The 129,458-nt window shown below is 40.0% G+C and overlaps 1 protein-coding gene across 1 annotated transcript; it reads left to right on the top strand.

The window, feature by feature from the left end:
* The first annotated feature begins 14,744 nt into the window (after positions 1-14,744).
* Positions 14,745-124,361, top strand: CATSPERB (cation channel sperm associated auxiliary subunit beta). Its single transcript, XM_043556852.1, has 27 exons — positions 14,745-14,968; positions 18,631-18,709; positions 21,348-21,436; positions 23,893-24,033; positions 28,930-28,990; positions 42,994-43,089; positions 47,432-47,581; positions 52,536-52,631; positions 52,769-52,887; positions 54,807-54,839; positions 58,838-58,904; positions 59,180-59,226; positions 59,863-60,015; positions 61,557-61,709; positions 68,880-69,024; positions 81,344-81,498; positions 83,895-84,049; positions 95,030-95,220; positions 97,414-97,752; positions 102,763-102,902; positions 104,930-105,127; positions 106,304-106,414; positions 110,215-110,325; positions 111,571-111,706; positions 113,228-113,328; positions 114,012-114,086; positions 123,939-124,361. The coding sequence occupies exons 2-27, from the start codon at positions 18,631-18,633 to the stop codon at positions 124,140-124,142; spliced, it is 3,345 nt and encodes a 1,114-aa protein (XP_043412787.1). The 5' UTR covers positions 14,745-14,968; the 3' UTR covers positions 124,143-124,361.
* The last annotated feature ends 5,097 nt before the right edge of the window (positions 124,362-129,458 follow it).

Here is a 129,458-nt window from a genome sequence, read left to right as displayed (position 1 = left end):
AAGGAACATCACGAACCATTCTTTCTGTTCAGTCTTGGGACCACAAGGAAAGTTATAGATCATGAACACCTCCTTGGATAGAGTTGTATATGTTATCCAGTTATATAGGGTCATCCAAATGATACAGAAAATGATTCTGTTTTTCAACATTTTCATAGAAATGAAAATACAACGTTTGAGAATTCTCAGAAACCTTCCCCATGCCTTCAGGATGAGTTTTGCACTTCTCCTATGTACCCATCACACATATCCTTATCACATTGATATGCAGGATGGTAAGATGGGAAGAACCATCATGAGTTCACATGCTGTTCCTTCTGCCCTCCACACCCACCCCGTAAGTGTACAACTCTGAATACCAAAGACCCTTCTCAGCTTTTAGTTTAGGTGTCATCTTAAGAGGTATTCCCTCAAGGGAACATAACCCCTACACCCTATTCTCTATTATAGCCTACAATAGTCATGATCTCTTATTAATGTATTCAATCCTTTGCTAATTTTTGTCTGTCTCCTGCACTGGGTTATAAATTCCATGAATGCAAAGACATGGCAGGCAGTATGCTACCCCAGTCTGCACATACATGATAAATATTTTTTTTAATGAATGAGTAGTGATTATGAAAAATTTTTGAAAATTAACAATAAGCAGTGATGTAAAGAGTTCCTTTTCCTTTCTCTTGCTACACAGATGTCTGTATCTTACCATTTGTAATTTTTTTTTCATTATTACTCTTTGGTGTCTAGGTATGTGACAATGGCTGCCCCCACACCCAACTTTTCTCCATTTCTGTTAATTTCTTGAGCTTTATACTATGTCTGCCTAGTCTTCTGCATACCGCTATATCTGCTTTTCACCACCTGTAGGTCTGTGCTCACTCTTCACCTTTTAAAATAATCTTGCCCTTTAATAACCATATTCTTCCAGCCTCCTTCTTGCCTGACCTCAGCTTGCTGCTTTGTTTGTACTTCTGGTGCTTACCTCCAACCTGTCCACCTTATTCCATATCACTGGCTCCAAATTGGCTTCCAGTTTACAGGTACATTTCTGGGCCTATGCTCTTGTTGGGAGCCCCCAGGCATTACACTGATTTGAAGACCTTAGGGAGGGGGACTTGAGAGCTGGGCCCCGCAGTGACTGGTGATGGGATAATCAGCTGTTACTTGGCTGGTATGCCTGTGCTCTTCCACAGATAATTTACCCCTGCTTTTCTTGGAGGCATAAGACTTTGGCACAAACAGAAGGATTTGCCCTGGAACTTCTCCATTCTATGGATGTCTGCCTAAGGTTTTTCATTTTCAGAGGCCTTCAGCTGTGATTTTTCCAATAAGATCTCTTGCTTGAATTATGTCTCTGCCTCAGTACAATCTTAGTTATTTAAAAAATCTTAAATAAAACAATCTGCCTTAGTTATGGTCTTATCCTGTTGGTTTTTACTTTTTACCATAATGGTCTGATACTATTTTTAAAGTTTCTGCCTGTAGTAGACATTGTCAAATATGTGGTGTTGCCCAGAACCCTCTGTTCCTGTGTTTGGGATGTCCTTATGTAGGTGTCTTGGTGTGAAATGGAACCCAAATCCCACATAGTTGGTATCTCAGCCTTCACTTTGGGCCCATGCATATGACCTAGGTGTGATCAGTCAGGCACATGGACTTTGAAACTGGAGCCTGTGTGGATAAGAAGCAGGGCAGTGGTGAATCTCAGCAACATCCAGTTTTAGAGGCAGTACCTTGTGTCCAGTTCCAGTGAGGGTTGTGTGGTAAACAGTAGGTGGTCAGTGGTTTGGGCTGTAGCTACAGCCATGTGCTCATGGATTCTTCTATGGGATGATATTTGGCTATGATCTTGGCTCCTGTGAGCCTTTCCAGCAATTATGCAGGGCCAACAATGTCCTTTCAGTTGACTCCTATTTAGAAATCAGCCATAGTTAGTTACATCTAAGAATTCTACCTATTTTCTTTACTGATTTCTCTTTATATCATTCCTTCTTGTACCTCTGATCATCTTTCTGGGGTCCTTTTCTTTCTTAAAGTGCATACTTTAAATTTTTTTAATGTTTATTTTTGAGAGACAGAGAACAGAGCTTGAGCGGGGAAGGGCAGACAGAGAGGGAGACACAGAATCTGAAGCAGGCTCCAGGCTCTGAGCTGTCAGCACAGAGCCTGACGCAGAGCTCAAACTCATGAACCACAAGATCATGACATGAGCCAAAGTTGGATGCTCAACGGACTGAGCCACCTAGGTGCCCCATGAAGTGCATTCTTTAAAAGTTCCCTTAGTGTGGAGTTCCTGATGGTACAATTGACTTGAGCAATACAGGAATTGGGGGCACTGATCCACTGTGCAGTTGGAAGTTTGTGTATAACTTTTACCTCCCCCACAACTTAACTACTAATAGCCTACTGTTGGAACGGATGCCTAACTGATAATATAAACAGTTGAATAGCATACATTTTGTATGTTTGTATGTATTCTATACCATATTCTTAGTAAGTTAGAGAAAAGAAATGTTACCAAGAAAATTATAAGAGAAAAAACATTTATAATATTGTACTGTATAAAAATAATCCCCATAGGGGTGCCTGGGTTACTCAGTCAGTTAAGCGTCTGACTTCAGCTCAGGTCATGATCTCGTGGTTCTTGAGTTCGAACCCCACATCAGGCTCTGTGCTGACAGCTCAGAGCCTGGAGCCTGCTTCACATTCTGTGTTTCCCTTTCTCTCTGCCCCTTCCCCACTTGCGTGCGCACTCTCTCTCTGTCTCAAAAATAAGTAAGTATTAAAAAAAAAAGAAAGAATCCCTATATAGGTGGACCTGTGCCATTTAAACCCATATTGTTCAATGTCAACTGTTAAGTGCTGTTTTTATCTACAAATGACTATTTTGCTCTCATCCTTGAAAGATAGTTTTTCTGGGTATTTTTCTCAACACTTTGAAGGTATTTTTCCATGGCATCCTGGCCTTAATTATCACTAAAAAAAGTCAGTTGTCTTTCTAATGGTTTCTTTGTAGGTGGTGTCTTTTTTCACCTCCTTTTGCATTCTTCTTTTTAAGAACTGAAGATCAAACTGAGAAGATCTAGAAATTACTAGAAATCTATTTCCCAGCAAATCTCCTAATAGTCATCCTGTTTTAGTCTGAATATCAACTCTAAGAGCCAAAAAATCCTGCCCCATCTGTAAAATTGGTTCAGTTTTTCTTTCACTGTGATTCTGTCACTTCTTCTCCCTCATACCTTCTTTGGATTCCATTTTTTAGGGTTTATTGTAACCCTCAGAAGTTTTACACTACCACCACCGTCCCACATAGCTGCTGACTCTCCATCAAGCCCTTCCCCTCTCTTAGAGTCTAGATTTAAAATCAGTAAGCAAAAATTATGGAAACAGTCCAAGTGTCCATCATCTGATGAGTGGGTAAAGAAGATGTGGTATATATACACAATGGAATATTACTCAGCTATAAAAAGAGAATGAAATCTTGCCATTTTTAGTGACACAGATGGAGCTAGAGAGTATAATGCTAAGTGAAGTAAGTCCGTCAGAGAAAGACAAATACCATATGATTTCACTCCTACGTGAAATTTAAGAAACAAAAAACAGATGACCAAAGGAAAAACAAATAGAGAAAGAGACAAACAAAAGTTCAGACTCTTCACTATAGAGAACAAACTTCTGGTTACCAGAATGGAGGTGAGTTAGGGGGATGGGTTAAATAGGAGATGGGGATTAAGGAGGGCCCTTGTGATGAGCATCGGACGTTGTATGGAAGTGTTGAATTACTATTTGTACACCTGAAACTAATGTTACACTTTATGTTAACTGACTGGAATTTAAATAAGAACTTAAAAAATAATAAAATAGAGTCAGTAGGCGAGGATGTAATGAACTGAGGTAAACTGAGCCCATCCAAGTTGAATGATGTTAACAGACCGGCAACTGTAGAATCAAACAAGCATAAGCTGTTGAAGGCTAACCAAAGCATCGTGCTCGATAAAGAAGCACTCCCATTCAATCAGGAATGACATAAGGATGAATTCATCATAACTATCTTTGTTCTCAAGGTATTGGCCATTGCAATTAGGCTGAAGTAGAAATAAATGGTAAAAAGCAAACATTTTGGTTTTTTTAATGTTCATTTATTTAGAGAGAGAGAGAGAGAGAGAGAGAGAGAGAATCCCAAGCAAACTCCACACTGTCAGCACAGAGCCTAAGGTGAGGCTTGAACTTACATACTGTGAGATCATGACCTGAGCCAAAATCAAGACTTGGATGCTTAACTGACTGAGCCACCCAGGCTCCCCACAAGAAACATTTTAAAAGGAGAGAGATTAAACCAATATTTGCAGACCCTGGGATTCAACTGAAAGGCTAAATGGTGGGATGATTCAGTAAGGTCACCAAGACAAAAAGCATATAAATAGAAATTTATATGTTCAAACAACAACCAGTTAGAAGTAACGATGGAAGAAATGATCCCACTGCATAGATTTGAAAAAGATAAAAAGAAAGGTATAGACTTAGCATGAAACATGAAGAATCTTTCTGAAAAAAATTATAAATTTTTCTGAAAAAAATTATGGCAAGAACAACAACAATAAAAGACATTTAGATAGGAAATTATGGCAAGAACAACAACAATAAAAGACATTTAGATAGGAAAATTTAATGTCTTCATAGTAGTCTCCTCCAGTCAGTCAGACTGACATCAACAGGATATTTTGGTTTTTGTTTTTTGTTTGGACAAACTGATTCCAGAAATCACATGGACAAAGAAGTAACAATTACCAGGAAAATTTTGAAAGAAAATTAATGAAAGGGTACTAACTATACTAAAAATAACATATTCTACAGTAATAATAAACTACTGGCACATGAATGAATCAATAATTCAAAGGAACAGACTAGAAGACCCAGAAACAGACCTGAAGATACGCAGCAATTAAATGAAAGTCTCATTTCAAAACAGTGGAGAAGAAAGGGATTATTCATTAAATTGTGTTGGGACAACTGAGTAGCCATCTGAAAAAAAAAAAAAAAAGTTGGATCTCTACTGCAGAGATTATACCAAAATGATTTCCAGATGAATCAAAGAAGTCACATTAAAAAAATGAAACCATGAATTACCAGAAGATAAACAAGAAAATCCACTTATTTAACTACAGAAAGGAAGGAAGGAAGGAAGGAAGGAAGGAAGGAAGGAAAAAGAAAGGAAAGAAAAAAAGGAAATCGCATAACCATAAAAAGAAGTCTAATGAGAAAGGACACAAAGTGGGGCTATTTTGTAATTTACCTCATTGACAAAGGGCTAATTCCCTTAACATATAAAATCATTAAGAAAAAAAAATCAGTCCAGAAAAAAATGGGTAAAACCTAGGACAGTTAAGAAAAAAAGGCAGAATTTAATATGAGAAATGCGAATGCAGTGACAATACGATATTTTCCGCAGCATGACGGCGCTTGGTTGGTGAGGAGGTGGAGATACCGTGTTCGTGCTGGGCTGGAGCGTGTTTCCACAACAGCTGTGATGGGCAGTTGGGAGACAGCAAAGTTCTAGGAGCACGTTTCCTTTAACTCAGCAATTTCACTCTCAGAAATTTATCTCAGAGCTATATTCACATATGTGTGAAATGACATATGGACAGGAATATTCTTTTGTAAGTTTTTAAACTTATTTTGAGAGAGAGAGTATAAGCAGAGGAGGGGTAGGGAGAGAGGGAGAGAGAGAATCCCAAGCAGGCTCTGAGTCATCAGCACAGAGCCCAACACGGGGCTAGAACTCACGAATTGCAAGATCATAACCTGAATTGAAACCAAGAGTCAGACACAACTGGCTGAGCCACCCAGGCGCTCCAGGAATATTCTTTGTAACTGAAAAAAGATTGGAAATGAGCGACATGTCTATCAACGGTGGCTGTTTATATAAAGTATGGGACACGCGCACAATAGAGTAAGAGGCAGCCACTAGGAAAAAATGGGACAGCTACAAGGAAAGAGCTCCAAGATTTAATATATATATTAAAAAGTAACACAGATAACAATGACCACAGGAATAAAAATCCAGGGAATCTGACTTTAGGGTTCCTAGTCTTTACTAATATATATTGTCCCCAGTGGGGAGGAGAATGTTTACTCTTTTTTTAAAAATTTCTTTTGATGTTTATTTATTTTTGAGAGAGAGAGAGAGACAGAGCTCGAGAGGGGAAGGGCCAGAGAGAGAGGGAGACACAGAATCCGAAGCAGGCTGCACAGAACCCGATGCAGGGCTCGAACTCACAAACCGTGAGATCATGACCTGAGCCGAGGTCGGACGCTTAACTGACTGAGCCACCCAGGTGCCCCGAGAATGTTCACTCTTTAAAAGCTGCACAAATGTTCACTTTCTTTTATTTGAAGATACACAAACATGTGGTAACAAAGTAGTCCTGAAACACTGATGACAAAAAGGACAATTTCAGGCCCAGTCAGTTCTTGTCTTAGCCCTCCTTTCCAGGGGCATCATCTTTAACAGTGTGTGTGTCCTTCCAATGATTACCCCACACAGCCTTATAAAATATGCTAATCCTTCTATTTCTTGATTTGCCAGAGTATGCTTTGTCAGTGAGTTCAGTTTAAATGGTGGAACCAATAAATAGCATTTATTACGACTGTATCATAGTCCAACCAGAGAAGCAGAATGAGTAGGAGATTATATCTAGCTATCCAGCTATCCAGGTATCAATCTAGCTATCTACATATCTATGTGTAAATAGACATACATACCTATGTGTCCATACACACACACTAGTTTGTTTGCTGTTTTATGAAAGATACGAGTAATGTGCCTATAATATCGGCAAGCTGTCTGTCTTCTGATCATACTTTATCCTTCCTTCCTTCCTTCCTTCCTTCCTTCCTTCCTTCCTTCCTTCCTTCCTTCCTTCCTTCCTAGCAGGAGTCCTCTGTCATCCTTTTCCAGTCTAGACTGTGCACCCTCCACGCTTGCTGCCCACTCATCATCCCAGGACCTACCTTTCACTATTCTTCTGGATTACTCCAATTCTTTCTGGATCCTATGTCTTTTGTTTTGCTCGAGTACGTCTGCAAGCAACTTCTAAGAATGACACATGGGATATAAATTTCTAAGTCCTCACTGTATCTGTTAGATACTGCATTAGAAATAGACTCACCACATAATCAAAAAGGAATTTATTTGAAGGATAATGGGGTGCTCACAGACTCCAGGAGACTCAGCCTTAGAAAAAGATAAAGGTCAGGCAGGTCCAGGGAAGGTCACAGCAAAAAGTGCTCATCTATATTGCTTGCAACCTACCTCAAGAATGGACTCCCATTGTCAGTCTTGTTCTGCTCTGATTCCCAGTCCAGGAAAGGAGCACTTGTTTTTTCTGGTGCGTGGGTCACATGCTTGCCACTTGACTATGAAAAGGTGAATCTTGATCAGTGGTGCCATTGGACTACATGGAGAGGTTGAGTCCCCAAAAGTGAAAAAACAAAAACTGTTATTAACAAAGAGTGGTGGAATAGATGTTGAACGAAATGTGTTCATTAAACTCTGCTTGAGTAAAATGTCTTTTTTTAAGTTTATTTATTTATTTATTTTGATAGAGAGAGAGAGAGAGTGAGCAGGGGAGAGGCAGAGAAAGAGGGAGACAGAGAATGCCAAGCAGGGTCCATGCTGTCAGCACAGAGCCCAATGGCAGGGCTCAAACTCACAAACTGTGAGATCATGACCTGAGCTGAAACCAAGAGTCAGACTCTTGACAACTGAACCACCCGGGCTCCCCAAGTAAAAATGTCTTGAAATGTCTTTATTCTGTTCTCATTCTTTCTTATGTGATGGATTATAGAATTCTAGGTTGAAAAATCATTTATTTTTTCTGTAGGACCTTGAAGGCATTGCTCTGTTTCTTCTATCATCCAGTACTGTTGATAGGACTTGTCAGTGTGATTCTTATCCTTTTAGTGGGAATTTCTCTCAAGGTTTTTAAATAAAAACTCCAATGGCCTACAAAAATCCAACTGCCTCTGGAGATGCTTCCTTGGGGCCATCTTGTTAAACCACCCAATTGTCAGGTGACTCTTTCTAAGGAAGCATAAACAGTTATTGGTATCAAAGGATGCTGTGATCTTTGGATTTGAATTTCAACCAACCCTTCACATCTCTCTAATAGGGCACAGTAATGGAACAGAAGTCGATGAGAGACCAGCATGCACTCAGAGTCCAGATTCTTATCTAATGCAGATAAGTTCAAGTATGCCAGATTCTTCCTCCACTTTCAGTCTCCATGATGCGCTCACCAGGGATTGCCCCAACTGGATGGCAGGTGGCTGGCTGAGGACCACCTGAGTCTCCAGCCAGAGGCAGGTGTGAGCTAGGCTGGAGGGGAGCCAAGGGTGGGACGGGCTGGGGCAGGGAGGAGGAAACAGGGGCTGCTCTCCAGAAGTTTATAAACATCTTTATCCTTGTTCTGAAATTTCATCAACTGGGATCAGATATGAGCCTGATTTCATTTCTCACGTTGACATTTCAGTCTGTATACTTGTGTCTTTGTTTTGCTTTGAGAGGGTGTTGAATTTTCTTTGCCCATTGTCTATATTAATACTTTTTCTCCAATGATTTTACCATTTAAAGGAATTCCTCTTGTTCTCTTGATAGTTTTCATCCTTCTTCTCTATGACCCTTATGATAGTTGTGATCAAAACTGTTTTCCCCTGGACACCTTGAGACTTATCTTTATTTCTGAGATTATTTTGTCTTTTTCTTCCATTTCCTGAGTTTGGTCAACTCTGACTTCACATCTTCCTGGTTTTTTCTCTGTTTCTATTCTTGGTTATTTCAAACTTATTATTCAAGGTAATTTTTGTTTTAATGTGCAGATTCTTATTTTAACACTTTAATTCAGATTAGAGGGTTCTGTTAAAGTTTCCTCTCCTTTGTACTTTTTGTTGCTTTGGGCAGGGAGAATATTTTCTTTTTTTAATTTTTTTAACATTCATTTATTTTTGAGAGACAGAGAGAGACAGAGCATGAGTCAGGGAGGGGCAGAGAGAGGGAGACACAGAATCTGAAGCAGGCTTCAGGCTCTGAGCTGTCAGCACAGAGCCCAACGCGGGGCTCAAACTCACAAACTGCGAAATGGTGACCTGAGCTGCAGTCGAATGCTTAACCGACTGAGCCCCCCAGGCGTCCCTGAGAATATTTTCATCTGCTGAAATGTTTCACTTCTCATGATCTGTCTTCTAATAGCTTTGTCTGATGTTCCTGCCACTTTGTGTTCATTTTCAAACATATTTTATCTGGACAAGCCTCAAGGAGGGGGCGGAAGTTGAGTGTCTAGCTAGGTTTCTGAATTCAAAAGCACCTTCTGTTGCTTTAGTGAAGTTCGTTTGTGAAGTAGATGCAAACTTTTTGAGGTAGAGTCAGTGTGTTTTCCAATTTTGTGGTTCTCGTCTATCTCTGTAAGACCTTCAATTTCTACGGCTTTCTTTTTTCTCTTCACCGTCTAACATCTGTGAGATTCCTCCACCTTCCATGGCATCTTACCTCTTCTTCAGAATGCTGCTCTCCTAAAATTGCAGGAGAACTTTCAAGCCAGTGCTCTAACCTGCCAGTTCTCAAAGCTGGTCTTTGTATGTCCCCTCTTAGGTGGGGGATTCCACAAGAGAGATTCTCTGTCTTCCACCTCTGCAAACTCTTGCTGTTCTCTCTTCTTTTCTTTACAGTCTCTCCCTGACCTATATGTGACATAGACTCTGGAGTCGGTTCTTCTGGTTCTAGAAATTGCTTTCTCTACTTATATGCAAATTGGAAGTGTTACTAATCTGTTTCCTGGTTGCTCTAGGATTGTTTTATTGATTCCTCTTATTTGTGTGACTTTTAGGGAGAATATATGGGGAAATTCAATTGTAAGTAGCCACCATTTACCTTCCATAATGTTTTGTACTTATCAGTTTGTTCATTTGTTTGTTTTGTACAGGTTTTATTTTTACGTAATCTCTACACCTAACATGGGGCTTGAATTTCCAACCCCAACATCCAGAGTCACATGGTCTACTGACTGAGCTAGCCAGGTGCCCCTTCATTTATTTTTAAGAAGTCTCCCCTAGCCCCCAGATTATGGTTTAAACATTCCATTTCTCAGTAAAAGAATCACAATTCCGTACAGAAATGACTGATTGCCTGCCTGGGACAGGAAATGTATAAGGTGAGCCTGGGATATCTTGTCCTATAAGGAAGGAAAGAAGGAAGGAAGCTATCAGAGATCACTAGAGTCATTTCAAGAAGACCAGAGCCAACTTTCAGACAACACCTGCCCAAAATTGTACACTTTCAGCAACAATGAGGATAATAACTAATGGATAGAAACACTCAAATATTTAAATATAAACCTATTGGGGTGCCTGGGTGGCACCCAGTTGAGTGTCCGACTTTGGCTCACTCAGGTCATGATCTCACAGTTAGTGGGTTCCAGCCCCATGTCAGGCTCTGTGCTGACAGCTCAGAGCCTGGAGCCGGCTTCGGATTCTGTGTCTCTCTCTTTCTCTGCCCCTCCCCTGCTTGTACTCTGTGTGTCGCTTTCTCTCTCAAAAACTAAACATTAAAAATTTTTTTAAATCTAAAAAATAAATAGAAACCTATGAGTTCATAACGATACTAAAAAACAAACCTTATTGGTTGCTTCTATGAGGATTCTAGAGAATCAAGTCGCTATTTTCAAACTGGTAAGTGAAAGAACGAAGCATTTATTTTGCCTTTACTTAGGAACTATACTCTGAGTAACCAGATAACTGTTGAAGGAAAGTTGATCTTTATCAACGTATTCCAGCAAATAAATGAAGAATAAATGATAAAATATCACCATATTGCAGCCTCTAGTGAATTTAACAGGTGTAGGAAAGAAATGACAGCTGCTATGTCATGAAAAGAGAGACAAACAGACTTTATGTGCCTCCTGTTGAAAGTATCTAAAAACACCTATGAAGTGTTCCTGCCAAAAAAATTAAACCTGAATCTGACCAAGGCTCTAAATCAACTTAACAACTTACAGGACAAATGAGATAGATTTAATGGTAGAAAAAGATACCATGGTGATGCCATCAGTGAAATCCAGACTGTGAGAGACACATTAGCAGTAGCGAGTTCTTCAACTAATAAGTTGCAAGGAGAAAGAGAAAAAAATGATAGGGGAGAGGTAGGGAAGTTACCTGTAGATTAAAAAACTTCAAGGATAATGGCTAAAATGAACAACTCAGGAAACAACAGATGTTGGTGAGGATGCAGAGAAAGGGGAACCTTACACTGTTGGTGGGAATGCAATCTGGTGCCAGCCAGTCTGGAAAACAGTATGGATGTTCCTCCAAAAGTTAAAAATACAACTATCCTATGATCCAGCAATTGCACTACTAAGTGTTTATCCAAAGCATACAAAAATACTGATTTGAAGGGACACATTCCCTGATGTTTATAAGCAACATTATCAACAATAGCCAAATTATGGAAAGAGCCCAAATGTTCATGGACTGATGAATAAAGAAGATAGATATAGATATAGATATATACACACACATGATGGAATATTGCTCAGCCATAAAAAATGATGAAATCTTGCCATTTGCAGTGATGTCAATGGACTAAACAGTATTATGCTAAGTGAAATAAGTCAGAGAAAGACAAATACTATATGATTTCACTCAATGTGGATTTTAAGAAACAAAACAGATGAATATGGTGGGGGTGAGGTGGAAAGAGAGAGGCAAACCAGAAAACAGACTCTTAACTCTACAGAACAAACCAAGGGTTGCTGGTAGAAGGCAGGTGGGTGGGAAGATGGGTTAAATGGGTGATGGGTACTAAGGTGGGCACTTGAGATGAGCGTTGAGTATTGCCTGGAAGCGATGAATCATGAATTCTCCTGTAGCTAATATTGCACTGTATGTTAACTAACTGGAATTCAAATAAGAACTTGAAACGGAAAAAAAACTTCAAAGCTATATCAATTAATTGCAAAGTATGAACCTCACTGGATTTTTATTCATACAAAGTATAACCAATTTTAAGCATGAGACAGCTGGGAAATAGGTACTATCACTGGATAGACATTCCAGGACTCATTCTTAGCTTTAGGAATGAAATGGTATCATGGTTTTAATTACAAAGTAATTTTCCCGGGCGCCTGGGTGGCTCAGTCGGTTGAGCGGCCGACTTTGGCTCAGGTCATGATCTCGCAGTCTGTGAGTTCAAGCCCCGCGTCTGGCTCTGTGTTGACAGCTCAGAGCCTGGAGCCTGTTTCGGATTCTGTGTCTCCCTCTCTCTGACCCTCCCCCGTTCATGCTCTGTCTCTCTCTGTCTCAAAAATAAATAAACGTTAAAAAAAAAATTAAAAAAAATTTTTCCCTAAGGAATATATACTGAACTATATATGGATGTTTAAGATATCTTCAGGATAATCCTGGAGAAGAAAAATGAATGGGTAAGTGTATCGATGAAACAGGACTAAAGCTAGGTGATGGATGCAAAGGGGTAATAATACCATTCTTCCTGCTTTTTCTAATGTTTGAAATATCCCATAATAAAACATTTTTTAAAACTGGGAGAGAACTGTTAATCTGGGGTGATCAAAATGTCCTTGTTATTTTATTCTTTGAACTTTCTGAGTCTTTATAGGTTTTCTTATATAGAAAGTATGAGCAAAGTATGTCTCTGATTGGAATGGACTTTGAAACCATGAAGCAATGGAAATGACCAGAAAGGAAAACACAGATAAATTCGATTGCATCACATTTGAATTACTGTACATCCAAGCTCATCATAAACAAAATTGTGACAAATTGGGTTTAATATTCACAGTAAATATTGCGAGGGACTGTTTTACCATTTCACAAGCAAAACACTAAAATTCCAGTAGGACATGGTCAAGAAGTCTTCTAATTTATAGAAGAAAAAATGGCTAATAAGCATATTGTAAATTTTCAGCTGCACCAATACTAAAGAAAAACGGTGAGATACTTTTTTTGGCTTGTTATAGACTGTATCTCATTCTCAGTGCTGCATTTTCTGGAAAGCAATTTGCCAACATGTATCAGGAGTCTTCAACATATTCATAGCCTACGAAAACCTTTCAAATGTTGGGACAGATTTTTGTTTAAGACTGTTTATTACCACATTATTCATAACAGGAAAACACTGAAAGCAGCTGAATGTCTTACATTTAAATAATTTGCGTGTAGTTATTTTAGATATGTAAGTGTGAAAACTTCTGAAAAAACACTTGAATTACACGAGAAAATAATCAGAATAACAATGACTGAAAGCTATATACAGAAGGATCCTACATGAAACGTATAAATGTATAGGGAAAAGACTAAATTTGTCAGAATGTTAGCAGTGGTTCTATCTGACCATTGGTTTATAGGTAATTAATTTCCCTATACCTGTTTATATTTTTCAACTTTTGCATTATGAGCACTTTTATAGTCAGAAAAAAATCCCCTCCCCCCACAAAAAAAGTCAAAGTCATCCATCTGTCTTTCAATTAGCCCCTTCCCTGGTTCTCAAACCTCCTAACTGGATACCCAGTTCCTGACTTGTGTTCCAGGGGGAAGAACATCTCTCATTGCACTGTTAACAGAGAAATGATCTGCCATGGGAGTTCTTTGGTCCTCATTTGCATCAAAGTTAATTCATCAGTAACTCTGAAGCAGATCCTTGTCTTCTGGGGGAAGGAAAACACTACTCAAATTGGGAGGAAGCATCACATGGGGGCAAATGAAGAAGGGAAACAAAGGTGTGGCTGGGGGAAAAGAGGGCCATGTCAACTGCTGCTTCATAATTTTCTTGAGAGCCCTCAGTGTGCGCCTTCAACACTGCTCAGGCATTCCTATTTTGATGCAGTGTGGGCAAGCAGCAACCACAGTGTTGCCACAGAGACTGAAAATACAAAACCCTCGTCACCTTCTGTAGTCAGAAATCAGCAGCAAAAAGGAGTCCCAGGTTTCTGATAACTAACTTCTTGTTACAGAAGAAACGTTTTGTTGAGTTCTCCTCGTTATTTCAGATTGAGGAGTAACTTTCTTCTTTAGGTCACTGGGAAAGGTAAGAGAAAGGTGTTTCTTATACAGGCTCTTCCAGGAATAGATTAAACTAGTGAGTTCTACCCGGCCATGGAAAAGGATGTCTGAAGGAGGGCATGAGTGTAAAACAGGTTTTATTATCCTTATTAAAAAAATTGCTAGTCCCGGTGACCATTCATGACTTGTCAGGATAGTAAATCAGAGAGGTCAGTCTGGGCTCAGTAGCCAAAGGCACCCTAAGTGGATATAATCAGCAAGACCAAGGCCATTCACAGAACCATGAGTCTGGAGACCAGCTTGGTATCTCACTTGGTTTTGCTGATTCCCAGGCATACACAGCTCATTCCCATCTTTGTGCTTTGTGTATTTACTTATCTTGTTTACCCCATCAACAAGGTCATCTCTCCTTTTCTAAAAGTCCCGATATTTCTTTAAGACATAGTTATGAAGCTCTCTTTGACAGATTTTCTTCTCTTAAACCTCATTGTATGTAGTTAGCATTTCCTTTTAGCATTCATGCTTTTCCCCAGGCACTCAGTAGTCCCATGATGATTTATGGACTTTGAGAATAGTCATTTGTAGGTTTCTGAACCTTCCTGGGTGGAACATGGTAGGTTTGGCGAAACTCCACCTCGTAAAATTTTTAAAGAAGATGACCTTTGGTTCTCTGAAAGAGGCAGTTAATTGGAAATTCCAACTGCCTAGCCTTTAGATTTTCCAAGCCCACTTCCGTACTTGGTAGCAGCTGATTGGCTGTTACTAAAGTTAAGTGGACCATTAAACCAGTAAACTGAAAATTTGGACCCAGTCTTCTTTCTGAGCCTGAATGGAAGAAAGCTTGGGAAAACACAACAAAGAAAGGGGCAAGTAATCAGGCATCTACTCTTAGAAGGCAGTCACGGTAAGAAATAATAAAATGAGAGCCCTACTATAGTTCACACTGATAACGTAATCACTCTTCTATAACGGAGTGACTTAAAATGAATCAGATGGTGGAAAATGCAACTTCATTCTTTAGGACAATTCCCAGTGTTTATTTGGCGCCGGAGAATAGAAAATACCCAGCTTTGTGACTTACATCTGACCATTAGATAAAGCTCATAATAGTTAGCTGGGATTGAAAACTGGAGGTAATTTAAGGGCTGAAAGAGTGAGTCGGGAGTGGGATGAAGACAAAGAAATTGCTTCCGGACATCAAGACATGGATTCAGAGCTGGTGTTTATCCATTGTGCAGCCTGTGTAAAGCAGCTGCTGAAAGCCTAAAGTGCATCATTCATTCAGTTCTCACAACAACCCTGCGAAGTGGCTGTTATACCTGGTTTACTGAATTGAAGAAGTTAAGTAACTTTCCAAAGATCAGACATCCCAAACGGGCAGAGCCGATCTGAAGTCAACGCCAGTGCTTTCTCTGTAGCCGTAAGATGGTGGTTGAAAGGAGGCAGGACTAAATTGAAGAAAGTTGTAACACTGAAGAAGGAGGAAAGGAGATTAACGAACGTATGGAACAGAATCTCGGGGGGCACATGTAGCAGTTTCAGTAAGAGGTCAAATCTAATCTTGTACTTAATAGCTTTCTGTTTTTAAATTCTCGTTTTGTGGCATCTCTGTGTGCTGACTAAATCTTTTGAATCAGGAGGTCTTGGTTCTATGCCCAACATGTTACTAGCTAGTAATGGGCTTTAGACATGTAACTTCGTGTCTCATATATTAACTCTAAAATACATTCCATCTCTAAGTGTAAAAAAGAATAAATATGGGCTGAATTACTAGCACAAGGGAACATGCAGCTACTAGCAAAGTCATGGAGGGCCCAGAGGGCCTTCCTTAGCTGTCTCTCTCTTCAATTATGCTCTCTTGGCTTTCCTTTCCTTAATGAAAGCACTTAAAAGCCTTTCAAAGTAGGTTTTTAGTTCTTTGGTCAAAGATAGATACAACCAAATCCACTCAAATGAAATTAGAGAACTTTTTGTATTTATTTGAGAGAACTGAACTGGGACAGGTCTGAGGGTAACGTAATAACAGCATCTGTCTGGAGCCCCGGGGCATAATAGATTTCAGTCACTTTTTAAGGAGGAGAAAAACTAATGGGTTCTGGTACTGGTGTTATGTCATTTAATGTGAATATTGAGCAAAATAATACAAGATTTTCCTGGCAAAGGCACTATTTTCTTTTTCTTTTTTTTTTTGTTTATTTATTTATTTATTTTTTTGAGAGAGCAAGAGAGAGAGAGAGAGCGGGAGGGGCAGAGGGAGAGGGAGAGGGAGAATCCCAAGCAATCTCCATGCTGTCAGTGTAGAGCCTGACATGGGGCTCAAACCCACGAACTGTGAGATCATGATCTGAGACGAAACCAAGAGTCAGCCGCTGAAATGATGGAGCCACCCAGGTGACCCTAAGGCACTATTTTCAAAGTGACTGTGATGACTTCTCCATTTAATGTTAAATTCATTCCTACACCAAAAATATAATAGCACATAGCACCATGCTGATACAGTTTCACCATGCTGAATAACTTTTCAGGGTTGTGTGAATTAGGCAACTGACTGTCCTAGATGCACTACATGATTAAAAAAAAATAATGTCCATAAGGAGTCAATATGTAGTTTAAGAGACAATCGGTGTGTGTCTTATATAAATGGTACATCTGTGGTTTTTAATCTGTGCTGGACTTCAAAACTGTGATCTACTGTTTTTGAATGCAACCTTGAGTTCCACCTCTGCAGGGTTTCTTCTGTGATTAAATTGATTATGGGGCGCCTGGGTAGTTCAGTTGGTTAAGTGTCTGACTTTGGCTCAGGTCATGATCTCACAGTCCATGAGTTCAAGCCCCGTATCGGGCTCTATGGTGACAGCTCAGAGCCTGGAGCTTGCTTTGGATTCTGTGTCTCCCTCTCTCTCTCTCTCTCTGCCCCTCCCCTGCTTGCTCTGTCTCAAAAATAAATGAATATTTAAAATTTTTAAAAAAAGATTACAATTGTAAGCAAATTCAGAGCAACTGGGTATCTGAAAAGATTTTCTTTGGCTGGAGGTGAGCTGCACTAAAACTTAACAACAAAATGTTTCTGGACAAAGAGAGTGAGAGAAGAGAAACAGAAGGACACTAATTCATCTGTTTTGTGTCAGTTTGTGAAAACAAGTTGTTTTCTCAGATGACCAAAAAAAAAAAAAAAAAAAACCACTTAACAAAACCCACAGTTCTCCCCAACCACATGATAAAGATGATGAATTTAAAAATCCGATGAATGTTTGAATGTTATATTGTTGATTAAATGTATTGAATCAAGCAAACCAATTTTAAGGGAGGAAAAACATCAGTGAAATTTAATTTACTCAGCAGATGTCAGGAACCACACAGGATCTGGATTATGCTTTACCTGCATCTGGCAAGTCAATCTGTTACTGTTTCTTGGATGCTGGCAAAAGACACAAGACTCCTAGGTCAGAGACAAAGGACTTCATCACTAACAGCAAAAGCAGTAGCCAGAGTGTCAGCATGATGTTCACTCCCAGTCTCCATGCCCCCCAAATCCTATGGAGTAGATATCCATCATGGAAGCCGTATTAGCATACTAAGGTTACAGTAACAAAATGCCACACACTAGTTGGCTTAAACAATAGAAGTGACTCACACTTCTGAAGGCTTAATGTCTAAGTTCAAGGTGTTAGCTGGGTTTGTCCCTTCTGAGGGCCAAGAAGGAAGGATCTGTTCCAGGCTTCTCTCCTTGGTCATCTTTTCCCTGTGTCTTCACATCATTTTCCCTTTGTGCATATCTGTGTCCAAATTTCCTCTTATAAGGACACTAGTCACACTGGATCAGGGCCCACCCTAATGATTTCACTTTAACTTAATCACTCTTGTATAAAGACCCTATCTCCAGCTACAACTGCATTCTGAAGCCCTAGGGATTAGGGCTTCAACATATAAGTTTTTAGGGGACACATTTCAGCCCATCACAGATGCTTGCTTACACACATAGTGGGGTATATTACAGGAGGAGAACACTGAGCCTGGGAGATTCACCATGGAAACAAGCCTGCTCTTGCCCAAGGGGGATGTTACCTTGTTCCTCAAGGATTCTTGCCACAAACACGACTCTGAGAAAAGGCCTGGGTAAAGAGGGGCCAGGGCTTTGCGGTGTTGGCACACGGGGGCAGGGGGACATACAGGGATGCTCAGGGCTCGTGTGCATTCTCTCTCTCAAGAGCAGTGCAGTCAAAATATCAGATAAGGTACAGCTCTGCCTTCTCAGAGTCTTTATCAAGTCAAGCTCTGTTTTATACAGCTGTAGAATTGATCACACCTCTCCAATAGTTATCTACATTGAAGAAAAACCAGAGCCCCAGCTCTTTAGTTTGTGGTAATTATAAATATCTTTAATACCAACAAGGAAGTAAATGTAGAGCTTAGTCAACTGTTAACATTGTTTTGTCACATAAAGGGAAATATTTTTAACTTAAAAGGAATAGATGATTTCTTTACTATGTAGTTGTTTATAGAAAAAGGAACTAAAAAGTATGTTCAGAGCAACTGAATAGAAATAATTCTTATTTCTTTTGATAGATGGAATTGCCACTTTTATATATTATAATTTTACTTTTGACCATATTTGACCTTTCATCAGGAATAATATATAATAAAGGTAAGTTTCAGACTCTCTTACTCTCTATTTTCTTGTAGGAGTTTTCCCTTCCATCCCTTCCTCGTTAACAGTTAAAATACTTTCTTGGTACTTCTCTTTACCTTACCTCTCAGTTTTTTTCAGGTATTATTTGTTGTACTCTTGTCTAGCAATTTCTAATAATATTGTGAATCTATTGTTATTAAGTTGTGTACATAGAGACCTTTATTATAGTGTTTCATCATTTATAAGTCATAGAATATTAAAGTTTGAGGAGCACTTTATTTTATTTTTTTTTAATTAAAAAATTTTTTTTAACGTTTATTTATTTTTGGGACAGAGAGAGAGCATGAACGGGGGAGGGGCAGAGAGAAAGGGAGACACAGAATCGGAAGCAGGCTCCAGGCTCTGAGCCATCATCCCAGAGCCCGACGCGGGGCTCGAACTCACGGACGGCAAGATCGTGACCTGAGCTGAAGTCGGACCCTTAACTGACTGAGCTACCCAGGCGCCCCTATTTTTTAATTAAAAACATTTTTTTAAGTTTATTTATTTATTCTGAGAGGGAGAGAGAGAGAGAGAGAACGAGCAGGGGAGGGACAGAGAGAGAGAGAGAATCCCAAGCAGGCTCTGCACTAACAGTGTGTAGCCTGATGCAGGGCTTGAACTCATGAACCAGTGAGATGACCTGAGCCAAGATAAGAGTCGGACGCTTAACCAACTGAGCTATCCAGGCGCCCCTAAGGAGCATTTTATATTTGAAAAATTGTTCATTATTTAAATAGATTTTTTTCATTCTTCCTACATGAATGGTTACCTGTGGTATGAATTATAAACTGCCTCATAAAGCGAACAGATTGAGACTGAAGATTATTTTCTGAAACTAATACATGGATTAAATCACTCAATAGGACTTTTATGGTGGAAATGCTTTGTAAAAGGAATGAAACAATCCACCTCCACTTGTGCAGATTGTTTAGATTCTCTAGCATTTTGGACTGGATCTGCTAGAACATAGTAGATGCTTGATTAAAAAAAAAAAAAAAATTGTTGACCAAACAATGAAGAGGGGGATTCAGTCTGTCTTCTGTTCACAGGTTTGTTGCAGAATTGCTTGAGTTCTAGGATGACCCAGTACCAGTTCCTAGGTTCTTCTGAAGAATATGTAACACATGTATGGGTATACTCTAAGACTGGAGAGTCACAGGCCAACTTCTAAGATTTCAGAGAAGGGAGAGTTGACTTCCACCTGAGTCGGGGTGGTCAGGGAAGGCTTTTAACAAAAGAGAGAAATCAGTTCAAGCCCCCAAAATGAGTAATCTCTATCTATGCATGCATGGGGAAGAGTATTTTACAAAGACAACATCAGGGTAAGTGATGGTAAAGTCATGGAGGTAGGTAATCATATAATGTGAGGGGAGAAGTGTGTAGTTTTGTTTGGCTAGAATGAAGGGTTAGAAAAAGTAAAATACTTTGGAAAGGTAGGAAATCAGCTCATGTCAATGAGATACTGGAATGCCAAGCTGGGATTTGGGCTTTAGTCTAAATTCCTTGTGATGGAGGTTGTCAGAATGGATAAAAACACATGATCCAACTCTGCTGTCTACAAGAGATTCACTTTATTATTTTTTTTTCAATATATGAAATTTATTGTCAAATTGGTTTCCATACAACACCCAGTGCTCATCCCAAAAGGTGCCCTCCTCAATACCCATCACCCACCCTCCCCTCCCTCCCACCCCCCATCAACCCTCAGTTTATTCTCAGTTTTTAAGAGTCTCTTATGCTTTGGCTCTTTCCCACTCTAACCTCTTTTTTTTTTTTTTTTTTCCTTCCCCTCCTCCGTGGGTTTCTGATAAGTTTCTCAGGATCCACATAAGAGTGAAAACATATGGTATCTGTCTTTCAAAGAGATTCACTTTAGATCAAGATAAGGAGAAGGGATCTTCCTCCCAACCCCGCCCTTTTTGGGGGAGGAGTCACCTATCTGTGGCTCTCTATTAAAATACAAATTCTGCCTTCTGTCCCTTTTCTGTGCTCCCCAAAGACTTGAAGAGTCAAGAACTATTTAATATTTACATGGCAGATTTTCCAGCTTTGTTTTATTGTTGATCTTTACTTTTGTACCATTGTGGCTGGAAAATATACTTGGTATGATTTCAGTCTTACTAGATTTGTAGTATGTGTGATGGCTCTTTTAATGTGATTTAACCAGGGGATTCTTCTGTGTGTACTTGAGGATAATGTGTATTCTATTTTTCTTGGGTTGAATGTTATATATAATATATATATTATATATAACATATATATATAACATATGTGCATGTGTATATATATGTTATGTATTCTGAAGAGTGCTTCAAGTTATATATATATGCATGTGTGTGTGTATACATATATGTTTTTTTATGTATTCTGAAGAATGCTTCAAGTAAAAAGTGTTCTTGTTGATTTTGCATCTGGATAATGAAATTTGTTGAAAATTTTAAAAATTAAAAAAAAAACAACAACCCTGGTTTTTGGCCACTTCTGAATTTAAAATATACAACTATAATTCTTACCCCCTTAAAATTATTTTGTCAGTTTAAAAAATATGATTCTTTTCATGGAAATCCTTCTATCAGCGAACTAAAGTATGTGTATTCTTGTTGTTATTTAGGTGATATAGAGAAACACTTTGCTTGTGCCAGTGAAGGGATCCCCCCAAAGAATGAAATAATCAAGCTGTACCTTTCTTCCAATGACTTGGTAAGATCCATTAATAATATGTGACAACCTCTCACATTCTTTTTAGCTCCACGTGTAAAACCACTAACACTGTACTTTTTCAAATACCGTCTACTATGTTCAGACTTGGGGAGGTAAAATTCTACGTAAATAATAATCTTTTCTATTCCATTCCACTTGTATCAAGTGAAATATTAATTTAGCCATTGAACATCCTGGGTTGTTTTTTCTTTTTCTTTTTTTAAGATACCTTCTCCTTCCCTTTTTATTTTATTTTTTTTTAAGTTTATTTTGAGAGAGAGAGAGAGAGAGAGAGAGAGGGAGAAAACATGAGCAGGGGAGAGGCAGAGAGAGAGAGAGAGAGAGACATTCTCAAGCAGACTCTGTGCCATTGGCACAGAGCCCAACTCGGGACTTGAACTTATGAACTGTTAGATCACAAGCTGACCCAAAGTCAAAAGCTGGATGCTTAGCTGACTGAATGGCTCCCTCCTTCCCTTTTTAAAAGGTTGGCTGTAATGATTTTTATTTTTTATAGATCTGATTTGTTCTTTTGAAGTTTGACAGATACAGCCTGTTAGAGAAATTTACTTCACATGACCTAGAGAAAGAATCTTTCTTTTAGAACAAGTACCACATTGCAGATGCCATTTGGGGTAAGGGATCATTTGATTTCTTCATTTCATATAATGGCATTTAAACACACACACACACACACACACACACACACACCAAAATAAGATAGCCATGCAGCAAATGCTAACAAAAACCTAAGTTAAGAAAAAATGTACAGATTGTTTGAAAGTCTATGATAAATATAACACCCCACAAGGACAAATACATTTTTCCCAAAGTCTTTTTTGACTTAGTTCCCAGTTCTTTCCTGATATGCCAGACATATATTTAAGTCTTTTATTCACAACTGTTGCGAAGGGCATGCCCCTTTGAGTCAAAAATGCCTTTCCTCTTTGTGATTACTTATGGGGCAAAAAATGGATGTTAGAGGAAGAAAAACATTCAGAGCTGGGGTCAAATCTTGGAGTTATACACAAACATACATGGTCTGTCATGCCCTGGAGCAGGTTACCTAACCCCTCTAATCCCTAGTTTTGTCCTCTTAAAAAAGAACTTAATTATCACCTACTTTTTAGAGAGTTGTCATATAGTAGTTCTAGAATATATTAGTAGAAGTAAAACCTAACATTTATAAAATGTTTATATGTGTCAGGCATTTTTCAAAGCATTTTATGTTCATTACAACCTTTAATCTTCTGTAAGATGAGTACTTAAGATAAGTAGAGGAGTATTGGACCTACCCTCTTAGGTTCTGTACCTGGGGCCTGTAAAATAAATGGACAAAAGACAGATTAACAGGAGAAAAACCCAGACTTTACTGACACATGCAGTATGTATAGCCACAGAGAGAGAACTCAGTGGTGAGTAATTCAAAAGGGTGGTTAGGATTTGGGGCTTATATGCCATCTTAACAAAGGGCAATAAATTGTAAATCAGTGACAAGACAGGGAAAAGGTGTTTGTCTTCATCTGTCTTCCAATCTCCATTAGAACCTAAGTTCCTTGAGAGCAGGGTTTTTTGTCTGTTTTGAGCAGTTCTGCTTCCCCAGCCCCTGCAACACTGCCTGATTTGTGGTAAGAGCTCAGAAAACGTTTTTGGAATGAATATGTTTCCCTATTTTGTAGATAGGGAAACTGAAACCCAGGCAACTTGCCCAAAGTGGTCTTAACTACTAGGAGAACTAAATGAGGTGAAGTTGTTAGTATCTATCTCGTGTTGCTTTTCATTTGTGATTGCTGCATTTTCTTTTTCTTTTTTTTTTTTTTATGTTATTTTACTTATTTTTGAGAGAGAGAGCAGGGGAGGGGCAGAGAGAAAGGGAGACAATAGGATCCGAAGTGGGCTCCATGCTGACAGCAGAGAGCCTGATGCGGGGCTCGAACTCACAAACTGTGAGATCGTGGCCTGAGCTGAAGTCAGATGCTTAACTGACTGAGCCACCCAGTGCCCCAGTTGCTGCATTTTCATATACCTTCTCAAAACTGAGAAACGGCAATAAAAATACACTAAAATGAGTTTTCCTTTATACATTTGCTCCTTGTAAAGTTTAAACACAAAATAATGATTTTAATAAAACAGGGATTTCTACATGTGATGGGCATGTGGCTTTGATTCTATATTTATTAAATGTAATAACTTTATGTCCATTCTTTTTACAGAAAAGATTACCATATGGTTGAGGTTTCAACCTGTTATGACACTAGTATGATAGGTTACTAAGTTCTAGAAGCGTGCTTTTTCAAAATAGATTTTTTTTTCCTGGTTAGAGATGAAAATTACTACAGATAGACGTCTTTAGCAGCATAGACGATTCATAGATTACCTCTCATTTTTAAATTAATGTAGGAGATGCTTCTTGCCATCAAATTGTCATTACTTTCCACCCCTTCTCTTTCCTACAGAAAATCCAGTGTTTTTTACTATCTGAAAGTGGGCATACTTCGCAGGAATTCCTAGGTGTGTTCACATCAGGAGGACTTGCTCCCAGCTTGGAAATTATAAATAGTACATATACAGGCATCTTCCACTTTAACTTAACTTTGGTAATGACACTTTATTTTATTCTTTATATTATTAATGAGAAGCATACTCTGTCTTGTAGGATGTGGTTTTTTTTAATAGCTAGCCCATAAGATCACATTTATGTATCTTTTAAACCTAACAGTACAGTGTTACATGTTTTGCTTTTAACAATTTTTAAGAAATTAAAGAAAAAATAATGTTTTTTTTTACTATTTACCTATGTATTAATGATTTCCACCACTGTTCATTTTTTTGCAGAGATATAAGTTTGGGCTATTTTTTCAGCCCAAAGAATTATTATCATTTCTTTTCTTTAATATTTTATTTTATTTTATTAATTTTTTCAGAGAAAATGGTTTATTCCTTGTCTCATTCAAAATATTCATGCCAGCACTTTCCTTTGGGTAGCAAATAAATTTGTGAATTCTGGACATCCCTTTCCACATCATTACAAATATATTTGAAGTGTTTATTTATTTTTTTAATTTTTTAAAATTTAAATCCAAGTTAGTTAACATATAGTGTAATGATGATTTCAGGAATAGAATTTAGTGATTCATCACTTACATATAACATCCAGTGCTCCTCCCAACAAGTGCCCTTCTTTTTTTTTATTAATTTTTTTTTAATGTTTATTTTTTTTTTGAGAGAGAAAGCGTACGAGCAGGGGAGGGGCAGAGAGAGACAGAGACACAGAATCCGAAGCAGGTTCCAGGCCCTGAGCTGTCAGGACAGAGCCTGAGGTGGGGCTCAAACTCACGAACTGCGAGATCATGACCTGAGCTGAAGTCGGATGCTCAACTGACTGAGCCACCCAGGCACCCCATAAAAAGTGCCCTCCCTAATTCCCATCACCCATTTAGCCCCTCCCTGCACCCAACACCCCACCAGCAACCCTCAGTTTGTTCTCTGTAATTAAGAGTCTCTTATGGTTTGTCTCCCTCTCTGTTTTTATCTTATTTTTGCTTCCCTTCTTCTATATTCATCTATTTTGTTTCTTAAATTCCACATATGAGTGAAATCATATGATAGCTGTCTTTCTCTGACTGATTTATTTTGCCTAGCATAACACATTCTAGTTCCATCCACATTATTGCAAATGGCAAGATTTCATTCTTTTTTTATCGCCAAGTAATATTCCATCGGGTCTATATACAACATCTTCTTTACCCATTCATCAGTCATGGGCATTTGGGCTCTTTCCATAATTTGGCTATTGTCAATTGTGCTGCTATAAACATTGGGGTGCACATGCCTCTTCGAATCAGCATTTTGTTGCCTTTGGATGAATACCTAGTAGTGCAATTGCTGGGTCGTAGGGTAGTGGCTGCACCAGTTTGCATTCCCACCAGCCGTGCAAAAGGGTTCTCCTTCTCTGCATCCTTGCCAATATCTGTTGTTTCCTGAGTTGTTAATTTTAGCCACTCTGACCGGCGTGAGGTGATATATCATTGTGTTTCCCTGATGATGAGTGATGTGTGTGTTAGCCATCTGGATGTCTTCTTTGGAAAAGTGTCTATTCATGTCTTCTGCTTGTCTCTTCACTAGATTATTTGCTTTTTGGGGAGTTGAGGTATCATTTCTTACAGTACAGGTGTATGGGCAGTGAATTCTCCAGGAGTTTCATCCCCTTGAAAATGTCTTCATTCCCCCTCATTTTTTCGGGGATAACAACTTTATTAAGATATAATTGGGGTGCCTGGGTGGCGCAGTCGGTTAAGCGTCCAACTTCAGCCAGGTCACGATCTCGCGGTCCGTGAGTTCGAGCCCCGCGTCGGGCTCTGGGCTGATGGCTCAGAGCCTGGAGCCTGCCTCCGATTCTGTGTCTCCCTCTCTCTCTGCCCCTCCCCCGTTCATGCTCTCTCTCTGTCTCCAAAATAAATAAACGTTAAAAAAAAATTAAAAAAAAAAAAGATATAATTGTGTACCATACAATTCACCTATTTAAAGTGCACAATTAAATGGTGTCTAGTATATTCAGAGAGTGTGCAAAAATCACTACTGTCTAATTTTATAACATCTTCATCACCACAGAAGGACAGCCCATCCCTGTGAACTCCCCAGCACACCCTCTGCTCTTCAGATGCAGGTGACCACTAAACTACACCCATCTGTTGTAGATTCACTTCTTCTGAACATCTCGTGTAAATGAAATCATACAACATTTAGTTCTTTGTGACTGGCTTCTGTCAGTTAGTGTAACGTCTCCAAGCTTCATCCATGTGGTAGGATGTGTCCTACTTCATTTCTTTTTTAACTTAAATTCAAGTTAGTTAACAAACAGTGTAGTCTTGACTTCAGGAGTAGAACCTAGTGGTTCATCTCTGACATATGACACCCAGTGCTCATCCAGAAAAGTGCCCTCCTTAATGCCCATCACCCATTTAACCCACCCCCTCACCCACCTCCCCTCCAGCAACCCTCAGTTTGTTCTCTGTATTTAAGAGTCTCTTATGGTTGTCCTCCCTCTCTGTTTTTATCTTCTTTTTCCTTCCCTTTCCCTATGTTCCACTGTTGAGTTTCTCAGATTCCACATAGGAGTGACATCATGTGATATTTATCTTTCTCTGACTTATTTCGCTTAGCATAATACCCTCTAGTTCCATCCACGTTGTTGCAAATGGCAAGATCTCATTCTTTTTCATCGCCCAGTAGTATTCCATTGTGTGTATGTATATGTATATATATGTATACATACATATATATGTATGTATATGTACATGTATATACATATACATATATATGTATGTGCATATACATATATGTATATGTATACATGCACATACATATATGTATACATACATATACACATATATGCACATACATATGTATATGTATGTATATTTACATGTATGTATGTATATATGTATACATATACATATACATATATATGTATATGTATACATATATATATATATATATATATATATATATACCACATCTTCTTTATTTGTCCCCTATATGTAATGTGTCGTTTTTCTCTGGATGCTTTTAAGATTTTCTCTTTGTATTGACTCTGATTGGGTTTCTATGGGCTTCTTGGATTATAAATTTACCAAATTTGTGAAGTCTTCAGCTACTATTTCTCTGAAAAAATATGTTCTGCTCCTTTGTCTCTTTTCTTCATGAGATTCTAATTATGTGCATTATCTCACGGATATCTAAGGCTCTGTTCATTTTTCTCTAATCATTTCCCCCCTTTTTCAGAATGGATAATTTTAACTGCTGTATCTCTAAGTTTACTGATTCTTTCTTTTATCATCTCCAATCTGCTCATCTACTAAATATTTTATTTCAGTTATTATACTTTGCAGCCTCATTATGTTCATCTGGTCTTATTGTTATATTTTTCACTCATGTGCTAGGATTCCCTATCCATTCTTTCACTAGGACATTTTCTTTAAGCCTATATACATTAAAAAAATTTTATGTTAGAGAGACAGCACTGGCAGGGGAGAGAGGCAGAGAGAGAGAAAAAGAGAAAGAGAGAGAGAGAACCTTAAGCAGGCTTTATGCTCAGTGCGTAGCATGACATGAGACTCGATCCCACACCCAGGGTCATGACCTGAGGCAAAATCAAGAGTTGGATGCTTAACTGACTTAGCCACTCAGGCACTTCTAGCCTATGTACATATGAGTAATAGCTGCTTTGAAGTCTTCATCTACTCTCTGGACTCACTCTGGGTCAGTTTGTCATCTAACTTTTTTTTTTTTTTTATCAGTTAGATGTTTCTGTTTCTTTTCATGTGTTGTTATTTTGGTTGAAACTGGACATTTAAGATAATAAGCTGTAGCAGCTCTGGATTCTGTTATGTTCTTATGAGAATTTGCTGGGCTCTTTTGTTGTTGTAGTGTAAAAGATTCTTTCTTGTCTTGACACAAACTGTAAACTGTCTTAGCTATGGTTTCAGCAGCTGCTATCTTTGCTCAGGTTTTAAGCTTCCATGGCTGACTTTTTAAAAATGTTATTTAATGTTTATTTATTTTTGAGAGAGAGAGAGGAACAGAGTGTGAACTAGGGAGGGGCAGAGAGAGAGGGAGACACAGAATCTGAAGCAGGCTCCAAGCTCTGAGCTGTCAGCGCAGAGCCCCGACGTGGGGCTCGAACCCATGAACCGTGAGATCATGACCTGGGCCGAAGTTGGATGCTTACCTGACTAAGCCACCCAGATTCCCCAGGGCTGATGATTTTAATGAGGACTTCATGAATCTCCCCTGCACTTGTCTTGCCCCAGGGCGCAAGAAGAGTTTATCTTTAACTCTTAGCTCACCACTCTTGCAGTTCCCTTGTTCATGGGATTTTCCTTTTCAATTCCCCAGTTCTCTTTTAACACCAAGTTCTGTCCTCTGACACATCAAGCCAGTAATGCCCCAGTTTTGTGCTCCCTGAGCGTGGTTGCATGGTATTCCACTTTATGGCTATACTATTTTACATCCCTATTAAGATTTTAGTTATTTCCAATCTATACTATTACAAGTAATGCCAAAAAATATCCTTGGATATATTTTATTTCCCACATATGTGAGTATAATGTAGGAGAATTCCTAACAGTGAAATTGCTGGGTAAAAGGTATATGCATTAGATGCTCTTGTTTAATTTCATTTTTAAAGATAAGGTTGAGGGGCGCCTGGGTGGCGCAGTCGGTTAAGCGTCCGACTTCAGCCAGGTCACGATCTCACGGTCTGTGGGTTCGAGCCCCGCGTCAGGCTCTGGGCTGATGGCTCGGAGCCTGGAGCCTGTTTCCGATTCTGTGTCTCCCTCTCTCTCTGCCCCTCCCCCGTTCATGCTCTCTCTCTGTCCCAAAAATAAATAAAAAACGTTGAAAAAAAAATTTAAAGATAAGGTTGAATATGCAGAATAAGTGTGGCCACGAACATTGTAAAACACTGTGTTCTGATGTCTTCTTTATTCAAGTTCAGTGATCGACTTTACTGGTTGATTGAAATTCCCAGAGAAAACATTACGAAAAATACAGGTAAGAGTGATCTGAATTAATTCTTTTACTCTTGGGTCTGGATTGCCAAATTTAGCAAATAAAAAATTATTTATTGTATTAAAAATTATTTGCTATTCCATATGATGTCTCATGTAGTATTTCAGACATACTTACTAAAAATTATTGTACTTTATCTAAAATTAAAATTTAACCTGGGTTCCTGTATTTTATCTGGCGATTCTATTATAGATAGATTGGTTTGACACACATAACATTTATATTGTTCCTCGTTTAAATAAATTCCTTTTCTAGAACTCAAAAACTATAGCATCAAGAAATTCATGTGCCAATAGGTTACCTTAAAATAGACTGCAATATGTAATGAATTATTCACTATGGAGTCTTCTATTAAATGTTACATGGCAGCATAAATAGCTTTATATCCTACTGCAAATACTCAGATGGAAAAGGAGGAAAGTATATTGAGCTGGTAGACTGAGCTAGTAGATCTTGAGGCATGAGATACATTTAATGAGATAGATTAAAAATGATGGAGGGTAAATTGTTTTAATATGGCAGGGGAAAGAAGCAGAAACCAACTTGGCTTCACTGAAGGAAAAATAAGACATTTGTTTTTGTCATGCAACCAAATAAAAATGCAACCAGGTTACAGGAAGGAATTAGTACTAATAAATGGACAGTCATCAAGACCCCATAGACTGCTTTCCTCCTATTTCTCTTTTCTATATTTTCTGTAAATCTACATTTGTTTCTCTCTCTCTCTCTTTCTCTGCAGGCTATCTTCCTAAACATGCCTCATTGCTAGTCAATTTTTTAAGTATATATTTCTTAGGGACCAACCCAATTCCAAATTCCCAGAGGAGTGTCTTTAATCAACAAGTGTTGTTCTAGCATCCACCTGTGTATCAATCAAATAGTCATGAGGGACCAGGACAATGGGAATCCTATAGGCCAACCCCTTTAGGTACAGGAGTAATTAAAGGACTTATGAAATTGTGTGTCCTTCGAAGTAAAAGTGAGGGTTCATCAGATAAATGATAGAAAAGATTCCAAATAGGAAAGTGTCAAAGCAAAAGTCTGTAAAAGAAGTCCCAGTGCTGTAATATCTGATATGGTTCATATCGGCATTTTTATCCTTTATTCATCTCAATTTTTTCCAAATTAATCTATTGAAAGCTTGGTGGGTTTTTTTTGTTTTTCAAGGAATTCATCCAGAAAATCATACCCTTTCTTTCTTTCTTTCTTTCTTTCTTTCTTTCTTTCTTTCTTTCTCTAACTTCACTCTCATCAGTATAAGGATGGATCATTCTAGCTACTTGGCATAATATTGATATTACTTTGAGAACTGAAAAAGTGAAGATCACTCGTTATTTTTGCTTCTTCTATTTACAAACTTTAGTTTCAGAAATGCAGTGATTCTAGGGTGACCCAGAGAGGAACAAAGGCGAGCTGAGAGCTTGAGTATTTTATGGAAAGACACCAAATGGGCTCTGCCACAACTCCCAGGACCGAGTAAAATAAATATATTTGAGTGCATAATTTAATAGGAGAGGATGGTCTAATTAGTAATATGCTAGAAATTGGGGGAAAAAAGTATTCAGGGGAAAGGAGATCATACTTTCTCATTCATTTTTTTCTTCCTTAATCATATCTTATTTCCTGTCCTGCCATGAATTGGAGTATTATGTAAACATAACATCTTGGGAAGGGTAGTTGAGGTCACATCAACCACCAAGGTAGCAAAACAGTCATCATAGTAATGGTGGAGCTAGCAGGTAACATTGACTGAATCCTTGTATTTCATCACTACTGTAAACACTCTACTTATATTAACTCATTTATCCCTATATGGTAGGTCCCGTTATGATGTCCATCTTCAAATGATTTACCTGAGGCCCATGGAGCCATAGGGAGATGTAGTGATAGCTAGAGAGTGCTGGAGGCAGCCTGAAGTTTGAACAGCGTATAACTATTGAAAGTCAAAAGAGTTGCTCTTTGATTTACACTTCATAATTTGTCCATTTTTTCCCTTTGAAAATTAGGTATAATTTATATTCACTAATATGTACCCTCTTTAGCATCCAGGTCTAGAAGTCTACAAAAATGTATATAGTTGTGTAATCACTACAATCAAGGTGCAGAACTGATCCATGACCCAGTAAAATTACCCCACCTGTAGTCGACCTCTCCCTGTTGCCCAAGCCCCAGCAACCACAGATCTGCTTACCCTTCCTATCGTTTTGCCTATTGTAGAGTCGTATAAATGGAATCACAGAATACGTAGCCTTTTGAATCTGGCTTCCTTCACTTAGCATAATTCATTTGAGATTCATCTGTGTTGCAATTTCTTCAAATTTCCTTACTGGATAGGATTCCATTGTATGGATGTACCACAGTTAATTTTATTGAAGGGCATTTGTATTTTTCCAGTTTGGGCAATTTTGGGAAGAGCTGCTACAAGCATTCTCATACAAGTTCTCTTATGAACATAAACTTTTATTGCACTTAGCTAATATCGACTAGTAGGATCACCGTGTTATGTGGCAAATGTAAGTTGAACTTTATAAGAAATTGTCAAACTGTTTTCCAAAGTAGCTGTATCATTTTGCATTCTCACCAGCAGGTTATCTGACTCCATATGTAAGAGCGTGTGTGTGTGTATAATTTTATCCATTCTAATAGGTGTGTAGTGGCATTAATAATAGTTTTAATTTGAATTTCCCTAATAATAATGACATTGAACATTTTTTGTGCTTATATTGCCATTTGAATTACCTATGCAGATCGTTTGCAAGTTTATTATATATTTTGGATACAAATCCCTTACCAGATATATGACTTACAAATACTTTTTCCCAGGCTGTGGCTTATATTTTTCATCTCTTAAGAATATCTCTTAGGTCACCTGGGTGGCTCAGTTGGTTGAACATCCAACTTGATTTTGTCTTAGGTTGTGATCCTAGGATCATGGGATACAGCCCCACATCGGGCTCCCCACTGAGTATAGAGCCTGCTTGAGATTCTCTCTCTCTCTCTCTCTCTCTCTCTCTGCCCTCTCTCCCCCACTCATGCTCACGCACTCTCTCGCTCAAAAAAAAAATATATATATATACATATATACACACACATACATATATATAACTTTAAGATATATTATGTATATATACATATCTTTAAGATATATTAAATATCAGAGTTTTTAATTCTGGTGAAGTCTAATTTATCAGTTTTTTATTTTATGGATTGCACTTTTGGCATCACAGCTAAGTCAAATTCACAAAGATGTTCTCCTATGTTTACTTCTAGAGGTTTGTGGTTCCAGGTTTTGTATTGAGGTCTATGACTCAATTTGAGCTAATTTTTGTATGTTATATGGACTGAGGTTAATGGTGGGGGAATATGGATATCCAGTTATTCCGGCACCACTGTTGTAAAAACTCTTTGTCTCCATTGTATTACTATTTCTGGGTTCCCTGTCTTTTCACAAATACCAATTGTCTCGATTACTTCAGCTTTATAAATAATAAGCTTATAATAAGTAACATTAATCCTTCAACTTTGATCTTCTTTTTCAGAATTGTTTTGGTTAGTATACTTCTTTTATCTTTATAAATTTTAGAATAAACTTATTTAGTTCTATTTGAAAACTCCTGTGGTTTTAAAATGTTGGATAGCATTAAATCTATAGAGAGAATTGACATCTTACCAGCGGACACTGTATACGCTGTATCCATGAACACTGTATACCTCTCCATTTATTTATATCCTCTTCGGGGCGCCTGGGTGGTGCAGTCGGTTAAGCATCCGACTTCAACCAGGTCACAATCTCGCGCTCCGTGAGTTCGAGCCCCGCATCAGGCTCTGGGCTGATGGCTCGGAGCCTGGAGCCTATTTCCGATTCTGTGTCTTCCTCTCTCTCTGCCCCTCCCCCGTTCATGCTCTGTCTCTCTCTGTCCCAAAAATAAATAAACGTTGAAAAAAAAATTTTTATTTATATCCTCTTCGAACTACTTCATCAGGGCTTTGTGGTTTTCAGCGTAGAGATCTTACACATTAAAAAAATTATAACTAAATATTTCATGGCTTTGGTATAGTATAAGTGGTTATTTTAATTTAATTTTATTTATTTTATTTTATTATTTTTTAAATATGAAATTTATTGTCAAATTGGTTTCCATACAACACCCAGTGCTCATCCCAAGAGGTGCCCTCCTCAATGCCCATCCACCCCAAGGGGTTATTTTTAATATTTGAATTTCCAACTGTTGACTGCTGCTATGTAGAAATATGATTGATTTTGTAGACTGACCAAGTGCCTTGCAATATTGTTAAAGTCACTTACTGGATCAAGTAGCCTTTTGTATATTCTTTGGTTTTTCCATGTGGAAAAACAGATATAATTTTATTTCTTCCTTTCCAATATGTATTCATTTTATTTCTTTTTCTTTTCTTATTGTAAAGGCAGGACCTCCAGGACCATGTTGAATAAGAATGGTAAAAGGACATCTAGGCATTGTTTCCAACTTTAGGAGGGAAACATTCAATATCTCAACATTATATATTATGTTAGGTATTTTGTAGATACCCTTTATCATGTTAAGGAAGTTCTCTTCTTAATTTGCTGCGTTTTTGTGGTGAATTGGTGTTGCATTTTGTTAATGCTCTTCTGCATCTGTTGAGAAAATAAGGATTTTCTTGTTTAGCATGTTGATATGCTAGATTTCCTTGATTCATTTTTGAATTTTGCACTAGCCTTGTAATCCTAGGATAAACAACTCTTGGTCATGATGTATTATCCTTTTTATATATTGTTGGACTCATGGCTAGTAGGTTCTTGTGGTTATCAGTCTAGAGTTTTATTTTCTCCTAATGTCTTCATCTCCATTTGGTATCGAATAAAGCTATCACTATACAATGAATTGCTTTGTTGTTGTGGATGCTGCTGATGAACGCCAGGGTGGTGCTCAACTTTAAGTGAAAAAAGACAGACAATGCAAGGCTTTGGGGAAGAGTCTGGGTAGCCCAGCACAGCTGGTAACATTCAGGAGTTCTTATGGAGCCTCAGATGCTTTAGAGTCTTTATCACCCTGGGGAATGTCTTCATGAGGCCCTGCAGGATCAAGCTTTTTGACTCTTGAGCCCCAGATATGGAACTAGAAACACACCTGCCCAGATGCTGTGTCTCCATCCCTCCATTCCTGATGACTTCAAGAATGTTTTTGACTGGGAAACCAGTGACCTTCCCAGAAAGCCCAAGCTCATGGTGGGTTGGAAAATATTTGCCAAGAGGCACAAGGTTTCCTAGCCACATTATTCTTCTTTCAAAGATATTTTCACTTTGGTCTCTGAATTAAAATGCTTTCTACTTAAGGATTTTCAGAAGGCTTAACCAAGGGTCTGTGATACCATTGCATTCCCCATAGATAAAAGAACCTGTCTAAATCATTTTATTGCATTGGAAGTCAAGCTTTCACTAGAAACCTGTTTCTGGATATTTCTTGGTTTATTTTATTTTATTTTTTTCTTGGTTTATTTTTAATAGTTGCCCTTTTGGTTCAAATTATACGGATTTTAAAAAATCCTTTTTATCCAGGAATCTGGGCAGAAAGGTTGGCTTTTAAGTTTTGATGCATGCTCTTTATTGGACAGCGTTTATGAATAGTGAACAGGTTCATTGTTGCTGGGTCAGACAGCAGTCCTGGGACCAGCAAGGGGCCCTGTGTCCAAATCCCCCCACCCCTCCCTCTCCGGATGGGCTCTGCTTGGCAACTTGGTGCAGCTGAGGTCATCTCCTGGACTTTAAGGGTGAAGATTCCCATGGAAACAGATGTAGAACAGTCAAGTCAGCAGGGGCAGGTGAGATTGCCAAGAAATTCCGCCTGGTCTTGAAGCCCTCTGTTATGTTAAATAAAGTAACTTTGGGGGCTATTGGTTGTACAATTACCACAGCAATGGTGATACTATAACCAAGTTCTGAAAGCTTGGGTTTCTGGGTCTGCTTTTCAAGAGGGTGACTTCAAGGTTGAAAAAACACGCGCCTCATTCTAGAAACACGGCACTTTGCATAGAAGTTTCCTTGAAAGGGAGTCCTGGTTTAATTGCCAAAATGAAATGCAGGTGGTCACTGCCTGAAATCCCACAGTGCTGTGTGTTTGTTGGGGTTTTTGAAATCTTGGCCGGCAGGTAAACCTGGTGGGAAGGAAAAGTAAGTACATAGGCTGTTAGAACTAAATAACACTGAACATAAAGCTGACTTCTAAGAACAGAAATAAACAAATACATACACACATAAAGTGAGGAAGAGTCTCTCCTATATTATGGAAGGAATTTTGTAGTATTGATATTCTCTTTTCATTAAATGTTTGGTGAGCTTCTCCAGGCCAGTGAAGATATCCGGGTCTGGAGTTTTCTTTGTGAGAAAGCTTTTAACCACAAATCCAGTTTCCTTAATAGATGTGGGAACATTCGCATCTTCTAGTTTTTCTCAAGTGTGTTTTGGCAGTTTGCATCTTTGTAGGAACTTTTCCGTTTCATCTACATTTTTGAATTTATGACACAGCGAGTAGAATAGACAGTCCCCAGTGAGGTTCCCTATTTCACCTCTAATAGGAGTTATTTGCACCTTTTTTTCTTCTTGATTAGTCTGGCAGTTTCCTCAATTTTATAGACCCTTGCAAATAAACATCTTTTGATTTCACTGATTGAGAATATTAGTTTTTTGGGGGTTTTGTTTTGTTTTGTTTTGATTTTTTGGCCTTCATTTCATTGAACCTCACTCTTTATCTTATTCTTCTATTTGCTTTTGGTTTAATTTGCCCCCTTTTCCCTAGTTTCTTAATTTGGGAACCTTTAGATTAGGGGTCAGCAAACTACACTTTTGGCCTGCAGCCTGTGTTTGTACACAGAGTTTTATTGGTACACAGCCATGTTCATCAATTTATGTGTTTGCTGGGGCTGCTTTTGTATTACTGTGGCAGAGTTAGTGTTGTGACAGAGACCATATGGCCCACAAAGCCCAAAATATTTACTATTTGACTCTGTATAAGGCCTTTACTGTCTTTCAACCCGAGCTTCAGATCATTGATTTGAGGTATTTCTTTTATCCAATATAAATATTTTACTGCTATATATTTCTCTCTAGCACTGCTTTCGCTGCGTCTCGTAAATTTCGATGTGGTGTGTTTTCATTTTCTCTCAGTTAGAAATACTTTCTCATTTGCCCTCCTGCTTTCTCTTTGACCTGTGATTATTTAGAAGTACATTGTAAGATGTCCAAATACTTGGAGACTTTCCAGATATCTTTCTGTTATCTATTTTTTCCAGATTAATTCTGTGTTCTGAGAACATATTTCAGATGATAATTTGTTAAGATGTCCGGTATGGCTCGTTTGGGGAATCTTGCACGCACACGTGAAAAAAAACCTTCTGCTATTCTCAGCTGGAATGCTCTATAATTGTTGGTTAGGTCAGTTGGTTTGGTAGCATTCAGCTTTTCTATATTCGTACTGATTTTTGTCAGTTACTGAGAGAGGAGTTTTGAAATATCCAAGTATAATGGTGGATTTTTAGATTTCTTTTTTCAGTTTTATCAGCCTTTGATTCATGTACTTTGAAGCTCTTGTTAAGCATGTACACATTTGGAGTTGTTGCAGCTTTTTAGTGAATTGATCCCTTTATCATATGCATTGCTGCTCTTTATTCCTGATATTACCTTGATCTGAAATCGTCTTTGTCAGGTATTGATATAGCCACTACAGCTGTCTGTGAATTAGTATTTGCATAATGTATCTTTCTTTTTTTCATTCTCTTGCCTGTTTTTCCCAAGGCAACCATTAGAACACATTGACCAACAGCATGAAAGCGCACAAATGAATTTTAAAATAAAATCAAGACGTCAGTAAATAAGATCAAACACAAAAGTACTGATGCCTCCCACCGAGAATCCAATCAGATGGAGGAAGGCAGAAATTTAAATCAGAGAGCAGAGCATGTGGGGAGGGAATTAACCATAGCACAACAAGATAGGATGAAAAATTGCTCAGGTTACTAGTGTAATGGAGGAACTGGAGCTGTAGGAAGGACTCCATGGAAAACAACCAGCTAGTCTAGCAAAAATAAACATTCAAGCACTGGAATAGCTATGGTGCTATCCCATAGCTATCTCATAGTGATGGGATACCATCGCCTTGGTCACTTATCTAGTGGACACATCTTCTTTACCCAAAGTAACTAGGGTTTTAACAGCCAGATATCCCTCTTTTCTATAACTCTTAATGCAGTTCTACTGTTGTTCTCACTGAATTCTTTTTTTTTTATTTTTTGTTTTTTTTTATATATATGAAATTTATTGACGAATTGGTTTCCATACAACACCAAGTGCTCATCCCAAAAGGTGCCCTCCTCAATACCCATCACCCACCGTCCCCTCCCTCCCACCCCCCATCAACCCTCAGTTTGTTCTCAGTTTTTAACAGTCTCTTATGCTTTGGCTCTCTCCCACTCTAACCTCTTTTTTTTTTTTTTTTCCTTCCCCTCCCCCATGGGTTCCTGTTAAGTTTCTCAGGATCCACATAAGAGTGAAACCATATGGTATCTGTCTTTCTCTGTATGGCTTATTTCACTTAGCATCACACTCTCCAGTTCCATCCATGTTGCTACAAAAGGCCATATTTCATTTTTTCTCATTGCCACATAGTATTCCAATATGTATATAAACCACAATTTCTTTATCCATTCATCAGTTGATGGACATTTAGGCTCTTTCCATAATTTGGCTATTGTTGAGAGTGCTGCTATGAACACTGGGGTACAAGTGCCCCTATGCATCAGTACTCCTGTATCCCTTGGATAAATTCCTAGCAGTGCTATTGCTGGGTCATAGGGTAGGTCTATTTTTAATTTTCTGAGGAACCTCCACACTGCTTTCCAGAGCGGCTGCACCAATTCGCATTCCCACCAACAGTGCAAGAGGGTTCCCGTTTCTCCACATCCTCTCCAGCACCTATAGTCTCCTGATTTGTTCATTTTGGCCACTCTGACTGGCGTGAGGTGATACCTGAGTGTGGTTTTGATTTGTATTTCCCTGATAAGGAGCGACACTGAGCATCTTTTCATGTGCCTGTTGGCCATCCGGATGTCTTCTTTAGAGAAGTGTCTATTCATGTTTTCTGCCCATTTCTTCACTGGGTTATTTGTTTTTCGGGTGTGGAGTTTGGTGAGCTCTTTATAGATCTTAGATACTAGCCCTTTGTCCGATATGTCATTTGCGAATATCTTTTCCCATTCCGTTGGTTGCCTTTTAGTTTTGTTGGTTGTTTCCTTTGCTGTGCAAAGCTTTTTATCTTCATTAGGTCCCAGTAATTCATTTTTGCCTTTAATTCCCTTGCCTTTGGGGATGTGTCGAGTTAGAGATTGCTACGGCTGAGGTCAGAGAGGTCTTTTCCTGCTTTCTCCTCTAAGGTTTTGATGGTTTCCTGTCTCACATTTAGGTCCTTTATCCATTTTGAGTTTATTTTTGTGGATGGTGTGAGAAAGTGGTCTAGTTTCAACCTTCTGCATGTTGCTGTCCAGTTCTCCCAGCACCATTTGTTAAAGAGGCTGTCTTTTTTCCATTGGATGTTCTTTCCTGCTTTGTCAAAGATGAGTTGCCCATATGTTTGTGGGTCTAGTTCTGGAGTTTCTATTCTATTCCATTGGTCTGTGTGTCTGTTTTTGTGCCAATACCATGCTGTCTTGATGATGACAGCTTTGTAGTAGAGGCTAAAGTCTGGGATTGTGATGCCTCCTGCTTTGGTCTTCTTCTTCAAAATTCCTTTGGCTATTCGGGGCCTTTTGTGGTTCCATATGAATTTTAGGATTGCTTGTTCTAGTTTCGAGAAGAATGCTGGTGCAATTTTGATTGGGATTGCATTGAATGTGTAGATAGCTTTGGGCAGTATTGACATTTTGACAATATTTATTTTTCCAATCCATGAGCAGGCAATGTCTTTCCATTTCTTTATATCTTCTTCAATTACCTTCATAAGCTTTCTATAGTTTTCAGCATACAGATCCTTTACATCTTTGGTTAGATTTATTCCTAGGTATTTTATGCTTCTTGGTGCAATTGTGAATGGGATCAGTTTCTTTATTTGTCTTTCTGTTCCTTCATTGTTAGTGTATAAGAATGCAACTGATTTCCGTACATTGATTTTGTATCCTGCAACTTTGCTGAATTCCTGTATCAGTTCTAGCAGACTTTTGGTGGAGTCTATCGGATTTTCCATGTATAATATCATGTCATCTGCAAAAAGCGAAAGCTTGACTTCATCTTTGCCAATTTTGATGCCTTTGATTTCCTTTTGCTGTCTGATTGCTGATGCTAGAACTTCCAGCACTATGTTAAACAACAGCGGTGAGAGTGGGCATCCCTGTCGTGTTCCTGATCTCAGGGAAAAAGCTCTCAGTTTTTCCCCATTGAGGATGATGTTAGCTGTGGGCTTTTCATAAATGGCTTTTATGATCTTTAAGTATGTTCCTTCTATCGCGACTTTCTCAAGGGTTTTTATTAAGAAAGGGTGCTGGATTTTGTCAAAGGCCTTTTCTGCATCGATTGACAGGATCATATGGTTCTTCTCTTTTTTTGTTAATGTGATGTATCACGTTGATTGATTTGCGAATGTTGAACCAGCCCTGCATCCCAGGAATGAATCCCACTTGATCATGGTGAATAATTCTTTTTATATGCTGTTGAATTCGATTTGCTAGTATCTTACTGAGAATTTTTGCATCCATATTCATCAGGGTCTCACTGAATTCTTGAATAGCGTGTGAGACCGATGTGAGGGCACATCAACTACTTGACTAGGTTTGTGTGGAGCTTTGTCATTGAACCTCTTCAACTTCCAGTTCTGGATCTACCAGCTAACCCTGCATTGCATGGCTTCTTGGCTGTTTCATATACATCTTTCACTACATTAACCACATTGCAGGTGGGATTAATATTTCCTGTGTGTTTAGGATGAGCGGGATTAGTATTACCACCAGAAGCGTGTGCTGGTTAATAAACATGTGGGAAGAGATGCAGTTGCTATAAATCCAACCTAATTTGATTTATAATAGATAATAATTGGATGTTACTGTTAATAAAGAATTAAATCCAGAGGCGCCTGGGTGGCTCAATCGGTTAAGCATCCAACTTCCGCTCAGGTCATGATCTTGCAGTTCCTGAGTTCCAGCCCCATGCAGGGCTCTGTGCTGACAGCTCAGAGGCTGGAGCCTGCTTCCAATTCTAGGTCTTCCTTTTTCTCTGCCTCTCCTCTGCTCTTGCTCTGCCTCTCTCTCTCTCTCTCTCTGCCTCTCTCTCTGTCTCTCTCTCAAAAATAAATAAACATTTACAAAAAAAATTTTTTTTAAAGAATTAAATCCACACTTTTCCTTATAGTCAATCACTCCATGTGCCATTATAGGAACCATATCATTTCTGTCTTTAGTCAGAACTTGTAAAGAGTTATCCAAGACGTGTGGGTCCCCAGGGCTCTTCATATTTTAAAAGTCAAAGATGGTTATGTACATACCAACTCTGAACCAGTCCCACGGAGGGCCAGTTAAGTCATACATCCAAAGATTGACTTCTCTGGGTCAGCCAGTCACGTGGGAAGCTCCTTTTGTAGAAACATACATGATGTTTTCTCACACCATTATCTTTCTCGAAGTCCAGGAATTGCTTGATGGAAAATAGTGACAGCAAGAAGCACAGATATCATCTGATCTATTTGGGCACACTAGCTACTTCAGCAGCCACTGCACAGACCCAACTAGATGCCTGGGTGTACATGAAAACCCATTCAGCTGTCATTTGGGTCAGGCATGTTTTTCACGAGTGCACCCTGGTTTTAGCCTCAGCCTTGGCCCATGTCACAAGAGCTCCCAGGCTGAGTTCACCACCCATGGCTTCCCCATCAATGCTTTTATATTTATATTTTTATATATACTTTTATATTTAAAGTGGATTTCTTGGGGCGCCTGGGTGGCGCAGTCGGTTAAGCGTCCGACTTCAGCCAGGTCACGATCTCGCGGTCCGGGAGTTCGAGCCCCGCGTTGGGCTCTGGGCTGATGGCTCAGAGCCTGGAGCCTGTTTCCGATTCTGTGTCTCCCTCTCTCTCTGCCCCTCCCCCATTCATGCTCTGTCTCTCTCTGTCCCAAAAATAAATAAACGTTGAAAAAAAAAATTATAAAGTGGATTTCTTATAGATAGCATATTCAGTCTTGATTTTTACATTTTGTCTGGAAATCTTTTGACTGGTATTTTTAGATCATTTATGTTTAATGTAATTGTTGATATGGTTGTTTTGAAATTTATCATCAGGGTATTTTCTATTCCTTCTCTTCTGTTTTCTTTTTTCTCTCATGAACCAGTAAATTTTAATATTAGTTACTTAATAGTTAATTTAATAACTAATATTTAATATTAGTTATTAATTTCACCCACTACAACAGAATCATAAGCCCTGTCCCCAGCTAAATCTGCCCCTACCACCCCCCTTTAAAAGATAAGCCCCTGGGATCTGGGCCCCAGTGGGGTAAGTGTCCCTCATGTGAGAGAAGTTGTAATTCTGAAGAAAATGACCGCCAGAGTAGGAAGAGCTTTTAGCCCAAAGGGAAGCCAGAGGGCACACGTGCAGCCACCCTCAGGGACCAGGAGCCCGTCCCAGGCAGACAGAAATTTTTGCGTGGGATGAGGCTCTGTGCTGAGCCTGAGGTGCTGGTGAATGGACTTGCCAGTGAGAACAGAAACTCAATAGTGAAAGCCACAGGGGGAAGAAGTGGCCGGCATTCGTGTGGCCAGTGTGTGACTCTGTCCCTCACCCCACAGGAGGAGGGGGCGGGTGTCTGTGGTGGCCAGACCCTGAGCTCGTGAGTGGATCCGCAGCCAAGAAGGGAACCAAGAAAGGGCCAGCGGGCAGGAGAGGGGGAAACAGGGTGTGCAGACCACCAGCCTGGGGAAAGTGCACTGTGTGAGGCAGAAAGTTCCATCCCTGCCCCTCCACACTCCCTCCATGCTGACAGTGTAGAGCCTGATGTGGGGCTCAAACCCATGAACCATGAGATCATGACCTGAGCCAAAGTCAGACACTTAATTGACTGAGCCACCCAGACACCCCTCTTCTGTTCTACTTTTCTTTCTCTGTCCTCATTTATATTAATTATGTTTTATTCTATTTATCTCTACTATTGGCTTATTATTTGTACCTTAAATTATTTTTTTGTGTGTTGGACCTAGGGGTTACACCATATATATACATATATACATATATATATTCTTTATGTGTATATATGTATATACGTGTACATACGTGTATATGTATACACATATGTATACACATATATGCATATATATATGTATATACGTGTACATACGTGTATATATATACACATATGTATACACATATATACATATATATATACGTATATATATATATATATATATATATATATATATAAAGTTTATTTTGAGAAAGAGCGAATTGGGGAGGGACAGAGAGAAAGAGGGAGAGAGAGAATCCCAAGCAGGCTCAGCACTGTCTGTGCAGAGCCCGACGCGGGGCTCAAACCCACAAACTGTGAGGTCATGACCTGAGCCAAAGTTGGATGCTTAACCAACCGAGACACCCAGGTGCCCCTACACTATATATTTTAATTAATCATGGTCTGCTTTAAAATAATAGTATACCACTTCACATGAAGTGTCATCATTTGCTCTTTCCCAAGCCACAACAGCTCTTATAGAAAAATTATGATCTAAAATATTATCTGGATTTATGGTTGTGGTAGTAAGGCCACTTCATAATTCTTTTTTTTTTTTTAATTTATTTAATCATCAAAATGTCTGTAGGAAAAGCATGGAAACCTTATATTTAAATGCAGTCAAAGCGATTGGGAAATGAATAATAATGTTGTTGGTCGTGTGTATATAGCCTTAAATTTCACCAACTTGGCACACACAAAAAATAGCTAATTATTCGCCTTTTGTTTTCAAACAGATATCGCAGCTGTAGAAGAATGGTTAGTAAGGATCACATTACAACACGGATTACATATTTATACTACGGAAGGAACACTATTGGATAATGTCCGAGGTAAATGCCAACAGAGAAAAGTAAAATGGAATTCATAATATTCTTTCAACACATGTTGTAACCTACTATATGCCAGACTCCGTGCTAAGTTCTAGCGATAAAAAAGAGAGAGATGATCATTACCCTTGAGGGGCTCCCATTCTGATGAGGAAAACAAATAATTAAATACACCTCTAATGGTTAATAGAGGTCTGCAAAGAGTGCTATAGAAATATGGAAATATATCTTTTTTCTATAATCATATGGAGGTCATGATAAATAATGGCTTTATAAAGTTAGTTTTTGCACATTCTATGAACATGTTACAAAAGATAGTGTTCATTGCATTTCAGTTTCCTTTAGGATGACCATCAGCAAAAATATTTGCTCATTCTTTGTAGGAACATTTACATTTTTTTCATGAAAAATTGGTTCTTTTAAGGTTATGAACACTGAGTGATATAATTGTCTAGGCTTCTCTTTTCCAGTTGTCTGACTTATAGTCCAATTTTTGATCATCCATAGCATTAAATTGTATTTTTTTAAGTCCTCATTCCTGGATCTTATATTTATCTTTACTTTCCTCACCTTCCCTTTTTTTTAAAAATTTAAATTGCAGTTATTTAACATACAGTGTAATATTAGTTTCAGGTGCTTTTTACTTTTATTCTTTACTCCCACTCTGATGGTGCTATGTAGAATGCAGAATAAAGATAAATAAATAATACATCTTATGGAAAGTAGTAGCTTTAGGAAAGTGGGTAGCTTCAAGAAAAGTAATGATGTCCCACCCAACCTTATGTCAATTAAAATCTGACCTCTAAGGGTGCCTGGATAACTCAGTGGATTAAGCATCTGACTCTTGATTTTGGCTCAGGTCATGATCTCGTGGTTCATGGGTTCAAGCCCCACTTCAGGTTCTGTGATTGCAGTGCAGAGCCTTCTTGGGATTCTTTCTCTCTCCCTCTCTCTCTGCCTCTCCCCCCGCCACCCCAAATAAATAAATAAACATAAAATAAAATCTGAGCTCTAGAAGTGGAGCCAGCCATCTGTAACTAAAAAAAAAAAAAAAAAAAAAAAAAAAATCCCCCCAGGTGATTCTGACGGGCAGAGGATTGAGAACTGGTCTAGAACAAAGGTTGCATGTGTGCAAAAGACAGATCTATTTAATGTAGCATTATTTGTAATAGAAATGAGAAACAACTTAAATGTCCATCAATAGGGGAAAAGACAGATACCTGTAGAATTTTCTGTTAAAATGAAGGAAATAGACCCATATATATCATCAAGAACAGAACTCAAAAGCATTGAATGAAAATTCAAGTTTCAGAATAGAATAGGAGAACATTTACTCAAAATTTAGAAAACACATAAGAATGCTATGTACCATTCATGGGTACATATATATTGTAGTAAAAATGTAAAAACATAGGATTAGAATCATACACAGCAATTTCATGATAGTGGTTGCATTTGGGGAAAATTTGGAAATGGGGCCACAAAGGGAGCAGAGATATCTTCAATCATTCTATATTGTTTTATTTCTTTAACCAAAATTAAAATACTTGAAAAATGACAAAATGTTGTGCTTTATTATTTTGTCATAGCGTCCAGGTTTTTAAAAAATAGTCAATTATTGGGGCGCCTGGGTGGCTCAGTCGGTTAAGCGTCTGACTTCGGCTCAGGTCATGATCTCGTGGTTCTTGAGTTTGGGCCCCGTGTTGGGCTCCGTGCTGACAGTTCAGAGCCTGGAGCCTGCTTCGGATTCTGTGTCTCCCTCTCTCTCTGCCCCTCCCCCACTGACGCTCTGTCTCTCAAAAATAAACATTAAAAAAAATTTTTTAAATAGTTATTCAATAGTAATTGCAAGCCTTTGAGATGGATATTTTGAAGTCCTGTGCTAGCTACCTTTAAGTACTGAAGTAACAGTCCATAATTATTTCAGTTTTCAAAATATTTTTGAAATCTGAATCACAACACATTGAAATGCACCCAGGTTATTATCTACTGCATTTAAATGTTGGCATATACTTAATTTAGAATGTATAGAGGTAACGTGGTAGCAAAGAGTTCTACAAATGAGTTGTTCTTAAAGGTTCCAGATGCAGAAATGAGGTTCATGTGTTTGGGGAAGAGAAAGGAGGCCTGTGATGTGGAAGCAGAGTAAACGACAGGCAGAGTGGCTTATGATACGTTGGGAGAGGCCAGCAGGGAGCATGGTAATAAGTGCAGGTGTTATTCTAAGGAAGAGCCTTTGGAGCGTTTGAAGCTGGGGAGTGATACAGTCTGACTCCTGCTTTCTAAATGGGTCACCTTGGCTGCTGTGTGAAGACACTCAGAGAAGGATGGCAAGAATGGCATAGAGGAGATTGGTTGACAGCTGTTGCCCTGGTCCACCTGGGAGGTGGTCCTGGGGACATGGGCCGGGGGGTGGAGATGGTGAGAAATAAGAATCTTTAGAATGTGTTTCGGAAGTAGAGCTGGTAGGAGTTCCTTCCTGGTGGACGAGGGATAAGGCAGACAGAGGAATCAGAATGAATCCTAGATTTCTTACTGAGCAATCAAATGGGTGATGGTCTCATTTACTGAAATGCTGGAGACATGGGGAGAAAGCATTGAGAAGGGGGCAATTAAGGGTTAAAGTTAGGGTTAGAGTAGGAACTCTTTATTCACTACTAACTCCAAATCCACCCCCTAGACCCCTCCACTAACACTGTTCCTAATCACAATCCCTGGTTCCCTTTCATAAGGGTCCCTTTTCTGTCTCCTCATTGACTTCTCAATAGTAGTCAAGACTTATAACCACTCCCTCATTCTTAAAACATTTAAAATACAGTATCTGACTCTAGGGAGCTTGTACATTGAGGTGTTTTCATTTTGATGTGATCATGTCCCAGCAACAAGGTCCAGTCTCTCTGTCCTATAAGATCTGGTTATTAATTGCCTGCACAGACACGCTGTCACCCTGGAGAGTCAGCTGCCATACCCCAAATGCCTTTGAATTTCAGAGTGAATAACATTGGTTTATAAGTTCGATCTCTTTCTGTTCTAAGCTACACTGTATCAACCCAGATGGAAATCTACCTCCATTTCTTGCTTTTGCAGGAAGTGAAAAATGTTATCACTTAAAGTCTTTGGGCTTTGCGTAGATTTGGGGGAAATGGTAAAGATCTACATTGTAGAAATGTAAACAGCTAAAGAATCAATTATTAAATATCTCTTTATTTTATTTTTTTAAATGTTTTTTTCATTTTTGACAGAGAGAGAGAGACAGAGCATGAGTGGGGGAGGGGCAGAGAGAGAGGGAGATACAGAATCCGAAGCAGGCTCCAGGCTCTGAGCTGTCAGCACAGAGCCCAATGCAGGGCTTGAACCTACCACTAGATCATGACCTGAGCCAAAGTCGGACACTCAACCGACTGAGCCACGCAGGCGCCCCTAGATACTTCTTTTTAAAAATCCCTTGGCTGTTTTTGAAATTCAGACAACAGTATTCTGTCAAATTGCCCTGGCTTGCTTTTTGTACTCCCTTTTCTCATTTTTCAGAAGAAAAAAAATTCCCCTATTTTTTTATTAAAATTTGACTTCATCCAGCCCCAATGCTTTGCATATCCAAGAATAGATTGCCAGGTTGAGGGGTGGAACCTGTACCCCTCTCATTGGTTTTTCCTTGTAATCCCAGCCCAGCTTCTGTGTCTCTTCTGGAAATCCCCCAGTGTCTCAGCCCCTAATGATACCTTTCCCCATCTACTGGTATTCTGGATTTATTCCCATTGTTCTATATCTGCTGCCGTTTCTGTGGAATCGGAGGAAGAGAACAAAAAGTAAATGTGTGGTGTGGGCTTTTGAAGCAGAAGCTGTTCTCCATCGTAAGTGTCCTATGACCCAGCAATTCCATTTCTAGGGAGAGATCCTGCGGCCAGTCCTTGTCCCCAAAGGTGACCAAAGCAGTGTCTGCCATCACACACGTTCTTCTGCAGTGTGACTGTGCCAGGCCCCCATGAAGGGCACTTAGCCTTCATTCCTTCTACTCTGGAAAATAAGAATCAACCTTTTTTTTTTTTTTTTAGCTGATGAAGGGTGAGGTAATACACCTGCTTTTTGGAAAATGAAATAGGCCCTCTACATAATGCTTTAAAAATCCTTAAACGGGGCACTTGTGATGAGCACCAGGTGTTGTGTGTAGGTGTTGAATTGCTAAATTCTACACCTGAAACGAATATTACCCTGTTTGTTAACTAACTGGAATTTAAATAAAAACTTGGGGGAAATTAAAAATAAAAAAACCTTTAAAGGAAAGCAGTAACGTCCCTATTCAAGCCTGCAGCCACGATTTATAAACACCTAAATCTGATTTCCACAGAACCTATTCTTCAGGGGGATCTCGGGGCCATAATGACAAAAAATGATATCAGCGAAGTGTATCAGCACGTGATGGATCTCAAAGTGGCAAAATGCCCCTGTGCTAACGATGTAGCGTTACTTGGCTTCATTTTGAATGAAACCTACAACGGTAAGTCCGTTGGCCGTGTTGAAAGTTGGATGTGGGTTTTGTGTTTTATAACAGCAGTGTTTAACTGGCAGTGCAAGTTAGACTCAACGGAGTCAAAGCGTTTCCTAAAAATACCTGCGAATTTACTCTTTGTCACTTCCCCTTGTCAACTTGCAAGTGTGATCAACTACTTTTACTCTGTGACTTTTGGTCATGTTCATCGTGACGGTAGCGTCTCTCCTAATTTCACTTATCTCCTGATTTCTATTAATATGTTATTTCCTCTCAGAGGTGACTCCTTGTGTAAAATGGGAATCATGTTCTAAGGCATCATAACATTACTTCATTTATTATGTAGGTGCTTTTAGATTCCTACTGTAGTATTTAAAAGCATCCTACTCTGTTTCAACTTTTTTTTTAATGTTTATTATTGAGAGAGAGAGAGAGAGAGAGAGAGAGAAAATGAGTGGGGAAGGGGCAGAAGGAGAGGGAGACGTAGAATCCGAAGCAGGCTCTGAGCTGTCAGCACAGACCCCGACGTGGGGCTTGAACTCACGAGCTGTGAGATCATGACATGAGCTGAAGCCGGACACTTAACCGACTGAGCCACCCAGGCACCCCATCATTTCAACTTCTAATGTATTATGATAGTTGTTTTTCCTAGATCATCGGTGACCTTCTAGTCCCCAAACCCAATGAATGAAAAGGAAAATAAAAGAATTAAAAGAAACAAAATATTATTACTCACAAATAATATGGGCACCCTAAAATCCACACTAAAATCCTCGAATCCAACTCACCGCCCATGTGGATGACCGACGTAATACTCAACGGCCAGACGTCGTTTCCTGCAATGATCTTCCCCCATGGCACTTCTGTGGCCATATTCTGGACCTCCTCATCTCCCCTAATGTTGTTACCTGTGGAGTCTCTACCATGAGCAACTCACACTGTCCACGCCCCCTCCCCTCACGTTCTTACCACCTCTTCTAGTGCTCCCACTCCGGTGCTCCTTCGATTTCACTGAGACTTCAGTGTCTTGTCCCTACCACCTTCTCCACTTCCCAACACCCTTGGTTTTCTCTCTCCCCTCCCCCATAATTTGCATAGCCCACCCTTACAGATCCTTCTGTAGCTTCCCTGCCCTGTCTTCCATTCCCCGAGCAGTGCCAGCTCCGGTTAAAACCACCTCTAGTCCTGCCCCGAGACAGCGGAATGTTGCTAGAGAAGACACTGCACGCCAGTCTCCCTTTCGCATTCCACCGACCGCTCTCACTTTAAATTCCCGATCCCGAGTCTCAAGTGGGCCCTCAGCACCACCCAGAAACCCTGTCCCTCTTCGCTGGTATGTTTATTTTCCGATTCCGCCAAGTGGCCTTATCTCACACCTCTTCCCACACCTCAAACCCTCCACGTCACCCCCTTCCCCTTTCCACTCTCAGCTGTGCCTTTATCTAATATTTAATATAGAAAACCAAGATCGACCACAAGGCACTCCTTCGTCATTGCACCTGCAAACCTGCCGTTCTACCCGCATTGGTGCTTGTGAGCCTTGCCTCCTCGCCTGTTGCGTTGCCAGAAGCATCTCTGCCCAGACTCCACCTGTCGGAGGCCACCACCCCCAACCCTTGTGTTCTGGATCCCGTTCCCTGTGACCATCTGAAGCCCCTTGCTCCTGCTGCCTCTCTGCTGCAAATGCCACCTTTCCCTCTGCATCGTCTGCCCTCTCTCCTCGCTGGATTGGGTCCATTGGCGCACAGAAAAACCCTCCTTTGTTTGGGAGCATCCTAGCTGTTTTTCTGTTCTCCTTCAAAGCAAAATTTGGGCAAAGAACTTATTGTAGATGGTGCTCCGTTGTCCCACCTCCCGCTTTGTCTTCATTCCTCTAGAGATGAGTGTTTGGTGCCCGCCGGTCTTGTGAAACGTTTCTTCCCAAGACCATTCCTGATTTCCATATTGTCAGTTCCAGCCACCCGTTCTTCTTCTTCTTTTTTTAATGTTTATTTTTTATTTTTATTTTTTTACATTTATTTATTTTTGAGAAACAGAGTGAGACAAAGCGTGAGCGGAGGAGGGGCAGAGAGAGAAGGAGACACAGGATCCAAAGCAGGCTCCAGGCTCTGAGCCATCAGCACAGAGCCCGATGCAGGGCTTGAACTCACAGACCGTGAGATCATGACCTGAGCTAAAGTCGGACGCTCAACCGACTGAGTCACCCAGGTGCCCCAATGTTTATTTATTTTTGAGAGAGACAGAGAGTGCAAGCAGGGCTGACAGCACAGAGCTTGACACGGGGTTCAGACTCATGAGCCGTGAGATCATGGCCTGAGCTGAAGCTGGACGCTTAACCAACTGAGCCACCCAGGCATCCCCAGCCGCCAATTCTTTATCCTCATTCTACTTTCCTTCCCAGCAGCACCAGACACGGCTGGCCACTCTGTCTCCAAAACACTTCATCCTCTTGGCTTTCTCGGTATCACCTTTGATTGCTTTTATCTGACCACATTGGTCATTCCTTAGTTTTCCAGACAGACTCCTCTTTGGTGTGTCCCCTCAAGTAGTTGTCAAACTCAGGGCTTTGTCCTTGACTCTCCTTCCTTAGGGAGCCACGTCTCTCTCTTTGAAAAACTTAACCCAGTCCTATGGTTTAAGTGCTGTCTCCAGGCCAGTGATTCTCAGACCTATATTTCTGGTGCTGAGCACTCCGTGGAGACCAAACTCCTCTATGCAATTGTCTATAGCTTACATTTCCTCCTGATGTCTACTGAGCATCTCAAATACAGTAACTGATCCAGAACTCTTGACTCATCTCCTTCTGAAATCTGTTCTTCTCCAGTATTCCTTATCCCAATTCATATGGAGTTGCTCCAAGCTAAAGTCTAGAACACATTCTTGACTGCCCTTACTCTCATGACATTCCAGGATGGTGCCGTACCCAGTGTGTATCCCCAGTGTGACCGCTTCTTTCCTCTGCTAAAGTCTTAAGTCAATGTTGGTTTTCCACGAGACTAATTCATAGCTTCTTAAGTGGTCTCCCTATTTGTATTCTTGCCCATCTTCCAATACAACCCATCTTCCATACAGCCACCAGAGTGGTCTTCTCAAGTATAAACCAAATCACATCACTTCCCTGCCTCAGACACGCAGCGGCTTCCCTTATGGCCAGTAGAATAGAATCCAAACTCTTCACAATGGTCCACATCAGCTTCTGTAACCCTGGGGTACAGTCGTGGTCGTTTGTTATACAGAGTGGCTTTGTAACTTAATTTGAGCCTCAAAGTATTAACCAGAACGAGACATTTGTTTTCCTACTTACCCTTCTATTGAATATTTCTAAACTTTGCAGGGCCCTGGTCATGTGATATCATACTGGACACCGATGACCATCCCTACTTAGAATACAGGATAGTGTTATCTGCGGAACGAGACTTAGAGCTCAGAATGGCAACACACGTCATTAGCTTTTTCTCTCTCTGGAAAAAGTATATGGTGACAACACTTCCTGCTACATCTTTCCCTACACAGAAAACAGCCGAGAGTGGAAATATACACTTCACCACATGAGTGGTCCTACATTCGTCTTTGGGAAACAGAGCACATGCGTTAGATCATCAACCGTCTTCAGGCTCTCCCACCACCCTCGATAATTATGCCTGTTGACTAGATTTCAGGTTAATATTCCACATTTAAAGCAAAAGACTCTCAACACTCCTAGGTATGGCCAAAGAAAAGTGAGATCAAAGTATTTGCAGTGTGTTCTGTCTTCTTTTACGAGGTTCTCATGAGGCATAAGCAAATACTTTTTCTATTTTTTAAAAATCACAAATAGTAAAGTAAATCAAACATAGTTTCTTCCTCTTGGAATTTTAACTTCCTTCTTGGAATTTTAAAATTATTGACTAAGATTGTATTTCTGAACTAGGAATGTACTTACGCTTACAAAAATACCATCAGGGAAGAAAAAAAACCCTCTTCCTCTACTCTCTTATGTCTAGTGAATGAGGGCTGTGAATTAAATTAACAAAGGCAGATTATCAGGAAAAAAAGGCACACATTTTAATTTAATATTTGCATTCACAGGAGCACCTGGGTGGCTCAGTCGGTTAAGCGACCGACTTTGGCTCAGGTCATGATCTCGCGGTTCACAAGTTTGAGCCCCGTGTCGGGGGTCTGTGCTGACAACTCAGAGCCTGGAGCCTGCTTCAGATTCTGTTGTCTCCCTCTCTTTCTTCCCCTCCCCTCTCACACTCTGTGTGTCTATCTGTCTCTTTCTCTCTCTCTCTCAAAAATAAACACTAAAAAATATTTACATCACAGAGTTAACTTAAAAGCAGTGAAGCTCAAATAAGTGGTTAAACTTGGGGGCATATATACCATTTTAACAAAAGAAAGAAGGTTGGGCTTCAGGGGATGATAAAGTATGGGGAAGTGACTAGGAAAGACGTGAAGGGATTAATGAAAGAGAAGGGCTGTTCTGGTAAAGTATGTTTATGCAAACTTAGCATAGACTTCTCTTCCATCTTTGGTGAGAAGAGGGCTCTTCTCTTCCTGGCACAGGGGTGGGGAGGCATGTGTCCCAAAGAGAAAGTCATGCTCTGCTTATAGCCAGGTAAGGGGAGGGCAGAGATCTCTTCCTGAATCTGTTGAGTCTCAGTTGCCTTCAGCTCAAAAAAATTCTTAACCAGAGTGGCATATTTTGGGGGGACATATTCTGATCCCTTTGATACAAAACAGAATCCTTAAAATTTAAATCAGACAGTTGGCTAAAATCCTATGTTAACCTGAAGTCGCTTCATCTTTCCAATGCTTAGGAAGTGAGATTCTAGCCGAGGGGAGGCGAGTTGAGGCAGGGCAGAGATTGGTTTGGAAGGTGGGGCAGATGTCAGTTCTGGCTGCGGCAGTCTGGGAACCATAGAAGTGGGTTACTCTCTTCGTAACGTTATCTAGACTGAATCTTCCTTTTTCCTCCTGTTAGGTATTTACATAGGCCTCAGTTTTTCTGGATTTTGGAATTACAGTGATACCACGTGGTATAACCTGACAGATACGATCTATTCCCAAGTTGGAGAAGGTAATTCCTCTAATGGTGACTTCATCTTTAGGATCCCATATATAGCAATGCTTGATCAGTATGAATGAAATGAAATGTCTGTGCTGAGGAGCTCACCTTTTCCTTCCTTTTTAACCTGGTGTGATTTCTCCCCTTAGAACACACAAAGCTTTCAGTGGTGGATATGGTTTTAACCAATCACTTTTTAGTTATCCTCACCTCTCTGGGTCTTTTTGTAAGTGGAGATCTCCGTTATCCATCATCCTCTGTCTTAACGGTACGTGAATTGCTTTTAAATACATTCCTAGTTCGGGGCTCCTGGGTGGCTCAGTAGGTTGAGCGTCCGACTTCGGCTCAGATCATGATCTTGCGGTTTGTGAGTTTGAGCCCCACGTTGGGCTCTGTGCTGACAGCTCGGAGCCTGGAGCCTGCTTCGGATTCTGTCTCTCCTCCTCTCTCTGCCCCTCCCCTGCTCATGCTCTGTCTCTTAATAATAAATAAACGTTAAAAAAAAAAAATAAATACATCCCTAGTTCAGAAATACAACCGTAGTCATTAATTTAAAAACTGTAAGAGGAAAATTAAAAATTCCAAGTGGAAGAAACTATGTTTAATTTACTTTACTATTTGTGACTTTAAAAAAAAATAGAAGAAGTATTTGCTAATGCCTCATGAGAACCTCCAAGAGGAAGAAACTATGTTTGATTTACTTTAATGTTTGTGATTAAAAAAAAATAGAAAAAATATTTGCTAATGCCTCATGAGAACCTAGTAAAAAGAAGATATAACACACACCAAATTCTTTGATCTCACCTTTTATCTACATAAAGTAGACATACTTGATACTTGAGCTATGTGTGGTGTGTCTTAGAATTTAAATGCTTCTTCCTTTTAGAAAATGTAAAGCAGGGGCACCTGGGTGGCTCAGTCGGTTGGGCGGCCGACTTCGGCTCAGGTCGTGATCTCGCGGTCCGTGAGTTCGAGCTCCTCATCGGACTCTGTGCTGACCGCTCGGAGCCTGGAGCCTGTTTCGGATTCTGTGTCTCCCTCTCTCTCTGACCCTCCCCCATTCATGCTCTGTCTCTCTCTGTCTCAAAAATAAATAAGCGTTAAAAAAAAAAAAAACTAAAAAAAAAAATAAATAAAAAAAAGAAAATGTAAAAGCAGAATACAATGGCTTTTCCCCTTGCCTCATAGTGTTGACCATATCCTTTGGAAATGGTGCTAATTTTATTGCCACACAAGTTTATGTTTTAAACATGCACATATAGAAGATTATTTATCTATTTATAGCTATGTATGTTCCCCAAATACTTTATGGTAATTTATACAGCTAAATATAGTATTACAAATGAACATAAGTCAAAAAGTTACCACTGGGATCGAGTGGAGGGGCATATACATTTTGGTGAGGATACGCAATACATATACCATGAAATTCTCAAACATGTCAATGAACATCTCTCAAAAACTACCACAACAGAAATAAGAGCAGTGACAGAGATTTTGAAACAGTGGAAAAAAAGATGAGAGAGTATAGAAGGGGTGATTGCTTTGGTTGAGAAGCAGATATTTCTTACATGTGGGGATTATGAATATTCACAGCCTTCCCTCCTTCCTCACCATTTCTGAGGAAGTACCATGTGTTGCTCAAACAACCAACAGATCTGACCTTTTGTGTGCTTACCGTGGAATTGTTGGAGACTTGAAGAAGCCGGGCACAGTGACTTAACTCCAAAACATGGAGGATTGGGCACAGGTTGTACAGTGAGGGCTGGCCCTGGGTGAGGCAGGAGAAACAGGGGACCATGGAGAAAATAATATGTTAAGGGATTTCCTAATCCCAGTGGGTGGCAGATTTAGTACCTTTCTGTACCCTTCTAAACTCTTCGTTTAAATCATTACGTGATTTAAAAAACAAAAACAAAAACAAAAAACTCAGATCCTTTCTGTAATTAAGTCCAAGTACAAATAAATCAATAAAACAGTGAAACAAAGCAAAGACCAGAGAGGAAATCTCCAGGATATTATTTAAAGTATGTTAGAGGCTGGTTTTAATGGGTGACACTCCTGACTGCTGGGATACAAAAAGCATCATTTCCTTTAGTATAATTCAAATTGCTGTGTTTTGTTATGCTTCCTGATACGCAAGCAAAAATTAAAGTGTTGTTGTTGTGTTTCTTTTTTTTCTTGTAGTTTTCAAGGGCAGACTTTTGTGGTTTCGAAAGGGTAAGAAGCTTACGTTTTCCAGGGGTTGGTTAGAAGAGGAGTGTTTCCCTGATGACCCGAGGGATGAGGCACAAGATTAAGAATTCACAACACAGATCATTCCTGTTACTGTGATATTATTTCCAGTTTGAACTTAAAGAAACTTACTTCCAGCAGACATTAAGCAATGATCTCCTTCCCTTTCAAAGGAAGAAGTGTATCTGCTTGTTTCATTGGCCTCCCCTCCCCCACTTCTTCACATGTTCTCTCCAGAACTGTTGTGGTTGTTCGGGTGTATTCTGCACAAGGGCACCCCCTTGAAAAGAGAGTTGGGGCTGAAATTTGGCTAACACTTTTCTCCCGGTCCATCTACCCCGCCCCCCTTGTGGGTCTCTGCCTGCCTGGAGAAAGGGGCACCTCCAATTTTCACAAAAGTGCCATTTAAGCCAGCCACAGCTCCGCTGCTGGCCTGTGAAGGGTGGGGTGGGGAAGGGATTCCATCCGTCTTTTCTTTCCTCTGTTATTACAAAGTCAAGTTTTGTGATTCAAGTAGGTCATTCCCATCAACATAAGCATGCTTGAGTTCGGAGCCCACCACAAAATTATGAGGATTCCTAGCCTATTGCCATGGCCCGTCCCCCTTCCATCCTCATGCAGGCCTGTGGGCACACACCCAGCTGTGCACGCACACACACACACACACACACACACACACTCACTCGCTCTCACAACCTAGAAGGAAGGAGCACTTATGTCTCAGGACACAAATGCAACAGATTCCTGCCACACTAACTGGAGGAAACGTAAAGCAGAGACCCAGGAAGGTCTGATGGGCAACACTGATGTACATTAGAAAGAACAGGGGGAAGTACCTGCCAAAATAGAATTCCGTACCCGGCACAACTCTGTCATTCAAGAACGAGCCAGAAGGAAAGAAAGTTGCACAGATAAGACATTAGCGGAGCTTACTACCCAGAAACCCCCACGAAGGAGTGGAATACCAGAAATAGTGACAGACCTAAAACGTATGCTCTAAACTCTAACAGAGGAAGGAACTTCGTCTGTGAGCTCCACTCTGGGATCCGCGTCCAGCACGGTGCCTGCCACAAAGTAGGCACTTAGTAAATATTTGTTCCAAGAATGGAATTGGCGTAAAAAAAAAAAATTTACAGTTCCAAATTTTGTGTTTAATACTTGGGCGGAACCAAAACTCCAGATACTACAAGGAGGAAGGGAGATGATTTTCAGCGGATGACCAGCCTATTGTGAGACCCTCGTTTGGTGGGAGAATCAATATGGGGAATCATTTTGGAATTTGATAGAAAAACGTATTCAGTTCAACACAAACCATACAGTTTAAGGGATAATTACCCCAAAAGAAAAGGAAATATGACCTAAAGCTTCCAACCCACCAGAAGACGGGAAGAAGATTAAGGACTAATCCATCAGTTCCCACAAAAAGCAAGAAAGGAGGAAAACAGGTGCAAAGATAGAAGAATGGAAAACCAACCATAAAGTGAGATGTTAGAAATCAATCCAAATATGTCAGCTAAAATTGAATCATACAAGAAGCAATAAAATAAAGAGACAGAGGGGACTATACCCTGAGCTCTTTTCCTTACCCCTCGGCTCCCACTAACTTTCATCTGCAGTCCACCTGGCTGTCAACTCAGCAGTGTTGGGGATGCTAGACAGCTGGACTCAAAGCCTGAGCTTTGAGGAACCCCTCAAGCTTTGGGGAACCCCAATGAGGAGGCCTGGCATGTCTTTCCTCTCATGGGTCAGGTGAGAACAAGGCATTTGGCAACCTGCAGGTAGAGGGCTAGAAGGTGGAGGCTCCTGGAGAGTGCTTGGCTTGCAGAAATCCAGGAGCCCCCAGAGAAGATTTCAGTCAACCTTGTGAGAGTGGCTGGCCTCCTGGAGAAAAAAAGCCCAGTGGGAAGGCTGTTTTCTCCCTGTGCCTGAGGTGAGCAGGGTGAAGGAGATGGAAGCAGAGAAGCTTCTTTCTGGTTCTGAGGTGAGGGGGAATGGCAGCCCAGAGGTGGAGAGACCACTTGGCTTTCTGTTACTTCACAGTCTGAGATGCTTCCCAAACCAGACTTGAGTGCTCCCTTCAAAATACGTCTAAGCCAGCTCAGCAGACGGAGAGCACAAAAGATCATTAGAATCAGACCATACAGCAGAGTTGCTGACGGAGAAGGTGATAAATGAAGAAGAACAAAATGAATCGACTCATTTAACAATTATCCAATGAGCGTCTATTCTATGGCTCCTGTTCTTGGCACTGAGATATTAGCGAGAAGAAAAGACCACCAACATCTATTAGCTTAGAGTTTCAAGTGCCACATGAAAGTAATTTCTGGGATTAAATACCACACTTTAATTAGAGTGTCTGATTAAAAAATAGGATGAATTGGGGCACCTGAGTGGCTCCATTGGTTAAGCATCCGACTCTTGATTTTTGGCTCAAGTCATTAACTCACGGTTGGTGAGTTCAAGCCCCACCTTGGGCTCTGCACTGACAGCATGGAGCCTGCTTGGCATCCTCTCTCCCTCTGTCTCTGCTCCTTCTCTGCTTGTGCTCTCACTCAAAATAAATCAGTAAACATTGTTTTTTGTAATGGAATAAATTGAAGGATAGAATAGCCACTGTTTAGATGCAGATAAGCAGTGCTGAAGATGAAGAGGAAGAAACTTCTCAAACCAGGGAAGATGGGTAAAAAATCACGGGGCAAAGATCAGCCTTTGAGGATAATCCAAGTCTAAGAGGTGAGAGAAGTTTGGGGAGGAATAAAAAAGGAACAGATAGAAGACAGGCAATACTAACACAAATAGCAGAAGAAAATTACACCAAAATTAAGAAAGATCCAAGGCTATCTATTGAAAAAAACCACTATATCCTGGAAGAATTGAAAAAGATGTATGCTTGGGCATCTCCTAATAATATTTCTGAATTTGACGATTAAGGGGAAAATACTACAACTTTCCAAACAGAAGAAACAAAAGCAAAATATACCTCACTGGCATTAGAGTTCACTTATACAGCAGCAGAAGCTGGAAAAGAGTAAAATACACATCTACAGGCTATCAAGACAGAGGGACCAAAATCCAAAAATCCTTTTTCCAATCAAGAGATTATTCATCTTTCCAATTAAGAAAGAGTTTGGAAAGTGTATCACCCAGTTATTCCAGCTAAGGAAAATACTCAGGAGAGAACTTTAACAAAAGAAACCAGTGAGCACAGATGTTGGGGAGATAAAGAGAACAGGAAACAGTGATGAGCAGTGCTAAGCTGTTTCTCTCGTTTCACCTAATATCTATGTTTTCTGTCTGTGTAAATCAAAACGGAGTGCTTGACGAAGATCTGGAAACAGAGAGAACATGTTGCAAGGGAAATTAGAATTTCCAACATCTAAAAATGACTATTTTCAAACAGTAATACATTCCCATAATTAAAAACCAAAACAGTTACATAAAAATCTACATTAAAAAGTCCCACTTGCTCCTTTGTATATACTCTCCCTCCTTCTTCCTGTCCCCTACATCTTTTAGATTTTCAGTGACACACATTTATTTATTTACTTATTTATTTATTTTATTTAAAGATTTAATTTTTAAGTAATCTCTACCCCCAGTGTGGGGCTCGAACTTAACCGAGAGAGCACAAGTCCCACACTCTACCAGCTGAGCCAGCCAGGTGCCCCCTCAGTGACTTTTAAATGTAAATTTAAATAATTTTGAATACAAACTCTCCTCACTTGCTCCCACTATATCCTAAATACGAACATATCTGTTGTTTTCACTTAGCAACATGTCAGGGGGAAAATGCCATATTAGTACGGGTACTAATTGTTGTTTCTTGCCCAACCATTTCCTTTGTTGACATAGAATTTTTCTCCATGTATTTGCCTCACACTCCTGAGCTATCAAACTTTAGAAGTTTTCATTAGGTTTTTCTCTTTTTATATCTTAAGTCTCCCTATTGCCTAAATGATATTTTTATTTCTTCTTTTATGTAGGTTGACTATGTCAAAGGAAAATTGTGGTATAATGAAAAATGTTTTGCCAACAGAGAACACTTTGAAGGTAAATTGAGAAGAGATATTAACAGGCTTTTTTCAACATAGATGGCGTATAAAGATGAAACAAAATGACATAAGATAAAAATAGAATAAAATAGAAAAGTAGGTTTATTTTATATAAGTTAATGGCCTAAAACTGAGGGGGGGAGGGAAATTAAATCTGAAATAGGCAGGCCCTGTTATAAGTGAAAAAAAATATTGTATTTGAATATACTTAATTAATGATGCATTTAAAACTGTAGATGCTGCTTTTAATTTCTGTACCTTTGTATTTTATAGTTGATTATGTTACTATCACCTTTGAGAGAAACAGGACCCTGAGTGAGGTATGTTCTTAAATATTTTAAAAGGTAAGAAATTTTAGGGGTGCCTGGGTGGCTCAGTCGGTTGGGCGTCCAACTTCGGCTCAGGTCATGATCTCACGGTTCATGGGTTTGAGCCCCGCATCGGGCTCTGTGCTAACAGCTCGGAGCCTGGAGCCTGCTTCGGATTCTGTGTCTCCCTCTCTCTCTGCCCCGCCCCCACCTGTGCTTTGTCTCTCTATCAAAAATAAATAAAATGTAAAAAAAAAAAAAAAAAAAAAAGGTAAGGAATTTTATTTCTTGGATTATTTCATGGATTGTTATTAATCTAAAAAAACGGCAGTTCTGCAGACTGAAGGACTTCATCCCTCTTCGTGCCCAGTTGTGTTTCTACTTGGGTTTAACGGTACTTACCTAGCTACGTTAAATCTGGAACTACACAGTAGTGCTCGAAAAACAATTCATGCCAGAAAGAGAGGCTTCGCAGTGTTTTCTGGACTCCCCTCCCCCCCGGAAGAGAAGCACAGACAGCAAAGATTTATCACTATTATTTGTGGTTGATCGGGAGAACACAGTGGCTCACTAGTGTATCTGCTTAAGAGAACTAATTAGAACTTATATTTTAAAAATGGCATTAACTTTTCCTTTCTCTTTTTGTAGTCAAGCTCTTGTTTTTACAGCAAAGAACCACTCCGTCAATGGTTACCTTGCTTACCTCACATTTTAAAAGGAAGGAAAACTATCACTTCAACTGTGGTAACGTTTCTTGTTGACCAAGAGCACAGTGCTGGCGTCTACCTCTTCTCCAACCAGGTAAGCGTTACGGCCCCGGGGGGTTACTCTTGATGACACAACAGTGAAAATTTACCCTTGCAAATTTATCTCCAAGTTCTTGTTATCTTTGGCAGTAGGAGTGGCTATAATTAACCACCACAAAATTATTTATGGTTGATAATATAGTTTAAGGCACGTTAGGGATTTCTTGCCTCTGCTTTACCGTTCAGTTTGATGAAAACAGAAAATACGATGGTGTCTGCATAGTGATTCTTCTTTACTTCTTCTCCGGGAGAATATAAGCTGAGCTTGGTCTATATAAGGTTAAGGTTCCATAAATTGACTCGTTTAAATGAACAAAAACTGGGGCACCTGGGTGGCTCAGTCGGTTAAGTGTCTGACCTCAGCACAGGTCATGATCTTGTGGTTCATGAGTTCGAGCCCCATGTCGGGCTCTGAGTTGGTAGCTCAGAGCCTGGCGCCTGCTTTGGATTCTGGGTCTCCGTCTCTCTCTGCCTCTTCCCCCACTCTCTCTCTCTCAAAAATAAATGAAGAGTTAAAAAAAAAAATTAAAATGAGCAAAAAATGGGACTAGCCCTACCCTTATAATTTTAGTGGAGAAAAAATAATTTTCTTCTACCCTCTTAATTTCAGTTGTTGAGGCCCTGCAAATTAAACTGATAAAAGACAGATAACAGGAGAAGAGAAAACAATCGATTTACGCATGCGGTGTACATACATGTGGTTGAAAATCAGTGATGAGAGACTCAAAAAGGCGGTTCAAGTTTGGGGATTATATACCATCTTAATAGTTTAAGGGGGCAGGCGAGAAAGGCGCGTAAGGGAAAACAAGTGAAAAGATAACAGGAGAACAAACAGGAGATAAGAAAGTTTGGGATAATGTTTGCTCATACAGGTTTGAGTGGTTTTCCCATCTCCTCAGGGCCATAAAACTCCTCTGGAGGAGGGATTTGGGGTGGGTTTTATTTGTGTTCTCCCTTCTGGAAGTAGATCTGCTCTGAAGAGGAATTAATGATAGTTTTATTTCCCAGAAGTTGCTGCTTTTAGTCAGAGAAGGGAAGGCTTTTTTTTCTGCATCTGTTGAATCTTAAATGTCTACAGCTTAACGATGATCTCTATACCACACTGGCATATCTTGGGGTACACTTTGTGACCCCCTTCAATGCCACGATCCAAGTAGAGTTGTAAGGTGACCCAAGCATCCACACTTTTAAAAGGTAGGGTGCCATGACAGTTGTAAGCATGGGTGTTGGAATCGGTCTATTTGAGCAATAGCTCTATGATAAACTTCCCCATGCCATTTATTATAGAAGCTTGGACAAATTATTTAATCTTCTAAACCTCATGCTCAACATCCATAAAATGGGCATATGAGGCAGGGAGAGGCAGAGCAAAGACACATCGATGGTTGCCACTCCTTTCAGTTCTCTTCTGTGCTAATGGATGTGTCCCTGTCTTAATCAAAATCCAAGTAACAGGAAACACAAAAAATTGTCACATCGTCTAGTAATACAAATGGTAAAATTCTTATGATTTGTTCATGCTTAATCTATTTCTAGAAAACCACCACTGTCTCTGTGAGCACCCTAAAAAATAACAAACCAGGATTAAAACCAAAATTTCCACTTTTCGTATTTCCTTCATCATTCTCTTCTCCTGTGGGAATGGTATTCCATCCGCGAAGCCATTTTCTCTATGCTTATGGTGATCAGGTGAGTACCCAGGACATTTCACGCTCTAGGGTAGGTGTAAATCATTCTCTTGTTCTATGCCGAGTGGTTATACGTCAAGTAAAAAACAGCATCATCCTGATGATCGGGGAGATAGAAGGCCCAATGAAGAGAAAATGAGAGCAGAGGAATTAGGAGAGTGAATACAAACAAATCCTTTGCAAAGTTTTGCTGAAAAGTAGAGCGGTAAAATGCAGCAATGGTAGCAGGAGGAAGGGAGGTCAAGAGAAGAGGGAGAGGGGCACCTGGGTGGCTCAGTTGGTTAAGCATCCAACTTCGACTCAGGTCATGATGTCACGGTTTGTCGGTTCGACCCCCACCCCCCGCCCCCCACCCATCAGGCTCTATGCTGACAGCTCTGAGGCTGAAGCCTGCTTCACATTCTTTGTCTCCCTCCCTCCGCCCCTCCCCCACTTGTGCTCTGTCTCTCAAAAATAAACATTAAAAAAAATTTAAAAAGAGAGAGAAGAGGAAGAGACAGAAGGAATTAGGCTATGCGGATGGGAATTATTCAGTAGAGAGGGAAAGACTGGTGATGTGGGTGAGAGAGGGAAAAGTTGCTGGAGCGACATGTCTAAATACAGTACCAGGAAGAAGGGAGGGCTTTTGGATTCCAGAGCCGGTAAGTGGGTAGATGTGGTAATGGAAGGGGGTGGAAATTTGTCTTTTATTTTCTCCACAAAGACCAAAGTTATTGTTTGAGCAAGAGGGTGGAGGAGCGTTGGGGGTTTGAGGAAAGAGACGACAGAGAGAGATAGTTGCCTACGAGAGCGGGAGAGTGGATTGACGGATGAGAGAAGGCAGTACAATTGCTTGGGCTTTGTGCTCATGGATTCCAAGTGCGACCAGTTCAGCATTATTGTACGTTCTTCTCTGTGGTCAGTTGTGGGGGTCCACACACATCGGAGAAGACAGAGAGTTGTATTTAAACACAGTTGGAGTTTTATCAAGAGGTGATTAGGAAGTAAAAGAGTGTACAGAAAGAAATGCAGTGAGACAAAAAAAAAAATTAAGAAATCAAAGGCATGAGTAATAAAATGTAAACAAACTATTTACTTGCAGAAGATCTGATTGCCTATGTAGAAAACTTAAAAGGTACATACACATTATTAAAAAGAGGAAAAGAGTTAAACAGTGGAAGGGAAAGTCAGTTTCATTTCTGCTCATGATCAGCAAATTTGAAAGCATAATTTTTTAAAGTTTATTTATTTTGAAAGAGAGAGAGAGTGAGCATGAGCAGGGAAGGGTAGACAGAGAGAGAGAGAGAGGGAATCCCAAGCAGGCTCCACACTGTTAGCACAGAGGTAGACGCAGGGCTCAAACTCACAAACCATGAGATCATGACCTGAGCCGAAATCCAGAGTTGGATGCTTAACTGCACTGAGCCACCCAGGCACCCCTGAAAGCATAATTTTTAAGACCTTATTTACAACAGCAAAAACAAAACAAAGCAAAACTACACACACACAAATTTTAAAGTATGTAGGAATAAATCTAAGAAAAGATTTCTGAGACTTATATGTAGAAAATTATAAGCTTTATTGAAGGACATTTAAAACTTTAAGAAGAAACAGATAAAAACATACTTGTAAATAGGAAAACTTATAATATCATTTCTTCCTTAAATTAATCTGTAGATCTAATACAACTTTAATTAAAATCTCAAGGCTTGTTGTGGAGTTTAAGTTAATTCTAAAGCATGTATAATGTATGTCAACTCTACCTCAGTATAAAAAAATTTTTTTAAATAAAGCCCCCAAAAAAAGTATATATGGAAAAACGAAAGACCAAGAATAACCAAGACACTTCTTTTTTTTTGTTGTTTTTTGAGTTTATTTATTTATTTTGAGAGCAAGAGAGAGCCCAAGCAGGGGAAGGGCGGTGGTGGGGGGGGGGGGGGGCACGCGGGGTGGGAGAGAGAGAGAAAATCCCAAGCAGGCTCTGCACTGTCAGGACAGAGCCTGAAGTGGGACTTGATCCCATGAACCATGAAATCATGAGCCCAAATCAAGAGTCAAACACTTAACCAACTGAGCCACCCAGGCACCCAAGATGCATCCAAAAAAGAATAAAGATGAGGGATTTGTACTACCAGATATTAACAGTTTTTAAAAAGTTTTCATAATTAGAATGTGTTTTGACCCAGGAACAGACCAACTGACCAATGGAATGAAATAGAAAGCAAATAGACCCATTCATATCTAGAATGTTGATCGAGGCCAAAAATAGCATCACAGCTGAGGGGAAAATAAAAGATTGCTTAAAATAGGGTGGGAAGCATTGGTTACATATGGAAAATGTTGCCACATACATCACGTCCAACTCCTGATGGATTAATAATTTAAATATAAAAACTTTTACAAGAAAATATAAGTAAATGCCTTTCTGACATCAGGATAGGGAAAGCATCTTAAGACATAAAAAAACAGCGACCATTAAAAAAGGTAGCATCACTTCCATTAAAAAGAATTCTGGTTCTGCAAGATGGCAGATTTAGAATCTTTGGGCCCTTGTTCTCCCATAGACACAGTGAGTTAGCTACAAAATACAGATCAGAGTACCTTTGCAAGAACTCTAGAGACCAGTTGATTAGCTACAGCACCCAGACCAACATAAAGCCAAAAAGGGATTCTAACAAAAGGGGTAGGAAAATTTGCCCATCTGTGCCCCACCCCCAACCACCTTAGCATGGCACAACCAGGAGGAAACCTCCCACACAATGGAGCTTCCCTTGGGATAAAAACAAAAGAGTGGGCCTTGCATCCAACATTCTGGCTTGTCTGAGGGAGGCTCAAGGGACTGGTTTCAGTCTTGCCTAACCCAGAGCACTGATGGAACTGGCAGGATTTTTTGGAAACTGCTGTAAAGGAGGTGGAGTAGCATTGCCAAGATGGCGGAGCAGGAAGCATCAGACATCCCTTTCCCCCCAGAGACACCAATATAACAATATGCAGACCACAATACCTTTGAAAGAACTCCAGAATCCATTTGAGAAGCTACAGCATCCAGACCAACCAAGAGATTCCAACAGAAGGGATAGGAAGACTTAACAGCATTTTCCATATCCATCCATGACTCTCCTTCTATTTGACTTAATGTAGCACCACTTGGAGGAAGCCTCCCCCTCCGGGGATCCTCCCTCAGGATGGAAACAAAATAATTAACTGTGTGTCCAACATTCTGGCCAGACTGGGGAATCTGTGTCACCTAACTCGGAGCACTGATGGAACTGGCAGCCTTGTTCGGAAACTGTTGAAAACAGATATGACCTCTGCAGCACTTTAAAGCTGCAGTTCTACAGGCACATGCCAGGAGCAGCAAGAGCTTATGGGTGTCTGGAAGGAGAGGGATAAACTGCTTAGGCAACTTGAAACAACTAAAAACACAGCACAAGCCAGAGAAAACACATCCTTGGAAGAGATTGCAGAAGTCCTAGAGCCTCTAGCTGGTCTAATTGGTAAAGGTCTGCATGAAGCCAGTCCATAAACAGTGGGAGAAGTGGTTGTGTAATCAAATGCCCAAGTCTCAAAACAATAGCATCACAAGGCATGCAAAGAAACAGGGAAACATGGCCCAATCAAAGAAACAGAATAAAACCCCAGGAAATGACCGTAAAGAAATGCAGACTTATGAGCTGCCTGACAAAGAATTTTAAACAACTGTCATAAAGATGTTCAACGAACTAGAAGTGAGCACGGCTAGACAACTAAAAGAAATAAAGAAAATAATGAACTAATGGAGAATATAAAAAATAGATAGGAACTGTAAAAAATGTCAAACAGAAGTTCTAGAGCTCCAACATACAATAACTGAGCTGAAATACTAGAGGAGTGGACGTTAGACTTACTATTTGAAATCATCAAGTCAGAGAAGCAAAAAGCAAAAAAGAATGAAGAAAAGTGAAGAGAGTCTCAGAGACTTACAAGGACTATCAAACAGACCTATCTATGCACTATGGGAATTACAGAAGGAGAAGAAAGAAAGGAAGAACTTATTTAAAGAAGTAATGACTGGAATTTTCCAAAGCTGAGGAAAGAAATGGATGTACAAATTAAAGAAGCTTAAAGAATTCCAATAGGGATGAATCCAAAAAGACCAACACCGAGACATAATCGAAATGTCAAAAGTCAACAAAGAATCTTGAAAGCAATGAGAAAAAAGTGGCTCATTATATACATTGGAACTTCCGTAAGATTATCAGTGGATTTCTCAGCAGAATCCTTGCAAGCCAGAAGTGAGTGGGATAATACATTCAAAGTGCTGAGAGAAAAAAAATGTCAATCAAGAATACTACATTTGGCAAACTGTCATTCAAAATTGAAGGAGAAATTAAGATTTTCCAGGAAAACTAAAGGTGAGGGAGTTCATTACAACTAGACCTGTCAGGAAGGAAGGAAGGAAGGAAGGAAGGAAGGAAGGAAAAGAGGGAAAGAAATTACTGAAGAGCCTCTTTCAAGGTGAAAATAGAGGATGCTAGATAACATCAAGAAGTCACGTGAAAATTTAAAAGTTTTCCAATAATGTAAATACATGGACAAATTTAGTACTTGCACTGTAATTTTGGTGCATAAATTCACGTTTAATTCTCGTATAGAATTTAAATGAGAAAAGCATTTTTTAAAATTATAATCCTATGTTAATAAATATATAATATAAAAAGATGTAATTTGTGACATCATTGACATAAAGTGGGAAGGCAGTGCTATGTAAGAGGAGCTTTTGCCCACAATGAAGTTAAGTTTTTATCAGATTTAAAAGAATGCTACAACTTTAAGATGTTTTATTGCAATGGTCACCACAAAGAAAAAAATGTATAGGATATATGCACAAGAAAATAAGGGAATCAAAGAATGTCACTACAGATAATCAGTGAAATGCTAAAGGAAGCAGTAAGAGAGGAAAAGAGGAGGAACAGAAGCTACAAGACGCACAAAACCACAAACCAAATGGCAATAGTAAGTCCTTCCGTATCAGTAATTACTTTAGGTGTAAATGGATTAAATTCCCCAGTCAAAAGACAAACATAAGCTGAATCTATAAAAACAAAAAACATTGAGAAAAACTCTCAGGATGCAACCATGTTCTGTCTACAAGAAAATCACTTTAGATCTAAGCACACCCATAACCTGAAGGTAAAAGGATTGAAAAAAAAATATTCCATCAAATAGTTACCAAAAGAGAGCGGGGTTGGCTATACTAATACCATACAAAATAAACTGTTAGTCAAAAAGTGTTGGAAGAGACAAAGAAGGACATTATATACGAATAAAAGTTCAATTCACCAGGAAGATCTAACAATTATAAATATTTATGCCCCAAGCCATCAGAGCTCCTAAATATAATGAAGCAAACTTTAAAAGAATTGAAGGGAGAAACAGCAATGTAACAGTAGGAGCCTTCAATACCCCACTTTCAATAATGGATAAAAAAACCAGACAGAAGGTAAGTAAGAACACAGAAGACTTGAACCACACTGTAGACCAATTAGACCTAACAGACATAATCAGATGACTCCACCTGACAACAGCAGAATATAAATGCTTCTCAAAAGACACAGAGAATTCTTTAGGACAGAACATAAGCAAGGCCACAAAAAAGTCTCAACACATTTAAAGTGACTGAAATTATACAGTGTTTTTTTCTGATCATAATGGAACAAAACCAGAAACCTATAGTAGAAAGAAAACTGGAAAATCCATAAGTATATGGGAATTAAAACAACACGTTTTTAAACAACCAGTGAGTCATAGATGTCATCAGAAGGAAAATTAGAAAATGTCTTAAGAAAATGAAAATGAAGGAGCACCTGGGTCGTGGTTAAGCATCCGACTTCGGCTCAGGTCATGACCTTTTGGTTCGTGAGTTCAAGCCCCACGTCGGGCTCTGTGCTGACAGCTCAGAGCCTGGAGCCTCCTTCAGATTCTGTCTGTCTGTCTGTCTGTCTCTCTCTCTCTCTCACTAGAACTCTCTCTCTCTCTCAAAAATAAATAAAAACATCTTTTAAAATGTTAAAATGAAAACGAAAACAAAATACACCAAATTTATGGGACGCCCCAATAGCAATACTAACAGGAAAGATTATAGCTACAAACACACACATTAATAAGGAAGAAAAATCTCAAATCAACAACCTGACTTTACATCTTAGGGAACTATAAAAAAGAACAAATCAAACCCAAAGTCAATAGATGGAAGGAAATAATAAAAATTAGAACAGGGATAAAGGCAATAGAGAATACAAAAATAATAGGAAAAATCAACAAAACTAAGAGTTGGTTCTTTGAAAGTTGAAAGGCCAACAAAATTGATCAACCCTTAGCTATATTAACTAAGAAAAAAAGAGAGGAGTCTGGGAAGGGATAGAGGAGACCACAATTATCTAAGATAAGGTATAAACGGAAAATTATTTGGACGGTGGTCAAAGAGACTTCAGCTGCATTTACAACATGTTAAATTTAAGAAAAGCCTATTTTCAGGTATAACTTGTCATTAAAATTCATTTTTAAGAAGATCTTTAAAAACCTGAAATCTTCATGTGAATAAGACTTAGGCTATTAAAAAAGGTACCAGGCAGGATTCATCCAATACAGGATCTGATTTATCTTCAAGCAACCCATAACTGAAAGATGAGGGGATAGAGACACTCACGTGCTATGGTGGACTATACGTGAGGATTTACCAAGGTCCCAGGACACCCTCTTGCAAGTGTCCGGGGCCTCTTCCACACAAAACATGTTCACATCCAGATCGGCTGGATGCCTGGAACATGGAAGTCTCGTGTCAGTATGAGGTGAGCTCGCTCCTTCCTATCCAAGTACACCCAACATTTCATCCTTTTAGAATCAAAGGGACCCCACTTGGGAGATGACGGGATACCTTCATTCTCTTACACATTCACCACGCACACTGTGTAGACCTGTGACTCGGCCACATACACTGTCATCCAGGCCCTAGGAAAGAACCAGAGCGTTGATGAAGTGGGTAAGGAGTCTGTACGTATGTGCGTGCATGCGTGCGTGCGATGGATGTGTGGGAACATGGGGAAGGCCATGCTGTAGGACTCTGCTTACCTAGGAAGATAAGGCTGATAGGCGAATGCTGACGGTCAGATGGCAGCCTCTTCAGTGAGCTCGTATCTTTTTATTTCCTTAGGTATGGTTTTCGATCGACGGCGGCAACACTTTCGAATTTTTAGCGGACTTTCATGATGATATCATAAAGAACACTTACCATAGTTTTTATACTTCAGATATTACTTTTGTTTCCCAAAGTGGAAATGTTTACTTGACGAAAGCAGGTGAGGAATTCACTTTAGTTGGCGTAAGCACTACATGTGAGTCAGGGATTAGAAGATACGTGAAAAAAATTCTGCCATTTTAATCAACTAATCTTAAGGTCTCAAACCTGTTAGGGGTGACGGATTTTTAAAAAATATTTTTATTGTGGCAAAATACACATAACATGAAGTTGACCGTGTTGCTCATTTTTAAAGTATACAGTTTGATGATATTAAGTACATTCAAAACGATCTGCCATCAGCGCCGTCCATCTCGAGAACTCTTTCCATCTTATAAAACTAACACTCTGTATCCCTTAAAAAATAAATCCTAATTTCCCCCTGCCCCCAGCCCAGCAACTCCCATTCTGCTTTCCGTGTCTGTGATTTTGACTACTCTAGGCCCCTCATATAAGTGGAATCTGCCAGTGTTTGCCCTTTTGTGACTGGCTTATTTCACTTAGTATAAAGTCTTCAAGATTCATCCGTGTTGTAGCAGGTGTCAGAATTTTCTTCATTTGTCAGACTAAATAACATTACACTGTATGTATATACCACATTTTGCCTATCTATTCATTCCATCAAGGGACCTTTGTGTTGCTTCCATGTTTTAGCTATTTTGAATAGCACTGCTATGAGCATAGGTATACAAATATCTCTTGAAACCCTGCTTTCAATTCTTTTGGGTGTCCGCCCAGAAGTGGACTTGCTGAATCATATGGTAATTCTATTTTTAAGTTTTTGAGAAACCGCAGTTCTCTTTTCCGTAGTAGCTATGCCATTTTACATTCCCACTGCCAGCATAAAAGAGTTCTAATTCCTCTGCATCCTTGTCAACACTTGTTATTTTCTGTTGTTGTTGTTGTTGTTGTTGTTGATAGTGGTCATTCTAATGGGTGTAAGGTAGTGTCTCATAGTTTTGATTTGCATTTTCCTAATGATTGATCATCTTTTCTTGTTCTTATTGGCCATTTATGTATCTTCTTGGGAGAAATTTCTATTAAAGTCCTTTGCCAATTTATTAATCAGATTACTTGTTTTTTATTGCTGAGTTGTAGAAGTTCTCCATATATTCTGGATATTAATCCCTTATGAAACATTTGCAAACATCTTTTCCCATTCTGTGGGTTGCCCTTAGTCTCCTTGGTTATGTTAATTCCTAAGGATTTTATTCTTTTTTTATGAAATTATAAATGGAATTTTTTTCCTAATTCCCTTTTCTGATTATTCATTGTTAGTATATTGAAATACAACTGATTTTTAGGTATTGATTTTATATTGTGCTACTTTGCTGAATTTGTTTATTGATTTTATATTGTGCTACTTTGCTGAATTTGTTTATTATAACTTTTTTTTTGTAGAATTGTTGGGGGTTCAACATATAGGATCATATCACTGTGAACAGAGATCATTTTACTTCTTCCTTTGTGATTTAGATGCTTTGTATTTTTTTTTTTCTGGCCTAATTGTTCTGGCTAGAACTTCTAGTACTGTGTTGAATAGAAGTGGTGAAAGCAGACATTCTTGTCTCATTCCTGATCTTAGAAGAAGAGCTTTCAGTCTTTCACTATTGAGTATAATGCTCACTGTGGATTTCTCATAAATGGCCTTTATTATATTGAGATAATCTTTTATTCCTAGTCTAAGTGTTTTTATCATGAAAAGATTGGAACACAGATCCCAATATTTGGAGGACAGGGATCTTTTTTGCCCACCCTGGCTCCTATAAACTGCCCCAGGAATATGTGCACAGCTGCCTGCCAGGTGGCTTGAGTAGAGGATGGGTAAATACTGCCAAAGGCTGACATTAACCGTAATTTACCATCCAAGCCTTACTCCGGAAGTTGCAAGCCTTCAATAGACTCCAGAATTCCAAAGTAATTACATCAGATGTACTCTGCCAGTGCAATTGTTGTCGGCCGACAGATTCCTGGGACTTCCTACTCTACAGTCTTCCCAGAATCCTCCAGGGGGTGATAGAGTTTTAGGATCTACTAAAGTAGGACCCTATGAACAGCCCTAAAGAGGGGGACCCTGGAACATCATGCTAAGCTCTCATTTACAATTTCTGTGATGTTTTGCTTTCTCAATAGACAATAATATACTCCCACTTACTGAACTACATTTGTGCTTAGCACAAATGCTTAGCATTTAACATTCACAGCGTCCCAGCTGACGTAGGTAATGTTAGCCTACTTTTTCAAATTGATGCAACTCAAATCACATGATTTGTAAGAGGTGGCATTGTATAAATGGTATATGACTCTCAATCTACTTTAATTTTGTGATTTTATTGATCGAGCTCACATAGCTCCTCTCAGTTCATTGTGCAGCAAAAGAAACAGTTATGGACAGATGCCCAATCTTTTCCAAATCGGTTGAATTTTGTTAACCAGTCTTGGAGCCTAGAATGATAAAGGAACATGGTTCTCTGTCCAGGTCTACATCTCTATGATCTGCATTCTCATTTTATTTTGTTATTCAATTACTAGGTCTTTGAGATCTTGTTTTGTTGAATCTATTAACTTGTTAAGGTCTTTTGATGCAAAATATGGGGGATATTTTACCTTATCTTGAGACAGGCTTCGTCTCGACTGGATTCTTTATATCTTTTAAATGCTGTAGTACCTTCCTTCTCCGCGTTTTCATTCCTCTTCCCCTCTGCTCTTCCCCACCTTCCTCTTTTCCCCTTTTCCCTCACTATGTCTTCTCCTCCTTCTATCTCCGATCCTCCTTTCTTTCTCTCTAATTCATCACAAAAGTGTGTAGCACCGGTCAGATCTTCTATTTGCTCTAATATAATGTAGGTGAGTTATTCTTGAAACCTGTTTGCTTCACCTCATCAAGATAGCACTTGAACTTGTTCTGCTAGGACAGTGCCTTGGAAGGTGGTAAATCTGGCTACACTCAAGAGGGTTTGATTTTTTCCTTTGAGAACCATCTTATCCATTGTCAACTTCTCTCTTGTTAGGAGAATATTCCTGAGAGCCCTCAGGATTTTGTTGATTTATCTTCCTTCTCTCAGTATTACCTAAAAGGGCTGGGTGTAGAGTGGTGTGACCTGTTACATCAGAATTTTCTTTCTTCCCTTAGCACTTTATTTTGTATGTTTTGACATATCGTTCTTTTCCCTATTTTGATTTTTGCTGGTGGTTTAGTTTTTGTCTGTTACTTATTTTTGTGGCAAAATATACCTAGCACAAAATTTAGCATTTTAACCGTGTTAAATGAGCCATGTTCATCAATGAACTGACATCAAGTACATTCACGTTGTTGGGCACCACCAACACCATCCATCTCCCGCCAGATCTTTTCCATCTTCCCCAACTAAAATCCTGTACCCACTAAACAATAACTCCCCATTTTTCCTTCCCCTGAGCCTCAGGCCACTACCTTTGTCCCTGTGAATTTGACTACTCTAGGGACCTCAGATAAGTGGAATCATACACTTTTTGTCCTTTTGTGACTGGCTTATTTCTCTTATCTTCAGGTCTTTTTTTTTTTTAATATTTGTTTATTTTTGAATGAGAGAGAGAGAGCGTGCACACAAGCGAGGGAGGGGCAGAGAGAGGGAAGACAGAGGATCCAGAGCAGGCTCTGCGCTGACAGAAGCAAGACTGATGTGGGGCTCGAACTTACAAACCCAGAGATCCTGACCTGAGCCGGAGCTGGGCAGTCAACCAACTGAGCCACGCAGGCACCCCCATGTCTTGAGGTTTTTACTCATGTTCTAGCAGGTTATTAGTACTTTATTCCTCTTTATGATCGAATAATATTCCATTTTATGGATATGGCACATTTTGTTTATTAGGACATTTGAGTTGATGGATATTTGATGTTTAAACACTTTTTAGCTCTTATGAATCACGGTTTTATGAACATTTATGTTCAAATTTTTGTGTAGAAACATGCTTTCAGTTCCCTTGGGTACGTGTGTAGGAGTCTAACAGCTGGGTCATACGGTAACTCTGTGTTTACAGTTTGAGGAGATGCCAAACTCTGTACTGTTTCACATTCCCACCAGCAATGCGTGCGATTTATTTTTCCACACCCACACCAACACTTATTATTTATTGTCTGTCTGCTTTATTTTAATTACTTGAGTGAGAAAATGTATCTCATTGTGGTTTTGATTTGCGTTTCACTAATGACTAATGATGTTAAGCAGCTTTCCATGTTTTTGGTGGCCATTTGTACGTCTTTGGAGAAATGTCTGATCAAATCCTTTACCCATCTTAAAGTTGGGTTAATTGTCTTTTTATTGTTGAGTTGTAAGCGAACTTTATATATTTTGGATATTTGTCCCTTAACAGATACATGATTTGGATGCGTTTTCTCTCATTCTGGGTTATTTTTTGACTTGTTGATGGTGCCTTTTGATTCACAAACATTTTTAATTTTGATGAAGTTCAATTCGTCTATTTTTCCTTTTGTTGTTTGCACTTCAGGTGTCATCTCTAAGGAAACAACCATTGCCTAATCCGAGGTCATAAAGATTTACTCCTATGTTTTCTTTAAAGGGGATTATAGTTTTCATACATACATCTTGGTCCATTTTGTTAGGTGTTCATAAGACGATGAAGCTATCCATTGAATAAAAAATAAAACTGAAATTCAATCAATAACTTCATAGGCAAGGAGATTTGCCTTCAGAAATACAGTCTTCCCAAACAGTGCTCCAGTGGCACTTCTGTAGATTATTGGGTAAATTTGGAATTGGGGCTAAACTTAGAGATAACTGATCAGGTCTAACCACAGTGAGAAAAACATTGATTATTCCCAAGATAAGAGTGAGGCTGGATTCATTGTTGTTGTTTGTTTTTAACAAGTCAGCATTCTTTACTGTTTAGTTTCCAACCAGTTTCTTCTGGTCTCTGATACGATGTTAAGCAATAAACCTTCTGAAGCTTTCTGCTATAACTTCAAAAAGCAAGATTTCTTCGACCTCATTATTGTGTCCTCAATGCACACCACCAGAATTCAGTGTCACCGTCATAAAATCTCCTTATTGGTTCTTCCTTACTCAACGATGAGGAGAGACCACAGAATTCTGATTCTGTTTCTCCAGGACTGCACCACTGTGTTTATGTATTCTATATCCAATTTTTTTTCCAGCTCATTTTTAAACTTTTACTCAATTTCTGTTGGTATCAGGCTCATCTTCTTGGTGTATTTGCTGCTATATTCGTTGAGACAGCAGTTGTGACATAGCGTTTCAGAATCTAATGATCAGCCATCACAGGATTATGAAATAAACGAAAATGGCTATGAGTAATATTAGGAGGGGTTGGAAAGTAGAGTGAGATGTGGAATACTTCCAGTATTCCAGAAAGCTCCCTCACGCTACTTTCCCATCAGTATACCTTTAAGGGTTGCCGTTAATTCTGACTTCTAATACCATAGATTAGTTTTATCTGATTTTGAACTTCACATAAATACAATTATGCATATATTTTTTTTTTCTCCGTCAACATTATGACCGTGATATTCCTCCACACTGATGCAGCAATTTGTTCTTTTTCACCGATATGTAGTCTTCCACTGTCTGAATACCATATCTCTTCCACCGCTAGTAGGTATTTGAATTGTTTCCATTGGGTGCTGATTATAAATAGAGAAGCCATGAACATTTTTGTATGAGTCTTTTTCTGGACAGAGCTTTTGTTTCTGTTTGGCATATACCTAGGAATAGAATTGCTGCCCCGTAAAGTGCATGTTTATTTGGCTTTTTGTGGAAAAAAATGTTAAGTACTATCAACGTTTCTCCAAAGTAATTGCATCAATCTATTATCCCATGAGCAACATGGAAGAATTCTCGTTGCTCCTCCTCCTCTCCAGCACTCAGGTTGTTAGTCTTTTAAACAGGAAGCCATTGTGATCAGTATGTAACCATATCTGCTGAAGATTTGCTTTGCATGAGTAATAATGTTTAGCACATTTTCGTATGCTCATTGACCAATTTTTATATATTTTTGGTAAGTTATCTCAAGCCTCTTTGTAATCTAGTTTTATTGGAATGACCTTTTTGATTGATTGCTCTGAATTTTGAATGTATCATGGACATGAGTCCTCTTTTAGAAATATGACTTACAAACATCTTTTTCCAACCAATGGCTTATCTTTTCTCTTTTTTCTTATTTTATTTTGTATTTTTTTAATGTTTATTTATTTTTGAGACAGAGCAGGAGCGGGGGAGACACAGAATCCGAAGCAGGCTCCAGGCTCTGAGCTGTCAGCACAGAGTCTGACACGGGGCTCAAACCCATGAACTACGAGATCGTGACCTGAGCCGAAGTCGGACGCTTAACCAACTGAGCCACCCAGGCGCCCCTCTGTTCTCTTTATGGTGTCCTGTGAGGGGCAAAATTATTGGTTTTTAAAAGTTCAGCTTATCGGGGCACCTGGGTGGCTCAGTCAGTTAAGCATCCAACTGTGGCACAGGTCATGATCTCACGGTTCATAAGTTCAAGCCCCATGTCAGGCTCTGTGCTGACAGCTCGGAGCCTGGAGCCCGCTTCGGATTCTGTGTCTCCCTCTCTCTCTGTCCTTCCCCCACTCATGCTCTGTCTCTCTCAAAAATAAAATAAACATGAAAAAAAATTTTTTTTAAGTTCAGCTTATCCATCTTTTCTTGTATGGCAACTACTTGTTCTTATATCCTGTTTGAGAAATCTTTGCCTATCCCAAAGTTATGAAGATCCCTTCCTGTTTCCTTCTAGCAGATTGTCCTAGGTTGGTTGTATAGGTCTACGTGACATTTCTGTTTTCGTGTGCGGTATGAAGTGAGGTTCTTTTCTCCCCATAAAGCTGTCAGGTTTTCTACTATGGCCTTGAGCTGAATACTCAAGGTCATGAGTTGTCGTTGTTGTTTGTAAGCTCTTTGGTATATCCATAAAGTCGTACCACCCTACCGTCTTCGTGAAAATCTTTGAAAAAATCTTTGTAGTTGTCATCGTTGTTAGGTACAGCAACCGCATTTGATCATTTAAAGTGCAGCCGTCCACAGACACGCCATCCCCTGCCACTACAGTAATACTTTGAGTAACTGTGATGCCCTTGCTTGCTGTGGATTGCCAGCGTCATGATAACTACCAGGCATAGAGGTCATCTGTGCATTCCTTGAATATGTGAGCGACTCCGTCCCAGAATCCAGCCTGGATATTCTATTTCCCATGGACATTTCTAGTAAAAATACTGTGCCACTTCTAGTCCTGGCAGCAAATATAATTCCACTCGAGTGTTTCACCTGAAGAGCCTTTATAAGGAGATGATTTTCAGAGCAGTGGACAGAGCTAAAGGAACCAACAATGACACTGAAGTACCCAGAGACTAGCAATGGGAGAAAACCATTACAGTCCTCAGATTTAAGAGGCAATGCAAATAGGGGCGCCTGTTAAGCATCCGACTCTTGATTTCAACTCAGGTCATAAGATTGAGTCCCACAATGGGCTCTGCACTGACACCGGGGAACCTGCTTGGGATTCTCTCTCTCCCTCTCTCTCTGCCCCTCCCCGACCTGCGTGTGTGTGCACACTCGCTCTCTCTCTCCCTCTCTCTCTCAAAATAAACAAACATTTTGGGGCGCCTGGATGGCTCAGTCGGTGAAGCATCCGACTTCGACTCAAGTCATGATCTCACAACTGGTGAGTTTGAGCCCCATGTCAGGCTACACGCTGACAGCTCAGAGCCTGGAGCCTGCTTTGGATTCTGTGTCTCCCACTCTCTCTGCCCCTCCCCCACTCACGCTATTTCTCTCTCTCTCAAAAATAAACAAACATTTAAATAAATAAACATTTTAAAACAGAGGTAATGCAAATAAATAGATGATAGATAGACAGATAGATAGTAGATAGGTAATAGCATCACCCAAGCCCAGTCAAAGCTGGGATGGAAGAGGGGCTGTCCTATAAGAGGAATAGTGTTGGAGGCTCAAAGCTACTGCCAGAACTGTATCACTAAAGTAGGGAGAAAGGCAGGGAAAAACTACCTAGACTTTTCTCTCCTTCCCTTGTTCTTCTCTCCTGCTAGTGCCAAACCCAATCAGAAGCCTTCTGGAAACAGAGCACAAGTATTGCAGTTCGTGGAGGTCAGCCTTCCAGTGTAGCAAACAGGGAAGAGGAAGTCTAAGGATGTATCCGGAGGAAAAGGCAAACAGAGAATCAACAGCGCATATTATGAAATAAAAATTGAAATAGGCTAAATAAGATTACTTTGCAAGCAGTAAAAATAACACCTAAGAAAATGGAACTAAATTGTCAATATAAATGATGAACTATGACAAAGTGTAGATAGAAACTAAAGAAACATGTCTTGGGAATGCAAGCTGATGCAGCCACTCTGGAAAACAGTATGGAGGTTCCTCAAAAAACTAAAAATAGAACTACCCTATGACCCAGCAATTGCACTACTAGGCATTTATCCATGGGATACAGATGTGCTGTTTCAAAGGGACACATGCACCCCTATGTTTATAGCAGCACTATCGACAATAGCCAAAGCATGGAAAGAGCCCAAATGTCCATCGATGGATGAATGGATAAAGAAGATGTGGTATATATACAACAGAGTATTACTCGGCAATCAAAAAGAAAGAAGTCTTGCCATTTGCAACTACGTGGATGGAGCTGGTGGGTATTATGATAAATGAAATTAGTCAGAGAAAGACAAAAATCATATGACCTCACTCACATGAGGACTTTAAGAGACAAAACAGATGAACATAAGGGAAAGGAAACAAAAATACTATAAAAACAGGGAGGGGGACAAAACAGAAAAGACTCAAAAATATGGAGAACAAACTGAGGGTTACTGGAGGGGTTGTGGGAGGAGGGATGGGCTAAATGCAGAAGGGGCACTAAGGAATCTACTCCTGAAATCATTGTTGCACTAGATGCTAACTCATTTGGATGTAAATTTTTAAAAATTAAATAAATAAATAAAATAAAAAAATAAAGAAACATGTCTACATGGAATAAAAAAAAATAGGTGGAAAGAATCTAAAATGATAAATACAGAGGCTTGAGAAACAAAGTTGTAGGAATTTCCGGCGAAGAACGGAGGCGGTGTCTCTGTTTCTCTATATCTACAGTTCCTGGCACGTCCCCTCTGATACGAGTGGACAGATGGGTGAATGAATAAATATTGAAAATAGAAAACAATACAGGAAACCAAAACTGACAATAAGATTTTTTTTAACTAAAAGCGAAACACTTCTGAATTATTTGAAATAGAAAATGTAAATCAACTTTAAAGGCACAGAAAAATCAAGTCAGCCTTGGATTTTTTTCTGCTGCCATGATGAAAGGCACATATTCTTCTACAGAACTTTCAGAGAAAAATAATATTACCTAAGAATTTGGAGCCAACTAACTTCACCAGTAATTCACATGCAAAGCCAACAGAAGAATGTTGTAAAACCTATGTTGAGTCAAAGCTGGGGTTCATTGATCATAAGATGACTTTGTTCTGTTACCACAAAGAAAAACTTCCAATTAAACCTTAACACCCTGTTTTAACAGTGTTCCTGAGTGATGCTTGGATTACTGTGACATTATTGCCTTACTTGGTATGTGATAGGGTAATCGTTTTGAGTGGTATTTCACTAGCGAAAGATAATGTAGTGTCATCTCCTGTGGGATTCTTCCTTCCTTTTTTTTTTTTTAAAGAATTTCTTTAATGTTTACTTATTTTTGAGAGAGACAGAGACAGAGTCCAAGTGGGGGAGGGGCATAGAGGGAGACACAGAATCCGGAGCAGGTTCAACGCTCTAGCACCGGATGCGGGGCTCAAACACATGGACCGCGAGGTCATGACCTGAGCCAAAGTCGGAGGCTTAACCGACTGAGCCACCCAGGCGCCCCGGATTCTTTCTTTCTCAGGTTCTATGAGACACTTGGTGTCGTACAAGAAAATGTGACATTGTGGTGATTCTTCCAGTGTCGCTTACTGATAAATATATACCCTGCTTTGTTTTCTTCTCTTACTGCGCCCATAACAATTTTGTTTCAGTGCCAAATTATAACGTAATATTATTGAAGGCATCTTAAGCATCGGTAAAATTCAACGATATTATACCAGTGTTTCAGGAAACTTGAAGTGATGGGCAATATAAAAAGCTGGCACAAAGTCCATGCCTGTGTGGCCAAATGACCACTGTACTTTGAGTGCCACCTGGTGGGAAATGATTGTAAGACACGGCGATTACGAAAGTGATCTCAATCAAAATGTTAAAATGTGAAGAAAGTGTATCTTATGTTTATAGATGAAATATGGCCTAGTGAACCTTAGCAACTGTAATATTTAATTTTGTGTCAACTTGACTGGGCTAAGGGGTGCTCATATTTTTTTAAATTATTTTTTAAATCCTTTATTTTTGAGAGAGAGACAGAGACAGAGAGACAGAGACCGAGAGGAGACACAGCATCCGAAGGAGGCTCCAGGCTCTGAGCTGTCAGCACAGAGCCTGAAGCGGGACTTGAACTCCCCAACTGTGAGATCATGACCTGAGCTGAAGTCGGACACTTAACCAACTAAGCCACCCAGGCACCCCAAGGAGTGCCCAGATTAAACTATGTCTGAATGTGACTGTGAGGGTGTTTCTGGAGGAGATCAGCATTTGAACCAGCAGGCTCTATAAAGCAGACTGTCCTACCCAGTGTGGGTGGGTGGGCCTCATCCAATCCATCGGAGGCCTGAGTGGAACGAAAGGGTGAAGGAAAATGGAATCCCCTCCTTTGCTCCCTGCCTGCCTGTGAACTAGGACGTAAGCCTTCTGTCCTTGGCCTAGGACTTGAACTAGGGGCCTTTCTGGTTTTCAGTCCTCATGTCTTTGTCCTCTGACTGGGAGTTATGCCATCTGATCCCCTGGTTCTCAGGCCCTTGCTTCTCTAGCTTACAGCCGATCACAGCAGTCCTCAGCCTCCATAATTGCATGAGCTAATTCCTCACAGTAAACCTCTGCCCATATCATATCCACTTGTGCGGGGCGACAGAGGTGGAATTGGCGAGAAAAGGTTGGCTTCTATATGCATCTTGAGGCTAGAGTCAGTAGGATTTGCTGATGGCCTCGATACAGGCTGTGAGAGGAAGAGGAGAATTAAGAATGACACCATGGGAGGTGCCTGGGTGGCTCAGTTGATTAAGCGTCCGACTTCGGCTCAGGTCTTGATCTTGCAGTTCGTGAGTTCAAGCCCCGCATCGGGCTCTGTGCGGACAGCTCAGAGCCTGGAGCCTGCTTCGGATTCTGTGTCTCCCTCTCTCTGCCCCTCCCCTGCTCACACTCTCTCTGTGTCTCTCAATAATAAATACACATTAAAACAAAAAAAGAAAGAAAGAATGACACCACGGTTTTGGATTGAGCAAAAGGAAAACTGCAGTTGGTGTTATGGAGAGGAGGAAGGCTGAGGGTGGAGGAGTTTGCCTGGGGATTGGGAGTCCAGTCTGGGATGAGTTTGGTTTGAGATGCCTGACCGCCATGGATCTGGAACAGTCAGTAGGCGGCCAGATATACAAATCTGGAGTTCAGGGAAGAGAATGGGATGAGAGGTTTACATCTGGGAATCATCTGCAAGGAGATGGATTTAGTGGCACCTGGGTGGCTCGGTCAATTAAGTGTCCCACTCTTGCTCTCAGCTCAGGTCTTGATCTCAATTTCCATGCCCCATGTTGGGCTATGTGCTGGGTGTGAAGCCTACTTAAAAAAAAAAAAAGGATTTAAAATCCTAAAACTGGATGAGATCTCCAGATATAGAGAAGAGATCTAAAAATTGAGCCCTGGGGCACGCCAACATTCAGGGATTGTGGGAGGCAGCTCTCTCTCTCTCTCTCTCTCTCTCTCTCTCTGGACCAGTGTCCGTTCGGTTAGGTGAATGCTTTGCTACTACCAGATTACTGCCAGGACTGCCCATCATGTTTCTCTAAAGGCACGAGAGAAACACAGGACACCAAATGTGGTTCAACCTATTTATCGTAGGATAGCTAATGACTCCGGGGTCTCTGCAGATAATTCTCCTGGCATCAGGAAGAGGAACCACCACCAGGGGGAGCTCACTTCTCTTTCTCCAGATCTCTTCTGTGACCCTCATTCTGGCCTTCACCTACTTCAGGGAACAGGTTCTGTAATGAAATGGAGCCCCGAAAGGACTTTTGAGGGACTTAACCAAGACCAACATGTATTTTACTAATTGTGGAGTCTCAAAGCCTTACTTCCACCCCTTAGTTTAAGTGAAGGGTTTTTTAGTTTTTTGGGGTTTTTTTGTTTTGTTTTTTACAAGGTATGGTATTCAAACGTCTCTAGTTGTATTATATCGACATCAAGAGACTTCTGTTTCTTTCCTCGTAGGATTAAGAAGATATAGTAAAATCGGATCTATTAATGACGATATCTTCACATTATACTATGACCACATGGGTTTCATACATAAACTGACTCCAGACCATTTTGAAGCTGGTGGGTCATTTGCAGCCTTTGGAAATTCTAAAGGTATTTTTGGACAGGTTAGTGATATAATGCATTGAAACTGTTCACCTTGCTTTAAGAATACATATACCACATTCCACACACAGAATTGTGGGAAAACAGGAAGGTATTTTCCTTGGGACAAACTCGTATTAATGCACTTTGCTCTGTTTGACTACAGAAAAAGCCTCCAGATAGCAGAGAACATCTCCAAAACCTTCTACCCAGTCCCTTTCAGGGTTATATAGATTTAACTCCACCCAGACTATCTTCAGAGCAACATGACCAGATATTCTAAGCTTATTACTTAGACCTATTACTTCCAACCCAGGGTCACGATAGGTTTGGTTTTCTACCTCCCAAGAAATATGAGCAAGAAATATGAGTTCCATTTTTCCCAGTGGTTTACCTTTCCTCTTTCATATTAACCCTGCCCCTTCATTTTTTTTCCTTTTCTGATACTAATATAGGACTTCCTCACAGGTGACAGTGCAAAGAGTTGTTCTAATAATTTCAATGTATAATGTGCCACTTGTGATGGTGCATGTGCCTAAGAACTCATCACTGGGCACACGGTCATGAAATGAACTTTCCTGAGTGTATCAGCAAAGAACAAGGTTTTTGTGTTCACTGGGGCTTAACAAAACCTTCCCTTCGGCCCAAAGGAAATGGAATAAAGGCCGACTCTAGTTTTAACAGATCACTGCAAACTACCAGGCCAAGACTGGGGCCGAAAGGTTGTTGTCTTTGCTTTCCCTGTCCGAGATAGTCCTAGAGGGGGCGGCGGGAACTTCCCTGTGACTGTAAAATGCCGCCATATGACTTTCTGTGCAGTTGCCAGTCTGCCGCGTGGGCTCTGCATAGACACAAATCAAATGACATGAGGGGAGGGTGGAACTTGCCAAAAAGGCAGATTCCACCGTTTTTCACTAACTTCACAATTTGTAGGAAATGTCTTAGTTCTCTTATGTGAAAGTTTACATTCTTAAAATCAAAAGCCAATAAATAGGTTTTTTTTTTTTTTTTTAACTCACCTCTCTCCCCCAGACAAGCTGTGCGTGCATCCTCCCGGGATAAAAATCACCACTGGCTTTTTCGTGGCTCTATGTCCCGAGCACTGCTCTGCTCTCTTAAATCTTTGTAACAGCTACTTATCCTCATTTGACTGATGAGGAAAATGAGGCAGAGCAAGGCTGAATAATCTACCCCAAATCACACACACCACTGACATCTACCCAGACAGCAGGTCCCAGGCCCCGCGTGTTGCCTTTCATCGAACTTGTACACACTTTTCATAGGGTGGTCTTGTCACTCCCAGGCTAGAATGGCATTAGGAATTCTAAAATTGTTTTTAATCTTTATTTGTTTTTTTTTGAGAAAGAGAGTTGGGGAGGAGAAGACAGAGAGAGGGGGAGACACAGAATGTGAAGCAGGCTCCAGGCTCCGAGCCATCAGGACAGAACCTGATGTAGGGCTTGAACTCACAAACTTCAAGATGACCTGAGACAAAGTCAGATGCTTAACTGACTGAGCCACCCAGGCACCCCGTGGTGTTTGGAACTCTAAAGCACTCTCAGCCTTTCGAGAGCCCTTAAGACACTGATTCTGTCTCATGTCTATTCTCCTGGCATCTGTTTCCCACTCTCTCCCCTCTTCAGTGGGTTCCCAAGTTTAAGACACTAGGGGGACAAGACATGACAGAAGATGGGTCTTGGAGGCACTGTTGAATGGCCGCACCCCCAACCAGTCTGCACTACCTACCACCCCCACTCCCCATGTCATAACAACGAGGTCAAACCACAACACCCCCTTCGGGATGGTCCTCAAAGTTCCCCAAGCTGGACAGGATCAGGATCAGAGTAGAGTGTGTTGGAAAGACACTACCGGTCAGAAATTGGGGCAGCGGTGCTGGCGTGGACTATAGGGAAAGGCTTGTGAAACAGAAGAAATGAGAAAGGCTATAGCACAGGAGAGGGGGGGGTTGTGGGGTCAGCCGTGGGGTCACTGGCATGCAGCGGTGGGAACAGCGGCTTTCAAGTGAGGAGCTGTATGCCACAGCCCCTTCCTGTAAAAAAACAAAAACAAAAACAAAAAACAACTCCAGTAAGAACCGAGCTCCAAAATCTGCCCCTCCAGACCCCTCGCACACAATGGAAGACATGCCTCGGTGCATTCTTCCACTCCAGCTCCTGCCAAGGTCACAGGAATCCCAAACTGAATCTTACTCCCCAGAATTTGCCTCCGCACCAGGAGAAGATATTATCCCTCACACACGCGTGGATATTCAAACAGAACATGTTGAAATATTACTCCTACTGATGAACAAAAACGGTCCTGTTTTGACCTGAACTGGAAACAAATCTCATATTTGCATTTTTCCCTAAGTGAAGTATAAAGTAGTTTAGACGCACTGTTTTCTTTTTTCCTACTCCAGCCTCCTGACATGGGCTTCGAAACTGCTCTCGCGCCACAGTTTATCACTTTAAAAGAAGTGGTTTTTTTTGCGTACGTCCCCACAAACGAACCTCAGGAAAGTAGATACACCAAGAAATTCAGCAACATCCACTTGGGAAAAGTGATACACTCCAGGTAGGGACTGATTTGCCTCACACGTATTTAGATTTCACACTGGTTTCTAAACGCTAAATTCCGAGCCGACTTTTTTGGGTCGTGTTCTTAGCTGTACCAGATAGAGTATATCTTTTCCCGATACCTCGGAAGCCCACATACGTTGGTAGATTCCAAGGTGCCTTGACTGATGCCCCAAGTTCAGAAACACAGGATTGATCACGTCAGCACCTTCAGTATCAAAGATTTCGTCTTAGGGGCGCCTGGGTGGCGCAGTCGGTTAAGCGTCCGACTTCAGCCAGGTCACGATCTCGCGGTCCAGGAGTTCAAGCCCCGCGTCAGGCTCTGGGCTGATGGCTCAGAGCCTGGAGCCTGTTTCCGATTCTGTGTCTCCCTCTCTCTCTGCCCCTCCCCTGTTCATGCTCTGTCTCTCTCTGTCCCAAAAATAAATAAACGTTGAAAAGAAATTTAAAAAAAAAAAAAAAAAAAAGATTTCGTCTTCGAGTAATCAAAGATGTCCTGGGCTACACTGGATACTGCTTGTCTATACTGCTCACTTACATGGCATTTCTCACATGTACTAAGGACAAACACATCTAGCAAAGCGAAGGTCATCTTGCACAAAATACCGCACGGCAGGGTATGTGGTATTCTTAGCCACGCTTACTTCTAAGATAACAGCAAGAGCCCAGGACCTTTAAAGCTACCTTTAGGGCTAAAAACCGTCTTTGAAGACCACTATGAATTTTACAACCCCCAAAATCTAACAACCAGAAAAGGAACAATTTCAGATGACCAGAAGAAACTCACCCTACTCCAAACAGGTGTCTCCACCAGACTGAAATCTGTTTACTATATTTGTATCAGGATATCGGTTTGCACCTTGTCGCGTAGCCAACAACTTCATGTGCCGTGCGGCAGCTCACACAGAGATGGAGGTAAAGACTGAAGTTGGATAGGATGGAACAAATGCTGCTAGTAGTCCCCCATCCCACACAAGGATGGTAGAACTTTCTGTGTCGAAGAAAAGTACCTGGGATTTTGTGTGTGTGACATTTCCAAGCCACTTAGTCTTTTTTTTTAATGTGTGTGTGTGTGTGTGTGTGTGTGTGTGTGCATGTGTGTGTGTTTAGAGAGAGAGAGCGTGCAAGAGCATGAGCAGGGGAGGGGCAGAGAAGAGAGGGAGACACAGAATCTGAAGCAGGCTCCAGGCTCTGAGCTGTCCGCACAGAGCCCGACGCGGGGCTCAAACTCATGGGCTGCGAGATCATGACCTGAGCTGAAGTCGGACGCTTAACCAGCTGAGCCACCCAGGTGCCCACCACTTAGTGTACATAGGCACGTCCTTGTAGAAAACATACAGAATCACTTTTTAAAAGACTGACATATGATTAATATAATCTCAATGTTAATATTAGTGTTTTACATCCTAGTAATTTTAAAAGGCATATGATCCTCTTAAGGATCCAAATACAAGTTTCCCCTCACTATCCAAAAGTAGAGTGTTCCTGTGAAACTTTTTGGAAGCCAAACTGGCGTAAAGACACAATTACCCTTAATTTTTATGGAAATATTTCTGAGCATTCCCAGACCCCAAAAATAACCTCCGTTAGGCTTTTTTCTGATGCCTTACGATATATCTTGCTAACGGATGCACAAAATGAATGGAGATAAACCACAGCTGCTCACACAGGTCAGCCCTCTGGCATCTTGGTGCAGAGAATGCTGCGTGCGGTTCGAGGGGGAGGAGTTCGGCGGGACCTTCTTGCTGCTGGGGATGTGCGCTGCCCCTATGAGGGCTCAGCTCACTGCAAAACCAAAGCTGGATTCTGTTTTCACTTTTTGCCTCTTCTCGTGGAAGTGGGCATCCTCTTGGGATTTCTTTCAGTTAGGGAAAACAAGGGCTAATGTTGGTCTTTCCTAAAAGTGGAGCGGTGCAAGGTGAACTCTGGAAAAGTGAGCGTGCCTGTGTTTAAAAATCAGAACAGCACATTCTGGGGTCAGATTCTAACTTTGCTCTACTGGTGCGGAAACGAGGGAATGGCCATCTCCAAGGCAGGAAATGGGAGAAAAGAGCCAGGATCAGAGAACTAGAAGAAAGCCAAACTTCAGCTGGACTGGTCAAGGATTTGGGACCCAAGGTTCCAAAGTTAGCAATCGGCCAAGGCAGATTCTAGGTATTCAGGGGCTGGAGCAGGGTGAGCCCTTCATTCATTTTCCCACAAACAATTGCTTAAAACCTACTATGTGCAAGGCACTCTGGATACCATAGAGCAGTGAAGACGACATTCGAACCCACGCACATCTTGAACTCACGTCATTGACGGCAGAAGAGCATGGGCCATCAAGAGAGTGTTTTCCTGAGGGTTGAGCCCTTATTGGAGGATGTTGGAAGGTTGCTCGGGGGCGGTGATGCTTATGATGGGAACAGAAGAATGCGGATGAAGAGAGGGGTGGGGGGAAGTTTCCAGACTGAGAGGACAACACGTAGAAGGCCCCCAGGCCAATGGGAACATGGTGTGTGTTTGAGAAACCAAAGGAAAACCAGAGTGACTTCAGTGTTGTGAAAGGAGGAGAAAAGTCATTCAAGACCATAGAGCCAGGTTGGGTGGGGCCTTCTGAGTCCCACGGGGATGGGGTTGGGGGGTTAGATGTCATTCCAGGTGAAGGAGAGGCATTGAAGTCTTCTAATTATGTGAGTAACTGGATAGATAGATGTGAAATTTGCTCACTGCATAAGCTGGAGAGACCACCTTTAATTTTCCTCTTACCGTCCTTCAAGCCCCTCCGTGGACTTCTCTCCGTTCTATCTCTAGATGAATATCAGGCAAGTCCCATAGCTTTTCTCTTCGAGGGCAGGTGAATATTTCCTTGGTCTAAAAATGTCTAAGTCAGTCTAAGAATCACGTGACTCTCTTCTTGTCCAGTGTTTTAGGAGAGGTCAAATTCTTACCCAATTTAAATTTGTTTCCCAGCCCCTGTTTGGGCCTGACCTGGACTGGGGAGCGGGGGGAGGTGGGGTATTGCTCATTCTTACTATTTTTCAGCTTCTAGTATCTTCTTCCCTTGAAGCTTATGGTTTCTAGCCCTTCCAGAGTTCAGGGGAGAGAAAGCAGGTGAAATAAAGGGGGAAGAGGCCCTCCTGATGGAGAGGCCCTCCTCCAGAGTCCTTTGGAAGGGACAAGGCCACTACTCCACCTGTCCACCCTGCTGGTTCCCTCCACCCCTTGGGCAATCCCCCCTGGGAAGGTCTCCTTTCTTCCCCACCCCAACACTAGGCCTGGTCCCCCAGAGATCAGCATCATCTTGATTTCTGCGTGAACATTGACACATTTTTTTCTTTATGGCTTTACCATGTACCCATGCATCAAAACATACTATTTAGTTTTGCTAAATGTATTATTCTTCTGCGACTTGCCTTTTCCATACAGCGATATGCTTTTCCATACAGCGATATGCTTTTTAAATTCCTCGGTATGGATGCATCTGTAATTCACTCACATTAATACACCACGATCTATTTGGCAACTCTCCTGTGTTTTTGTGTAATAGTCTTAGTTTGGCTTTTCATTTTTAAGTGTTTAGTCTATCTAGAACCAATGTGTGTCGTGTGAAGTAGGAACTGATTTCTTTCTTTTTATATATATATAACCAGCCATCTGTAGAAGTCACTCTTTCCCCCCACTGATGTGGGCTCTCCCCACCCTGCAACATGTGATGAGTCCATGTGTGAGGGAGTCTGTTTCTGTCTCTCTTCTGCTTCACTGGAGTATTCATGTTCCCTTTGTCACAGTGACTAAAACTCTGTGTAACAACCCCTCCTGGTTTTTCTTGGCCTTTGTCCTTGCTTTAAAATTTTTTTTTCAATGTTTATTTATTTGTGAGAGACAGAGAGTGAGTAAGGAAGGGGCAGAGAGAGAAAGGGAGACACAGAATTCAAAGCAGGCTCCAGGCTCTGAGCTGTCAGCACAGAGCCCGACACGGGGCTTGAACCCACGAACCGCGAGATCATGACCAGAGCCAAAGTCGGACGCCCAACCAACTGAGCCACCCAGGTGCCCCGTCCTTGCATTTAAATGTTACATTCAGCTTGTCAGATTCCATTAAGGGAGGGGGAAAAAAACCACCAAAAAACAATAATCTGTTAATAGAAATTACCTCTTGCAGCCAAATTCTGCCTGGTATCTGAGATTCAATCTTGGGTGGAAATTTCCGGCTCTTCTCCTCATAGTGAGATAATGCTTTAAAAAAATTTCTTTTTAATGTTTATTTATTTTTGAGAAAGAGCATGTGCAAGCAGGGGAGGGGCAGAGAGAGAGGGAGACAGAATCCCAAGCAGGCTCTGTGCTGTCAGTGCAGAGCCCGATGTGGGGCTTGGACTCACAGACCACAAGACTGAGCCAAAGTCAGATGCTTAACCAACTGAGCCATCCAGGCGCCCCAAGAGACATTCATTTTATGGACAATCAATGTGACACTGGATAAGAATGCAAAAAGAACAGTCTAGTCTTTTCACTAAAAGGTGCTAAGACAGCGGCCTGAGCTTAAAATTGAGTTGGATGCTTGACCACCTGTACCACCCAGGCACCCCTAGATAATTCTACCAGAACTATAGACACAAGACAGCTTCCTGACCCTCTATAATGGGTCGAGCGCTATTATTTTATACTTCTCTCATCCTGATGTGTCTTTGCCTGTGCCCCATGGCTTTTGCTTCCTGTATCCCAGTAGCTTCAAGCTTTTGCCACATAGGGGGACAGAGGGAGGGGAGGTGGGAGGGAAGCAGGGCTTCAGTGCCAGCACCCTCCAACCACCCCTCCCAGCACTGATCACTTCTTTGGAGGCCAGTGTGCAAAAGTGGTTAATATCTTGCTTCCCATGGCTTGAAATTTTTGCTTCCTATGAAAGAAAGTTCAAGAAAGTGGATGATGTTTGATGCCTGTTTCCTCCCATCCTCCATGCTGCCTGGACCACCACCAGGGGGTCTCTCTGGTCTATTGCCCTGCCCCTGTCTTTCTCATGAGCCTCTGGGAAAGCCCATGGGAAGGAAGTAACTTGTGAGTTCAAAGGGGACACCCCTTTGAAAGGTACCCTAGCTTCTCCAAACTCATAATGCAAGCATATACTCGGGCTTCCTTTTTTTTTTTTTTTTTTTTTTTTTTTTTAGCAATTTTAGCCAATTCTTACTTGCTTGTGTTGTGGCCAACACTGGGTCTCTCCCTCCCAAGCTCTTCTAGTGGTAAGTCTCTTCCTGTGTTCAGACTCTCCTTGGAATGGCTTATTCCCCTGGATTTAATGTTAGTTGGTCATGTTAGTTGGTGACCTTAGTTCTCTAATGGACTTATGGAGAGTGATGACTTTGTGCTTTATTTCCTTTGTTTTCTTGTTGGATTGATCTTTCTTCCTCTAAAGCAAAATCAGAAGTCTTATAACTAGGGGCGCCTGGGTGACTCAGTTGATTGTGTGTCTGACTCTTGATTTCAGCTCAGGTCATGATCTCACAGGTTTGTGGGATCGAGCCCCACGTTGGGTTCTGCTCTGAGTATGGAGCCTGCTTAAGATTCTCTCTCTGTCTAACTCTGCCCCTCTCCCCTGCTCACATACTCCCTCCCTCCCTTTCTCTCTCTCTCTGTCTGTCAAAAAACAAAAAAACAAAAAAAAACAACCCACTGATTTCTTACCTCTCCCAGAACAGTAGAGTTTAATTACCCCCAACAGCAAACCCTAGACACTTGAGTAAAAGAGACTCGAGTGGAGAAGGGGAGAAACAGCTTTGGTAGTCAAGGTGTCTGCCTGGCCATTGGTCATTGACTTCAGAGGCAACGAGGGTCATTTTTTCTCATTAAGAAACTTCATTCTTTTTTAAAATTTTTTTAATGTTTTATTTATTTTCAAGACAGAGAGAGACAGAGCATGAGCGGGGATGGGGCAGAGAGAGAGGGAGACACAGAATCCGAAACAGGATCCAGGCTCTGAGCTGTCAGCAGAGTCCAACGCGGGGCTCGAACTTATAGACTGTGAGATCATGACTTGAGCCGAAGTCAGAAGCTCAACCGACTGAGCCACATGGGAGCCCCTAAGAAACTTTACTCTTTAGAGAAGTTTTGGGTCCATAGCAAAACTGAACAGGAAGTACAGAGTTCTCATACATCCACCCTCCGTACCCACATACACAATCTTCCCCACTGTCAATGTCTTGCACTATGGTGGTACACTTATTACCTACATTGACATACCATCATCACCCAAAGTCTATATTATGTTTATAGTTTATATTTTTATAGTTTATATTATGGTTTATAATATATATAATGTATTATATATTACATTATATATGTAATATATAATGATGTAATATATAATACATAGATGATGTATGATGTGGAGCATCTTTTCATATGCTTATCTGCCATCTGTATATCTTCTTTGGTGAGGTGTCTGTTCAGTTCATTTGCCCATTTTTAAATTGGGTTGATTTTTTTATTACTGAGTTTTAAGAGTTCTTTATATTGTAGGGGATCAGAATGTGCCACCCCAAAATATTCCAGTTTGGCATGAGGATTGTTTTCAGCTGAAGACAATTGAGAAGAAGCAGATACAAGAAAAAAAAAGTCTCTGACTTAAAACCCAAGTTGCCCCTTTAATAAAATGCACGTAAGGACACTGTGACTCGTAGGGATAGGCATTTCAAGGCATCACACAGCTGATAAATGAAAGAGCTTTTATTTCTCCTCTGGTTTTCTAACGAAGAGCATAGATTTTTATCATTTTCCTGAATTCTCATCTTACAAAAAGAAAAAAGAACAAAGAAAAACAGTGAAGCAATTAAGCAATTGCTTAATTAAGCAATTAAGAAAAAAAAATCTCTGCCCTCTCCCTCCCCACCAGGAAAGGCAAGATGATTCCTAATCTCCAGAGACTCTTTTAAGCCCAGAGGCCAGAGTGGAATCTACATAACCAATCTTACTAAACAAGACTTCTCTTTCCTTAGTTTCCCTCAGAGGCATATTTACTTTTCCAGTTTGGCACTCCTGAAAGCCTAAACCGCTTTTCCTTTGCCTTGTCGCTTTTCAGAGAATTTACTGTTCTTTGTTAAAATGCTTTGTAAGCCTCAGGTTCTAACCACCCCTTTGAGTTCCTCATCACTGAAGTTTCTCTAGTGTGTAAACATGACACACAGGTTAATAAACTCTATTTGTTGGACGCCCAGGTAGCTCAGTTGGTTAAGCATCCAACTCTTGGTTTCAGCTCAGGTCATGCTCTCACAGTTTGTGAAGCCCCTTGGCGGGGTCCGTGCTCACAGTGCAGAGCCTGCTTGGGATTCTCTCTCTCTCTCTCTCTCTCTCTCTCTCTCTCTCTCTCGCTGCCCCTCCCCCACTTGCTTTCTATCCCTCTCTAAATAAATAGATAGATAGATAGATAGATAAACATTAGAAAAATAAACTCTATTTGTTTTCTTCTTGTAATCTGTCTTTTGTCAGTTTAATTTCCAGGCCCTCAGGTTCAGAATTTAGGGAGGTAGAGGAAAAAAAAAAAAAGAAAAAAAGGCTTTTTTCCTTCTCTACAGTTCATTTTGGGTAACAGTCCTTTATCAGGTGTGTCTTCTGCAATATTTTCCCCAGGTCGGTGGTTTGTCTTCTAATTCTCTTGACAGTGTCTTTCACAGAACAGATGTTTTTAATTTTAATAAAGTATGGCTTATCAATGTTTTCTTTCATGGATCATAACTTCAGTGTTATATCTAAAAAGTCATCCCCATACCCAAGGTCATGTAGATTTTTCTCCTATGTTAATCTTGTATGAGTTCTATGGTTTTGCATTTTATATTTAAGTCTGTGATCCATTTCAAGTTAATTTTTGTGAAGAGTGTAAAGTCTGTGTCTAGATTTTTTTTTTCTTTTACATGTGGATGTTTCAAGTTAACATTTTTTAAATGGATTTTTTTCCTTGACTGTAAAGTACTTGCTCCTTGCAAATTTCTTAGGAGTCAGATAAACATGAAGAAGCAAATTAGGATCACAACTGTAAACATTTTGATGAGTTAGCAATTAATCCTTTTAAATATGCCTTTTTAATTTTTTGATTACCATTTTTCACATTGCTTCTTTCATCTATTCTTTGTTTCTTTTCTTCCAAGATTTTATTTAAATTCAAGTTAGTTAACATCCAGTGTAGTATTGTTTTCAGGAATAGAATTTAGTGATTCATCGCTTACATACAACACCCAGTGCTCGTCACAAGTGTGCTCCTTAATGCCCATCACCCATCTAGCCCATCTCCCCACCCACCTCCCTCCATCAACCGTCAGTTGGGTCTCTACTGTTAAGAGAATCTTATGGTTTTCCTCCCTCTCTGTTTTTATCTTATTTTATTTTTCCTTCCCTTCCCATATGTTCATCTGTTTTCTTTCTTAAGTTCCACGTACGAGTGAAATCACTCTGATGAACTTGTTTCATTTAGCATAATACACTCTAGCTCCATGCCATTGCAAATGGCAAGATTTTATTCTTTTTGATGACTAATAGTTCACTGTATATGTATCCATATATCTATATCTATGTGTCTGTATCTACATCTATATCTGTATGGTATCTTCTTTATCCATTCATCAGCTTGTGGACATTTGGGCTCTTTCCATCATTTGGCTATTGTTGATAATGCTGCTATAAACACTGGGGTGCCTGTATCCCTTTGCATCAGTATTTTTGTATCCTTTAGATAAATACCTAGTAGTGTAATTGCTGGGTCATAGAGTAGTTCTATCTCTAACTTTCTGAGGAACCTCTAAACTGTTTTCCAGAGTGGCTGTACCAGTTTACATTCCCATCAACAGTGCAAGAGAGTTCCCCTTTCTCCACATCCTTGCCAACATCTGTTGTTTCCTGAATTGTTAATTTTAACCACTCCGCCTGGTGTGAGGTGGTATCTCATTGTGGTTTTGATTTGTATTTCCCTGGTAATGAGTGATGTTGAGCATTGAGCATTTTTTTTCTTGTGTGTGTTAGCCACCTGGATGTCTTCTTTGGAAAAGTGTCTATTCATGTCTTCTGCCCATTTCTTAACTGGATTTGGTGGGGGTGGGGGGTGGGTGTTGAGTTTGGTAAGTTCTTTGTAGATTTTGGATACTAGCCCTTTATCCAATATGTCATTTGCAAATACTTTCTCCCATACCATAGTCTGCCTTTTAGTTTTGTTGATTGTTGCCTTCTCTGTGCACATGGTTTTTATCTTCATGAAGTCCCAGTAGTTCATTTTTGCTTTTGTTTCCCTTGCCTCCGGAGATGTGTATAGTAAGAAGTTGCTGTGGCTGAGGTCAAAGAAGTTGCTGCCTGTGTTCTTCTCTAGGATTTTGATGGTTTCCTGTCTTACATTTAGGTCTTTCAACCATTTTGAATTTATGTTGTATATGGTGTACCAAAGTGATACAGTTTCATTCTTCTGCATGTCGCTGTCCTGTTTTCCCAACACCATTTGTTGAAGAGACTGTCTTTTTTCCACTGGATATTCTTTCCTGTTTTGTCAAAGATGAGTTGACCATACAGTTGTGGGTCCACTTCTCGGTCCTCTACTCTGTTCCATTGATCTATGTATCTGTTTTTGTGCCAGTACCATACTCTTGATGATTACAGCTTTGTAATACAGCTTGACGTTTGGAATTGTGATGACTCCCACTTTGCTTTTCTTTTTCAACATTAGTTTGGCTATTTGGAGTCTTTTGTGGTTCCATACAAATTTTAGGATTGTTCTATCTCTGAAAAAAATGCTGGTGTTATTTTGATAGAGGTTGCATTGAATGTGTAGACTGCTTTGGTTGTATAGACATTTTAACAATATTTGTTCTTCTGATCTGAAAGACTACACCAAAAAAAAATTGCTAGAATGATACATGAATTCAACCAAGTCGTAGGATATAAAAATCAATATACAGAAATCTGTTGCATTTCTATGCACCAATAATGAAGCAGCGGAAAGAGAAATCATGGAATCAATCCCATTTATAATTGCACCAAAAGCAGTAAGATACCAAGGAATAAACCTGACCAAAGAAGTAAAAGATCTATACTCTGCAAACTTTGAAACACTTATGAAAGAAATCGAGGACACAAAGAAATGGAAAAACATTCCACGCTCACGGATCACATTACTTCTTTCATTTAGACATTAGAACATGACCACTTTCCTTATATAAGGAAAAACACTTTCTAAATACGATTTTAATAGTTACATCTATTCTAACTAGATCATGTATTATTATTTACTTAATTCTCTGATTGTCGGTATTTCTTATTTCTAACTTTCATCATAATGCCATGATGAACATCTTTGTGTGGAAAGCTTTTTTTCTTTTTCTGTGTTTCAAGTTATTGCCTTAGGATAGAGCCCTGTCAGTAGACTTATGGAATCATAGAGGGGAAATAATGATAGAGCCCTTCATGCATAATGTCAGTCTGCTTTCTGGGAAGCTTGTACCAATTTACAAACCATCAGTAGTGGATGAGTGCCTGTCTCCACTCAATTCTTGCCACTCCTGAACCCTGTCATTTAAAAATCTTTGCTGGGGCGCCTGGGTGGCTCAGACAGTTAAGCCTCCGACTTTAGCTCAGGTCATGATCTCCCGGTTTGTGAGTTCGAGGCCCGCGCGGGGCTCTGTGCTGACAGCTCGGAGCCTGGAGCCTGCTTGGGATTCTATGTCTTCTCCTGTCTCTGCCCCTCCCCCGCTCATGCTCTGTGTCTCTCTGTCTCTCAATAATAAATAAACATTAAATAAATAAATAAATAAATAAATAATAAAAATCTTTGCTAATCTCTGATGGGTGAAAAACTGTATCTAGTTGCAGTGGTTGAGATTTCATTGATTGCTAATGAGGTTGAATAAATGATAATCAAATACTCATTTGTTAGCCATTTTTGATATATTTCTAAATCATATTTTCACAAACTTGCTCATTTAAACCACTGTTTTATCCAGATGGGTTTGATATTTGTTGCTTTGGTCTTTAGGAAAACTGGAACAGCTTATATAAGAGAGATACTACAACATAACCTTACTGAAGGATTTTTGTCCTCTATTATTGTGGAAGTGATAGACCCTTTTGGAATAGAAGAAGTGAACGAGAGCTCTTGTTTGTCTAGTTCCCTTTCCATTACTCAAACTGGCAATGTCACCTATAAACTTACTCTTCAACCGCAAAGTAAGTGTAATAATATAGCACATCTCTGATAGCTTAAAAAAAAAGATGAAGAATTATCTTTTTAGGAGGATTGTTCATGCTTACTTATAAAACAGTATATTTCAAAATTTTGTCCAGTTGACAATCTGCTGAAGTCTACATACTCAGGTGCCTGGAGGAAGTTTTGGTTTCTAATATAACAAACCCTAACTATAACTTCATTAATATTTCACCTATACCAGTGCCTGTCTTTTATGCCTATAATGTTATTGATTTCATCATAAGCAGTATTCAGGAGAAGTAAAAAAAAAAACAAAAAAAATGGAAATCCAAAAAAAAATTGTTCATGTAGATTTTGCCCTACATACTAAAATAATTTTATTTTATTTATTTTTTTTTAATTTTTTTAACGTTTATTTATTTTTGAGACAGGGAGAGACAGAGCATGAACGGGGGAGGGTCAGAGAGAGGGAGACACAGAATCTGAAACAGGCTCCAGGCTCCGAGCCATCAGCCCAGAGCCTGACGCGGGGCTCGAACTCACGGACCGCGAGATCGTGACCTGGCTGAAGTCGGACGCTTAACCGACTGCGCCACCCAGGCGCCCCTACTAAAATAATTTTAAATCACTGTTATGTAGGGTAATTCTTTTCAAAGGATTATACATGATAGATACAAAGCCAAAGTTAGTATAGTTTACTGTAAGGATTTGGATTTTATTGTGAGTAAATGGGGGAGCCATTGGAGGGTTTCATGCAGAAAGTAACATGACTGGACTTAGATTTTAACATGTTCGCTTTCGTTCCTGTGTTGAGAATATACTGCGTAGGTGACGGAGAGAGGTTAAGAAGGAAAGGACAAGAGAGATCAGTTTCGAAGTTGAAGTAATCAGGTGAGAGATTATATTAAATTGAAGATGCCTGTTACTCATCCAAGTGGGGAAATGAGGTTCACATTTAGGAAGACAAATGTGGAGTTCAGGAAAGGCATCTGGACTGGAGAGAGAAATTTGAGCCATCAGTACATGTATGATAGTTGATGCTATGCAACCAGATGACGTCGCCCGCAAGATGAGTGTAAATACAGAAAGAAAAGGCCTAAGATGCAATCCCTAACATTCCGACGAGTCAGGAAAGGAGACTGGATGGTCTGCTCAAAGAAGAACTAAGAGAAACTGTCTCTCAGAAGCCAGGTGAGGAAGGTCTTTCAAGAAGGAGGTCAGGTCAGAAGAGGAAGGAAAACTGACCAGCAGATCTGTATGAAAGTTACTGACAAAAGCTTTTGTTGGGTGGAGTAGTATAGATGAAAGTCTGGTTGGATTAGATTCGAAACATTAGGAAAGGAGAGGAATTGAAGACAGTGAATGCAGGCAACCGTCTCGAGGAATTGTTTATAAGGGGAGGAGAGAGATTATGTGGCAGTTGAAAGAAAGCTGGGTAAGGATTTTTGTTGGTTTGTTTTAAGTGGGAGAAAATTAGAGCATGTGTACATGATAAAGAGAGCTATGAGGGTCTCTTCTGACCGCTTTATTTTTTCAGAATGAGGAGAATATTGGTGGTGGTGGTATGTTTCATGACCTATCAAAGACATTTGATTGTGATGAATTCCCTTCCTTGAAACAGCCTTCTTTTGGCTCCCTGCACATCCTCTCTGGTGGATTTTCTCCACTGATTTCTTCTTTATCTGCTTGGTGAAATCTTTCTCCCTTTCCATTCCTTATATGGTGGTGTTCCTCACGGTCCTTCCCTAAAGTCTAGTTTCTTTTAAATCTTCAAGCTTTTTCTGAACAATTACTCATCTACTCAGCAAATATTTGTTGAGCACCTTCTATGTAATAGGCACACCTTTAGGTACTGGGGAATCACTGGCTATGTTATCCTTCTCTTGTGAAGATTCTAAATTATTAAGGTTCTTGGCATTTCTATAGTAATCAGCTTTTTTGTCACTACTTAGCCCTATGTGGGTTTTTTTTTTTCTGATAAGGATTTTATAGAACTAGTTTCATAATAAAGTTAAAGTATAGGTTTGTGCTTGACATATTTGTGATATACTTTCTACAAAATAATTTGAATTCTGACCTCAAAATCTGGCCAGCGTGTTCTCTGGTTAAGACCATAGTTTAAAAACTCAAATTGTGTTTTCATCAGTTACGTCCACCAGTGTGCTTGGAGAACATTTGCTATTTTATTTTATAATAAATGATTCCTGTTTTAGCCTCAGGTACCATTTCTTCATTTCAAGATCTGGATGTGGAGAAGACCGTGGTGATTCCTGGTTACAGCAGCTTCATGATCATAAGCATTTTAGATGATAAGAATGCCTTGGCTATTGCTACCATGCCTGCAAAAGTACTCAACAATATGACCGTCCCCAAAGACTCCTGGTTCTTATACAACTTTGGGCACAGGAATGGACGAATGTGGAAAATATATGCAAAACCATGTAATTACTGGTTTCAACAACATGATGATTCCCTATCCCTCAATGTCCTGAAATACATTGATCTGGGGAAGTCTCATACTTTAAAAGTTAAGGTCATACCTAATACAAAAGGTAAGCTTATTTGTATTGGGAAACATCAAAAGGAGATGTTGTTGTTTTTCTGGAATATATACTCTTTGATAGTATTTCCTTTATCTTTGGCTTATGTAGTAACTGGCATTCTGCTAATCACAGTATGAGCTGCTAATGACTGAATGCTTACTGTGTGCGAGGCTCTGTACTAAATTATTTTTGTGTATTTTTACTACTTACAACAACTCTAAAAGGCTAGATTTTAATTCTCATTTACAGATGAGGAAAGTGAGTTAAGTTACCAGCCCAAATTTACACAGGATTTTAGCTTAGATTTTTGCCGTCCTCTGAAAAGAAAATCTTTTAGTTACTTTGGTGTTGTTGCAATTATTTCAAGTATTTATTTTAAGCCCCCAAAAAGCCTTTTAAAATAGAATTCTATACTTTTCCCTATTTTTCCATGCATTTACTTATTATAAAAGTAATATTAAACTTCCTAAAGATGATGGAGAAATGGCATACTAGAAAAATAAAATAAAAATTTTAGTAAAAAGCTGAGCTAGAAAGAGAGGAGGAAAGATGGAAGGAAGGGAGCAAAAGAGAAAAAAATCTTGTCGCCAGAAATGAAGAGGGAACTCAAAGCCAAATAAATTAGCTACTTTGTGGCTCCCTGAAGGATGTGAGACTCAGATATAGGCCATATAGACAGAGGGATGGATTTTAATGCCCAAGCATTAGCAGAATATGCTTTGTGGTAGGAGGTTGGAACCAAGACCATTAAGTAAAGCTAAGAGCTTAAATCATGAAGAGGGGATTGTGAAAACTTTACCAACAAACCAAAGAGGGGGCTCGGGAGGTTATCGCCTCCACAAGACTCAAAGTGGAAAAAAAGGATCTCCTGTAAAAACCCCAACTCCTTAAAACCCCCAAACTCCAAGACTGTATAATCCCCAGAGACTACACACCAGTTGCAGGAATCCCAAGCTGAGAAATAATTATAAGACCTGGGCTCCAGCATAGGCAAGCTTCGTAGGAATACTTTCATGACCCAGGGAACATAGACTTCCGTGGAAAAATCAATATCCATTGAACATGAATTGAGGAAAAGAATCTTGTTTTATTTTCTTAATGTTTATCTTATTATTTATTTTGAGAAGGAGAGAGAATGTGCAGGAGAAGGGCAGAGAGAGGAGGAGAGAAAGAATTCCAAGCAGGACTCGATCCCACAACCGTGAGATCATGACCTGAACCACTTAACCCACCCAGGCGTCCCAAGGACAAGAATTTTAAAACATGTAAGAAAATGACCTAAATGTAAAAGTCTGCAGGCTCTCTCCAAGAACTTGATATTTAGTCTCTAAGAAGTTGAGGTAATAGAAAAATCAGAAAGACACAATAAAACAAGTACATGTAAAACTCTCGAAGAGACAAAAGAAGACCTGAACCATGATGAAAGGACAAAATGCTGCTTTTAAAAGGGCTCATTTTGAAAAGCAGAACCAAATACAACTTATACAAATGAAAATTACAGCCTTCGAAAAAAATGGAGGACATCTATTTCTGTTTCAATCAATATTGTGGACTTAAATTTTGTGGAAAGCTTCCTCTTGAAACCCTTAGAATCCTCTCATTGATTATATGACTCAAGGTCCATATTTCCTTCAAGTAACTTTAGAGTTTTAATTTTATAGTTTTAACTTTCCAAGTCTTTAATTGATCTAGATTTTGCTTTGGTATATCGTAGGTGGTTAGCTAGTTGTTCGAATATCACTTCTTGAACAGTGTGTCCTTTCTTAACTGATTTCAAATACAACTTTATCTTGTAAACAATTTACCTATCACTTGGACCATTCTGGATATTTAAAACTCTGTTCCTTTGTTATCTCTTTGTATTCGGGCACAAATCCTACAGCGTTCTAATTATTGCAGCTTTAAAATATACCAAATTTGTTGTTGAATTATATAGTTTTACTTGTTCAGTTTGACGGAAGCCAATAGTACTCAGCAAATCAACTCAATTGCCTCTTTGTGAAGAAAAGCCTAGTGCATGCTATACAAAGTGTGGGTGTCTTGACGAGCCACATCAGCAGCATCTGGGTACTTGTACGAAGTACAGAGTCTTTTGTGGTTCCACACAAATTTTAGGGTTTTTTGTTCTATTTCTGTGAAAACCCCTATTTTGTCAAATGCTTTTTCTGCATTTATTGAGATGACCAATGATTTTACCCTTCATTCTGTTAATGTCATACATCACATTAAAGTCCCTGAATAGTAAAGCAGTCTTTGGAGAGAACAAAGCTAGGGGGCACCTGGGTGACTCGGTTAAGTGTCTGACTCTTTCGGCTCAGGTCATGATCTCATGGTTTATGGGTTCAAGCCCCATATTGGGCTCTTTACTGACAGCGTGGAGCATGCTTGGGACTCTCTCTCTCTGTCTCTCTCTCTCTCTGCCCTTCCCTTGCTCTCTCTCTCTCAAAATAAATAACAAACAATTTTTTTAAACAAGAAAGAACAAAGCTGGAAGCATCACAGTCCGGGATTTCAAACTACATTACAACACTATATTAATCAAAACATATGGTCCTGGCATAAAAGCAGACACATAGGCCAATGGAGAAGAATAGAAAGCCCAGAAATAAACCCATACATATATGGTTAACTAATCGTTGACAAGGGAGGCAAGAACACACAGTGGGATCTATCCTCTGATAGATCCAGTGTTGGGAAAACTGGATCATCATATCCAAAAGAATGAAACTGGACCCCTATCTTATACCCCTCACAAAAACTAATGAAATGGAATAAAGACTTAAATGTTAAGATCTGAAGCCATAAAACTCCAGAAGAAAAGATAGGGTGAAAGATCCTTGACATTGGTCTTGGCAATGACTTGGATATGACACAAAATTCAAAGGCAGCAAAAACAGCAGTAAACAAGTGGGACTACATCAAACTGAAAAGCTTCTGCACAGCGAAAGAAACCATAAGCAAAATGAAAAGACAACCTACAGAGTGGGTGAAAATATTTGCAAAGCATATGTGCAATAAGGGGTTGGGTAATACTTGCAATACATAAGGAACTCATACAACTCGATAGCAAAAACAAACAAAACTGCAATTAAAAAAATAGGCAAAGAACCTGAATAGACATTTTTCAAGGAAGACATATGAATGACCAACAGATAACGTGAAAAGGTGCTCACCATCACAAATCAGTAGGAAAATGCAAATCAAGACCACAGTGAGGTATCACCTCACACCTGTTAGAATGACTAGTATCATAACGCCAAGAGCTAGCAAGGACTGCTGAAGATACGGAGAAAAGGGAACCCTCATGCACTGTTGGTGGGAATGTAAACTGGAACAGACACTATGGAAAACAGTATGGGAGTTCCTAAAAAATTAGAAATAGAACTATGATATGATCTAGCAATCGCACTTCTGGGTGTCTATCTGAAGGAGATGTAATCAGTATCTCAAAGAGATATCTGCAGTCCCATATTCATTGTGGCATTACAATAGCCAAGCTACGGAAACAACCTGAGTGTCGGTTGATGGATGAATGGATAAAGAAAACATGGTGTGTGTGTGTGTGTGTGTGTGTGTGTGTGATGAATATGGATGATATGCTAAGTGAAATCAGCCACATAGGGATAGACAAGCGCTGTGTTATCTCACTCAGGTGTGGAGTCTAATTTTTAAAAAGTCTAACTCACAGAAATTGAGAGTAGGATGCTGGTTGCCAGGGGTTCAGGAGTAAAAAGAAATAGACCGATGTCAGTAGATACTTCTCACTGTAAAGTGAGTCATCGTAAAGTGAATAAGTTCTGGGGATGTAATATATGACGTGGTGACTATAGTTAATAGTACTGCATTATATCCTTGAAATTTTCTAAGAGTAGATCTCATATGTTCTCACCACACACCCAAAGTAACTGTGAGGTGGTGGGTGTGTAATTAACTTATTGTGATGATCATTTGACAGTGTCTATGTATATGTATACACACACACACATATATACATGAAATCATCATATTATACGCTTTAAATATATCCAGTTTTCTTTGTCAGTTATACGTCAATAAAGCTGAGGGGGGTGCGGAACTTCAGTGCCCTCCACAGACCCCGCTAAATCAGAATCTGCGTGTTAACAGAATACCCGATGATAGGTTAGGAAGCACTGGCCAGATCGCTCTGGTTTAAGGGAAACTGTTGCAGATGAAACTTCAGGCTGATCATTTCCTACTTCTCAGCCCTTTCTGATTAGTAAGGATGGAAGTTAGACTACTTGCTCTGCCAAATTTCTTTTTCTATTAAATTTCTCAGTATGGAGTGATTGCAAGGCAGAGACTGGCCTGACGATGTGCCACGTTAACTGCCTAGTTTTGTCTTGGCAATGGTGGCCGACAGCTCTTTTAACTGAACATGTATCCTTCAGTTTCTTCCCTGAGCCATCCAGTTCAGTGTGACCGGTACTGTCCAAGTGACCTTTCCAAGCATTTGAGAACTTGGCTGAAGAACGAGAAGTGGAGGGGAGCAATATTTCTTTGAGAAAATATTTGCAAAGTTGAATTTTTCTAAGAACCATCAAAGTTAACTCTACATAAATTCCTAACTATATTTGTGGCCATTATGCATCCTTCATAACGGACTCTGCAGATGTTCTAGAATCCTGATTAGCCAGTCATTATGAAATTGTTTAAAATTTTCATGATTATGCAGCCCTTGGGTTGCTCAGTTGGTTAAGCGTCCAACTTTTGATTTCGGCTCAGGTCATGACCTCGCGGTTCATGAGTTAGAGCCTCACATGGGGCTCTGCGCTGACAGTGCAGAGCCTGCTTGGGATTCATTCCCTCTCTCTCTCTCTCTCTGTCAATAAATATTTTAAAAAGTAAATAAAAAATAAATTTTTCATGATTTAATTTTTTCTTTTTTATTAATTTCCAGAAGAATTTTACCTGGAGAGATAAATATAAATGTAGATGCAGATATTTTAGTATAGTTGACACCCAGTGATTTAATTTTAACCTTTGGCCTTGTTTCCGTAGGTGTTCGAACACTTGAAATACCACTACTGAATGTCATTGTTGGAAACCCAAATTTGTTAGAAGTTAAAACTGAAGGCTCTTTCGATGATACTGATAGTTATGTAATGAAAATTTCTGCAGCTAGCAAAGCTTTACGTCAAGTAAGATTTTAGTTACAAAAAAAAATCTATTAATTATGGAAAACTTAGAGTATAAACTAAGAGAAAGAAGAGAAAATCACACATAACCCTACCTATCAAGAATGACTAAGCACTTTTAACATTTGGGAATTAACCAAAGGCATCGTAGCATTACAGAACAGAGGTTGAATGAGTTTTGGAGAAGACTGGCTGGTATAGATCTTCTGGTACTGTCTGTGAACTTGGGAAGGTCACTTTACCATGGCTCAGTATCCTCATCTAGAAAATGGAGATGGTAATGATAATACCTACCTCATAGGGTTGTTTTTGAGAATCAAATGTGATAATTCAAGTAGGACATCTAAAACAATGTCTAGGGGCACCTGGGTGGCTCAGTCGGTTGGGCGTCAGACTTCTGTTCATGACCTCGTGGTTCACAAATTTGAGCCCCACATTGGGCTCTGTGCTGACAGCTCAGAGCCTAGAGCCTGCTTCCGATTCTGTGTCTCCCTCTCTCTCTCTCTGCCTGTCTCTCTCTCTCTCTGTCAGAAGAGAGAGAATGTTATTTTCTCTCTCAGAAATAAACATTAAAAATTTTCTTTTTAAATAATGTCTGGCATGTAGAAAATCCTCAGTCACTATAAATGAACCGTATTTTTCTTTTCTTTTTTTCCCTAAAACTGGGAGAGCTTTGTACATACACTTTGAACATTTTGCCCCTTCCATTTAACTATATGGTTTAATCCTTTTGAGTTACTAAATATTTTTCTACATATTTCAAAGTTGTTTTTATCATGAAGATTTAATGGTAGAACAAACCGTGTTTAGATTCTGGTCCAATGTATTTTGGTAAAACTTTTTAAAAAGACATCATGTTTAATGGGTACAGAGTACGGGGACAGAGGTACAGTCTACAACATCACTACAGTTATTAGTATTTCTAGATTTTTAAAATTCCAAAAAGACTTTAAAATTTCAAACGGAATATAGCTAATTTTGTTGAATATTCAACAAAATGTGTTCAAACACACATATTGTGCATAAATTCCTACTAAAAACATAGCTTTGTGAGCTACAGCAATTGCTACTTGTATATCTTCTTTTCAAAATGAATACCAGTGGAAGTTATTTTATTCACATCATCCAAGCAAATCTCCAGATGTTCATGAGTGAAGGGGGGGAAGCATCATCAGTCTGAGTAGGGTGTAATAATGGAGTTTATTTCATAAGCTTTCTCATTTCCAGTGTTGCCCACAGCTGTTAGATTGCAATGTACTTCTTCCTGGAAAAGAAAGTGTTTTCTGTCATGATTTATTCTCAAACAATCTTTATGGTCAAACATATCTCTCTATTTCTATTTTCACTCATTTCTTTTCAGATATTCTTAAATTTTTTTAATGTTTATTATTTTTGAGGGAGAGACCACGAGCAGGGAGGGGCAGAGAGTGAAAGAGATGGAGACACAGAATCCGAAACAGGCTCCAGGCTCTGAGCTGTCCGCACAGAGCCCAATGCGAGGCTCAAATTCACAAGCAGATCATGACATGAGCCCCAGTTGGACGTGGAACGGACTGACCACCCAGGCGCCCCTCTCTTTGTATATTCTTTCATTGGTCACTGTGTTAGTTTACTTGGGTTGTCATAACAAAATACCACAGACTAGGAGTCTTAAACCACAGAAATTCATTTTCTCACGGGTGTGGGGGCTGGAATTCCCAGATCAAGATGTCAGCAGGGTTGGTTTCTTCTGAGGCCTCACGCCCTGGCTTGTAGATGGCCGTCTTTTCCTCGCATCTTTACGCTGTCTCACCTCTGCGTGTGTCTGTGTTCAAATTTCCTCTTGTTATAAAGACAGCCATTATATCGAATTAGGGTGCACCCTGATGATCTCAGTTTAACTTAATCCCCTCTGTGAAGGCCCTGTCTCTAAATAACAGCCACATTCTGAGACACTGGGAGTTAGGGCTTCAACATACAAATTTTGAGTGAACACACTTGAGCCTGTAACAGTTACTTTAAGTAATCTTCATTTACTTGGATATTTCCAGGGTTCAACCTCATTGGCGTTAGTTGTCTGGGGAGCATCTACTGAGTGCTTTGTCACAACAGTCGTGCCAACATTGAAAAACAGCTGTAGTTATCTCAAATCCATGCATCATATTCCGAGTAAGCCTATCCCACTGGAAGACTGGACTAGTGGCATTCACAAAGACAGTCAGGGGTTCAATATGATCAAAACTTTGCCGGTAAGAACCCCAAGCACATTGTCGTAAGGGTGCCCATGACATACTACTTTTGTGTGATTGGCTAGCCATTGTGTCTGAACATTTCTTTCCTAAGATACTCAAAACACTGGTCATTTTTCAAACTTCTTGTCATTTTGAGGATGTGATTATTATTTATTTCTAAAATATAAGAACTTCCTGAAATAATGATTTTTCTCGGTAACTCAGTGCCACCATTTTAAAAATCACTTTATGCTATATTATGGTGGCATAATCTCGGGGATTTTGTAATATACAGTGATTTGTCATTATGTTGACCTGTCCCGGGCTGATAGTTTACTGGTTCCATTGTGATGTAGTTACAGTTTTAATTTGTGCCTTGTCAGTATCTGTGACACCTTAAAAAATATATATATATAATTATTATATATATAATTATATATATTTATATATAATATATTATATATTTATATATAATATAAATAATATATAATATTATTAATATTTAATATTATATATTTATATATAAGTATATAATATATATAATATAAATATATAATATATATGATATATATTATATATATAAATATATATAATATAAATTATATATATTATATATAAATATATAATATATAATATATAAAATATATATAATATTATATATAATATATATAATTATAATATATAAATATATAATTATAATTAATAATATAATATATTAATAATATATAATATAATATATAAATATTATATATAATTATTATAATATATATTATATATAATTATTATATATATATAATTATTATTCTTTGGTAACTATTACTTTTAATTTTCTCTGTGACAAAAAAGCAAATAACCAAACTTGAAGGTTTATTTACTAAAGACATCACTAAGACTTTTTATAAAGTGTTGAAACTTTATTGCATTTGCTTCATGGTAGCTATTTTATCTACTAACATGTTTTTCACTTATTTACAAGTTGCAAACAGTTCTATTACCATGGGTTGAGGTTGTCGAAATTCCAGAAGAATAAGGTGTAAGGAGTTCAGGGGAAGTAGAAATGGACTCTAATACCTGGAACTAAAAATTAAAAAAAAAAAATTGCTTTGAATGTTTTTATGGAAAATCGAGATTTTTAAGTTAAAGACTTAGTAAATAACAATGAATTACCTGTTTTCTTTGCTTGGTCACTTACAGGTCAACTACCGGCCTCCATCTAATATGGGGATTGCCATTCCCCTCACAGATAATTTTTACCACGCAGACCCTAGCAAACCCATACCGAGAAATCTATTTCCTAAGTCAAAGGTAAATAATTTTTCACATTTAAACCAATACTTATTTGAATTCGAGAAATCATTCAGTGAAATTACAGATGGCCCTAGCTGCAGGGATTAAATGAGAAGGTGTATTCTAAACAATGTTCTACCTGCCCTGATATGTCAGCACTGTTATTATTACTACGACTCCTGCCCTCTTCCTCTTCCTCTTCCTCTTCCTCCTCCTTTAGCCCCGTCTCCTCTCACTGCTATTTCTAGAGGTGGTTTTGGAGCCAAGAAGTCTAAGTGGACCCCTTTCTCCTGACTGTTCCCTGGTTCCCATCTGGATTTCCAAGGGGATACGTGGCGTGAGAGTATCTTTTCTCAAAGGAAAGGAGCCCCAGGCCCATTTCATGTCCAGCTTAGTGAAGTGAAGGGTTGTCCTTGAGGAAAGAAGACTGTTTGATCCAACACAGGCACATTTAAAGTGCTGCCAAGGTTCTTCCTAGAGAACAACCACACTCTCTGGAGTGTGGACTGAACACGGTGGGAAGAACAGAGAGAAACCAATAGGTTCCGAGGAAGAGTACGTGATGGGCAACGCACCTACCTGCCTGTAGACGTGCACAAACGGACATCCACATCCATTCCATATCCGCACGCACTGTGTATGTGCACGCACACGTACACAAAGACATAAAATGGTTCTTTCTCTTGTTCAGAACTCTCTCTTGTCACCCCATGTCATTGGGAGTAAAAGCCAAATTCTCACAGAGCGGTCTATCAGGTCCTTCGTGATTTGGCCTTGGCATTGCGTCTGACCTGATTTCCCCCAGGGTTAATCTGCTCTAGCCACACTGGCCTCCACGTGGTTCTTCAGATATGCCAGACATATTTCCAACTCAGGGCCTTTGCAGCTGAAAAAATTCCTGTCTGGGATGCTCTTCTGCCAGAGAGCACACGGCACACTCTGTCACCGTCCTCACGTCTTTGCTTCAATGCCACCATCATTGTGAGGCCTGCCTTGACCACTCTGTTTAGAATTGGAAGCTCCACTTCCGTTGTTACCCACTCCTTGTCCCCCTTCTCTCCCTTATTGTTCTTCATTGCACTTATTATAATTTTACGGATTTTGCTCATTTGTTTTAGTTATCATGATTCATAAAAAGATAAGCTGGATAAGTCAGGGTTGTTGCTGTTGATTTGAAATCTTCTCCTCTGCTGCCTCTTTAGTTCCCAGAACAGTGCCAGATGTAAAGAGTGCTTTAAGACTGTTGGACAAACTAATAATACACATTTGTGCAAATATTATTACACACATAACACAGGGGGAGGTTGGTTGAATCTTGCATTTTGGTGTAAGAAGCTCCGTTCCAGGCAATGACCAGCTATAATACTGAGTTCTGCTTTGATTCCCCTTTTTTTCCCCAAAGATAAACCCTGTTGTGTCACTAGAACCAAGCTTCCACTACTGAAATATGATTTTACTATACTTACGTGGAAATCCTTAATTTGTTTGGATTTTCAAGATTCTCTTGGGAGTTGAATAGTAACTGTATCTAATTTACAGCTAAGTCAGTAATTTTTTAGTGTACTTTTTATGCAGTCGACACATGTTAATTTCAACATTTCTAGTGCTGTCAGCTACTGTACAAACAGATGTTCTCTGAGGATACAGCAACAAACAAGACAAACAGATACCTTTATAGGTCTTTCCTGTAATGGGGGAGGATAGGAGTTAAACAAAAAAGTTGTACAAATTAAATACTGTTTATGTATGGCCGTGCATAACCCGAAGCAGAATTATCTAGGCATATTTCTGCAATGCAGCTTTCTCAATTGTCCCTCGCAGCTACTGAATCAGAAACTATGGGTGCAGTCCTGAAGTTTGCATTAAAAAAACCTCTCCTAGTTAATCCTTACTTACCCTTACATTTAAGACAGCCAAGTAGTAGAAATAGACACAAAACACACAAGATGACTGTGGATCAGGGGCATATAATTTAGTCCAAGGGAGTCAGACTGAAAGAGGAGTAGGGGTGAGCCAACAAAGGAAGAGCAAGGCAGGGTGTAGAAGAGGGTAAGGGAGAGACAGAGAGCATCCCAGGAGAGGCGGTGTTGTCACAAAGGCAGTCATGGCAAAGAGCTCCATGAGTCAGGAGAACCGGGAGGCATGGAGCGCAGTGAGTGTGTCTGTGTAAGACAGAGAATACACATTCCGTTCAGTCTGCGTGGAACATTCATATAAAGTGATGGCTTATTTTGTAATAAAGTCTTAATGAATTCCAAAAAGGCTTAATATGGTCCGCATTCTATAACTTTAATTCAAATTAAAGAAATGCAAAACAATGCAAAAAGAAAATAGTACGTGCAGACACACATATATCTTTAATTCACTCACCCCTAAATCTGTCTAGTGTGACTTGTGAAAAATCCTAAGTAAAATATTACCAGCAATTCAAATGCAGGAATACACTAACACCGTAGTGTATCAGGAGACTGTAGAGTTTCTCCAGTGTGAGCAAGTTTGAGCGTAGGAAAACATTAAAATAACATACTGTATAAATGGATTGAAGTAAAACTAATCTCAACAGAAGCCATAAAACATATTTGATACAATGTAACATTCATTTCTGAATAAGTTTATGTAAACCAGAAATAGAAGTGATACCACCCAATGCAATAAAATTGGTGAGAAGTCCTTAGCAAACATATAAAATTCAATATTAAAGCATGAATGCTTCAATGCTTCTATTTTATTTTGTTCTGTAGGGTCAACCTAAGCCAACACAACAAAAAATAAATAAAGTGTAAATATTGTAAAGAGACAAAACTCACCATTTCCACATATAATTACTTACTTAGAAATATGGAAGAAACCACTGGCAAACTATTAAAATGAATAATAATTATCACTAATGTAGTCCAATGGATATCAGATCACAAAGAAAAATCAGTAATGTTCCTATATATCTGTACTAATTAATTGAAAGTAATAATGAAAAACAACCCACACCTCATCTGCATACAATAAAAGATGTAGAATTTAATCTAAAATTATGTGTAAGGCAGGTATGAAAAACATTGTATGATTTAGATGAAGCACATAAAAAACACCTAATAAAAATTGAGAGAAGTCTCATGTTCTTGATGGGAAGGTTCACCATTAAAAAGCTCAGTTCTCTCCAGAGTAATTGCACTGCATTCAGTGCAAATACAATCAAAACCCACCAGGGTATGTTTGAGGGAACACGGTGGGCTTATTCTAAAGCTCATAGTGAAAAGAAAATTTGTATTAATAAATAATCTGAAGGGGCTCCTGGGTGGCTCAGTCGGGTAAGTGTCCAACTGCAGCTCTGGTCATGATCTTGTAGTTCGTGGGTTCAAGCCCCGTGTGAGGCTCTGGGCTGTCAGCTCAGAGCCTGGAGCCTGCTTTGGATTCTGTGTCTCCCTCTCTCTTTGCCCCTTCCTCACTCATGCTTGCTCTCTCTCTCTCCCTCTTTCTCTCTCTCCAAAATAAACATTAAAAATAAAATAACAATAATAATCTGAAGAACAGAAAATGAATGGATTTGTCTTCCTCTATATAAAAAGTAATTAAAATAATATAGTATTACTCAAAGTAAGCAGATAGAAGGAAGTAGTAAAGATTAGAGTGGAGGTGAATAAAAAAGAGAATTGAAGAAAGGTGGAGAGAATCAACTTTTACTTCATTATTAATGGATATTTTTGCCCTATTAACTTCTCAGGGATTTTATGCATTCAGGGAACAAATATTTATTGAACATTTACTCAGTTGGCAGAAAGCCTGCCACAAAAAAAGCAAGTCAACCTGTATTCTATTTGCAGAAATCTGGTAAATTCAAACAGTGTGCTAATGTGTCTACTCGGGCAGAGTGTAACTGCACAAATGATCAGAAATTTTCACATGCTGTTGCTTTCTCAGACTGCAGAGAAAAGGTAAGCTAATTTTTAATTACCCGAAGACAAAATACTTTCATATCAATAAAGATTTTGAAATGTGCAGTTTGACTAAACATGAGTGTTAAGACAAAGAAACGTCTCATTATGACACAGAATTAAATAGGACACAGAGCTAGAAAGATCTGGATTTAAATGTGCCTAAGCCAGTTAATTAACCACTAGTTAAGATAGAAGAATACCCGCCCTACCCCGTCCATTTACAAGATTCTTACGAAGATACGCACACAGGCACGTATCTGAATGAAAACAATTTGTGACCTGTCCTACGCTACACTAGATTATGATGAACATTGATTCACTAAAAAAAAAATGTGTACGTGAGTGTCAGTGCTGGGAATATGGGAGATCAAGTCGTTGTAATCAAGGAGTTTGGTCTGGTAGCAGCCACAAAATAGAAGACAGTATAGTATATTGGTTAAGAGAAGGGTTCTGTGTCAAATGTTTTATTCTGTTAGCCTCAAGACATCCAAGAGTGTATCAAATGGATATTGATGTTTGCAATAGGTGAGTTAAATGTCCACTTAGTATAGCTTTCAAGTAGATCTATTTCAAGGCCTTGTAAGACTATATAATAGCATTGTAGACTCTCCATCTCTGTCTTCTATCTATCTATCTATCTATAGCATTATATTAAATGATTTGATTTTTATAAAATCTTTGATATAAAGATAAAATCACTGAATACCATGTTGGGCGTAGAGTTAGCATTCAGTGAATTGTGAGGAGTGTCATATATACCCCTGCAACTCTCCTCTCACTGAATTACAATGTATCTCTTGAACATTTGCTGACTGCCAAACGCTGCTCTATGCATTCTTCGCGATTTATCTCCAATTCAAGGCACTGACAAGCCAGGTAATTTGCCAAAGATCACCTTGCTGATACATGAAAGAGTTAGATTTCAGCTCTAACTCCAGAGCCTGAGCTTAAAGAGTGTGGCTGAAAGATCACGGCTGGCTGGGAGAGAAAATTTCTGAAAAAGACCAATAGAAAGTCATGAATTTTGTTACCACAATGTTTGTGTATTACTTTTGGAGTTCACGTTAATTCTGCTGTAAGACACCGTGTTTTTCAAGCCCTGAGAAGGCAGAAGCCCTGAGAGGCACATGTCCCTTAGAATGGCCAAGCTCTTGGAGAATGTATCTATTCACTCTTTACCAGGAAACGAAATTAGTCCTGAGTTGTCCAAATTGACATTCATTCTCGGAATTTGCATTTTAGGTTCCTCGTTTTAAGTTTCCAGTTACACAATATCCAATTTCTTTGGAAATTTACAGTGAGGATGGACATATCCCAGTGGAAATGCCGTATCTGGTTACCGTGACTGAAGTGAACAGGAGGGAAAATTGGAAACTAAGTAGGATTTGCTTTCTTCTATAATTATTTTGTCTTATAAGTAATGTTGTTATTACCTAGGTAAGCGGCTTATAACACCAGTTTACAACAACCAATAGTTCTTTGGAAAAGAATTTGAGTCCGTTGGCAACTTGAGGTTTACTGTCCTCCTTGTCTCCCACGTATTTCATTATTACTTTCGGTGCCCTGGATTTCGTGGCATAACAGCATTTTTGAAGAATTTGAACTGTAAAACATTTGAAAGCCATTTTGTAGATGGGTAGCAAAAATGATTGATTGAATTTGTGCTACACGTTGGTCTAGTGTCTCTTTCGAATGGTTTCGCTGTGTTACAGAGAAGGTTCTAAAAGGTGTGGCCAGATAGCCTATAGAATCCACTCTCTAATACGAGCAAAGGTTTTTCAAAATTCTATGGTAAAATAATTTAAAAGATGCAGAAATTTTTTTAAACAAGAAAAATCAGGGGCACCTGGCTGGCTTAGTCAGTAGGGCACGCAACTCTTGATCTCAGGGTTGTAAATTTAAGCCCCATGTTGGGTGTAGAGATTACTTGAAAGTAAAATTGTAAAAAAATTAAATTAAAATTAAATTTACCACAATTCAATGTTACCTCGAATATACAACTTTTTCCTGCACATTTTGTTTATAAATACTTTGAGGCAATCTCCCACTCGATCAGTAAGTAGACAGACAAATAGATTGATAGATAGAATTAAATGAAATTTTGGCCAGTTATTAATGTTACCAAATATCCAGACACTGGGTGTTCAGTGAGTCTTACTCTGCCCAGTATATGCATTCTTGAAATGAAAAATCTAGCAAAGAAAACTACTATTTCACTTTACTAACATCCCCATTTTCTGTGGTATGCTGGAGCCTAATGTTGCCAGCTTTTGAGCATCAATTGTTAAATATTCAAGCGTTTTGTGTACTGGTTGTTAAGCCATTAGTAGCTGGAGATTAGCCATGGTGAGGCTATTTATACCATGGAAATTGGCAAATGCTGCTATCAAAGCTTTCTCCTCCCTTAGATCCCATGTACCATTATACCACTGCAATTTCTAATCCCCACACCATATATCTGGTTTTAGAAAGAATTACAAGAAAAGCAAGAACACCTGATCGTTTCTTTTAGGAAAGATTTAAGTGATCCTATTGTGAAAGTTTTCTGCCACCTTATCGAAAATCATTTACCAACCACTAAGGTTGCATTATCTCATTGCCAAAGATATAAAGTATGTACAGGTTAGAACTTGTCATAAGCATGGGGTTGGAAGAAAAGGGCAGCCTGAATGAAGTGGTCAAAGGGCTTGTCCCTCTTGACAATGTCCTTGAGAAGATGCATTGTTGGCCTCATTTCCCTAAGTACATTTTCTATAAAGTCAAGCAGAACTGAAAGTCTGGGATAACTTAGCCATGTTACGGAGTAAATTCCTTCATTGTACCTTGATGTACGTAGTAAATTTTATGCAAAATGTGCAAACAGCATAATGTGCTTAAAATATACCTCATGTACTTTTAGAACACAGTGTACCAGAGAATGTAAAAAAATTGAAAGATTACTTAGAACCACGTCTTGATGCTCCAGTGTATAATCCTTTAGGCCTCAACTTAAGTATAAAGGTGAGTTGACAGCATTTTTGTTTTTCCTGTTTTGAGTTCACAAAGAACATGTGTCTAAACTAAGATTGGTTTACGTTTTAAGGTATAGCTGTCCGTCAGTAGCAGAAACTGTATCTTTAAGATATATGGAAAAGTGTTTCTTTTTCCTCCATTTCTCTTGACATCAGTATTTCAAAAGGTATCTGAAAGTTAAATTGAACACTTTACTAGTTTTTGAGCTGATAGGCAACACTAACAGGTTATTTTTCAAGGTAGAGCAGAAACGTTATTTCCAAAATTTAGGAGGTAAATGAGTTTTCTTGTGTGTACGTTTGGATGTATACAGGTATGTCTTCATAGCCGCCCATAAGAACACATGAAATTGATATAATCTAGGTAATTATAAAAGTCAGTAACAATTAGTGAACGTATCAAAACCATGAATATGATGATTAGCCCAAATTACTCGTCAAGTCCATGTTAGGTTTTGTGTCTCTGTTTCTTCATTCTAAAAAGAGGTATCACCTATTTGTCCTTCTCCCTCCGTTCTAATTTTGATACATGAAGTAGATGTGCAAAAGCCTTAGGAAGGGGATCGGATTTTTCTATGCATCATCTGTAGGGAAAGTGGCCACAGTGTGTATTTTAGCTTGAAAGAATATACGTGTCCATGCTGCTAATGACCAGGTGTGTTTTTTCCACAGGGCTCTGAACTTTTTCACTTCAGAGTGTCTGTTGTTCCGGGCGTCACTTTTTGCAACTTAGTTGAAGAATTTCAGGTATAGTAAATGCACAAGGTACTGATGGGACGATGGCTGGGGAAGTAACATGACAAATGTCAGTGCGAGAGACACTAAAGAGAAAAGAAACAAACAGCATAATTTGTGTGATACACAAGGCTTGGAGACCAGAGATCCTGAAGAATGGGGATGACATTGTCAGTAATGGTGAAGGCAGAGTGCGTGGCAGGTATAGGACCCAGCAGTGCGGGGAAAATTTTAATAAGTGCTCGTATTTGTTTTTATTCTTTCTCCATCTTCCATATTTAACTCAGTTTTCAGACTTTTACCGCACTTCCTCTCACGGCATCTCCCCAGAGGAACACAGGTCTATAACACTCAAGTTTCCATTATGATCTTCCCTTTGATTATCATTGTTGTGATGATAGTCTTAATACGCCTAAAGCTGTCAGGATCCAAAATACTTGGAACCAAAATCAGTGCCCCTTCGGGGGCAGGGAATGAGAATTTGAGTTAATTGACTAATGACTCATTCATTATCGAATAGTGATACCACATTATCAAAAATAAAATCTCTCTCTCTCTCTCTCCCTCTTTCCCCACCCCTCTCCTTTTTCTTTTTTTTTTCAATATATGAAATTTATTGTCAAATTGGTTTCCATACAACACCCAGTGCTCATCCCAAAAGGTGCCCTCCTCAATACCCATCACCCACCCTCCCCTCCCTCCCACCCCCCATCAACCCTCAGTTTATTCTCAGTTTTTAAGAGTCTCTTATGCTTTGGCTCTCTCCCACTCTAACCTCTTTTTTTTTTTCTGTCCCCTCCCCCATGAGTTTTTGTTAAGTTTCTCAGGATCCACATAAGAGTGAAAACATATGGCCTCTGTCTTTCTCTGTATGGCTTATTTCATTTAGCATCACACTCTCCAGTTCCATCCACGTTGCTACAAAGGGACATATTTCGTTCTTTCTCATTGCCATGTAGTACTCCATTGTGTATATAAACCACAATTTCTTTATCCATTCATCAGTTGATGGACATTTAGGCTCTTTCCATAATTTGGCTATTGTTGAGAGTGCTGCTATAAGCATTGGGGTGCATCGGTACTCCTGTATCCCTTGGGTAAATTCCTAGCAGTGCTATTGCTGGGTCATAGGGTAGGTCTATTTTTAATTTTCTGAGGAACCTCCACACTGTTTTCCAGAGTGGCTGCACCAATTCGCATTCCCACCAACAGTGCAAGAGGGTTCCCGTTTCTCCACATCCTCTCTAGCATCTATAGTCTCCTGATTTGTTCATTTTGGCCACTCTGACTGGCGTGAGGTGATATCTGAGTGTGGTTTTGATTTGTATTTCCCTGATAAGGAACGACGTTGAGCATCTTTTCATGTGCCTGTTGGCCATCCGGGTGTCTTCTTTAGAGAAGTGTCTCTTCATGTTTTCTGCCCATTTCTTCACTGGGTTATTTGTTTTTCGGGTGTGGAGTTTGGTGAGCTCTTTATAGATTTTGGATACTAGCCCTTTGTCCGATATGTTATTTGCGAATATCTTTTCCCATTCCGTTGGTTGCCTTTTAGTTTTGTTGGTTGTTTCCTTTGCTGTGCAGAAGCTTTTTATCTTCATAAGGTCCCAGTAATTCACTTTTGCTTTTAATTCCCTTGCCTTTGGGGATGTGTCGAGTAAGAGATTGCTACGGCTGAGGTCAGAGAGGTCTTTTCCTGCTTTCTCCTCTAGGGTTTTGATGGTTTCCTGTCTCACATTCAGGTCCTTTATCCATTTTGAGTTTATTTTTGTGAATGGTGTGAGAAAGTGGTCTAGTTTCAACCTTCTGCATGTTGCTGTCCAGTTCTCCCAGCACCATTTGTTAAAGAGACTGTCTTTTTTCCATTGGTTGTTCTTTCCTGCTTTGTCAAAGATTAGTTGGCCATATGTTTGTGGGTCTAGTTCTGGGGTTTCTATTCTATTCCATTGGTCTATATGTCTGTTTTTGTGCCAATACCATGCTGTCTTGATGATGACAGCTTTGTAGTAGAGGCTAAAGTCTGGGATTGTGATGCCTCCTGCTTTGGTCTTCTTCTTCAAAATTACTTTGGCTATTTGGGGCCTTTTGTGGTTCCATATGAATTTTAGGATTGCTTTTTCTAGTTTCAAGAAGAATGCTGGTGCAATTTTGTTTGGGATTGCATTGAATGTGTAGATAGCTTTGGGTAGTATTGACCTTTTGACAATATTTATTCTTCCAATCCATGAGCAGAGAATGTCTTTCCATTTCTTTATATCTTCTTCAATTACCTTCATAAGCTTTCTATAGTTTTCCCTCTCCTTTTTCTATCCTGACCCTGCCCTAAGGCCAGCCCCAGTAATGAGTCCACACTGCTGCAGATGTATGTTAACTGACTATAATTTAAATAAAACCAAAGAACTCAAATAAAATAAAATTGGCAAAAATACAGTAATTCAAAAGCAAAAAATAGAAGCATAGCAAAGGCTTCAAAATAAAAATGCAATATACACACCACCTAAGTTCTAGAGTAACCCCTGAGCAACATAGAAACCAGGAACACATACTAGCATAGCAAAGGTTTTGAGAACTAAACTGACAATGGAGCCACCACAGAAAGTAAAGCAGAACCTGGGGTCTGAATTCGACCAGTGTGTCCAAATACTAAAACAAACAAAACACCCAACAGAGGCACCTGGGTGGCTCAGTTGGTTAAGCGGCTGACTCTTGATTTTGGCTCAGGTCATGATCTCACTTGTGAGTTCAAGCCCCTCATCAGACTCTGTGTTGACAGTGCAGAGGCTGCTTAAGATTCTCTCTCTCCCTCTTTCTCTGCCCCTCCCCTGTTCACGCTGTCTCTGTCTCTCGAAATAAATAAATGAACTTTAAAAAACACTTTCCAAAGAATTTTTAACAGGACTCAGAGTCTCACAACATAACTATATGTTTTTCATATTTATTTTGAGAGAGAGAGAGAGAGAGACAGACAGAGCACAAGCAGGGGAGGGGCAGAAAGAGAGAAAAACACAGAATCTGAAGTAGGCTCCAGGCTCTGAGCTGTTAGCACAGAGCCCGACGCAGGGCTCAAACCCACAAACCATGAGACCATGACCTGAGCTGAAGTCAGCTGCTTAACCAACCAAGCCACCCAGTTGTCTCCCACCACATAACTATCTTAAATGTCCAGGGCAAAATCTAAAATTACTCACTATGCCAATAACTAAGAATATATAATCCTCAAAAGGCAATCAGCACTGGACAGCAAAATAATTACACGTTATTATTTTTTTAAGTTTATTTATTTTTGAGAGAGAGAGGGAGGGAGGGAGGGGTAGAGAGAGAGGGAGAGGGAGAATCCAAAGCAATCTCCATGCTGTCAGCATAGAGCCTGACGTGGGGCTCAAACCCATGAACTGTGAGATCACGATCTGAGCCAACACCAAGAGTCAGACGCTTAACTGACTGAGCTACCCAGGCGCCCCCAGACAGATGTTTTAAACCAGCCATGATAACAAGCTCCCATGGGGTAAAGGTAAACACTTGAAATGGCTGAAAAGGGAATGGAAGAAATTCTCAATAGAGAAATGGAAGCTGTAAAAAAGAACCACATGGAAATTTTAGAACTGAAAAATACAGTATTTAAAACTTAAAAATCACTTGATAGACTCAGTAGCAGAACAAATATGTCAGAGAAAAAAAAAAATCAGTGAATTTGAAAATAAATCAGTAGAAATCCACCCTGAAGAAAAAAGACTTCACAAAGAATGGCCTCCTTTCTGCCCACGAACGCCACTGAGGAAGCATCGTGAAAGTCTCCCTCCCGCCATCATGTCTAAGCCAGAGTCTCCCAAAAAGCCTGAGCAGCTGTGGAAGTTTTTCATCAGAGCTTTGAGCTTTGAAACAACCGATGAGAGTCTGAAGAGCCATTTTGAGCAATGGGGAACGCTCACAGACTCTGTAGGGATGAGAGCTCCCAACACCAAGTGCTCCAGAGGCTTTGGGTTTGTCACGTAAGGCACTGTGGAAGTCGTGGATGCAGCCATGAATGCAGGGCCACACAAGATGGGCGAAGTGTTGTGGAACCAAGAGGGTGGTCTCCAGGGAAGATTCTCAAAGACCTGGTGCCCACTTACCTGTCAAAAAGATTTGTGTCGGTGGCCTTGAAGAAGACACTGAAGAACATCATCTAAGAGATTCCTTCGAACAGTATGGGAAAATGGAAGTGATTGAAATCATGACGGACCGAGGCAGTGGCAAAAAGAGAGGCTTTCCTTTTGTCCCGTTTGATGACCATAACTCTGTAGACCAGATCGTCATTCAAAAATACCATGTTGTGAGTGCGAAGTAAGGAGAGCCCTATCTGAGCAACAGACAGCGAGCGCTTCATCCGGCCAAAGAGATCCAAGTGGTTGGGGAAACTTTGGTGGCGGTCGTGGAGGTGGTTTTGGTGGGAATGACAACTTTGGTGTTGACAGATTTGTGAGCTCAGCCACGCACAGCATGGCAGGGCCTAGCTGCTACAGAGAAGACATGTTTTAGACCATACTCATGTGTATGGGCCAAAAACTTGAGGACTGTGTTTGTGATTAATTGTATCACAGGTTCTTTTATTTTCGGTTCTGTGGAAAGTGTAAAGTATCCCAACACAGGGTTTTTAATTTTTTTTTTTCAACGTTTATTTATTTTTGGGACAGAGAGAGACAGAGCATGAACGGGGGAGGGGCAGAGAGAGAGGGAGACACAGAATCGGAAACAGGCTCCAGGCTCCGAGCCATAAGCCCAGAGCCTGACACGGGGCTCGAACTCACGGATCCCGAGATCGTGACCTGGCTGAAGTCGGACGCTTAACCGACTGCGCCACCCAGGCGCCCCAACACAGGGTTTTTATGTAGATTTTTTTTTTTTTGCACCCGTGCTGCTGATTGCTAAATGTAATAGTCTGATCATGATGCTGAATAAATGTGTCTTTAAAAAAAAAAAAAAAAAAAAGAATGGCCTCGGGAACCTATGTGATGACATCAAAAGGTGTGACCTTTATGTCACCAGAGTCAGTGAAGGATGGGAAAAAGGGATTGATGCAGGAAAAGAAGAAAGAGGAGAAGCGGGGGGGGGGGGGGGGGGGGGGGGGGGGGGGGGGGGGGGGGGGGGGGGGGGGGGGGGGGGGGGGGGGGGGGGGGGGGGGGGGGGGGGGGGGGAAGGGGAAGAGGGGGAAGGAGGAGGAGAATGAGGAGAAATAAAGCCTGAAAATGCCCCAAATTTGGTGGAGACATAAATTTATATATTCAAGAAGCTTAATGAATCCAGACCAAAAGAGATCCTGTCTAAACACATCATAAACTACTAAAAATCAAAGACAAAGAAAAAAAATCTTGAAAGCAGCCAAAAAACAAACAAACAAACAGAAAACATGTGAGTGGACAATAATTTGAATTACTGCTGATTTTTTTCTCGGAAACCTTAGAAGCTAGAAGAAAGTTGTCCAACACCTTTAACATATGGGGGACAGGGGTAGTTTGGGAAGGAAGGGGGGCCAATCCAGAATTCTATATCTAGTCCTTCAGGAATGAAAGAAATACAAAAGCATTCCCAGATGAAGGAAAATTAGGATAAGCCACTGTCAGCAGAAACTCTCTTTAAAAAAAAAATGTATAAAGAAGTTCTTCAGACTGGAAAGAAATGTCAACAGAAGGAAACAAAGCTTCAGGAATGAAAGAGGGACCAAAAAAAATGAATGAAAGAAAAAGAGGGGGGTGCCTGGGTGTCTCAGTCAGTTAAGCGTCCAACTTCAGCTCAGGTCACGATCTCACGGTTTGTGGGTTCGAGCCCCCCATTGGGATCTGTGCTGACAGCTTGGAGCCTGGAGCCAGCTTCAGACTCTGTCTCCCTCTCTCTCTGCCTCTCCCCCACTCACATTCTGTCTCTCTCTCTCTCTCTCTCTCTCACTCAAAAAATAAACAGTAAAAAAAAATTTTTTTTTAAGAAAAAAAGGAAATGATTGCATAGTTAATAAAAAGAATCAGGGCACCTTGGTGGCTCCGTTGCTTAAGTGTCTGATTCTTTTTTTTCTTTTTTTTAATTTTTTTTTTCAACGTTTATTTATTTTTGGGACAGAGAGAGACAGAGCATGAACGGGGGAGGGGCAGAGAGAGAGGGAGACACAGAATCGGAAACAGGCTCCAGGCTCCGAGCCATCAGCCCAGAGCCCGATGCGGGGCTTGAACCCACGGACCGCGAGATCGTGACCTGGCTGAAGTCGGACGTTTAACCGACTGCGCCACCCAGTCGCCCCATTCTTGATTTGGGCTCCCATTCTTGATTTGTCCGATTCTTGATTTGGGCTCAGGTCATGATCGCAGGGTTGTGGCATTGAGCCCTGTATCAGGCTCTGTCGTGAGTGTAGAGCCTGCTTAAGATTCTCCCTCTCTCCCTCTGCCCCTCCCCTGCTTGTGTTCTCTCTCCCTTTCTTTCTCTCTCTTTCAAAATAAAATAAAGAGAATCATTAAGAAACAATAGAAAAAAGAGTGTAAAATTTCTTGAGATTGTTGAAACCTGCTTTTCAAGTATCCCGAAGCAACGGATTTTTGTGCACCATAAAGGACATTATTGGGAGAACTGAAAAAATCTGAACATCTGTAGATTAGATAACAGCATTGTCTCAGTGTTAATTCCTTGATTTCAGTAATTACAATGTGGCCATTTAAGTGAATTCTTTGTGTTTAAGAAATGCAAATTGAAGTATTTTGGCAGTAAAAAGACATTGTGTCCAGAATATACTCCTTTATGATTCTGGGGCTTAACCTTTTTTGAGACATGGTGTGGAATATTTGGATAGTCAAAGAAGATTGGAAGGGAAACATTTGAGAAAAACTGTTTTCAAGAACTTTAGAGGAGGCGGTTTTGCTGGAGAATACAGAGTTCAGAGGTGATACAGGTGCCTAGTCTCAAAAAATAATGGATGGCTTAACTGAACAAGTGAAACTTTTATAGTGTCTGGTGAGGTGACTCAAATTTTATTTTAGGTAAAAATGGGTAAGGAAGGGATTCTGGGTGGAAGGAACAGCAGCCTCGAAGACAGATAAGGGAATGTATAAAACTTACCTCTTGAGTAGCTTATAGACATTTGGATGGAACTCAAGGTTATGTATAAGAACATGGGTAGGTTAGGGTCAAATTGTGGGAGACCTCAAATGTCGTAAAGAGAGCTTTAGAACATTCCTATTAGCAATAAGAAGATATTAAACATTTTCGAAGAAAGGTGTTTGGGGATGGACACAAGGTCTATAGGAGCCCAGTCAGAGTCAGAGTGAATCAAGGTTTACAGCAGCCCAGTCAGAGTGAATCACAGGATTTTTGTTCCAAGCGCTGGGACATGTATTTGCTCTTTCTTGATGATATTGAACAAAAAACTTGTAGCCCCAGGAGCTGCTGCTGTCACCCATGAGGGCTGTGGGGACTAAGAGGGGAGATACCCAACACCGAGGAAGCAGAACAGAAAGATGGAAACAAACCCCAAACGGACTATGATTATAGTTACTTGTATCCTCTGGCTCTAACTTCTGCATAGAAAAGAAAATTCACTTTTGCAATTACAGGTAGCGTATAAACTGTCTCTCTCATTGGCCACAAACATATTAGATCTCTCTCTTTTTTTTTTTTAATGGAAAATTGAGGGTTCTTTTTTTTCTAAGTTTATTCCGTGAGAGAGAAAGCACACGAGACCATGAGCTGTGTAGCAGCAGAGAGAGAGAGAGAGGGAGAGGGAGAATCCAAAGCAGGCTCCATGCTGTCAGCACAGAGCCCAACCCAGGGCTCTATCCCATGAACCATGACATGACAATCTGAACCAAAATCAAGAGTCAGACGTCCAACCAACTGAGGCACGCAGGCACCCCAGATTAGATCTTTCTTAACAAAGCTAATTATCCAAACTCTTCTGATGGTCCAGCTTAAAAGGAAGATTTTGGTTTTTAATTTTTTTTAATGTTTATTTATTTTTGAGACGGAGAGAGACAGAGCATGAGCAGGGGAGGGGCAGAGAGAGAGAGAGACACAGAATCCGAGGCAGGCTCCAGGCTCTGGGCCATCAGCACAGAGCCCGACGCGGGGCTCAAACTCGTCAACCGCGAGATCATGACCTGAGCTGAAGTCGGACGCTCAACCGACTGAGCCACCCAGGCGCCCCTAAAAGGAAGATTTTTGTTTTCTTACAGTACCGTTTGGAAGACCACAAGTAGAATATCCATTCAGCATCTAACATTTTCTACCAAATTCCCAATAATTCCAGTACCAACTGAACACATACCATTGGCTCTAAAGTACAACAGGAGATGGTTAGGCCAGCTGATCCATTATTGCAAGGATAAGTATCTGCCCAGATGGGAAAGAATGGTTTCTCGCTGCTCTCCACACCACTCAGCTGGGTCCACCTTTTAAATTCTGCAGCTTACGACGTCCCACTTCCAGTAACAGTTCCCTATGGTCAAAATTCTTTTGGTTGCAAAATAGAGCAACTTCACTTAAAAAAAATAAAAGCGTTTTAAGGACAGATTGGTGTCCTACCAAGATGAATCTGGCGATGTTATCATGTCAACCTGGATTGACAGGGTGGAAAGGAGGCTAAGTGGTTGGTTTGTACAAAGTGAGTCGATAGAGCTCACAATAGCAGGATCGAAAATGGAATGGAATAAGTGAAAAAAAAAATAAATAAATAAATAAATAAGAAGGGGTGCCTGGGTGGCTCAGTCGGTTAGGCGGCCGACTTCGGCTCAGGTCATGATCTCACGGTCTGTGAGTTCGAGCCCCATGTCGGGCTCTGTGCTGACAGCTCGGAGCCTGGAGCCTGTTTCGGATTCTGTGTCTCCCTCTCTCTCTTCCCCTCCCCTGCTCATGCTCTGTCTCGCCCTGTCTCAAAAATAAATAAAACATTAAAAAAAAAAAAAAAGGAATGGAATAAGTGAAGCTGAGAGAAATTGTGAAAGAATTGATGGCATACGATGGCTGTTTCTAAGAAAAGGCATACCTCCTTAGGTCGCTAGGAGGGAGGTGGTAGTAACTTTAATTTGAGCTCTATCCTAAAACAGCATATTGATCCTTTTTCTTATCCTTGGCATTTTCCCACGTTTGCCACTGTCTTACTTCCACTCATCCCTTCTTTACCTCAAAATGTGATCTGGCTTCCTGCCTCACAGACAAAACCCAAGTCACCGGGCTCTCTGTCCCCACTTCTACATTTAACATAAACGGTGCCCATTCTTGACTCAAGTCCCAGAGAAGAAGATGCCTCTGTGTCTCTCTCTTAACAATCCTGTCTCTCTTCTAGGAACTTATTTTTATTAGTCATCCATTCAGGTGTAGGAAGCATTTTGAATATACAGAAGTTTCCCTATGTTAACACCTAGAGGATTTTCTAAAGAGATGATGGCTTGAAAGAGCACATGCTGATTCCCCCTCCTGGCAATGCCCATTCTTCTTCTCCTCTTCTGTGGACCCAATTATTCTTCAAGATCCAGCTCAGGAAGCTCCATCCCTAGTCACCCTAGGCAGTTAGTCACTCCCTACCTGTTTTCCCAAAGCACGCTGTCCATTCCTCTATAACTGAACACAGAACTTTTCCCCGCCGTATCCTGCCTACCGCTGCCATCAAAGACCGATGATAAAGGTATAGGATGGTAAATACAATTCTTATCCTGTATTGTGTGCAAATCATTTCTTGCCAGATTGTCAAGTGACTGTCTCTGGGCTTTGTGGATGCCGAATATCTGCATGTAGCTGAGCAGAAGCTTGCAAAATTGGTTAATAATACCTCTGCTGTTGAGGAAATCATATGAAGTTCAGTGTTTCGAATGACTAGATTCAGAAAGCTAATGGACTTTGCTTTTTCCATTGCAGATTTATGTTGATGAAGTACCATTGCCATTTCCGGGACACACACTTATTGCCGTGGCCACAGCTGTAGTGCTGGGGGCATTGATTTTTATAACATTTATGCTTCAAATACGTAACATCCACCCAGGTGATATGTTCCAAAACTTTATGACAACAAACAAAGTGAACTTATCAAATCTCAGCATCAATCAGCTGCCTTATAGATGAAAATCTGAATAGTGAACAAACTATAATCACAGAATAATCACAATTCTCTCTTTATTTCCTGTTTTTATTAAACAATTCCTAGAACAATATGTTTAAATGTGAATATAAAAATGAGATAAAATGCTATTACCATTCAACTCATTATAACTCAAATTGCTATTTGTCAGTGTGTTTACCATTCTGTTTTCCTATTTTAAATACATGAAAATTATTTATTTATTTATTTATTCATTTATTTATTTAATTAATTGAATCCTTACACCCAATGTAAGGCTCAAGCTCACAACCCCAAGATCAAGAGTCACATGCTCTTCTGCCTGAGCCAGCCAGGTGCCCCTACCTATACAGAAAATTTCTTTTTTTATTTTTTAACGTTTATTCATTTTTTAAGAGACAGAGAGAGACAGAGCACTAGTGGGGTAGGAGCAGAAAGAGAGGGAAACAGAATCCGAAGCAGGCTCCAGGCTCTGAGCTGTCAGCACAGAGCCCGACGCGGGGCTCGAACTCACAGACCGTGAGATCATGACCTGAGCCGAAGTCGGACACTCAACCGACTGAGCCACCCAGGTGCACTCCCCCCCCAATTTCTTATGTTAACCCTTACATAGAAAATTTTCCTTGAGGTTTTTAGAAAACTGTAAAATGACAACCACCTCTGTGTGGAATGAGTTTTCCATATGTTTTCGCTTTTATTGACCGGAGCCCATTCTGTGGGAGCAGAACGCCTGCGCCTTGCTCTATTCACAAAAGAGTATAAGCAGAACACAGTCCTGCCAGGGAAAGGCAGGTGCGGAGGAGACCCATCCACAGGTGTACTGTCAGAACCTCCTAGGAATTAAAGATGAAGCCATTTGAAGCAACTTCAAAACCAGACGGTAGTGCCTAAGAAGAGGGAGATGTGACCCCCATTATGGGGGTGTTGGAAGAACACTGTGTGTGCAAGGTATTGGTTTACAAACCCACGTGCAGAAATCCAAGAGATGTACCTCTGCGTGCTCTCTCAGAGCACCTGCTCCCAAATAGTCAGAAGATGGCCAATACATTCTGAGATCAGGCTACACTCTCTTGGAAAAGCTCAGGAGAGGCAGCACACTGCTCTGACAACGTAAGGAAAAGCTAAACATCTGGTTCAGGAGAGCCCAGCTCTGAGAGCTATAAACTGTGGCCGTGCCTGTATATTGGGAAAGGTCTCTTGAGGTGGCAGTGAGCAAGGTGGCTCCAAGAATCAGACTCAGGAGCCAGGCATCCAGGATTGCCACTTCCTCGATTTGTGACCTGGGCAAGTTACTTCCTTGTGTCTGAGTTTCTTCACCTGTAAAAAGGAAATAGTCTTACTCACCTGATAGGTAGATAATTAATAGGCAGATTATTGTGAGGGCCGAATGAATAGTTGTATGTAAAGTACTTAGCGCCTGGTTCCATGAATACTCTAATTGTTAGCTGTTGCTGTTTGGTGGCGCATAATAGAAAATGATCGTGTCTAATTGTAATAAAAAGGGAAATTTATTGGAAGAATACTATAGAAAGATAATCCAAGCAAAATCTGGACAATCGATTCTTGTCACGGGCAAGAATGAGAACGTTCTGGGGACCTAGGAAACAAGAGTTTTTCAACTCTTCAGAGCATCCATTGGGCCAAAGGTCTAGAGATAAAACATGGCACCGTGGTTAAAAGTGTAAGTTCCAGAGTCTAACAGCTTGGTTTTTTTTTTTTCTTTTAATAAATGTTTACAATTTTAGAATAGTTTTAGATTTATAGGAAAGTTGTGAAGATAGTATGGAGGGTTCCCATATAACCCACAGTCAGTTGCCACTGATATTAACATCGTATGGCCTGGTTTTTATCTCCCTCCATCACTTACTAGCCATATGGCCATTGGTAAGTTATTTAACCTAAGATTCTATACTATGGTCTATAGATGTACACGTGTGTCTTCCTGTACATTCAAAGATGCTCCTGCTAAGATAATCCAACTATTGTACATGCACCCACAAATTCATTCACCTCTTCCCCCAAAAAAGACAATTCAAAGTCTACCTGCTATCTATTTCTCTTAGTTTCTTCTTGAAAAGGGGGGGAAATGGTGACAATTACAATGCTTTCACAGAAAACAAGAAATGTGAATAGAGTTTATGACCCTTGTTTCTGTAACACATACTAAAGCTGATATTAGATTCCTCTCCACTCTACATTCCATGTGCTCCCTTGCCTTTGAACCTCAGCAGCTCAGCTGACTAGGATCCTTTGCCCAAGAGAATGAACTATCTTCATTTCCAGAGGGTCTGAGTCTTTGTTAAACCTACCCTTTGGTTGTCGGGTGTCTGTTACTTTCCGTTGGTCGTTATCCTTGGGTATTTTTGGTAATAAACCTTTGTGGCCCAGGATCCACCCAGGTTAATGTTGGTCCTCATTGTGTTACAGCATCTCTACTTTTCCTCAGTAAGATCAATTATTCTCCCTCTGCCTGTTTTCCTAATGTACTAGGAACCAAAAAAGGCTACATGGCAGTCTTGGTTTCCAAGTCAGTGGAATCAATATCGTGTTCACTGCTGGAAGCATTTCTACACTAGCTGGAGAGACCACTTGATTGTCAGAGCCCAAAGTTCAGGGCACAGAGAGCAAAGTCTCAGGAGTATTTTATTAAGTGAAATATTAAAAAGAACCATTCATTCTCCATCCTTGTTTCCCAAATGAATGTGTTATAGCTATAAGGAATAACCCTGTTTACTGGGAATTATGGCATAGAACATACATTTTTTCCAACCAGGGAAATTGCCAGTGTCCAAGGGGCCATTGTGCACGGACTTTCAGTAGACTTTCTCTTTATCATAAGATCACCTATTTCTGGGTGACAGAGTAACAATAATGCTGTGAATTCCAGAACATCAACCCATTTCTTCACTTGTTTTTGTGCAGTTGAGGATAAGGTCACAGGCAAATCGTGAGGGGCTGAAAGCAATAAAGTCACAAAGTACTGAAAAGAATATCATGTCTCCCCACTCGTAACTAAAAAAAAAAATTTTGACCTAATACAAAACTTCAATGTATGTGGAAACGAGAATAACCTATTTCTAGATTTTTCTGATTGGAAAATTCTGACTACATTCAACAGGGCTTTACTATTCTCATGGGGGGGGGGGCGGGGAGTGCAGGGATTGCCCCATTCCTCGTGTTGGAATATAAAGTGGCAGGGATGGAAGAACACCATGGCAGCATATAAGGCATTCAAAGCAAATGGGCAGGCACGATCACTGTGTAATAAAGATTAACGTCTTTTTCAAGAGCAAAAGGCAGCATGCTTACTGCCTGTTATCAAAGAGTCAAGTTCCCTAAGTTCAGGGTTCCTTTCACACAACGTAACTCATTACATGGGTAGATGTCACCCCACCCTCTTTGTGTTACCCTGAGACTCAGGTGAAAAATGTGGTGCCCAAACGATGATAATCTGGCTAATGCTATTGCTGAAGGTGATAAATAGTCCTTTGTTCTGTCCCGGGAGTCTTGTATCTTCACCCAGCACCCAGAACTACCTTGTAAGTTTGCAAGTGGGATAAAACCTCAGAGCCTTCAAAGTGACACAAACAGGACTAAAATTTGTTCGTAGGTTTGCAAGATCATGAGAATAAACAGTTCTGTACTGCAGCCTGTATTGGGCTAGACGCCACTCAAAGCTGTCCACTTTTTGAACCAAAATGAATTAGAGCAGAATATTCTAAACATTATGTGTTATGTGCTGCCTCACATTTCCCAAATGACCTACCAGGCACTGTTTGCCCTCCTTAGTGGTGGGGATGGAAGGTGCCCTCACCTGCCCTTTACTTTGGATTGAGAGGCCCCCACAGGCTCCGGAATACTGAATTAGCCCAGACTTTGCCGAAGTGTATTCTTGTTGAGTTTGATTTTCTTCTCCATCACATATGTATCCTAACAAGATATCTTGAGAACTTGCTTCTACATGCTTCTCAGGGCCATGAAACATAATATTCTATAGCCTAGTGAGGTGGTCCACTCACTCCCCACTAGCCTGGGGAGCAGAGTCAAAGGGGACAGAACAATAAAGGTATATTGCTGCCCTGCCAGGGGGAAGGCCTGCACTTGAAATAGAGCAATATTCCAAGCATCAGGCCCTTCACTGGTTGTCTCTGTACCGTGATTACTGTGCCTACTCTGCTGTCATTGTAATGACCATGCAGGACGTGGTCATCTAGCACCTCCCATCTCCACCAATACCAGGATCCAGCTCTCACTGCAGCACCACCCACCCCCATCCAATCCTACTATACAATATGGCGGGTAAGAGCTTGGGCTCCAGAGTAGGAACATCTGGGTGGGAATGCTGTCTTTGCCACTTTCTAGCTGCGTCCTCTTGAGGAAACTATTTCTGTGTCTTGGTTTCTTTGTCAGTGTGATAATGTTACTTACCTTGTTGGATTATTTGGGAATTAAAGGAGATAATACACAAAGTGTATTAGAACAGAGCCTGGCGGGGCACCTGGGTGGCTCAGTTGGTTAAGTGGCCGACTTCAGCTCAGGTCATGATCTCGAGGTCCATGAGTTTGAGCCCCGCGTCGGGCTCTGTGCTGACAGCTCAGAGCCTGGAGCCTGTTTCAGATTCTGTGTCTCCCTCTCTCTGACCCTCCCCCATTCATGCTCTGTCTCTGTCTCAAAATAAATAAACGTTAAAAAAAATTTTTTTTTTGAAAAAAGAACAGAGCCTGGCACCTAGAAAGTGCTGTGGACCTGTTAGCTACCCAAAGAGAAGTTCAGGGAGCATGCCTTGAAAGATTCAAATACTTTCCTTATCAATCCACTCCTAATGACACCAAAAAGAAAAAAAAAAAAAAAGGAGAGAGACTTCCAGGTGTCATCAGTCTGAATTCCTCTCCACAGGCCAGGCACTCTATGGCCTTTTAGTGTCCTGACATAATGCAGATAGTGGGTCAGATTTGCATTAGTTCATCCAGTCCCTTAGAAGCCCAGCTAGCAGCCTCAGCTAGCATACTGACTACAGTATCGCTATGACAATAAATTGAGAATAATCAGTACTATATTCTTCAGTCTTTGGTCAAACATCTCCAAACTCTTGGCCCGTAAACATTTCCCTAGAGTTTTGACAATACAATCACATTTCTATACCTGCAATTCTGTGGTGTAACTCTTCTGTTGAACACCGTCCTGTTTATTTTGAGTCAGAACCCAACATTCAATAAAGAGTCGGGCACAAGAAAGATTTTGAGATTCAGCCTACAAGAGAGGCCCATCTGGAAGCCACAAAGGTTTCACTGAAGGAAGAATTTAGACAGTATTTGGTTGGC

Source organism: Prionailurus bengalensis, chromosome B3 (genome assembly GCF_016509475.1).
Source record: "Prionailurus bengalensis isolate Pbe53 chromosome B3, Fcat_Pben_1.1_paternal_pri, whole genome shotgun sequence".
NCBI classification, from domain to species: Eukaryota; Metazoa; Chordata; class Mammalia; order Carnivora; family Felidae; genus Prionailurus; species Prionailurus bengalensis.
This window is presented reverse-complemented; position numbering and strand designations above follow the sequence as displayed.

Excerpts from the sequence above, each read along its gene's own strand:
- CATSPERB (XM_043556852.1), top strand. The coding sequence starts at position 18,631 with ATGGAATTGCCACTTTTATATATTATAATTTTACTTTTGACCATATTT. Across the intron at positions 54,840-58,837 it reads ACTTTTGTGGTTTCGAAAGG|GTTGACTATGTCAAAGGAAA; the intron begins GTAAGAAGCTTA and ends TCTTTTATGTAG. Across the intron at positions 114,087-123,938 it reads ACTTAGTTGAAGAATTTCAG|ATTTATGTTGATGAAGTACC; the intron begins GTATAGTAAATG and ends TTTCCATTGCAG.